At 40.2% G+C, this 128,428-nt stretch overlaps 3 protein-coding genes across 5 annotated transcripts; 2 read left to right on the top strand and 1 right to left on the bottom strand.

The window, feature by feature from the left end:
• Positions 1–6,804: 6,804 nt before the first annotated feature.
• LOC18445646 (OTU-like cysteine protease family protein) lies at positions 6,805–57,297 on the top strand. Of its 3 annotated transcripts, XR_016049385.1 has the most exons (10): positions 6,806–7,122; positions 7,911–7,997; positions 8,130–8,175; positions 24,524–24,632; positions 27,880–27,971; positions 28,055–28,117; positions 28,237–28,352; positions 56,494–56,663; positions 56,809–56,884; positions 56,968–57,297. XR_016049385.1 is itself a non-coding variant. In XM_006855781.4 (9 exons), the coding sequence occupies exons 2-9, from the start codon at positions 7,933–7,935 to the stop codon at positions 57,022–57,024; spliced, it is 624 nt and encodes a 207-aa protein (XP_006855843.2). In that variant the 5' UTR covers positions 6,805–7,122; positions 7,911–7,932; the 3' UTR covers positions 57,025–57,297. The 3 variants fall into 3 exon arrangements, 2 of the variants coding, with proteins under 2 accessions (XP_006855843.2, XP_011627596.1); XM_006855781.4 differs by lacking the exon at positions 56,494–56,663 and having other exon boundaries at positions 6,805–7,122; XM_011629294.3 differs by lacking the exon at positions 56,494–56,663 and having other exon boundaries at positions 7,077–7,235.
• Positions 57,298–65,443: 8,146 nt separating this feature from the next.
• LOC110007074 (uncharacterized) lies at positions 65,444–65,728 on the bottom strand. The gene has a single exon (XM_020666006.2). It carries the CDS (start codon positions 65,726–65,728, stop codon positions 65,444–65,446), a length of 285 nt encoding a protein of 94 aa, XP_020521665.2.
• Positions 65,729–65,927: 199 nt separating this feature from the next.
• LOC110007073 (Cytochrome C assembly protein) lies at positions 65,928–66,642 on the top strand. Its single transcript, XM_020666005.2, is given in 3 exon segments — positions 65,928–66,129; positions 66,236–66,269; positions 66,271–66,642. Coding segments are annotated over 3 exon segments (465 nt in total). The 5' UTR covers positions 65,928–66,070.
• The last annotated feature ends 61,786 nt before the right edge of the window (positions 66,643–128,428 follow it).

Below are 128,428 nucleotides of genomic sequence, written 5' to 3'. Positions count from 1 at the left end.
AATGCCTATGACAAGGGAAAAATCATCATCATAGTTATCACACATTATGTAGATATGATAACCGTTTTGGGAAGTGACTTGTAGAAGTGTAATGTGTACATATGCAGAAGAGAGGATCCCCTGCATTATCACACATCTAGAGAAAGAGGACTTCTCCTTCAGGGAGGCCTATAATCCACAAACTAGAACTACGTTCTCTTCATTTATTGTTCTACTTTGATAGATCAATCATGAGCCCTTGTGATAGACTTTGGGTAAGGGGTTTTGTCGAGTTGGTTTGAGAAGGTGACTATAGTTCACGATTGCTTGAATACGTAGGACGCCTCAATTAATTGGTATGTTTCTTGACCCGATGGATTCAATTCTAACTTAATAGATCCAATTTTGACTTGATTATAGTTAATTATGTTTTATTTGAATTCTCAAACATTAAAACTCAAATTCTCTGTATATTTTATTTTCTCAAAACGAATTTTTACTAAGTTAAAATTGATTTTTCAAGTTTTTAAAAAATATAGCAAATTTAAAACTATTTTTTATTTTAAGAAATACTATTGTGTGTTTTAAAAATTAGAGAGGCACGTGAGGGCCTATTGCTAGTGGGTCCCACATGTGGGATGCCCACTTTTGGTGGGCATGCGGCCCACATGGTCCCACTATCATCCACACCCCAATTCTCTCTCTCTCTCTCTCTCTCTCTCTCATTTTGCTTGATGTGCAAGTCTTCTAGAAGAAGACTAGATTTTGCGAGAATATTTGATTGGAGATTTTATTAGAGAGAGAAATGTATGATTTTGTGGTTTTATGATATAACTTGAGAATTTATAAAATATATACTATAGTTTCTTGAAATCAAATAATAGGGAATGAGTCAAGGAAACTAAGGGGTAATAGTTTTAGAAACTTTTTTTTAATCATGATGACTGATTTAAGGAATGGATGGCTGAGATGAAAAGCCTCTCTTCACTGCATAGAGCTCCTTAGATCAACAGTTAGAATTTGAATCTCTTTTTTACGGCAAACCTTAGCCCTAGATACCCTAGTTTTGTTCTATAAGTATCACTTTTGGGGTCTTACACACACTAGACATCTCTCTCTCCTCTCACTCTAATCTCCACATCACTATCGCATCATCTCTCTCTCTCTCTCTCTCTCTCTCTCTAGACCTAGGCCATGTAGGGTGCCATGCTTCCACGTAAGATAGATAGGGGTGGCAAGCCCAAGCCCTTAATCCTAAGAGAAGGCTTTGCCGTAGCCCATGTTAACTTGAGATTGGAAGTTAGACTTACTTATTATTTCATATTTTGAATTAAGCTTTGCCTTAGCTTCTCGTTTAAGAGATTAAGAGAAAAGACATAAATCATGTGCAACATCGGTGCTAGAGATCTAGAGTGGGGTGTACTAAGTCATTAGAGGTAATGCAAGGCAAGGTAATCGAACAATTTTTTGCTTATATGTTTCTTGATTCATTTTTGTGCATTGTATCTTAATTTTAGTTGAACGAAAGAGTTTTTTATGGCATGCAAATGAGAGTTCTAGATTTTTGTTTTTATGATTTTTTATTTTATTTTTAATTAGGGCTTCTAAGCGGTCTAGCCGGTATAAAGAAAATAAAGTGAGATAAAATTTAAACTATATATACCTGGCTAGAACCCCATTGCCTATCTTTCATTGGTATCAGAGCCTAGTTTTTTACTACCATATCTTTTTGTTCTTGTTGTTTTTGTTGGTTTGGAAGCACAAACTTGAGGGCCAATGGTTTCATGTTCTAGCTATGAGCCTTCAGAAGAGTTATTGGCTTGATTCGTACACCTAGAAAGCATTTTACAAATTGGAGTTTTTGTGTTGTTTTGGTGCACTAATATGGACCTACATATGAGGTATTTTCTTGGACAAATTGTACTCTTATTTTGAGGATAGTAGCATCATCTTAATTTCAATGGGAGATCATATAAGGATTTAGAGCTATGGACTCATGATTAAGAGGTGCCAGTTTTGATCCCACAAAATCCAGGAATTATGTACTCTATTTCATGGTATTTTCCTCTCACAAATTAGTATTAGTTTTCAAGGGAACATGACTTTTATTCACTCATTTTGAGTCTGGATTCAAATAAAAAAATGTGATTAAAATCCTTGTGGTTTGGAAGAATAGTTGTTTTATTGAAGGGCGATCAAACCTTTTTTTTCTACAATATGAGCTAAATTGTGGCATGAATGTCATTGCTATATACTTCCACTAAACATAATGATTCAACGCCCACACCAAGTTATTTTATTACGTATCAGAGTTTAGTTTGAGAGAGAGAGAGAAACTCCATGTGGATTAAGATGAAATGATATTTTATTGAGGGGGTGTTCGTCTTGTTTTTCTACAATTTGACCTAAATTATGACATTAATTTCATAGATCCATTAACTAATGTACTTTGGGGCTCACATCGAGTCTATTTTTCTTTTTTGAGTTTATTTCAAACCCAAAATGTTTGAGAGGGAAATTATTTCTGAATTGAGATAATAATCTTCTTTTCTGTAGCAAATCTAAGAGTCTGACACAATAAGTCACTAAATCATATTCCCCTTGAGCAAAATGCTTTAAGACTCATTCGACATTTTTGGTATTGTTTTTTTTAGCTGTTTTATGGGGATAAAAATTGAGAGCGAGAGAAAGAGAAAGAGAAAAAGAAAGAGAAAGAGAGAGAGCATACAAAATTTGGGACACATGAAACCTTATGTAAAGGGCGTTGAGTCCAAAAGCTATTAAAAATGAAGCTAATGCATTACATGTTGTACTAATAAAGAGCATCTTGCATCCTCCTCATTTTGTGTATTGAAAGGACTTGTAGAGAGATTTGGAGGCAACCTAAAATCCCCATTATTAGAAGTAAATTCAAAGAGTGACCACTGAGGTGATGGCTTGGAAAGAAGAATCCCTCATTGCAAAACAGGAGAATTTGAAGGGCGGAGAATTTGAAGGTTTTGTTTTTTTGTTCGATTAATGTAAACAATGTTCAAATGATTCTCCTTTACTCATGACCCTCTTCCAAGACTATAAAGTTCATTAGCAAACAAGATAAGGATCACGGGAGGCCCAATACCATATTATGTAGATGAAAAGTATAAAATCTAGAAAGAGGTTTAAATAACTAAATAAAGCTTAAATAACTGAATAACCGTATTAGTCTAATGTAAAACTGAAACACAGGATTTTTGATTTTTGAAAAACCAAAAATTGTTCCATTTTCCAGTAAATAACTGGAAAATGAGATTGTTTTCCCGTTTTTCAAAAAAACGAAAAGACAATCCATTTCCTAGTAAGTTAATGAAAAATGAGAATGTTTTTTGGTTTTTCAAAAATTGAAAATCCTTTTTTGGTTTTTGAAAAACCGAAAATCTTATAATTTTCAGGTTTTCAAATATCAAAAACACAAGTCCACTTTTCCAATAAGTTATTGGAAAATAATGCTATTTTTCGGTTTTCAAAAACCGAAAATCCTATATTTTCGGTTTTTGAAAAAAAAAAAATTGCATATTTTCGGTTCCAAAACCAAAAATTGTGGTTCATGATTCCAATAGTAATCAGACTGAATTTTCATTTCTTACAATAACATTCAGCCCCCAAAATTTGATGCAATTACATTCATCCCCCAAAAAATTGATACAGTGACATGCATTCCTCAATATATTTTATACGAATGACATTCATCCCAATATAATGACATTCATTCCTCAAAATTTTTGATGCACGTGACGTTCATCCCACTACAATGACATTCATTCCCTAAAAATTTTGTATCAAATAACATTCCCCAAAACGATAATTTGATACATCATTAAGAAGCTATGATTTCTTAATGGTCTATCGGTTCTCTGCAAATCCTCCTATTATGACCCACCATGCCACATCGCTTGCACTCTAATTGCTGGTGGAGTGTTTACCTCAAATTTTCTCTGTTGCTTCTTTGGCCTACTAGGAAGGTGTGTTGTCCTTAGTGCCAACACTGTTTTGTTAAATATACTAGTCAACTCAATATTATTCGAGACATACCCAAAGGGTGTTTGGAATACCCTTTTAAAGTATTCCACTGTGAAATATCGATTGCAGAACGTGGTGACATCCATGTGCATGTGGTTAATACCCGCAATGACATGACTCCATGATATGCCATTGAATTGCCATTTCCTACAACTGCACGTCCATTAAATTAAATTGACAACAAACTTCTCCCCTGCATAGTGAATCTTGAACTGTGTATTCATGGTTGATATAACTGTGTAAAAATCTTGTCTTATTCTTTTGTAAGTTAAGTAATTCTTGGGCTTTCGGTATTAGGATGCCGCTCCAAATATTAGTTAACTCTCTCCTCTTCAAACTTGTACATCAACTGTACTTTTATTTTTTCACACATTGCAATGATCGGTTTGTCCGGAGCAGGTAAACTCTAGCGGTTGAATGACTCAGCCATGTTCAAGGTAAGATGATTATATCTAGCCCCTTGAAAATAGGCATTTGTTTGGGAGGGATATTCTTAATCCACTCATATTCTTTTGGGTTGGTACACTGTGTAGCAAATATTTTTTTATCAAACTCTAGAATAGTCGTTTTGCGTGCAGCCTTCCAAAACAATATCAGCATTGTATTTGTTGACTTCTTCATAAAGCTCTTGAAGTTCTCTCATAAATGTCGAATGCATAATACTAGAAAAGATATGGGAAAACATTTTGCAATTGCTCCTGGTAAGCTTTTTGTCGATCTGATACGATTGTCAAAGCTAATAGATGTACATGCTCATTTAATGCATCACTCAAAATACTCAAGAAGAAATGTCAACTTTGATAGTTCTCCTTCTCGACCACGGCAAATGCCATTGGGAAGATAGCATCATTTTGTATCTACGATAATGAGATACAACAATATGCTTTGATAATTTTATTTTAAGAATGTCCCATCAATACCCATTATTAATTTATATCCATTAACAAAACCCATGATACATGAACAAAAGGAAATAAATAATCATTGGATCATGCTTTTATTTGTGCGGGTGCGAACTTTGATTCTAGGGTTGGTTCTTCGGAGCTTCTCCAAATATAAGGGAAGGTTTGTATTGTTGGTTATGCGACTCATCGACTATCTCCCTAGCAACCTCTTTACTCTGCCAAGCCTACATGTAGGAAAGCGTGACACTGTAATTGCGTTTGACATCCTTATAATGTCTTTCACTGTAATCTTAAGTTGGTCATGAAGCTTTAATCTTTTTGCCACCCAATCACTACGAGCTAATGGTTGATGGATCCTGCCCATTGGACCACTACATATGTGTTTCTTAATTATGGACTTCACTTCAAAGTATGACGTACTTTCAACTTTTAAGCATTGTACTTGCTACGTATATCCCTCTTCCTTACAACTTGCCGAAACCCGTCCTTACTCGCTTTTGACAAACTTGAAAATAAAATTATTGTGGACATCAAAATCAACTAGATAATGCCGACATTCATTAACATTATCGAAATATTAGCTAATTTTTGAAACAACATCATTAGGCTCTCAATTGGTTCAATATCTTTCATATCACGCTTTGGTGCAAGTACATGGTCGTTTTTTATTTGGACGGGTACCACTTGGATGTGCTCTAAATTATAATGTAAAGGGCATTACATCGACTGTTAACAAAATATAGAATACAAATACGTTGAGCTAAGCAAATCACAAATATTTGTGCACATGGACGATTCAATTAAAGCAAATTAGATATGCAAATGTAAATTATACATGCATCTATTCCTTGTAGATAGGCCATCAACAACATGTTATGTCGTCGAAAATTCCATTGATCTTCGCTCCGGTTCTATTACAAATGCAATGTATACAACAATACTCAAAGACTCCCCTCCCAATATATAACATACCTCTACATCATCGCATATACCAATCATTTCAAGGCCACTAGATAAATGAGTGTTGTGGTACGTAATAGTCAACTTGTTTGGTTCACATGATGTCAAATTCTCAAAATAACTTTTTAGTTGCTCTAATGAATTATTTCCATGGTATTTAGTAAGCTTTAATTTTTCCCTTCTATAAAAAAACGTCTCTCATCTGGGTTCATTTCAAAAGACCCCCCATATTGAAATACTAGTTGCACTCCCTCGGTAACTATTGTCAATGCTACTGTATTAAATGAATACCAAAATTCGTGTTACAAAAAATAAATAGATCTGGCAAGTTGGCATTGCCATGGGGCAGGACTGAGTAATACAATGTACTAGTAAATCAATTATTCAATCCAATATTTACTCAAAAAAAGTCCACTTCAAAGATAAATAACAAATATCAATACAAATACAAAATATTGCATTTCAAAGATAAATACAAATTTAATCAATATTACATTAATTTAATCAATATTGCATTAATTTAGACAAATTTAATCAATAGTATAGGACAAGAATAAGAAATGTACCAATCACGACGAGACATATTGCAAATACATTCAAGTTTTTGGGTTAGAGAGAGAGACATTGAGACGGTGAGTAGTAGACTAGGGGAGAGAGAATTTTTTTTGGAACCCTAAAAAATAAAGAAAAATGCTAGTAAGATAATGTTATTTTACGGATTTTAATATGAAAATTTTTGGTTTTTAAAAAATAAAAAACAAATATGAATTTGGATTTTTAGAATTAAAAACTTATTATATTTTGGTTTTTGAAAAATAAAAATTTTTAAAAATTTTGATATTAAAAAATAAAAAACAGATATTTTCATATTTTTTTTAAATATTAATTAGAAACGTGAAAAGAGTAATAACATGAACTTAGAGATACTTCCGTAATAGCATAGAAAAAAAAAAAAAAGAAAAAAGAAAAAAAGAAAGAAAGAAAAAGAAGCAAGGACCTCGTTGCGAGGGTCTGGATCACGCATCCACGAGATTCGACCCCCACCGGCTATTCACGCGGTGTACACTCCGGTTCCAGAAAAACGCTGGGATGTGAGTTTTTTAGTGCTCATTGGTATTTTGGTGAAAGGAATATTTGCAGGAGCAGAAGGGGCTCTGTGACAACCAGACAAAGCCCGAACATTTTATTCACTCTTTTTCTTATACTACCAGCTCCACTTCAGGTGCTCGCTCATCTTCTATCTGGACTCTCTTTTAGCTTTTCTTCTCATACTCTCCTCTCTCAATGGAAAGGTTTTAAGGAAATATTTCTGCGGGCCCTTGTGTTATTATAGAGGTTAATCCCTCTCTGGAGTTGTCTTTACTCCCTTTATGAAAAATTTAGAAATGAGCAGTTTTATATAGGTTGGGTTTTTTCTTGGCAATTGGATGCTTCTATATTTCATGTGCAGGCGGTTTCTCTGTACCGTGGCGTTCCTATTCCAGATTGCCTTTCTCTGATTGTTCTTTTGGTGATGGGATTTCTTATGGCCTGTGATGCTTTATCGTGTTTCTTTTGCTGCTGTGGCTTTTATTTTTCTTTTTTTCATTGGATAAGTCCTAATCACTCGTATGAAGGCATATTTGGATTGATAATCCCTGTGTAGAGTGTTGGCTATGCTTCCTGACCAATGTATGATAGCTTGAAGTTCTGATATCAGTTCCATAATTTGATGAACATTGTAACTTTGGAAGACCTCCCAATTTGAGATTTATCCACTGCAATGAATTACAAAAAAGGCTAAAATGGCTCATTGTTTTCAGAATGGTTTATGTTTTGCCCTACATAGTCAACCTTAAGCTTTATGAGATCTTCATTTGAGAGAGAGAGAGAGAGAGAGAGAGAGAGAGAGAGAGAGAGAGAGAGAGAGAGAGAGAGAGAGAGAGAGAGAGAGAGAGAGAGAGAGAGAGAGAGAGAGAGAGATTTATATAGTGAGTTTGTTCTAATTCCTTATTGGATGTATTTTTGCAGGAGGGGTTATTATAGCATAAAAATGGATGGTGTCATTGTCAGAAGGGTTATCCCCTCAGACAACAGTTGTCTATTTAATGCTGTTGGGTTCGTCATGTTTCCTGTGATCCTCCATTATATTTGTTTTTCATTGTTGTTTCTTTTTCATTAGGATGTTGGTTTCGATTGTCCTTTTAGTTAAGTAAGTTCTTTACTTTCTACTATTGAACTTTGTTTCAGATATGTCATGGATCATGATAAGCACAAGGCTTCAGAATTGAGACAGGTACTTTTATGACTATATTCATTCAATTTCAAGAATTGTATATGCTTTTTATTTTGAAAGTAGTCATTATGTAGGATTCTCGTGGTGTAAATTCAAAAATTTTCTTCGTTTCTTTTGTTCACAACTGGGTAATTCTACTTACAATGCTACATTACAAGAACGAAAGGAGAAAGTAAAACCTACTACAAGCTATAGATCGTAATTCTTACTGCCTTAAAGAAAATAAAACTTTATTTCATAAATATAATTCAATTACAAGTAGAATTCTAAGGTCTGGGCAGGCACCCAGTGAAGTCAGACGGAAATTGCTTTTTAAATTCGACCAAAAGTGCATAATGGGTCATTTTGACCCCTAAGTTTGTATAAAAAAGTTATGAGGTTTATTTTTGAACCCCCAAAGTAAAATGTATGTTGCGAAATGGAATAAATTACAAAATTTGACACAAATATATGCGTATATGTACATTAGGATAGCAAATATTTTTAAAAATGCTATGATTTTCCACTACAGGGCTAAAAATGGATGATTTTCCACTATAGGGCGCCCGAGGATCTCGGTGCCCGCCTAGGCACTGGGCGCCAGGTTGACCGCCTAGGGGCCGCCTAGCGTTTTTGAATACCTTGAGTATTGGGGCTGAGAGCATGAACTTTAACACCATTGGGGTTTTTTTTTCAAACCTTAATCTTCGGAGCATGCCACAATGTGGCACCAACCCCTAATCACAAGACCACACTGGGCTGGGTGTACCTCCTCTTCATGCTAGCCTAGGTTGTCAAGCCACCTTCTTTATGGCCTTGCCTTAGGTGGGGTGTGACCCCACTATGAGAGAGAGAGAGAGAGAGAGAGAGAGAGAGAGAGAGAGAGAGAGAGAGATCACACCTATTGATGGGAATGAGGAAACACCCCCCCCCCTTAGATAGGCCCTCAAGGCCTAGGGCATGCCAACTTCTAATAGGACTCAAATTTGACCAAGGAATTTTAGATAAACTGTGATTTGAAGAGTGAATTAAATCTGTGAGTTGAAGAGTGAATTAAATCTTAGATCAACCATCATGATCAAGGAGGAATCCTAGAACCATCATCCCTCAGATGATTGTACCATATCCACTTCTTTTCAAACTAGAATTGGATCTTGCAGTCCCACTTAATTAGGACTCTTTGTCATAGAAACCCTTTTAATTTCATTAGAAATCTTTAGTGAAAGTAGATGATCTAATTCAAAACTAATTTGATTAAATCATAAAAAACCAAATCAAGATAATCTTTTAAAAGATTTCCTCTTAACAACTTAATCCATAATAAATAAATTAAGGACATGGGCATCCCTCACTATGCTAGGATGTGTAGGTGATTTGGGGCCCACGTCCTACAAACATGTGGGCCACCAACGTGCACATGGGTACCACAATGCCCCTGGAGCTTTTAGAAATTACAATAATGCCTTTAGGGTTTTAAGCAATAAAATAATTTTAAAAGTTTTTAGAAAATATTTAAAAAATCACAAGAGCATGAATATAGTAGGATAATAATATTTTTAGTTTTCCAAAAATTCTAAATCTCATTTAAAACAAATCTAGAAGTGAGTTGGTTCCAATGGGTTAGGAATAAGTGACACTATCCTTATTAACAATCATGCTAGTTGTGTTTGAGCTAGTTCTTGCTTGGACTCTATCCTGTCTCTCTAAGGTATTGGTTTTTCCTATTGCACTGGGTTGATGTTTCCAAGTTTGTTTTATGTGCTTGAATTATGCTTGGATTATACTCTTTACTGTGATAGTTCCTGCTTGGACTCTTATGTCTCACCGAGTTGTTGGCTTTTTCTACTACATTAGATCAATTATTCCAAGTAAAATGAAGCAAAAGAACAACAAATACATGATGAGGGGTAGATACAACCCTCCTCACCGAAGCTACAGTCCTTCTCCTCCTCCTCAATGATGATACAGTCCTTGCAGGAAGCTTCGTTCTAGACGTAGTCCTTCTCCTAGAGGGGGTTACAGTCCACACAGGCACCTTCGTTCTAGACGTAGCCCCTCGCTGTACAGACGATGTCTTCACCAGTGAGGCTATAACTTTTATTCCTCTAGTTACCCCTGAGATACCAGTTATTCAAATCCCACCTACTGGAACTTCAATGAGCTACACACACAACATCCAACCATTAACTACCACCACAGAGAATCTACGAATTACAGCCATTCTTTGAACCCCACTAGCAGTCACCACCACCATCTTCAATGTCCAGCTTCCAACAAACAACAGAGTCACCCTCAGATAACCCCTCGTAAATACCCCAATACTAGGAATGTCAATCACCCCCATACCCAATACTTTCAACCCAACCACCGTTCTGTTCATCAAGTTAGACCACCTCCTCCCCCACCTCCTTACCTTAAGCCTAATCCCCCCATTCTAGCAGAAGTTACTGAGGGTCATCCCCCATGTCTTAAACAACCATACAGCCCCCCTTATGCCTCCCCATCAACTTTACCGACCCACCCTAATCAAAACCCGACTGCACCTCTCCCTGGTAATGAGCACCCTCCTACCATATATCCCAAAACCTTTGCCCAAACAGTAGCTTCCACTCTGGAAAACACTTTCCAGCAACCGTGGCAATCGCAAAATAGTGAGAAGAACTCCACCGATTATCATATCTCGGTCCATAACCTTGAACCTTACATTTGGTTCTCCCCTAACCGTGATAGTGCAGAGTGGCTATCATGTCTAGAAAATTCCCTTATAGGCACTTTCCAACCTCAGCGCAATGACATTAAAAGGATTAATCTGTGGTTACAGCTTGTCTTCAATAACCCCCATGTCGTTTGCAGGCTTCTCTCAAATGGTAAGTATCTCATATCCTTTCCAGACAAATTTAAACCGTTATTCCTCCCAATCCTACCTTAAGCTTTAAAGGTGGGATTTTATCCTTACAAAAATGGAATCCTTCATTTGAAGCCCAACAAATCAATAAAATTTGGATTACATTAGAAGGTATTCCCCTCCATCTTTGCTATACTAAGGCCTTGGAAATCCTAGGCAATAGCTGTGGACAATTCCTTTCTGTCCATTGGAAGGATTTCTTCCTCTGGGAAAAATTGTCATCTTAATATCTTCTGATGCAGCTGACCTAATCCCTAGTTCTATGACAATGCACTTTCATGGCCTCTCTTACAAAATTTTTGTATCAGTTTAGGGCTTGGATAGCAATGATCGTCCCCAGTAGGACCATGAAGGTTGAACTGTGGTCCAGCGAAGATCTAGTGGACCCTCCCGTGCTCTGGGGCCCCCATCTGCTGCTCCAAAGTCCGATAGGGACCACAATAGCAATTTGCACCAAAACAAAAATTTGGGATCAAGGTCTATCAAAACTGCCTGCCCACACCATGGATCTTAATCACCGTCTACCCAACAGTGTTGCTTCCACTAACACTTTTCCTCGAGATTGCCGCCCTCAATCTGACCGAGGAAAGGCACCTTTCACTGATCATTCTCAAAGATGTCAGACCACAGGTGTCCCGTCATCTTCCTCCTGTCTATCGCCTCGTCAAAAGTATTCCCATGAATACTTTGACATTGTTACCCCCCACCGTCCCCGACATTAAATACCTTGGGTACGGTGGCACTATCCGTTGTACCTTCTGCCTTGCTTGCCTCTTCACCATGCATGGTGGCTCTCACCCCTTTCAAGGCTTCCTCGAAGCCTGTGCCTTCGATTGCCACCCATCCTTCATTCGCTCCCGATTTCTCATTTTGTCTTAGCCGCCGTGGGATTAGCGCCCCCCAATGAAGCGAATCGATCCAAACCAATCGACGATTCGTCCGTCGTCAGGTCCTGATAAACGATAGGCGGCCGGCTTTGCTCATGGTAGAAGAAGAAAGGAAGCGAAGGGCACTCCTTCACAGACAACACATCCAATCTTCCAAAGGGCTCAGAGTGGAGCCCAGTGCCTGCAACAATTAATGGCCCTAGTCTGCCCCCCTCCTGTGCCATCGTCACCCCTCTTCATCCGCCGCCTTTGCCAGCCCCAATTCCCAACAATCTCTAGGTGTCAGCCCCGATGCCTCATTATCTCTCCTTCTCACCCTATTCATTATTCAATCTACCTCCAAATGCTTCTCCCCACTAACCCCCATCCATCATCTGAAGATCTGGAAAGCTCCTCCACTCGTCTCAACATCCAACCTGCTACAACGTGTCCTAATCACCCTTGGCTCCCTCGCCCCCCCCTCGCTTTCAACTTCTACAGTCTCCCCAGCTCCAAATCACTGTCTTAATATCCCTAATGATAATCAAGATCACATTGCACCTATACCTAACCAAGCTTGCTCTTGCTCCTTTCATATACACGCCTCTACCAATCTCCCAACTCTCCACAATTTAACCCATCACCTTTATCCATTGTTCCTCCCCTACAATCCTCCCTTACAGAGCTCCACTGCTACACTTCCCCTTCAAAAATGCCTCGCAGGTAGAAGCAGAAACCAACATGTCCAGGCTACTTTCATTGGCAGCCGACCACAGCCCTAAGATCTCTCCCCCCCATTAGATGAGCTTGTGCCCATGCCTCTAGAAATGCGACTTGCTCTAAATGCAGCCCAACATTAGATGGTCGATTGCCACCATGCATCCCTCCCCTTAATTTTTTCTTCCCTGAACCTTGTTGCCCTTCCTCACATCGGCAGCCTAAACATTCCCTGATTCACGACCCCTACCTCCCAACTTCCTTTTTTTCCAGAACCCTGTTGACACCTCATCTCTTACTAAGGGTCTGATTTCAAACTCAGACATCCAATCCCAACATCAACTGATTCGTTAGAGCTAGAAAGAATTCATAGAGGTGAACCTCTCTTGACTGACACCATCTTGGAAGCTGAACTAATTTTCCAAGGAGATATCACTAATCTAACCAACCAACTAGGGGCTAATGCAGGCGACCCATAGGTACCCTCCTCATCCCGTAGAAGTAGATGCTCTAGGGAACTTGGAAAGCTCCACTCTGGGATCAACTATGACACCCTTAAGAATTCAATCGATCTGTCTTCCTCTGTCGCAAGCCTCTCAGCTGGCTCCATTAAGAGGAAAACCTAAAGGAAGTCTTACCGCCACCCTAACTCCCCTCGATGAAGATACTATGTTGGAACATCAGAGGCCTCGACAGCCTCGCTAAAAGAACTCCTGCTCACTCTTTAGCCTGTTCTATTAATCCCACCATTTTAGCCCTCTTCGCAACAAAACTCCCTTCCCTGGATTTGTATCTCATTAGGTCCATCTAGGGTCGAAACCTTTGTACTTGGGAGGCCAAGGATTTACAAGTGGCCTCTGGGGGCATCTGGGAATCTCGATACCCTCCAAGGTATCTCGACACAAATTATGGATTTCTTGATCTCCCTTAACTTCAGCCGGTTAGCAGATAACTTCCATTTCTCTACTTCTTTCGTCTACGGCCCAAATAGTCCAACCCTTAGACCTAACCTCTAGCTTGAACTCTCTTCCTTGGCACCACCACCCAATATCCCTTGGCTCCGGACGACTTCAACACTGTTGGATGGCCTCATGAGAAATCCAACGGGGGTTATGTCAATGCTTCGATGAGTGCCTTTTCAGATTTTATAGAAGGCATACCCCTAATTGAAATCCCTTAGTTAGGAGCGTTCTTCACCTGGTGTAACCATGCTACTCTACCAATCATGTCCAAATTAGACAGGTTCTTAGTCAACCAGAAATGGGAATCTGATTTCCCTGGTACCAGCTCCCGAATTCTCCCAAAAACAACATCCGACCATAAACCAATTTTCTTAGACACCAACCATTCTCCTTGTGTTAACATACCTTTTAGGTTTGAACTGAATTGGTTCGAAGAACCAACTTTTCCATCCGTTTCGCCTCAGTTTGGTCCTCCAACACTGCCCCTGATTGAGCTGGCTTCAGGCTAACTTGTAAGCTCCAAAATGTAAAAGCTGCCCTCAAATAGTGGAGTAGAAATCTTCCCACAAACTTTAGGTCTAAGATTAGGGATATCTTAGCATGTAACTTTGACCAGGACCACTTGGAAGAATCTAGACCCCTCTTTGACTTAGAAAGTCAATCTAGATTCCAAGCAAAATTTGATCTCTCCCAAATCCAAAAACAAGAAGAGACCTATTGGTATCAGAGATCAGGGATGAAATGGCTCAAATTGGGTGACCGGAATACAACGTTTTTCCACAAGATGACAAGCTCTTGCCGAAGAGGTAATTCTATCACACAAATCTCTATTGGTCCCCAAACCTTCACTACCCCTAACCATATTAGCCACCTTTTTATTAGGTTATTCTCCAATCGTTTCTCTAAGCCCACCCACCCCGCCCCCAGCTAGGCATCTTACCATTAAGAGTAATCTCCCCTGAAGATGCTGCCTTTCTTGAGAAGCCTTTCTCTTTGGAAGAGACTAAAAAGGCTACCTTCGATCTTCCAAAAGACAAAGCCCCGAGACCTGATGGATTCCCCATTGCCTTGTTTCAAAATCTTAGGGATTCTAATGTCCGTAATCTCTTAGGGGTCGTTTGGATACCTGAAAATATAATGTATGTGAAATATATTACTGGCCTAATACATTACTGCGTAATACATTACCTGCAAATGGATTGTTAGGGTAGTATTTAGATGCAACCTGGGAAATACATTGCTACTGTTTGGCTTTGTCTGGAAGAAATATGGGAAATGCATTGCCAACAGTTTACCAGCACTTGCCTATAAACTATCATTTCTTTCCTCTTTGTCAGAAAATTCCACTGAAATGCAGAATTAAAGTCATCATCACACTATTCCAAAAAGATTTTCTAATAATAACATCATCACCATTCCAAAACGATTTTCTAATAATAACTTGTACCATTCTAAAGTCATCATGACACCATTTCCTACTTATTTTGCATGCCTTTGGCACTTACATGGAATCTCATGTCTTCTAACATGATTAGACTTTGGTTTCAACTTGAAAAGTCATTAGAATAATATGATTGGAATAACATGATTTTATTGTGATAAGCCTTATTTTTATTTATTTTTTATAGAAGTCCTTCAAATGTCTCTCTATATAATTTCAAATAAACAATAAATTTATGATACCAAATTCAAAATCTTTATGGTACAAGTTAAAAAATGGGAAGAAGTTTGATTAGTAAACTAGAAGGTTTGGTAATTGCAGTAGAAAATTTTGAGGCATTGGAGGAGACTAAAGAGGTTTCTTATTTCAATTGAGCTTTTACTAATCTCTTATGAGGATTATGTTGGGTGAAATTTTTTATTACGATTGTGTTGTGTAATTTTTTATTAATTGCTAATTATTATTTTTATTATTTTTGTTTTTATATGAGAGTTGATGGCTTCACATGAGGGCTACATCCCAAATTGGGGATAGAGGGATGTAGAAATAGATGTCTGCAAGAGAGTGTAGAAATGGATGTATGCAGTATGTGCACCTAGAAGTGGAGTTTAGAGAGAGAAAGTAAATATGGATGTGCGCAGGAGAGTGGGATAATGGCAAGAGAATGGATGGGCACAGGTGAGAGGGAGAATGGCGGGAGATAGAAGATTTTTTTTGGGTAAGAGACGTGTGTAGCTAGTTTACCCGTTAAGCGCGTAACGGATTTCACAACCATTATGCAAGTAATAGATTTCATGTATTTTGGGGAAATCTTGTGTAATTTATTTCCATTTTCTCATGGTTTATGTGTACCGAAACATGGTAAATCTCATATTTCTTTGTAATATGTTTCCCTATAATAGATTTTCAGGTACCCAAACAGTCCCTTAGCCTTTTTCTGATGAATTTTTCCTCAGAGGCAGAATCAACTTGGCACATAAGTGCACTTTTTTATCTCTGATCCCCAAAGTAGAAGGTGCTCATAAGATGCAGGAATTTCACCCAATTAGCCTCCTGAATTCTTCATATAAAATCTTAGCAAAAGTGCTAGCATCGAGGCTTCAGCAGGTCCTCTATCTTCCATTATCTCCCCTTCTCAGTCGGCCTTTGTCTCTAGCAGACAAATCCTCGATGGTGTTCTTACAGCTCACGAGGTCATTTATTCGAGATCCCTTTCTCGACAACAATGCCTTGTTATTAAGTTAGACTGGGAAAAGACCTATGATAGGGTTGATTGGGGTATCCTAGATACCATTCAAGCTAGGATGGGCTTTGGCTCGACTTGGAGGCAATGAATATCCGAATGGATATTTAACCCCTCTTTCTCCATTATAATTAATGGATCAGCTGAAGGTTTCTTTCGAGCTCAGAGAGGACTTAGGCAGGGTGACAACCTTTTGACATTGATAGGTGAACTTTTCAGTCATTCCATTTCAAATCTTTATGCCAATGGGTCTCTTTCGAGCTTCAAATCTTCTCCCTCTGGTCCAACAATTACTGACCTCCTCTATGCTGACGATACACTTGTTTTTTGTGATGTCAATCCAACTCAAGTGGATAACCTGTGGCGATTCTTTAGAACTTTTGAATTGCTTACTGGAATGAAAGTTAACCTTTCCAAGACCAAAAAGATGGGCATTCCTGTTAACAGGACTGCCCTTCTTAGTTTGGCTTCTTGACTTGTTTGTGCCTTAGAAAATTTACCATCTTCTTATCTTGGCCTTCCCCTTTCCATAGGAAAACCTAAGAAAAACATGTGGGATAGCCTCATTGAGAGATTTACATGGAAATTTGCCTCTTGGAAAAGTAGTTACCTTTCATTTGGGGTAGAATTACTCTTATCCGAGCAACCTTAGCTAGCATTCCAATTTACTACCTGTCTTTGTTTCAAATCCAGATCTCGGTCATCCAAAAATTGAAAAAACTCATGAGAGATTTTCTTTGGTTTGGGGCATATAACTCCAAGAAAATTCATTTGGTGGCATGGGATATTGTCTGTACTCCTAAGTTTTTTGGTGATCTAAGAATTTAAAATCTTAGAATCATGAACTGAGCCCTTTTAGCCAAGTGGTGGTGGAAATTCTCTTTACCCCAACCTTTGCTGTGGAAACAAGTCGTTCAAGCAAAATATGGGATGAACGGCACTGACTAGCTGCCTAGATCCCCTCCACATAGATCCTCAGGAGCCTCCACAATATCTGTGTTCATTACTAGAACCCGTTTTCAGCTCGACAATGGTCTGAGAATTAAGTTTTGGACTGATACCTGGATAGGTACTTCCCCACTTTCCCTAACCTTCCCCTCTCTCTTTCTCATTACTCGCAACCCATCGGCTCTTATAGCCAAAACTATGCATCTTTCACTGGCTCCACCCTGGTCTGGACACCAATATTTAGATGCAACCTTAGTGAGCAAGAATCCTCCACCCTTATCTCCCTCTTTCAAACCTTAGAGGCTTGCTTTAATACCCTGTCTAGACCAGATTCTCTGCTCTGGTCCCCAGCCCCCTCTAAGTGCTTTTTTAGTATCATCTTGCTACGCATCCCTGTCGCCCAACCCCACCCCCAGCCCCTTCATTAATCTAACTTGGTCGCTACCTATACCTTACAAAGTTCAGGCCTTTATTTGGGTTCTCTTACATGGCAAAACCCTCACCCTCGATCAACTTAAAAAGAGGGGCTTTGCATTTCCTAATCGTTGCATTATGTGCCTCCAAGAAGAGGAGACTATTCTTCCCCTTTTTCTTCACTGTGAAGTAGCTCAATGCCTTTGGTCTTCCCTTCTTAACCTATTCGTCCTTCAATGGGTCACCCCAGCTGACTTGACCCAATTCTTCGAAACCTATTTCTCACCTCCTTCCTCTAAAAATGGTAGGAGACTTTGGCATCTTGTTGTGGCCAGCCTCTTTTGGAGTCTCTGGCTAGGAAGGAACTCTAGGACCTTTAGAGGACTACAGAAAACTATAGAGGCAGTTTTTGACTCTATAACCGTACTTATTTCTTTCTGGGGCAAATCTCTACCCATCTTCTAACCTGCCCATATCTCATTTTCTTAACAACTGGGATTGTCTTCTGTTTCTTGCAGCCCAAACAAACAGACCAACACCATTGTGGTTCCCCCTTCCCTTAGGTTTCCTTAAGCTTAATGTAGATGGCTCTTCCTTAGGGAACCCTGGCCCCTCGGGCATTAATTCGACCATTTGGACCATCTCAGAATATATTGGTCACCATGATTCTAGTTTTCCAGAGGCCATGGCTCTTCTTGTTGGCCTTAAAAGGTTATATAAGCTCGCACCATCAGCACAAGGCATCATTGTGGAATCAGACTCCTTCAACACAGTCTGCTGGGCCACACAATCGCAGCAGCCTCCTTGGAGGCTTTCAGCTATTTTTGACCACATCAATTTCTTATGTTCTTCCCTTCCACAGGTGTTGGCCACCGATATCTACAGAGGGGCAAATTCGGCTTATCGACTTGCCAGGGAAGGTGCAATTCGTGGTCTAAGCATTCTTTCAGATATATGCTCAATATGTTTGCTGAGCCTTCCCTGAATTCTGAAAAATGTGAAGCCCCTATTTACTTTATATCTCTTTTCTTTGCTCGTTTCTTTATCTCACCTCTTTACTCTTCTTCTGTTGCCTCATCTCCCTCTTACCTAGCGTTATCTTCATAGTCGAATTCAAGAGGGGAAAAAAAAGAAAAAAAAAAGAAAAAAGGAAAAAAAAGGAAAAAAATAAAAAAAAAAAAAAAAAAAATTAAAAAAAAAAAAAAAAAAAAAAGAGAGGAAAAAAAAAAAAAAGCAGGTTGGTTCTATCTCTTGGTGGACTACTTTGTGGCTGTTTTTTCCCACAGGTTTCCTGTCCATGTATCTCTCACAATGCTCTCGCCTCAGTTATATCTTACCTTGGTTATATTTTCGCACTTGAGTCTCGTGTTTACTACCCGCAGTTTTGGCTCCCCCGTGTCATTCTCTTCTCCCCCCCCCCCCAAATATATAGGTTGATTCTTTCTTATTATTGGGGCAAAGAGCTTCGCTTCATGCCAATAGGCCCTCACAGGTATTAGCCCTCTCTCCTTTGTTGGTACCTCTTCTTCATCTGCCCTGGTTGTGGAAGACTACGCCCTGGTTGCCAATGGACCACCAAAGCAACATCCTCCTTACGTTTTTTGAGCACCTTGGTCTCAAAGATCCCCATCACGCAGAAGCCTTGGCCCTCTTACTTATTTCAATCATTCTTGGAGCCCACATCTCATAGTGGAAGGAGACTCTCAAAATGTTATCTCCTGGGCAAGTAGAATGAGTTCTCCACCGTGGCACTTAACCTCTATTTCTGACGAAATTGATCACATTTGCAAGGCTATGGACATCTCTTGGAAGCATATATGGAGGACATCCAACAACTTCACATATCTCTTGGCCAAACAAGGAGCTAGAAGCCAAGGACAAGTTCAAGCCGGGTCCGATTCCTTTTTGCTCTGGACCGTTGGTACATAGCCTAAAACACCTTGGATCTCGCCATATTTTTGCCCTACTGTAATTTTTTGAAAGCTCCATGTAAATCAATGTAATTGGGTGGTCTCTATAAGCCCGTTTTGTACATGAAAGACTAAACGTATTTTTTTACCGAGTCACCCCGTTTGGGTGACTTTGGACTCTCACATCCATGTAATCTTTCCCCCCAGCAATACAATGTTAACTTTCTCTCAAAAAAAGACTACGCCTCGAACAAAGTCTAATCTAAGTACGTACCTCTGTAACCTCTCCCCCACAACCTCACTCTCTTCTTCCATCTCTTTCCCCAATTTTTGTCCTTCTAAAACTCTATCTAAATTGGCGTGCTCCCGCTCACCTTTCTTCTTCTTCCTTCCTTTTTCTATCTCTAGCTCCAATCTTCTTTTCACTATATTCTTTGTGGGCCCTCTGCTTTATCCAAGCTGGGTACAATCTCTCCCTGTAATTAACCCACCACAACCACCCTTCATATAATCTGTCTCATCCAGTCTATTTTCTTCCTTTACCTATTCACTCTTTGCTCTTAGTAGTGGGAATTGAATATCTAGGGAAGGTCATACACTCTCTTCCTCATCCTCTTCATTCGCACTTGCCTTCTATCTGCTCTCATCTTAAAGAAATGGGTTTTATCTATACAGGGAAGAATATCACGCTATGGTCTGTGGTTGTCTGCTGGATTTTCATCTACATTGGCACCTGCTATTTCGACCTCCTTGGCCACGCTTCGCTCCATGTTGCTGTTTGATCTCTTCATCACCAGAAATAAAAAATAGTGACCACAAAAATAGTTAATTACTTATTTACCATCTTGTAGCGGTTTGAAGCTCTCACCAGACCTTTCTGTTGGCTTCCAAGGTCCAAACTTCATTATTGATCATCTCAAAATCAACTGTTTTTGAAGTTCTCATTAGATCTTTTGTCGGCTGCCGAGGTCCTAAACTCACTGCTGATTATCCTACAAAGGCCTAACAACTGCTACCACTACTGGTTGCCCTAGCCTCTAACCTTTTGGCATTCGGTTACTCGTTTAGAGTTTGCATCTTTTACTCTCATGTAGGGCACTGCACAATTTTCTTTACGTTTTCCTTTTCCTTTTTCCTCTTTTTCTTCTTCTTTTCGTCTCTCTCCCTAGTTCTATCATATTTTTATTTATTTTATTTTATTTTATTTTATTTTTTGAAATGTTGACAATTGAGTTAGTCCGAGAGTACCCTCTTAGACGGGACTCTCGGCAAAAAAGAATAGGCCAGTAGGCCCTATACAAAATTGGGTTCTAGGTTTTCCCCTTCATAGGGTATAAAAAAATGAGTTAACCCCTTTATAGAGTAAAGACAAAGTTTACAAGAGAGTACAAAAAATTGTCCGTTCTATGAAAAGTGTTTTCCTTGCAGAATGGTGTGTGGTCCGCCCAATGCAAATAGTAGATGAAGGGCTAGTCTTCCTCATGGGTATTGGCTCCGTCCTTGGCCAGCAGATTCGTGTGTGCGTTTGACGTCCTCGAGGTATGCATCCATGAGATGGGCATATCCCTACAAAGATGTTCAATCTCATCATACAGAGGCATGAGGTACCAGGGGGGATTAACTTTCCTGCAAAGATGTTCAATCTCCCTAATTCTATCATTCCTTTTATCTTTTCTTTCTCTGTCTATCTCTCTTGTAGTCTGAGCACCCAACTTGTGGGGCTGCCTTATTTAGGTTTAGATATATTGTAATTCATTCATTCCTCAATGAAGTTAACCTTTTCACAAAAAAAAAAGTGACACTTCTGAGGGACTCCACCTATGCTAAAATCCATGATCCATGACTATCTTCTCAAACCAACCCAACGGGAAACCATGGCCCACAATCAATTGCAGAGGCTCATGATTGGTTCGTCAATGCTGTCAGTAAATAGCAAAATCACGAATCTAGTGTGTGGATTTTAGGTTCGCCCCTAAGAGCAAGATAAATTCAAAAAGGATGCAGTGCACATGCACATAACATTATAGTGCAAGGTGGACATTCTCTTATGCGCATGTACATGGTTCCTTTGTATGGGACTGCTTTCTAGAATGCAGCTATCATGTGTATATGTCTTGTGGTGGTTTATTGAAGATTTGGCCCTTGCCCTCACAAGCTTGTAGCCACACGTGGGATCCTGGTGGCTTTCTGGTTCTCATATTCATCCTTGGGCATCTGTTTGACCTCAACAAGAGAAGACCCATTAAAATCGTTTAGGGTAGTGCCTTTGCCTAGAGGTAAGGGTTTTGTACATGACCTGGGCCATAAACCACCCAACCCAAGGTCAGTCAACCAACACTTCCACTGGAGTGTGAACATCCACTATAAATTATTTATCTTTACATGCTCTCAAGGCCTTTAAAGACCACAATCGCCAACATATTTGAGAAGTCCTTTGTATTATACGGGGCATAAATTAAGTACAAAATTGGACTTATGGCTTGGTTACTTTCACAAAATGTCATCATGGATCCAATGACTTACAAAATATAGAAGTTACTGAAATATGGTAATTTTACATTCTCTTTTATTTGTTTAAAAGTGGGGTTTCTCATTGTAAACTTAATGGTTTATCTTTTCTCTATTGTTGTCTATTTCTATGTGGTTATTGTACTAGAAATAGGTATACTTTTATCCTTTCTTACTTGTTTTCAGCCTTTTTTTTTAGTTTAACAACATATAGAGAAAATTTTTATTTGCTGTCTAAAGAAAAATATATAAAATTTGAATGGAGAATCAGTTACATACAAAGTTGGAATGGCATGCCCAATTTCTTTTTTTTTAATGTCCTAAGCGATAGGTTTTATGGCATCCAATTATAAATGTCAATTTGTTAATGGTTACGTCTGTACTAACTTATGCAAACTATATGAGACTTGACATTTCATATAAATTTTTTTTTTGAGGCTAAAGTTTTTACATAAACAGATTTCTGACTGAACTTTGGCAATTGATAAGAGGGATATCTTTTATTTTGACTAATTGTTTCGTGACTGCTATAGTTTGACTAATTTTGCGTGATTGACTAGTTTGGATGGCCAGCATTTGCAAAATTGACGCTTGCCTTGTTCATTTTAATTTGACTAGAAAGGTTTTCTACTTTTGGCAAGACGGCATGATTGGCATGATTTTCCTGTTTGTTGTCAATGGTTTTTCCAAGGCTAGTGTGGAGTATAGTTGAAGGACCCTGATCTTATAGTGATACTCTTCAAAAAGCACTATCTAACATTCTAACTCCCACTCTCAAATTCCATTCCTAACTAGCTTCTATCCTGCTCCTTCTGAATACTTATTTCTCTCGCTCTGGGTATCTACGTCCATGGATTACACCTTTTTCATTTGGGAAGTTCAGCCGTAGGAATCAATCTTGAGACGTACTATTGTAATCATTGACCAGTAAGTGCAAGCCCTATGTCAAATGGTCCTTGCAAGGCTCAAACTCGTGACCTCCTTATGGTGTGTTTTATGAGGTCTAGTGTGGTTTTGATGCAAAGGAACTGAAATTGGATTTATGTTTCTGCCATACCATTTAGTGACCTTAACTCCTATTTTCAGCCTATTTTGGATATAGTGATGTCCATAGGCCCGAGGTATGAAGGCCTTGTCTTCCGTGGTGCTAGAAGTTGGTTAGTAAAAAGGAACCTGGAAGAGGTCGAGGGCTATGTAAGGGGCTAGGATAATCCGGTCCTGAGCCACTGAATTTGACTTGAGGGCTGGACCGGCACTAAAATCTAGGCTCCATATGCAAGCTTGGGCCAGGGTTCGTGGCCTTTTGTGTCTTTCCTTCCATGAATTTTGAAAATGAAAAAAGTTAGTATATACTGGCCCGGCCCAACCTCATTCAGAGCATTATTTGGTTTGTTTTGTGTCTACTTTGTATAAATTGCTGTTTCTTTTTTATTGATGGGTTTTTTAATATGTATTATGGTATTTCCCTTAGGTTTTTGTATACTTAATTGATGATACACGCTTCATAACTTTATGCTTGGAGGGTGGTTTTCCATTGTCAACTTCTGTAACTTTGTGTTTTTGGCCTTCTCTTTGAGATAATGGGAGTTTTCTCTATGCTTGCTTTTAAAATTAGAAATTCTATGTGTCACCCCTGGGATAGAAATCCAATGGATGATTATCTTGCCTTCCCATATTGAAATGGACTAATAATGGGGTTTAGGGATCTATTCTCATTTCCATTTCTATTGATCTTGTTTAGTTAATTATGGTATAGGTATTCAAATTGCTGCTATGTTGGTCTACCTTTTTGTTTACATTCATTGAAGTTTAAATTCTGATGGTTCACTGATTATCTAGAGTTGTATTATGTACATTGGGAGGAGTGTTGTCAATTTTATTCATATCCGTTTGGTTATCTTGTTGATTGTAGTTGTACATAGAGTTTTCTCAAGTGTAATTAATACTTGATCGCACATTAAACATTCCTAATCCTCATTTGTCTTGTCTAGATTGTATAATGTAATGGGAGTTTGAAGAATACTACTTACTCGTATGCTTCTTAATGCTTTCTGCAACAGCTAGATTTAGACTTTCAGATGTTGATTGTCATCAGCTGCTCCTATTTTGTTATTTCTCACTTTAATGTGCTATGCTTTATGCTTATCAGTTACTTGAATTTCTTTTGGCTATAACCATGCTAAGAAAGACTGGATCTAAATGTCTGAATAGTACCTTTAAATTCAAAATTTTATATGAAAATAATGAATGTGGAACTGTTTTATATTATATAAACGATGGGTGTGTTTTAAGGTAGGAAATAAAAAGACATGAATGTTTTTGTTTTCTTTCTTTCTTTGTTTTTTTTACTTGTGGCATGGACTTATTGTTTTGTTTAACTAATTTGCATTATGGGCTTTCCCTTTTGTTTTGTTTCGTAGATTTCTCTTTGATTTTTATTTTCTTAATCTTACAGGTTATAGCGGCAACAGTAGCAAGTGATCCTACAAGATATACTGGGGCATTTCTTGGAAAACCTAATGAAGAGTATTGTGCATGGATCCTTGATCCTGAAAAGTGGGGAGGTGTGCTTCCCTGTTAACTTCATCGTTTCTATCAATTAAAAATTGTTTCTATTTTCATACTGTTGTTGATGAATACAAAACATTGCGTCACTACTATCTACTTGGAAGTGTGTTGAGTACTCTTGACAGAAGTTCCAAGTAGTTAGGGTGCATCTAAATATCTGACAACGGCTTTTTGTTATGGGGGCTTAATCAGAACTTCGTGTGGCCTTTTTGCTAGCGTGATTGTGAGATCTATTTCCTAACAACTGAATGATTCATTACCTGCAGAAGATCATTCAAGCATAACAATGTGGGGTTCCAAGTCCTATATTAAAGGGAATCTGCAGTGATTTTTGCATTTCACTTGTTGGTGTGTCCTAAATATTTTGTTACAATTCAATATGTGACTACCGCATTTCATCTGTGTATGAATTATTAATTCTGCTTGGTAGATTAGCTTTGGGAAAAAAACTAATAACCCCCTCTCCACATTTATGGTCCCATATAGACCTTCGGGCCCACAAAAAGTCCGTGAACCCCCTCCAAGTCTGAAAAATAAAACATCAACCCCCTCCCAACAATTTATTCCATCCAATTTATGATATTACCCTTTTTCTTTTAAAGAATGACTCCTTCCTCAAAAACCCTAAAACACCTCCCTTCTCTATGTTCCACGCTCTAAACCCTCTCTCTTTATCTCTCTCCACCCATGAAGCCTTCTCTGTCTTTCACTCCCTCCGTAACTCTTGCTCTCTCTCGGCTGTGGTCTCTCAATTGAAACCTTCCCAGGAAAGTCTCTTTTGCTCTCTAAATGGATCAATGTCATCGTCGCCATCTTCATCAACATTGAGAGAGAAAATCCCCCCAAGAGAATCATACTGTAAGGCATGGTGAAGGTCATGGAAGTGGTTATTATTATACTACACCACCACCCCAGATCACCAAATTCCCTAACCTGGTGAGGCCACTCTCAGACCTGAGCCTGTGATAGAGAGATACGATAGATGATACAGTGAGAAAGCACAGTGGATTGGAGAAAGAACAGGATTTTGGGAATTTTAGGTGGAAGCGATAATGAGATTGCTTACAGAGATGAGATAGACATTTTGGGAGCTTTCAGTATCAAAAAATAAATAAAAAAGACATTTTGGGAACTTTTAGTTTTCTATGATTGGGTAACCAGGAAGTTCAGTTTTTTCTCTCTCTTCTATTTCTTGATTTTATTTAACTGTATAGAGATGAGCTTTCTCTCTGTTCTTTTTCTTTCGAATCCATTCTTTTCATGTTAGAATGTAGAGGGAGATATATTGGGGACTGTATTTTTTATTTGTTTGTGGTGGGTTTTGATGGTAATTTTCTTTGGTATTGTTCTTGGGGAGTTCTTATAAACCATGCTTTTGACTGCAAAATTTGGAATCTTGGGTTTAAGAAGAACAATGAGATCGTTATACTTCATTTTTCTCTCAAACTCTCTCTCTCTCTCAGTTTTTCTCGACTTGACTCTCTTTCTCATACTTAAAGGATTGAGGACAGAGTAGAGACAGAGAACTTGATGGGTTGGAGCAAGAGAGGGAGGGGCGGTTTCAAGGGGAATTTACAGGGGTTCAAGTGGTGGTGAGAGAGAGAGAGAGACAAAGAGAGGGAGAGAGGGAGAGAGCTTCATGTATGGAGACAGAGGGGGGAGGGGGGATTTCACATGTTCACAGAGCATCTTTGGTGGAGAGAGAGGAAGAGAGGGTTCATTGGGGTGGAAGAGAGAGAAGGGGGGGTTTGTTTAGACTTAAGGAAAGACAAGAAGGCAGGTTCTAGGGCTTCGAAGGGAAGAGTTATTCTTTAAAAGAAGAACAGTATTGTAAATTGGATGGAGTGAAATGCTAGGATGGGGGTTTACGTTTCATTTTTTAAAACTAGAGAGGATCTCATTTTTAAAACTTGGTGGGGGACCATGGGCATTTTGTGGACCCGAGATTTTGTTTTTCTTTTTTCTTTTCTTTTTTCTTTTTTTTTTTGGGGGGTGGGGGGGATGGGGGGGGGAGGATACTACCCTTTGTCCCACTAACGTTCTGGACTAGTTTATGATTGTATGTAGATAGCGTCATACTTCCTATCCTAGTGAGGGACATGACCCCAGGAACACACATAGAGTTGTTCATGTCTGTTAGTTTGTTATACATGAGAAGGCACCAATAATAACCTGAAAGAGAAAGGGGTTTCCATTATCAATGGATACGTAAGATTCCTACTTTCAAAATCTGAAGTTCATCAATTGGTGAATTCATTTGGTCCAGGCATGAACTTAGAGGGTAGTCGTAGCCGAGCACATATCAGAGCAGAATTCTTAGTTCCTTATGTCACAGGCTACGTTGGATAGAGCAGTAATAAATGAGTGTGCCACCTTGTACATGTGGCAATGTTCCAGTTTAATCTGTAAATGTTCCAATTTAATCTCTATCTTGTAAAATATAGTTCCACCAAAGCCATGCTCCTTGTACAGTTCTTGAATTTAAATATTTCCATCTCTAGGGCTGAATCACATTCGATATTGTTGTGCATGCTCAATGCCCCTCATAGAAGAACCCTATCTAGCAGAGATCTGATTTCAACTGTCACACTAGTAAACCATCTATGGTAAGAGGAGAAACCTGTGAACCATTGTCCTTTTAGGATCTCTTACTATCCAGGCCCCACTGCTATTCTTAGGTTCCATTCTGATCGGTAGAATAATAGCAAATTGTAAGGTTACGATATGACCATCATTCTTTGGATCCTCGATCTTGTCTTTCTAAAGGTTTACCTGGAATTTTTTTGTACTTCTGCAATTATTTGATCAAGTCAAAATTTGAGTGTGGCACGTGGTTAGAGGGCATTTCAGTTCCTTTTAGATGAATATTAATGATCCTTGCTTTGATAATACATTTCGCTCCCAATAAAGGTACTCTTGGTACAGTTTTGATTGTTCATTGGTTGTGGTACATGTGAAACCAGCACACAATTGAATGTGCCTTGATTCAACTAGTGAGGCCATGTCTTGGTTGTCATAATGTGGAATTATCTTTGTCTTTGTGTATGTTTGACTGCTTACATGCTTTCGTATATTAGCTTACTTGTGGATCCTGTAGCATTTTTTGTTTTATTTAAATCCAGTCCTTTGATTTATTTTCTTCACAGTTGATAATGACATTAGTTCTCTCATATAAATATTTTTTCCTCTAAAAGAATGCTACTTTTGCATCTCATGGTTTTTTCTGCATCATTATCTATGAAGGAGCCATTGAGCTTTCAATACTAGCAGATTATTATGGACGTGAAATTGCAGCGTATGACATTCAAACAGCTCGTTGTGATCTATATGGTCAGGTTTGCAATTCAAACCATTCTTTGCAATTACTGCTCTTCATCATTAAAGAAAAAAATTACCGGTGCTTTTTTTTGTTTAGCAGGGAAAGAACTATATGGAAAGGGTTATGCTAATTTACGATGGCTTGCACTACGATGCCTTAGTTGTATGTTGCTAAAGAAAATTTGATACTTCATTTGCTCGTGGATTTTTATTTGATTTCTCTTTCCTAGCAAGGAAGTTTTCTGTTTTATTCTTGCTCTTTACATGAAATGTTTTTCCTAGATGTCTCCCTCTAATGATGCTCCAGAAGACTTTGATCAAACTATTTTCCTTACACAAAATGGGACCATTGCTGCTGTTGAATCACAGGTTCTGAATCTTGTCAGGGATGCACAGCGGTAAGCATTTCACAGTGCTCACCTTCCCAGTTTTTTGTTGTGAGCATTGTCTATTTTTTCTAGATGACTTGAAATTCATATTTTATTTTTATATTATCTTATATCTCCTTTATTGAAATGATCAAGGATGGTAAGATGTTCTATTGCTCAGGAGTTATCTTCTTGCTTGTAATGCTAATTGTGAACAAGAATTTTTTTTTTTTTTTGGGGTAAGTATTTTGTACAAGATTTAATCCGATGAAACAACTTGTTTACTTGACAACTACGAAAATGGGTATAGGAAGTAGTTTCCATGGTTGTCTTGTTGGCCATGTTACTTTATACTTCAAATAATGGTATCATTATGTTAAAATAATGCAAATTGCATAAAATAAAGTGCTGAATGTTATGGAAAGAAAATTAAAATTGGCCAAAATATAAAAAATCAAAAGCCAAAAATTCAAAAATATAATTATCATTTTTAATAATGTGAACAAATATGGGATTTTGGACCTCAGTGGATGTTTTGACACATGGGGCGAATGGAGGTGGGGGAGAGGCAGAGGAAGGGGGGGGGGGGGGGGGGGGTGTGTGAAGGGGTTGAATGTAGATATGGATTGAAAGATTGTGGAATGCGATCTAGGATTTGTGAGAAGCTTAACCTGATTCCGTCCTTAGCTAGCATGTTGGCCATCTGATTGGCTTGACTATAAACATGGTCAAAATTACTCCCAATGGAATAACTCAAAGTAAGGATCTGATCCCTAATGTTCACTAGATGTTAGGGAAAGGTGGACTCTCTAAATGCCCATTGAATGACAATGAGAGACACCCCCTCTCAACTGTGCAGGGCATGGAAAAGGAACCCTTGATGAGTCTTAGCCCCATTACAAGGGCACTAGCCTCGGTCCAGAGGAATCACGAATCCTAGTAGGCCTGCAAATATATTCAGAGCACATCTCGTGGTATCCCTCAATACCCCTCCTCTTCGTGCTATTTATGTTAACACAACCTGTGCCAAACACTCCCTAGCTTATATGTTTTATCCATGGAGTTAGCTTAGGTTAACTTCTCCTTTTGGAGATGAGTATTAACTTCCATATGTTTACACTTTTGAAAGGAAAATGCATTCTGTCTCCACATAAATTTGATTCTAGGTTTGTACCCATAACTTGAATGTATGTATGAAGATACCCTCGTAACTAACTGTAAATCCCAAATCCACATAGCACTCAATTAATTAATTTGATATTTAAAATGAAAGGAAAGCATGGGGGGGAAGTCAGAGCAGGAGAAAGGAAAGGAAAACCTAAACCCCAGATTCAGAACCCTTTAGCAGTTACATTAACACGTGCCAATATGCCCTCCATCTGTATATGTTTTATTCATGGTCGTAGCTTGGGTTAACTTCTCCTTTTTGAGGCCTGTAGGCTTACCTATGTCTAGTCTTTTGTAGGGAAAATGAGTTTTCTGCCCCCACACAAATCATTATTAGGTTCCCATCCCTAGTTAAAAAAATGCATGTAGGTACCCCTGGAACTGTAAATCCCAAATCGACGTGTCCCTTAACTAGATCAAATCTCAGATTTAGAATAAAAGGAAAAAAGAAATATCACAGAGGAAAAGAGTGAAAGTAGGAGAACATAAAGTGAAAAGTAAGAAGATTAGATGGTCCTGCGGGACCAAAATGTGATTTGGTTCCGCAAGTCACACACCTAGTTAGAGCGATTTGGTGGACCGCATGACTCTCAAATTGTTTATGTCTGACTCAAAGATGGATTTTTTCTAAGTGATTTAGTGCAGAGAAAGTGCCTAAAATCCGCTCAGGCTAAGTCTGGTTGTCCATTTTGATGCATGTTAGATCTTGGGATTTTTTAGATCAATTTTGTTTTTTCCTTATTTTCTTGAAATTGACTGAGGATGTGTCAAAGATGATTTGAGATTATTTTAGGTCACATGAATCACTCCAACTAGGTGTTTTGGCTGTGAGAACATATATACATATTGGTTCCATGGGGCCGCCATATACTTGTTGGATGTCCTTTTACTTCTCTTCCATTCTATATCTAATCCATTCTTCTAACCATGTCCCACAAGAGATGAACACCTACCTCCGCCAAGCAATTTATAACAGTTGCACAAACATGTTCTTATGACAGAGAGATTTTACTATTCTCAAACTTAAAAAAGTTGAAATTTCTATTAGTTTTTAATGTAGGTGCTTCCCCAAAACTAGAGAAAGATGACTATAATGAAAGAGAAGGTTCTCTCTTAGATTACAAGATGGGAAGATGGTTGTTCTTGGCAGTGGTGGGCCTTTTGCCAGGTGGGCAATTCATCAATGGCTGAGAGAAACAAGAGTTCATGGAGAGAGGGTAATGAAAATAGAAATATTTCTAGTTTACTTCCATATTTTTAAAAAGTGGACCGCTCAGCGCCTAGGCTGTCTAAAAGGTCTAGGCGCATCGCTCAGGCTTAAGCGGCCAAACTAGGCGGATATCCCTGGGTGCCTGTTTAGGCGCCGGGGAACCCGCCTAGGCGGCCGTCCAGAACCTGCGTCTCACCCAAAGGCCGAAATGCGGCTCCTTAGGGTATTTTTTGGTAATTTTTTTAATACTAAAGGGGCAAAATTGTGGGTTTTAGGGTTATTTGAAATGTAAAACCCATTAGAGGCTATTTTAGATAGAGAAAACCCCAAAAAAAAAATTTTTATTAGGCCGCCCAGGTTTTGGGTGCCTGCTTGGGCGCCCGTCTAGGCGCTGGGCGGCCTGAACCCCCCCGACCGCCTAGGTGCCGCCTAGCGCTTTTTGAAACACTGTTTCTGTCTTTTGCTCGTCCTTTCCCCCTATTCCATGTAATTTTTGAAATTTTCGTGGCATTTTTTTAACTGAGCTCTACGTGAATCTGGGACTAAGTATAATTAGTTATAGGGATATATCTTCATAAATGCATTTAAAATAGTCTAGGAACCTAATAATGGACTTGTATAGGGGTATAAACTCATGTTTCCTTTTTTTCTAAATTAGAAACTTTGTTCATTTTTCTTTTTAAATAACTTATGCATACAATGAGTTCGAGGACATATGGTGCATACTCAAATAAATAATGCTATTAAACCATATTTACACAATTATACATGCTCAGTCATTCAAGTATGTTGGTTTATTTTATTGATGGCCATCAGTTTGTACTTCGTAGTCCTGTGGCATTGTGGTAATTCTAATAACTTTGTCAAAATTTTTGGCTGTTGCCTCGTGAGCCAATCCCAAATGTGGTTGCATGAAGTACAGAGCTGTGTGGCTATCAACTTGCGAGAAAAACACATGAGGTCATGGCTTAACTGACATTTACATGAGTGGAAATTTTTGTGCATCATCCAGGTGATCTGACTCTAAGAAGCTTGCAATCTTTGGTTAGGAAACCATGTCAAAGTATCCAATGATTGGCTTGGAAGAGTTTCTCTCCATAATATTAACCATCAAAAGTTCAGATGAATGAAATAATCTTTGAATGACAGCGAATTTAAAAATTTAACAGTAAATGGGTAGACCAATACAAGGAAAGGCAGGCTCTGTGTGGTGACATTAGGGGGGATTACAGATGAAGTGTAGTGAGGATAAAACTGGCATGAGCAAGTTCCATATTGATGTGGCATTGGGTAACTCAAGTTTGTGTTTCTGTACAACTTGAAAGTTGAGTGCCAACATTCTTTTAGTGCAAATGTGCAGCTGTTTGTATGTGACGTGCCACCTTCGACCAGCCAGAACCTCTCCTAGATGCCTCCTTAGGGTACAATAAGAAACAATATACTTTTTACTGAAAAGAAATAGGATAAGTATGCTGGTAACCTTTGACATTAAGGTATCAGAAGTGGTTGATAATCATTTTTATTAGTTTTATTGGACTCAATAGATGCTCAGTTAATTTTAGTTAGACTTTCTACCATGGGGGCATGGTGATGGTTGGTTTATATTGAGTTCTAGTTAGTTGGCCATTGGATTCATTCTGTAGGATTGCTTATGGAAGAGCCTAGGCCTGAAATGTTCTTATTGGCAATTCCATAAGGTGCTGATGTGCCATAACTGTTGGGAATATGGCCTTTCAAAGCCTTAATGCCAAAAATCTCTTGCTTAGTGGGAGTGAGTGAGAGATAGAATCTGGGTGCTTAGCAAATTGGAGCCCAGATTTTCGTACCCCGAGTACATGAGGCATTGAGAGCTTACGTTTTGAGAAGGCAATTTTTCAAGGAGGTGTGAGGGTCACCTCCTAATTAGGATCTTATATTAGAATGCCTCATAATTATTGTGATTAGTCAGGACTTGGAGAATCCAAACGAGTACAATAGAACCCGAGTGTGTAGTGAGAATTGGCCTTGTATGGGATGGTAAAGATTTATAGGATATAAGTCTGTAACCTGACACGAGACCATTCAATGACATTTGCGCTTTCATTCGCAAGGGAAGCCACTCTTCTAATGTATTATGCGACATTGGAAGAGCCAATGCACATGTGCTATTCGAGGGCCTCTGTATTTGAGTAGCAATACGTTCTGCATGGGTGCACATGTAATCCATTGAGAACCTGATGATGAGAAACTCTTCTTCAATGACTTTGATGTGTCCTTGCCATAGACTGTGGAGCATAGGTTTATTGGGTCAGTTTGAGACACGACGAAAAATCATTCAGGACCGGGCCAATTGAGTACTCCGATACTTAGAATCAAAGCCTTGAGATCTCACGTATCTTTGGTCCAATTTTGTTTTGATGAGAAATGATGTATAAATATTCAAATATGTTTTAAATATTTATTAAGATTTTTGGAGAATTTTTCAGATTTTTTAAATTACCAAAAATGTGATTTTCAAAATTGTTTGGGCTTAATTATGTGAGGACGTCCATGTGGATGCCATGTGGCACCCGAGTGGCCATAGGGTGGCCATGTGGTACCATGGGTCCCTCACATTGGCCCCCCTTGTTTGGGTGCAGATTTCCATGCTTGGGGGACCCTTATGGCGCTTGGTCACTTATTTTTATTTCAAACCTTATGTTATATTGTTATTTATAGTTATGACTTAAACTTGGATTTTAGTCACATGCTTAATTGTCACACGTGACTTGCTTGACTTATGTAAAGTCAAAGCAATTTTGAAATAAAAATAATATTTTTAAAATTATGATCCACATGGGACATATGGCATGTGAACATATCATATGGATGTGCCCCATTGGTGTGACCCATGTGAAGGGTGTAAAGTGCATGTGAAGGGTACGGGTTGAGCTAATTCTATTGGTGGTGTCATAAGCCCCTTTTACCTTTTTTATGTGATTGATATCTTTTATCAAAATGCCTTTGCTTTTTACCATTCTCTACACTAATAGATTTATTAAAATTCAAAGATCTTTGTGTAAACCCCTTTTGGATATGCTTGGAATTAACTTATGGAGCTAAGAACTAAAGGGTAATATGGCTTTGACTTAAGGTTTATAGGGTGATAATGTGCTTAAATCTCATCCCTTCATCCTAATGGTTGGAGGGGGATGAGTAACTAGGATAATTATCCTCTCATTTTCACGCGAAATTTCTTGAGCATGTCCTATTATTGATAGTCAAGTTCGGAGCATTATTATCCCATTTAAAAAATCATTTATTAATTTAGAGTTCCTCTTTTAACATTTGGGAAAGTATTGGTAGACTGATGGACCACCATGTGTAGAATGCTCGTATTTGCCTCATCTTGAACCCGATCTCTCTCATTCTATTTGCAAAACGATTTCCATCATATTCCTTACATTAATTTTTTGAGAATGTTAACGGTTAAATTTATAATAAGAGTATTACAAAAGTATGGGTCGAGGTGACCCATAGATTGGGTCTCTCAACCAAAAAATGGTCACTAAGGAGTGACCTGTACTAAAAGTCTGGCTATGACATCACTGGGGAGGCAGAATAAAGGGCTGTTCAAAGAAAGGAGCTTATGGAATATGCCCATTACAAGAGAGAGAATTGCCAGATGGAAAGGAGGCCTCCCATTACAAGAGAGAGAACTGCTAGATGGGAAGGAGGCCTCCCACCGAGGCTTAGAGCAAAAGCGGGAGATAGCTGTACGAACAATATTTGGACTTCCTCTGAGACACAGCTAGGCTTGTGTTGAAGGCTGGTTCCTAGCGGCTTCCTTGGCAAGGCGATCTGCGAAGTCGTTGGACGTCCTCCAAATATGCGTCCATGAGACGTATACCATCACAAGTATGCTCAATTTCATAAAAACATATGTGCTAGGTATCAAGGAGGAGAGGCCTTTTTAGCAGCCCAGGATATAATGTTTTTGAAATCTCCCTCGATGTACAGCCATTGGCCCTTGGAGGGGCTAAATTTCTTGGTTCCCATCAACAGGGCCATGGCCTCTGTGAACTGTGAATCTTTGTGGCCACGGTGTTCTGAGAAGGATGAGATGACTTCGCCATTATGGTCACGGAAGACCCCTTCAGCGCCGTTGGGCCTGGATTTCCCATGGAGCATCCATCAAAATTGAGCTTAATATCTCCCATCAGGGGAGAGTCCAGTTCGATGCTCTTGGGTTGCGGTGAGGGGCGAGTTGAATAAGGTTCACCCAGTTGCAAAAGAAACTAGCCGCCGAAATCCCAGTGAACAGGCTGTGCCAAAAGATTACCATCGAAGTAACCTTGTGGAACAGAGCTGAGAGTTTGCTTTTGATACCACGGAAAATTCTCAAATTTCTTTCTAGCGAAATGGTCCACAATGTTGTAGCTAAAGAGGCTTTCTAGAGGATCCTGCCTGACTTCGGCTAGTTAGATTCAAAGGAGCAGATGTCAGCGTCGGAGTTGCAGGGGGGGTAACCCAAGAGTCCAAAAGTGTTTCTAACATCAATTGGACCTTATGAAGTGTTTCTAAAAGTGTATTAAGCTTCCCACTTGGATTGATCACCTTTTCATACAAAACCACGCTTGTAATTATCTTTGGTGCAAAATTAAGTCTTCAAAAGGTCCGTTGTGACCAGGCAAAAAGGTTCGCATCCATTAGCTTCCCCACTTAAAATTGGCATTCAACTCACTATTACAAGTCTAGAAAGGTTATGGAATTTTTGTTTCAAGTTTTTATGTTATGTTATTTGGTTATGTAAGAACATAAGCTCATTTGAGTAAAAATGTCATGCTTTATAACATAGTTTTGATTTGTGGGCAATTATATGTATTGTGCCCCATAAGGGGACTGTTATAGAGTCATTTGCAAGTGGTATTCGAGTCTTAGTGTGTTTTTACATTTTTTAACTAGCTGTAATTGTATATTTGCTTGTTTAAGAAAGATCGGTTGTTGTAACTTTTGAGGTGTATTGTCTTTTCGGTTTTGCTCAAAAAACACTCGAGACTCTATACCACATCAATTGGTATTAGAGCGAGGGCTCTTTAGCAGCCCCCTTTTGGAGTCTTTATAGAGTGCCAATTAGGGAACCATGGCTGCGAGGGTTATCTTGATTGAATTACTCAAGGATGAGCGATTTAATGGATCTAATTTTCCAGAATGGAGAAGGAAAATCGGATGTCTTTCACGAAGACGATCTTATACCCTTACTCACTTCTAGACCCCTTAATCAGCTTGCCCTTAATGCCCCCCAAGTCATTAAGGAGGCTTCTGATACATGGCATCGCAAAAATGGTAGTGCCATGAATATCATGTTTGGAACCATGAGTGATAATTTTGTTAAAGAGTATGTTTGTGTGAAAGAGATAATAGATGATATGAAAAAGAAGTTTGGCACTCCTAATGAGGCCAAGAGGATTGTGAATTTAAAGGGCCTTGTCACATGCAAGATGTATGATCGCACAAAGTGAGTGATCATCTAAGGGAGTTTAAAAATTTTGTTTAGGAAGGGGAAAGAGCCGGTCTCCACTCTGACCATGTTACCATCAATACCCTATTTGTACTCTTCGTATCACCGACATGGAAGAGTTTTGTGGCGAACTTAATGGCGAAAGATGCACCAAACACGATTGATGACATAGCTTCTTTTATGGACGTTGAGGAGAATAGAAGAATGACGATGGATGGACCATTGACCATGGTTCACATGGTAAAAACTCAAAACCCATCTTTCTCCACTACTCCCTTACTTTTCACCCTCATTTCTTCTTCTCTTCCCTCTCTTTCTATGGTGAATGCATGTAATGTTGGGGTGAGTGGGAGTGCTCACACTCAAAATAAGAGAATAAAATGTAAAGGCAAATAGAAGGGGAGGGGCAAACATAATCAAAGAGGAAAACCCTACTCTCATCATCCAATTAGCCCTTATCCTCGTGAACCTCATGCCCTCCGTCCTAACTAAGTAAATCAAGGGTCTTTTAGGCCTAAGCTGGTGCCCACACCAAGCATGGTTCATGGGAGGCCGTCTTGACCCTCTAGCCAAGACTTTTCGAGAGTGCAATGTTTTCGACGCAAGAAGCATGAGCATATCCAAAAGTTTTGTCGCTACCCTCCTCAACCACAAAATCCTCCATTTGCTCCTAGGCCCAATACTGGTAAGCTTAATGCTTATGCTGGTGGTGGACCAAGGAAAGAGATGATTTGTTTTGTCCATGATACTCTAATTGCTATTGAGAAGGTTGATGTATGGGTACTTGACTCCGTCGCCACCACTCATGTGGCCACCTCGATGAAAGGTTTTAGATCATTTAATGAAGTCAAACCCGACACCTATAATCTTTATATTGGTGGAAATCAAGTGGAAAAAGTTTTAAGAAAGGGGAATTATATGTTGGAGCTCACCAATGGTGAGACTCTAATCCTTAAAAATACCCTCTATGCCCCAGAATGAGGAAGAATCTCATTGCGATATCAAAGATGAGTATGGCCGGGTTTGTGCTCTTGTTGAAGGAAGAAAATGTTTATGTGCATAATAGATATATCCAAGGAGATCTAATTTTTGTAGTTCATCTAGTTCAAGGGCTTTATCCAGTTGAAATGGAAAAAAAATTGCTTACTTGGGTCCAAGGAAGAGTGGTTTAATGGATCCAATTTTCTGGAATGGAGAAAGAAAATCGGATATGCCTTTTACAAAGGGTAGTTTATACCCTTACTCACTTCTGGACCCCTAATCTCCCAACCCTTAATGCTCCTCAAGCGATTAAGGAGGCTTATGATACATGGCTTTGTAAAAATCGTAGTGCCATGAATATCATGTTTACAACCATGAGTGATAATGTTGTTAAAAAGTATGAAGAGTATGTTTTTCTGAAAAACATTATAGATGATATGAAAAGAAGTTTGACACTCCTGATGAGGTCAATTAAGCAAGCTCTTTTTCATTTCAACTTGATAAAGCTTTTGAACTAGATGGGCTACAAAAATAAGATCTCCTTGGATAGATCCATCATGCACATAAACCTTTTCTTCCTTAAACATAAGCACAAACTTGACCTTACTCATTTTTGCGACCGAAATGAGATTTTTCCTCATTTTGTGGGCATAGATGATATTTTTAAGGATTAGAGTCTCACCATTGGTGAGCTCCAACATATAATCCCCTTTCCTTAAAACCTTTTCCACTTGATTTCTACCCATATAAATATTATGGGTGCTGAGTTTGATTTCATTAAAGGATATAAAACCTTTCATCGAGTTGGCCACATGAATGGTGGTGCCGGAGTCATACACCCATACATCAACCTCTGGATTAGCAATTAGAGTCTCATGGACCACATAAATCATCTATTGCCTTAGTCCACCATCGGCATAAGCATCAGGCTTACCGATATTGGGCCTAAGAGCAAATTGAGGATTTTGTGGAGGAGGAGGAGGGTAGCGACAAAACTTTTGGGTATGCTCATACTTCTTGCATCGAAAACATTGCACTCTCGAAAATCCTTGGCTAAAGGGCCAAGCCGGCCTACCATGAATCATGCTTGGTGTGGACAGCGACTTAAGTCTAAAACACCCTTAATTTACTTGGTTAGGATGGAGGGCATGGGGTTTAGGAGGATAAGGGCTAAATGGATGAGGGGGGTAGGGTCTTTTTCTTTGATTTTGTTTGCCCTTCCCCTTCCATTTGCCTTTACCTTTCTTTTTCTTGTTTTGAGTGTGAGCACTCCCACTCACCCCAACATTACATGCATTCACCATAGAAGAAGAGGAAACAGACTAAGAAATGGGGGTGAGAAGTAAGGGAGTAGTGGAGGATGATAAGTTTTGCATTTTTACCTTATAGACCATAGCGAATGGTCCATCCATCGCCATTCTTCTATGCTTCACAACCTTTATGAAAGAAGCTATGTCATCGATCATGCTTGGTGCATCGTTTGCCATTAAGTTCACCACAAAACTCTCCCATGTTGGTGATACGGATAGTACAAATAGGGTATTAATTGTAACACGGTCAGAGTGGAGACCGGTTCTTTCCCCTTCTCTATCACAATTTTTAAACTCACTTTTGTATGATCATCCATCTTGCAATGTGACAAGGCCCCTTAAATTCACAATCCTCTTGGCCTCATTAGGAGTGTCAAACTTATTTTTTATATCATCTATTATGTCGTTCACATAGACAGGCTCTTTAACAAAATTATCACTCATGATTGCAAAGATGATATTCATGGCATAATGATTTTTCGATGCCATGTTTCATAAGCCTCCTTAACGACTTGATGGGCATTAAGGGCTGACTGATTAGGGGGTTTAGAAGTGAGTAAGGGTATAAAATCCCATTCGTGAAAGACATCCGATTTTCCTTCTCCATTATGGAAAATTAGATCTATTAAATCGCTCTTCCTTGAGTAACTCGATCAGAATACAATTGGCAGCCATGGTTCCCTAATTGGCACTCTATATATACTCACTAAAGACTCGAAAAGGGGCTGCTAAAGAGCCCTAGCTCTGATACCAATTGATGTGGTATAGAGTTTATGGTGTTCTTTGAGCAAATCGAAAAGACAATACAACTCAAAATTTTCAATATTCGGTCTTGCTTAAACACGCAAATATACAATTACTGCCAATTAAAACAAATGTAAGAACACGTTAAGATTTCAATACCACTTATAAATGACTCTGTAACAGTCACAGTCCCCTTATAGGGCACAATACATATCTTTGCCTACAAATCAAAATTGTTATAAAGCATGACTTTTTCACAACAAATGAGCTTATACACTTACATAACCATATAACATAACATAAACACTTGAAACCAAAATTCTAAAATCTTTCTAGACTTGTAACAATGAGTTTTTTTGAAGAAAGGTTATTGAATATTAAAAGATTACATAAATAGAGCAAAAGAAGACGACAGCCTACAAGTTAGGTGCTCAGAGTACAAACCTGGGGAAGAAGACGAAGAAAAGAAACAAGAATGGAGGGAGAAAGGAGGACAGTTTAAATACAGCATAATGCAAAAAACTGGTAACACTGTTGGTGCAAAAACAGGTAACACACAGTCGGTGGACTGTTCGACAAATTCAGATTGGTTTTGGTCGATGGGCAAGCAGATAACCACTGTGGATCTGTTGCCCTTTCTGCTTCGAACACTGGTACATCAAGAGGCAGGCTGACTTTGGTAGCGGCTAGAGCAGCAGTGGGCCGGCTATGCGCTGGTACCTCAATAGACAAAGTAAGTTCGTAGGTTTGTAGTTCCCCTGAGGGGTCAAGCCATGTATGCAGTTTGGCAGAGGCAAAAGTGACCCCTCGGCGAGGGCTTTCTATTGCAATCCCAACTTAAGGAGACAAAACTTGGGCAGGACTGTAGTGGCCATCCCTGTGGAGCCTATCCTGAGGAGAGAAATCTTCTGAGAAGAAATTGGCAGCCAAGGGATAGCTGCAACTAAGCAGAGGGTCTTCAGTGGATAGGCGAGAGGGTTTTCAAGAAATTTAGGCTTCTGCAGTAGTCTTCAATGGGTACTGCAACTTCAAAAGGCTAGCTCCGGAGGCTAGTTGCTCTTCGGTGGGTGGAGCAGAGGGAGGTTAGTAGAGATGATGGGATTGAAGATTTCTTTTGGAGAGTTTGAAGAGTATGAGAGGAGGAATTTAGGAGATAGAGAGGGTGAGGGAAGATTATAAAGGCTAGAAGAAGAGAAACTGGGACAATGTTAAGATGGGGGGAATAGGGGAGAAGAGATATGATTGTATTTTAGGAAAGGTCAGATGGGGGACAAGAGGGAAAGAGATTGTGAATGTTGAAAAGCAAGAGGGAGAGAAGATGGGTGGATAGGAGAGGAAATAACATCTGGATGCAAAAAAGGAAGAGAGAGAGAGGTGACGGTAGGTGAGGAAGGAGAGGAGGAAATAGAAACAAAGGAGAAAGAGATAGAGAAAGGCGGGAGAGAAGTAAGGGGGAATTAAGTCCCAGAAATGCGTACCGCTCTTGTTGCAGCCGATCTTAGATCTTCATGTCCTGGTGGAATGGAAATGGAATTTCTGTAGCAATCTTAAAGTTCCTTCTTTTTGATTCAGCAGCCAAAGCTACTGTATTGGGTGATGACTTCCGCCAAAAAAGTGGGTGTGGGAGGAGAACTTAGATAGAGAGGTGTATGGGGTGGGATAGAAAGAACAATGGCAGAGATGCATTGGGTAATGACTTCCGCCAGAATGGTGCGCAAGGGAGGAGGTCTTGGAGAGAGAGGTGTATGGGGTGAGATGTGAAAGGAACAATGAAAAGATGTGGCAGAGAGAGAAAATACCTGATAGTGAGATTACCCTGGTTAAAGAAGGTCCCTTATGAGATGGTAGAGATGGGTTTAGAGGGTGAGTGTAAAGAAGAAGAGAAAGGTAGCTAAAGAAAGTAGTAGAAGGTTCCAGGAATATAGGCTTACAGAAACAACCAATTCCTGATTTTTTTTTTCTTCCCCCCCCCCTTTTTTATCTCCTCTTTTTCGCCCTTATTTCTTTCTTCCCTTTTCTTCTTCTTCTTTTTCTTCTGTTTCCCTCTCCTTCCTTTCCCAGAGCAACCACGGTATGTTTACAAGCCAAGGATTGCTCCCTCCCTGGCCAGTCTGTCCGCCTCTGCGTTAGCCTCCCTGTATATGTGGGTAAAGGACACCTGAGGAAGGGAATTACATAAATAAAAAATATGATAAAAAATGGAAGAAAATCTCCATAGAGATAATCACTGTTGTGTGGTCCAACTAATGATGTTGAGAGAATCTGATTCCACCTGAATGCCTTGTACTGCAGGTGCTAACATAAGCACCTTGTTGAGGCCCACTAGTAGGGCCTTGGCCTCCGCATAGGTCGAGTCTTGGTGTCCTATAAACTCTGAGAAGGTCCAAATGGTAGATGGATGGTTCGACAAGATTGCTCCGATGCTCGAAGGGCTAGGGTTACCTAAAGAGGAACCATCTATATTGAGTTTGAGAACTCTAGGAGGGGGAGGAGATTAGTGAGGTCTCGGTCTGTTTATTTTGGGGTCCAAGGTGTAAAAGGCTATCCCAGTTGTTTAGGAAGTGATAAATAGGGAGGGTAGCAAATATGGGAATGGACTTGGCCCAGAAAGCTATAAGTGCAGTTAGGGAATCAAAAACAACTACTATAGTTTTTTGTATGCTTCTGAGGGTTCTGGAATTTCTTTCTAACTACAAACTCCAAAAGAGACCTGCTATAGCTAGATGCCATAACTTCCTACCCTTTGGGAAAAAGGTGGTGCAAAATATATTTGGAAAAACTGGGTTAGGTTACCCGGGGTGACCCATTGAAGGCCAAACAGCTTGAGGAGTGAGGCCCCTAAGGCATTGGGCCACTTCACAGTGGAGGAAAAGATGGAGGATAGTCTCTTCTTGGAGACAGAGGATGCAGCAATTGGGGAAGGCAATCCCCTTTTTTGGTGTTGGTCTAAGGTAAGGATTCTGCCCTAAAGTAGCACCCATATAAATGCTTGGACTTTGTGGGGTACAGATAGGGCCCAGGAGAGGTTGATTTAAGGGTTTGGGGTGGGTTGAGTAGAAGAGATTTGTAGAAAGAAGCTATCGAGGATTCACCTGAGGGGAAGGGGACCAAATCAGTGAGTCTGGTCTCGAGAGTGTGCTAAAGCAGTTTCCTAGAGATTGAAGCATAGAGAGGAGGGTGTTGGCTTCTTGATCGTTAAGATCTCGTTTGAACAGTGGAGTCCAGACTAATTTGGTGCTTGAGAAAGTCGCATAATCTGCGATAAGGGCAGTTGGGTCTGGAGCTAATGGGAATAGGGAGGGGTAGGTTTGAGCAAGAGGTGAAGATCCAAACCAGATATCAGTCCAAAACTTAATTCTTAAGCCATAACCAGATTAAATCTAGTTCTGTTGGTGAAATCTAATTTAGAGGATGAAATGCTTTTCCAGGCATCTGAGGATCTGTGCATGGGGGATTGAGGCAGCCAATCGACCCCATTCATTCCATATTTGGCTTGAATAACTTCTTTCTAGAGAAGGGGGTGGGGAGAAGTAAATTTCCACAACCATTTACCCAATAGGGCTCGGTTCATGATTATGAGGTTCTCAATTCCCAGACCCTCAAAAAATTTTGAGTTGCAGACTTTATCTCAAGCTACTAGATGAATTTTCCTGGTGTCATCTATCCTTGACCAGATAAAATCACGGAAGAATTTTTCCAATTTTGAATAACTGAGATGGCGATTTGGAAAAGGGACATGAAATAGATAGGAATGCTAGCGAAGGTTGCACGAATGAGGGTGATTCTACCCCCAAACGAGAGGTATTTACCTTTCCAGGAGGCAAATTTCCAAGTGAATCTCTGTATGAGATCATCCCACATGTTTTTCCTCGGTTTTCCTAGGCAAAGAGGGAGGCCCAGATAAGAGGGAGGCCTAGGTTGTTTCTGTGGAGCAACCTAGGCGATAGGCCAAGCTAGATAGAGAGGCTGTGTCAACACGAATACCCATCATCTTAGTCTTGGAAAGATTTACTTTCATTCCAGTGAGTAACTCAAAGGTTCTCAAGAAATGCCAAAGACAATCTACCTGGGTTGGATTGGCATCACAGAAGATGAGGGGTATCGTTTGCGTAGAGTAAGTGGGAAATTATGGGACCAGAGGGGGAGGATCTAAGGCCTAAGAGGGAGCCGCTATCATAGAGTTTGGAAATAGTCTGGCTGAAAAGTTCCCCTATCAGAGTGAATTGTCACCCTGCCTATGCCCCTTTGTGCTTGGAAGAAACCTCCAGGGGAGCCATTGATGAGGATGCAGAAAGAAGGGTTTGATATTCACTCAGAGATCCACTTTCTCTAGATTGAACCAAAGCCCATTCTCATTTGGATGGACTCTAGGATTGCCCAGTCTACCCTATCATAAGCTTTTTCCCAATTAGCATGATAATAAGGCCTAGTTGTCTAGAAAGGGATCTAGGATGGGTAGCTTCATTGGCTATCAAGGCCCCATCCAGGATTTGTCTGTTTGCAATGAATGCAAACTGGGTTGGAGATATTATGGAGGAAAGGACGAGCTAAAGCCTAGATGCCAATACTTTGGCCAGTATTTTGTAAGAAGAGTTAAGAAGGCTGATTGAGCGAAAGTCTTTCAGTCTATGGGTACCATCTATTTTTGGAATCAAGGCAAGGAAAGAGCACTTGTGAGCTGAGTTTATGTTGCCCCTATGGTGGAATTCTTCAAAGAAAGCTTGAAGGTCCGGGGCAATAATATCCCAGAGGTTTTGGAACAGAGCTATAGGGAACCCATCAGGTTCAGGTGCTTTATCTTTCGGAAGATCAAAGGTGGGCAACCTAATTTCTTCCAAGGAAAAAGGCCTTTCAAGATTGGCCGCAATTTCAGGGGAGATAACTTTGAAAGATGTATTGGCTAAATGGGGGTGAGGGTGGTTTGGTTTGGAGAATAGGCTAGAGAAGTATCTAATAAAAAGAGGACTAATGTGGCAAGGATTGGTGAAGATTTGGGGTCCAACTGTGATTTGAGTAATCACATTACCCCTTCTTCTAAAATTGGCCGTCTTGTGGAAGAAAGATGTATTTCGGTCACCTAATTTAAGCCATTTGACCCTAGAGCTCTGGTACCACTAGATCTCCTCATGTTTTAAGGTTTGTGATAAATCAAATCTGACTTGGATTCTATCTTGACTCTCTAAGTCTGATAAGGTCTTGTTTCTTCCAGATGGTCGAAATCTGAGATCAAGGATGAGAAGGTTCTGATCCGATCTAAAATTAGATGGAATGTCCCTACTCCAAAGCTTTAGGGCTGCTTTAATGTTTTGGAGCTTACGAGTAAGTCTAAACCCAGCCCAACCATATATATTAGTGGAGGACCACACTGAAGCAAACAAGGATTGGAACGATGATTCTTCAAACCAGTGCAACTGAAATCTAAAAGGTTTATTGATGCAGGGAGCATGGTTCATGTCTAAAAGAATAGGCTTGTGGTCAAAGGTTGCTTTACGAAGAACTCGAGAGTTGGTACTAGGGAAAACAGCTTCCCACTGTTGGTTGACCAGAAATCTATCTAGTTTAGACATAATTGGGGGTGTGGAATGGTTAGACCAAGTGAAGGAAGCTTCTAAGAGGGGGATGTTGATTAAAGGTATACCCTCTGTGAAATCTGTAAAGGCTCTCATGTGGGCGTTGATAACTCCCCCATTTGATTTTTCGTGTGGCCACCTAACAATGTTGAAATATCCGGCCACAAGCCAAGGGGTAGTTAATGGGGGAGACACAGAGGATAGTTCCATCCAGAGCTGAGATCTAAGAGTTGGGTTGTTGGGGCCATAAACAAAAGAAGAAACAAAGGGGAAATTGTCTGACAGGCGGGTGGAGGATAGACACACAGAGTAATCGAGGATTTGGGCTGCAACCCCTTGAAGGACAGTTGGATTCCAAATAATCCATGTACCCCTTGAGGCCCCATGTGCAGCTTTGGCTTCCCAAGTGCAAGGTTCTCGACCCCAGACAAACCTAATCATAGTCAAGTCAAGGGGTGGGAGCTTAATTTCAAAGAGAGCTAGAATAGTTCGGTTAACTGTTGGGATAAGAGATCGGATATCGTTCCTTTTGGCAAGGCTGTTGAGTCCTCTGATATTCCAGCAGAGCACCTTCATCGGGGGGAATTCGAGTGGCAGGTGGATTTCCTAGAGGTTTTCCTCTTAATGGGGCTGGCAGTGTGAATGGAGGCTAAGGAAGTCAGCTTGGCTGAGTTCCGAGGGGTATCATAGTTTACCCCTGAATGGAGCTTTCCCAGCTCCCTAGATCTTTACTTCTACGGGGAGACAAGGGTACCTGTGGGTCACCAGCATTGGCCCTGAGTTGGTTAGTGAGAGTTGACACTTCTCCATGGAAAGCGAGTCCAGCTTATGGGATGGTTTCGGGCAGAAGAGGTTCACCTCTATGAATTCTCTCGAGTTCCAGAGAATCTGTGGACACTGAGGATTGGATGTCTGAGTTAAAATCTGAGTTTAAAGAGAAGGAGAGGTAGGGGTTATGAATAAGGGGATGTTCGGGCATCGGTTGGGGGGAAGGAGATGAGAAATCAGGGAAGAAGGAGATGAGGGGGGGAATGCAAGGCGGGAATTGACCTCCAGATTGTTGAGCTGCATTGAGGGCTAACCTCATTTCTAAGGGCATAGGCACAAACTCATCTAGGTCAGTGTAGACCAAACCAGTTTCATGTGGGTTTGGTAGGGTGGAAGCAAATCTACTGGAAGAGGGGTTAGTTGGGGTAGGCTCAGAAGAGACAAAGATGGGGGGGCCATAATTGCAGTCTAGTTGAGGTGGTGAGAAACCTGGACAATTGGACATAAGATAGGGATATGGGTGGGGTGGCTGTTGGAGTAAGGGAGATTGGGTGGGGGAGTGGTGGTTTGGTCTTGGTACCACCCTAGAAAAGCCGGCTTCTGTTTCTGTCTTCGTGGCATGGTTGAGGGAGATGTGCTACAATGGGAATCCTGTACGGGAGGAAGGTAAGGGGGGTAGGGTTGATAGAGGTTGTAGAGCGGAGGGTGGAGTATTGGGGGTTTGAGGCAGGGGCGTGTAGTGAAAGGGACCAGTGCAGAGAGGTCTTGATTATGGTTGGGTACATCCTGATCGTCGAAATGTTCCGACTGAATTGGTAAGGGGTGGGCAGAATTTGAAAAGACGGAAGCTGAAGAGACTGGGGGAGGAGGGAGGAGCAACTGATTGTTTGGGGTTGTAGACAGTGGGGCATTGGGAAAGGTGGAAAGATTTTGAGTAGATCCTAGGAAGGGGCAGAATTAATGGCTGAGGGCGGCTGGGTTGAGTAGGTACTGAAGTGATTATGGTGAGAGAGGGGGGAAGGAGATAACTGAGCTGCCACCTGGGTTGTGGTGAGGCTCGAGGTGACCTGAGGCGGTGGCTGACAGGTGTTATTAATGTCACCGGGGCCGTGACAGGTAGGGCTAATTATGGGACGAGGATGGGGGGCAGTTGAGGTCACCTTAGACAATGGGACTTTGAATGGGGCGACCGACACAATACATGGAGGCGTGGCAAAAAGGGGTGACTGTGTGACACGTGGCGTAACGACGTTTTGGGTCGTCATCGAAGTTGGAGGAGGTAGCAAATGTCAAAGTACTCATGAGAGTACCTCTGACGTGGTGGGTGGCTAGTAGAGGTGGATGGTACATCTGTGAGGTGGCCCTTGCCTTTGGTTGCATGAAGGAGAGGATCTCAAGACATAGGATTGATGGAAGAGGCACCGTTGGATGTAGGGGGATTAAGGTCCACAGGTTGGGGAGCATTGATAAACCAAGGTCCAGGAGCAGATTTAGGGTGTTCTATGGAATTGTGGCCCCTAAGGTGTTCGGTGCATCGGAAGGGGGCCCCGGAGTATCAGAATGAACACGGGATTTGCGCTGGACAACAGTCCACACTTCATGGTCTGGCTGAGGGCGGTCATGGCGGTGCTTTCCCTAGACTGAAATAGAGATCTTGTAAGATAGACCATTGAAATGCAAGTTCAAGACACTAGGGATAAGATCTTCTGAAGAAGAGGAAATTAGGATTACAATTTTTCCCAGAGGAAGAAATCCCAAGGATTTTCAATGGACTGAAAGGAATTGACCACATCTATTACCTAAATCTCAAAAATTTTGTTGGTCCATAGGTGGAGGGGGTCCATAGGTTGAGTGATCTAGAATTTTTTGGATTGTTGGGCACCCAACGATGGTGTCCATTGCTGTAAAGAAGGCTTTCTGCCTCTAAAATTAAGAGCAGAGACATGAGGGATAATTGGGAGGAAATTGTCAGGGAATGAAATGAGATACTTACTATTGAAGAGTAGCCTGCAAACAACATGGGGATTTTTAAAAGTGTTCTGAAGCTATTTGTTAATCCCTTCAATGTCATTGCACTCGAGCAAAAAAGTGCCAATGAACGAGTTTTGTAGAGAAGAAATACGCTCAGTGATCTCGCAATTGGGGGAGAGCCAAACTTGGGGTTGGTGGTTAAGGACCGAAACATGATATTCCTGAATATTCACGACAGTTTTGAGCAGACTGAAATTGCTCAATGCTGGTTTAGGGTTAGAAGTTACTGCCTAGGCGAAGGTTTTGGGGTGAAAAGCAGTTTGGTATGTAGTAGAGGTTGATGGAATAGTGTGATTGGTGGGTTGTGGTGAAGAGTTTAGGATGGTGGTATTAGGGGTGGTCTTGAAGGGGACGGGGTGTGATGGGTGAGTTGGTGTTTGAGAATGAGGAGGTGGATTATGGGTTTTTTCCAAAAACAATAGAGGGTGTCGTGGGAATCTTATCTTCCTGATGGACGGTTTGTTACGGGATTTTGAAGGGATGGTGGGATTTCTATTTGGGTTAGTAGGTAGGAGATGTCGAAGGCCATTAGAGGAAGGTGACGTCTGAGTTTGATGGTTCTAACGAGCTCGGTATGGGGTTTGAGTACTCCTAATACGAGATTTTCATTATGGTGGTTAAATGTGGTAGCAGACAGGCCTTTGTGGCGATTGAAGCTTGTAGCCTGGTGGGAGGATCCTCTGAAGTTGGAGACTAGGTGAGCCTTAATGTTCGGTGGGTGGGCCTTGAAGGCCTAGTTTTTTTGTGGTCATTTGAGGTGTAAAGGCGTATGTCCCTTTGATGAAGGGTGCTTCTATCATAAGATGGACTTCAGCTACATTGAGAGAAGCTGTAAGCTGTATGTCGGTGGTCCATGTGGAGATAGCTTCTATCCCATGAGGGGCTTCGACTTCGTCGAGTGTGTCGATAACCTGTGGATCTGCATCTAGGAGGGGTGTACTCCCTGTAACTGCGTCTCGGAGGATTGTGACCTTGTGACCTCTTCTCATGGCTTATTTACCTTCTCAAGCATGTTCAAACCCTAAATTGGTTGAGGGCTTTCCATCGGCATTACTTGTAACAATGAGTTGAGTGCCAATTTTAAGTGGGGAAGCCAATGGATTCTAACCCTTTTGCCCGGGTCACAACTGGACCTTTTGAAGACTTAATTTTGCGTCAAAGATAAGTTCAAGAGTGGTTTTGTAAGCACAAGGTGATCTATCCAAGTGGGAAGCTTTATACACTTTTGGAAACACTTCATAAGGTCCAATTAATGTGATCAATATGATGGCAATCGGTTTGCAAAAAGAATGAGGGAGATGAGGCAAATATGAGTATTCTACACATGGTGGTCCATTGGTCTACCAATATTTTCCCAAATGTTAAAAGAGGAACCCTAAATCAATAAATGATCTTTTAAAATGGATAATAATGCTCTGAACTTGACAATCACTAATAGGACATGCTCAAGAAATTTGGGGTGAAAAGGATTTAAAAGAAGGTAGACTTGATTTATGGCAATCAAGGCATATAATATAACATATGATCAAAGTGAGGGATCATACTATATGAATCTAACATGAAGATCATATGAAACCAATGTTTTAAAAGTCGCCGATCCGATCCGGAATCGGGCGATCCGGATCAGGTATCGGTGATACCGCTCCAAATCCAGTATCGGTAAAACCGGACGACTTGAAGTTTTATTTTTTTTAAATCGGGCTTTTTGTTTACAGTGGCTTTTACATATCTGCCAGCTTCCTGCACGCCACGTGGCACTGCCTCCAAAAAAGCTTCCCTAACCCCATTCGCCGCCGTCTTTCACGACAGGTGGCGTTGCCACTTCAACTTCAGCATTCATGGCCCAGACAACATTTGCTTACCTTAGATTGTGGGTTTCTTTTATTACACTATGTCATTCCACGTCGCTTCGATGTGGGACATTTTTGTAGCCCGTCATGAATAAGCAAGCTGGCAAATATTGTTAGCTTGGAATAAATGGCAGTGAGATGGTATACTTGCGATGGTGCACCCGCGACGGTGTATGTCCATCATGAATAAAAAAGTTGTTTGTCCCATTGTGGCAAATAAATTGGACGATAAAAAAGAAAAAAATTATTAAAAATAATAATTGGGTGCCCATCACCCCTATCTTTTACCAAAAAGTTTTAAGTTTACTAACAAAAAAACATAAAACCTCTATTAAGCTATTATATCATTGGATTATTTCATTATATGAATAATAATTAATTAAATAGTTAATTAGGATTAAACAATTAGTACTAGCTCATAGAGTAAATAAAAATAATAATACCAATTCTAGTCTATTGGATATTAAAAAAAAATAGTTTAAATTTGTATTTCTAAATTCTATATTTCTATCCACACTAATTGTTATATATTAGATTTCTTTATTTGTGAGGGTCATACCCTTGTTTTTTGAATCACATTTATTATAATATTGTAATTAATAGTTATACTAATTATAATGATAACTAAGTCTTATTATTTATTTGTTAAGTTATTTATTTTAATTATACAGACATCCAGATAGAAAAACAATGTCTCAATAATCACCTATTTTTAGAAAGTAATGAAAATGCATAATGCTCCTCTCTTAAATCCTTTAACAAATTAAAATAACATTATTTTTAGAGATTTATAGTGATTTTTAAAGATTTTTTTATACAAAAATTGCCGATTCTGCCCGATTCCCAATCTGAAACGCCGATTTACCGATCCGGATGGGATTTTGGGGTGCCCGATCCAAGGCACTGATTCGTTTTTTAAACCACTGTATGAAACTAATGACAAAAGAAAGTTCAAGCTGTAAATGTGAATTTACAGAAAGCTTTTATCATGGGGAAGAGAAGCTATGAAGTAGAAAACTCAAATAAATGATACCTTAGTGATTGTACATGATGGACCTGACCTTACCAAAGAGGGGAGTACCACTAAATATCTTATGATGATCAAGGGAACCAAGAATAGGGATGAACATGGGTGGTGCATGGAGGCCAAGGGGGTAGATCTCTCTTCTTTCTTTTTGGCTAATGAAGGTGTTTATCAAAGTTAGGGTGTAATTGGACTTATGGTTGTATTTATATAAAGTGCGTAAGTGTAGAATGGATCAAGACCCTTGATGCACTTTATTAATGACTGATGAGAGGTTAATTATCCTAGCCACTCATCTTCCTCCAACCACTAGGATGAAGGGATAAGATTTAAGCACCTTATTACCCCCATAAACCCTAAGTAAAAGTCACATTACCCTTTAGTTCTTAGTCTCAGATTAATTTCAAGCATATCCAAAAAAGGGTTTACATAAAGACCCTTGAATTTTAATAAATCTATTAGTGCAGAGAATGGTCAAAGGCAATGGCATTTTAGTAAAAAATATCAGCTACATAAGAAAAGTTAAAAGGGCTTATGACACCACCAATAGAATTAGTGTAACGGACACCCTTCACATGCACCTTTCACTCTTCACATGGGCCACACCAATGGGATATATCTACATGATATGTTTGCATGCCATATGTCCCATGTAGATAATAATTTTAAAAACATTATTTTTATTTCAAAATTGCTTTAGCTTTACACAAGTCAAGCATGTCACATGTGTGACAATTAAGCATGTGATTAAAATCTAATTTTAAGTCACAAGTATAAACAACAATATAAAATTATGTTTGAAATAAAAATAAGTGACCAAGTGCCCTAAGGGTCCCCCACGCATGGGAATCTGCACCCAAACAAGGGGAGGCCCAACGTGAGGGACCCATGGTGCCACGTGGCCACCTATGGCCATTCGGGTGCCATGTGGCATCCATATGGACGTCCTCACATGGAATTAAGCCCAAACAATATTGAAAATTACATTTTTTATTATTTTAAAAATTCAAAAAATTCTCAAAAAATCCAAATAAATATTTAAAACATATTTGAACATGTATGCATCATTTTTCATCTAAAAGAAATTGGACCAAAGGTATGTGAGATCTCAAGGGTTTGATTCTAGGTATCGAAGTGCTCTATTGGCCTACTCTTGAATGATGTTTTGTCATGTCTCAAACTGACCCAATGGACCTATGCACCACAGTCTATGATAGGGACATATAATTGGACACATCAAAGTCATTGTGGCAGAGCTTCCTATCATCAGATACTCAATGGATTATAGGTGCAACCTTGCATATTGCTACTCAAATATAGGGGTTCTCTCATAACACATGTGCACTGGTTCTTCCAATATCTGATAATACATTAAAAGAGTGGCTTTCCTTGAAATGAAAGCGCACATGCTATGGAATGGTCTCGTGTCAGGTTACAGACTTCTGTCCTATAAATCTTGACCATCCCATATGGGGCCAATTCTCACTACGCACTCAGTTTCTATTGTACTCATTTGGATTCTCCAAGCCCTGGCTAATCACAACAATCATGAGGCATTCTAATATAAGTAGGAGGTGACCTTCACACCTCGTTGAGAAATTGCTTTCTCAAAGCATAAGCTCTCAATGCCTCATGTACTCAGGGTATGAGAATCTGTCCCAGTTTGCTAGGCACCCAGATTCTATCTCTCTCATTCACTCCCACTAAGCGAGACATTCTTGGCATTAAGGCCTTGAAAGGCCATATTGCCAACATTTCATAACTTGGTTCTATTTTGTGTTGTTCTTTCTAGTGCACATTGTATGAGATACAAGTTTGGATTATGTGACTACTACGTCTACTTTTGTGGCTTTGGAAGCAAGTTATGTTGTGATGTACGAAGAACTTGAAGAAACAGAGAAAATCAGCAAGAAGCACACAATTTTGGAGAAACCTTAAGGATTTCTCCCACCTAAGGGGCAAAACCTTTGGCTTCTTTCACAAGACAAAGTCTTTCTTTTCTTAAAGAGGAATACATGAACGACTCTCTAGCCCATCCATGCCTTTATTTATATTGGAAAATTATTGTTTTGGACAATATTTTTCCATACAATTAACTTTTGACCAAAAGGTCTTAACTTAATATAACTTAAAATTAAACTCCCTAACTTGAATTAAAATATCGAAAAAGTCTCTAATTGGCTCGGCAATGAAATAAATAAAAAGACTACAAAAACCCTAGAATCCCTGAAATACTTAAAACCCTAGAAATAAGCCCTAAAAGCAAACTATAATATACATCCTTTAAAGTTGAATAAAAATAAAGAATAAGAACAATTTTTCCTCCATCATGTTGCTTTACCTTGACTTTCCATATTATGATCCTGGTGACTTTATCCTCCCCCCATGGGGTTTTCTAGCAGCTTCTTTGATTTTGTGGGTTTCCTCACAACATCTTTGAGGTTTTGATGGTTCAATGATTACAATTTGGGGAAGCTTTGCATTAGCTAGAGTTCTGTGAGCTAATAATAGACAGTGTTGTCTTATATTGTGTAACTGGGTGTTTGGGTATAATTTTGACTTACCCTAACTTTGCCTTAATACATCTTTGGGAAAGCCTTAACATATTCTCATTTCTTTAATTAGGTCATGCATCCGAACTCGAGTATTAGACACATAAATTTGAGTTGATTCTTTGGTACATTTATAAAGTATCGGGGATGACGTCTTATATTTACGACCCCCTAGTCCGAATATAGATTTAAAATTTGTATTAACCTTGATTTGCCCAATACAAGACTCTTTGGTGAATTTGCACCCATTACGAAACTCTTTGGTGAATCTGTTGCTCATACCACGAATGCTCTGATGGAAATGAAAAACAAGTCTCGTCATTCTATCTCATACTTTTGTGGTAAAGATAATTTCTGAAAAAACAAATCATGATATATATATATATATATATATATTGAGGAATCGATGCAAATTTAGCGATTCTTGAGCTCCCATTGAAAATTGTGTTGGAAACTTCAAACCCATTTTTTTGTGCTTCAGAGGCTTTCTTGACATCTACCTCATTACTCTGAACCAATGGTTTAAAAAACGGATCGATACGCCAGATCGAGCACCCCAAAAACCCATTCGAATCGGTGATCCGGATCGAGAATCGGTCGGATTAAGCCTTAAAAAAATCCAAAAAAATTATTAAAATTTATTATAAATGTTGTTTTTTAGGAATCCAATATGAAATGGGGGTACTACATTATTAACTTTCATTTTTTTCATCAATATGCGAATATTGAGATGTTTTTTCTCTGTATGAACTTATGTTAACTATTAAATTTATATCACACAAAAGAAAAATCATAGAGTTATCATGAATGAAGTATATAATCATACATGGACTACAATAAAAAACGGATTAAATCGATGAAAAAATGACCACATTTACACTAAATCTGAAATGCTAAAATTTACAAACATAAAATCACAATGCAAGGGAATGGGCTCTACAGAATCTCCTTTAAAAAAGCTAAATTAGATACAAACAACGTAGTGCTTGAGAGTTACAACCAAAACTCATTAAATATCTGCTTAATAAAACAATAAGTGAACAAGAGATTACAACTTGCATCAATCCAAAACAAAGAGTTAATCAAAACACAAAGAAACAAAAAATAAGCATAAATGACTTCAAAACTAAGGTTTAATCACATTTACCCTTTTCCAACGACTTCTGGTTCATCTTCCACTACAAACTTTTGCATCAAATTCTCAAAAGGCATAGAATCACTCTTTTCGTTTACTGATAAATTAACAGGCCGAGCGTGCAATTTCTTAAGTGGCGTATTTGTACCATTTGTTTCCACAAATGGTAACTCCCTCTGATTTGAAACCTAGACACCTCTGCAACAGTTGAGGTTTTCTTCATAGTTCACTTGGTTCGTAAGGAACTGCATTTTCTGTCGTTGGATAAGCATCTCGGCATAAGAAGACTTGCTGGAATTCTCATTTCCCAGCGAGGGTTTGCTAAAAATTGAATCAATCGATTTTTGGCGCTGCATTTTAGAGAGAGATGAAAAATGGCGTTGCATTTGTTTCCACAAATGGTAACTCCCTCTAATTTGAAACCCTAGACACCTCTGCATCAACTAAGGTTTGCTTCACTCGGTTCGTAGGGAACTGCATTTTCCACCGCCGGATAAACATCTCGGCGTAAGAAGACCCGCCGGAATTCTCATTTCCCTGCGAGGGTTTGCTAACAAATGAATCAATCGATTTTTGACGCTGCATTTTAGAGAGAGAGAGAGATGAAAAATGGCACTGCATTGCAAGAAACAGATGGGAAACAGGTGAAAAATGACTAGTAAAAAGCAAAGGTATAAATGAAATTGTCCCACATCGAAGAGATGTGAGATGAACAAGCCCTATAAAAGGTAAACCAATTATAAAGGTTAGCCAATGACGCGAGCAGGGGCATGTGTAAGTGGATTGTGTAAGGGACTTTCACTAAGTTGACGTAAGCAAAAGTGGGGCTATGACGTCAAAGGCGATTCACTGTATAAACTTACCGTGTTACTGTAGAAATCACCGATTTTTCATTGAAAACACCGGTTCAATTCTAGAACCGCCCGATTCCGGTATTTCACCAAAATTGGCACGGGGTTGCCGATTCCCGTGTTGACCCGGGCAATTTCTGGTCGACTCGCCATTTTTTAAATCGCTGCTCTGAACAGTACCATGAATGGTACTGTGAATAGTACCATGAATAGTACTTGTGAATAATAAATAAAGAAGATATAAGAAAACCCTAGAATCACAAAAAAAGCTTAAAATCTTAAAAATATATCATAATATACATCATTTAAAATTGAATAGAAATTAAAAATAAGTATAATTTTGTCCATCAAATCTTTTGGTCCCACCCGATTGTACTCCCATTGGTGTTATCACATGACTATAGTCATAGTTTTACATGATCTCATAAGGCCTTTAAATGGCCACATTACCCTAATAGAAAAGATGGATATAACTCATCATAAAGGTGTTTGAGAGTCGCATACCCCTCAAGAGTATGTCCGTCTCTTTCCATAAGCCCATGCATTTTTCATTCCTCATTATTTCCTACGGTTCTCTGCTTCCATAGAAAAAAAAAGAATTCCGTTCATTCCTTGCGAGAACTCTCAACTCATCTCTATCAATGGCTGGGGAGTTACACTATGAACTTATTCTCTTGGTTCTAGTAATCACGAGACTGATTTGGGACTTTGTATGTGGCATAAGGAGAGGAAAGAAATCCTAAATATGTTAGGATAGATATTTCAAATGAAAGTTATTTGGAAGGAGGGATCAGTAAAATCCACACAAACGGGATCATATTCAAAAGAGGCATGTAACCTCTATTTGATCCCTATGCCTTTGTGTATGTGCTTTGATGGCCTTTTCTCTATTAAATTAAAAGAAATGGGTGAGATGTTAGATAATTAGCTCTTGGGTGCTTTTTGATAAATTTCCCATATAAAATGATATATTCATGTTTTATATATGTATCATTATATTGATTAGACTACTTATGTCCATATCTCTATTCTGGATTGGAAAATGCTCTGCTGTATCCCTACTGGCAATGTTCATGTCTGTGTCCATTCCTATATCTACACATCTTAGATTGTAGTATATTTGGTTGGATATTATTAAGTGCTGCACCTTTGACTTGAAAACTCATGCAATTCATCAAATCATTCTCTATTTTTTTGCATTTATCCTGAAAAGGAAACCATTGGCAGGAAAACTGTATGCTATCATATTTCCTTGAGCCCATAAATAAAGTTCTGATAATTACAGACGTTCATATGCAACTTAACAAAAAGATACACAACTTGATAGAAAATAAACAAAGGAAATTTTTATGTGAATAAGAAAAATGTTACACCCTAAAGTAAACTTTTTCATGACCTTTGTAAAAATATTGGTATATTGGGACTTAATCTCATACACGACATAAAATGAAATTAATAGACAATGAAAATTTTATTTCAATCATTTTTGTTTTTGACAGACTTAAGTGAAATTCTTTTATACAACGACCTTTGTAAGATGTTGGTAATACTGGAGCTTTGATCGTTTGAACAATGCTGGAGACGTTTGAGTTGTATAGTAGATCATGGATTGTCTTGGCATGCGTTTCCTGGTAGCGTTGAAAGAGAGAAATTTTCAACAGGTTTCCAGGTTTAGAACTAAGTTCCTTTGCTATGCTATTCTTGGACAGGAGTTTGAGCTTAGTTCAGAGCATAATTTACTTGTTTAACAGAATAAAGGAAAATAGATAGTGTTGTTTAGTGTCCAAATCGCCTTCGTGTTTATCATGACTCAGGAAGCGGAGTTACACCGACACGGCAAATTTCACCCTGCGTTGTGGAGTTTGTCAGATGGGTCTTATTGGTCAGAAGGTATTTTCCTTTATGTCAGATTTTGTTTCAATTCTTTGACAAACTGACGTTTAATTCCATCTGTTTTGCTTCTGATTACACAGGAGGCTGTGGAGCATGCAAAAGCAACAGGCCATATTAATTTTCAGGAGTACCGCTAGGATGGTTATCCCCTGAATGAATGGTATTTTGGTCTGTTTGGGAGAAAAAGAATGCTGTATTAACTGATTCATTTGTATAATATGTGATCACTTTTTTTACCATATTCCTAGAGCTCTTTCATAATGGGTATAGGTTTATCTGAAATTTATACCGCCTGTGTTGTTGTATCCATAATTCCCATATAAGTAATGGGGCATTAATTGTGAATTTCGGGAAAATTGTAACATGGTGAAGCATATTGTGTGTATAAAGGTACGTAATAGTGCTCAACAGTTTCTGTGTGTACATGGCAGGCCCCATTTATTTGGCAGTTGCAATTGCTAATGTTTGAAAGAGTTCTTGTTAATGAACTTATTGTTGACTGGTTCTTGCGACAATGGATGAAGTATCAAGTTGGATTGGTTTGCTATGGTCTGTGAAGCTCTTCATCCGTCCCGCTGGGTTTTGGGTTTGAAGTCGATCTTTAACTTAGCTGAAAAGTAAGCAACCAGATGTTACTAGCGTGCAGCCCTTGCGATGCATGGGCAACATGAGAATTTTAAAGAAGAAACCTGTCAAGACCTATAATAAATACTTCAGGATTGCATCTGTAAAGAAAAATAATAATCAGAAAGTAAAATAAATGACAAGATTAAAGGTTCAATATTCAAGACACATGCATGCATCAAGGGAAAACCTTACCATAAAATACCTCCCTACTTGCATCTGGAGAAAACCTCTTCAACTTGTGAGTACAGAAATCAAAGAGTGAAAAGCAATAATCATGAGTGAAAACAATGTAAAAATAGTAGCAGCGTCAATCACAGATTCAGTACGATGAGAGAATAGATATTGAGAAAGGATAAATATGAACTACAAATGCTTGAATGGGCGGAGAAGTGCGGGGGCTCCACATTTCTCACATTTTCCTCCTTTTTGGGGAAAAGCTGCATGCTTCCAAGAAAAAGGGAACATTGCCTCTCCCTATACTCTCTCCAAAGGTGCGTTTGTTTGCGGGAAGATAATCGATCCCTGGTAAAAAGTTTTCTTTTTTGGGAAGTGAAATGTTATTTTCAAAAAAGTTAAAAGAAGTTCGGAGTATTTGTGTTTGACAATTTGCTGGAATGTTAAACAAGTTTTGGGTACTGGTGTCTAATAAAAAATACATATTAATAATATAAATATAAATATAATATATATAATAAATATAATATTATATTATATTAATAATACTAATATTATGTATTATATTATAATAATATATACTATCTAATATTATATAATATAGTATAATATAAAATAAAATATTATTAATATATTATATATTAAATATTATTGAAATACAATTTATATATTCAATATATTATTTAATATAAATAAAATATTATAGAATATATATTAAATTGTAAATAGTGAATAGTGATCACCAGGAGCTGTAATCAACAAAGAAGTTTGAAGAGTTTGGCTTCCTAGAAACCCCATAGAACTTCAATTTTCTCATTTTAAAAGAGAAAAGGATCTTTGTGCTTAAGTTTAAGTTCCTAGTAATGTAGCGGTTGTTGACATGTATGGTTATGAAGTCTTATGTGTCTTAGCTTACTTTTGTGGAAATTCAATATATATCCAACGATCATATGGTTCAACATCCATACGAGAGTAACCCTTATTTTTCTCAAGAGATTCGTTGGAGATCAAGAAACTCCTTCGTTTTCTCAGATACCCGTTGGAGAAATACAACGGTTAACCTTTTTTCTCCCTATAAAATGGGAAGCCAGAGAGAGAAAAGAAGAAGAAGAAGCAATAGACGTACAATTCTCTCTCTAAAAGTGAAGGGATCAAAATCCGGGTTCTGTGATCACCAGCCTCACGATACCTTTTTTCTGATCTCGGGTTTTGTCTTATACACAGTCCATTAAATTTTCACTAACACTGGCATCAGAGCAATCCGGATTCCATTATTTTTTATTTTGTGTTTATTATGAATTATTACCCCTGTGAATTTTTCGGGTGCGTTTTATTTTTTGTGTGTTTTTGCCATTTTGGCAGTTTGGTATCGATCGGTTTTAGAGGTGTTGTGAACGATTTCATGCCATTGAAAACCACTGGTCATTGCGATCTCAGAGTTTTTTCGTCTTGATTTTTTCTCTCTGAAAAGGGGAAACTCTTCAAATAAATAGACTTTAATTGCATTATTGCAGTGACTTTAAGTGAATATCACTGATTGTCACTTAATATCATGCATTTTGATATTTTGATAAGCACGTATTGTTTAAGGGCTACAAGGTCGTAGTATTCTGTTTCTTAGGAAGCATATTTATAATTACTTATTCCAAAACTATAACAACATTATAGCTATATTTTGGCATGTGCAAATTCTCAGCATATTTATAATTACTTATTCCAAAACTATAACAACATTACAACTATATTTTGGCATGTGCAAATTCTCAACATGATAAATTTTGTTTAAAGGATTGATATCACAGATATTATACCAGCATTATATTTTGGCATGTGCAAATTCTCAACATGATAAATTCATTTATATTGTTTAAAGGATTGATATCACATATATTATACCAGCATATTTACTGCATTTAATATTACTTCTGCATTATACTAACAAGATAATTACAAAGTGATATGGATGGATAGATATTTTAGATTTCATATGGTAGAATTTTGTGTCACAGAGATATAATCGCCTCTGTGAATAAAATTATTTGTGCGGCTGAAATTTTTTTTTCCTTCTTTGATAAATATCAGTGGCTACAATTTTTTGGTATTTTGTTGCCTTATATATTTCTATTAAAAAAAAAAAAGGAAAGGGTGATGAATACATATTTTGCTGCCTTATATATTGCTGATATTTCTATTAAAAATATAATAATAAAAAAAGGGGGGGAGACGAAAATTATAGAAAACTTATTTATTACTCTATTATTTTTTTTATTGCTAATATTTGAATGCAATTATGCACTTACTGCTTTAAATTGATGCTTGATATTTGTTCTTTTATTATAAAGGCTCACACACTTTGATATTGCTCTTGCACCCTTGATAAATTATATAAAGGAGCATTTTTTTTATATTACATATGATAATTGTAGTGCTTGCTTATAGTTTTGGACCACATATTAATTTTTTATGCCTTGTTTAACTTCTTTAGAACTTAGAAAGAATTAGTTTGCTCACACAATTCTTAGTAAATGGCCAGCAGAATTGTAATGGTTGAACTTTCTAAAGTTGAGAAATTCAATGGAAATAATTTTGGGATGTGAAAGAGGAAGATGAAATATCTTCTCATCCAAGATGGAATAATATATATACTAAGAGAAGATCCACCAGAAGTTGGTGACAAACCAAGTGAAGAAGAAAGAAAAAGGCTAAATTTTTTTTTAGAAGATGACCTCATAGCAAAAATATCTATGTTAACTTTTATGCAAGATGTCCTCATTAAGGTTTTCGAGCATCATGAAACATCTAAGAAAATACTAGAGGCAATAAAAACTAAATATGACTCAACCTCTGAAACACACCTCCAATTGATATTAGAGCAATATAATTCATTTAAGATGAAGGGCGGTAATAATATAGTGGAACATGTTAACAAGATGCTCGTTATGGCTAAGGACATAGTCATTATTGGGAATGTTTGTCCCTGAGTGCATGCAAGTTTTCACTATTTTCAATAGTCTTCCACCTTTGTGCAGGATGATCACAATTGCACTTAGGTTAAATGAAAAATCTCTTACATTAGGGGACCTACCTATGCAACTTGCCTTAGAGCAAGAGCATATGAACAAAGATAAAGGAGTGAACTTATGCTTACTCAAGGACCTCCCAAATTTAGCCAACCCAAGCCATATAACTAGTAATTTCAAGGGAAGTTTAATAAGATGAATAATAGGTTAAAAAACAGAGGAATTAAACCCTACAACCAAGAATCTAAACAATGACCGCCAAAATGCTTTTTATGTGGTTAGCCAAGACACTTCAAGAACTGCTATCTACAAAATAGAAACCCCCAAAATCCAAAAAATAGCAGAAATGGAAGCAAGAATTGCTACCCACAAAATAGAAACCCCCAAAATCCAAAGAATAGTAGAAATGGAAGCAAGAGGCGTTGTTTGTGTGGTCTCTCAGTGCCTGATGGCAAACCATAACATCAAAAGATGGTGGGTGGACTCAGGCGTTAATTGACATATCGCAAACTCAAACGGCCTCTTTGAGAACTTTCAAGAAATAAAAGCCAAGGAAAAATACATCTACATGGGGAACAATATCTATTTTGATGTATTAGGTGTAGGAACTTGTAAGTGTATATAGGGACAATCGACCTTGTATTAACTAATGTATATTTTATCCAAACTGATGTATATTTTGTCCCTTCTATAAGACGAAATATTGTATCTGTCCCCTTGCTCATTAGAAATGGTTTTGAAGTCCTAATCATTGAAAATATCAATCGGAAAGCGTGGACACTTAGTTAATAACCACAACTTGTTCCTACTTCATATAAATGAGAAAGCTAACAATAACTGGTTTTATTAATTGTGTAATGGTTGTTGATGCATATACTCAGTTAAGTAAGCTAACGATAACTGGTTATATTAACTGAATAAGCTAAGCTATTCCAGTTATCCGAAAGGAAAGAAAGGTTGCAAGTGGGATGTGATATATTCACCAATCCCACACTTCTTTCAACATCGAGGATTTTGTAGATATTTCAGTGATTGGCGAGGCGTCGAATTTTATCATCCTAACATAAATAGAAATCTATGTTTCTTTTCCAATTGAATCATCAATCAGAATTGGGGCTATGCTGTTATTTTTATCATCAACAGGTTACCTATGCCGGTGCTACAACACTCCTTATCATCAGCTGTTGAACAAGAATCCAGATTCTTCGACATTGCGCGTGTTTGGTTGTATTTGCTTCCCTCATATAGCTGCCTCCCTGTGGACTAAGTTCTCACCAAAGTCTATGGAGTGTATATTTGTTGGATACAGTCTAAGTCATGTCACAAGGGCTATCGCAGTTTTGACCCTTGCACCATGAAGAAACTCATCTCCCGGCATGCCACTTTTGATGAGAGCCGATGTTATTCAACAGTATTGCAGCCACTTCACTCAGGCTTTTACCTGCTCCCCCGGGGGAGAATCCGCACTCTATATTGCCACCGCCACTGGGATTGATGTATCCAGTTGTAGGCAGAGCAGCTCTCACCCAAGCCCATGTACTTTCATACATGAGCTGACGACAGCCCTTCTACAACTCTAGTGTCAGCATCATCTGAGCATCCCCCTCGTTGAGATGAGTTCATCAGATTCCTCCTGTCATGATGATTCTACTTTACAGGCGATTAGTTCTCCTGCTCCTAAAATGTGGCTGCGCTATCCAGCAGAAAAGTTTCTTTCTTATGAGGTTTAACGGCTTTCAAATTGGACAAAACAAAGGCAATGGGTGAAGAAATAAGAGCATTACATAAGAATTATACATGGGACCAAGCAACCAAGCAACAGGAGAGCGCGCTAGCGCGAAAGCTGTTGCTCGGTAGCTCGCGCATCCGTTTTCTTGCTGCGCGCTAGCGCGAAAGCCATTGCACAGTAGCACATACGTTTTCTTGCTCCACCACCTGCTCACTAAAATCTAGTTGGATGAAGGTGAGTCTACAAGATGAAATACAAGGCAGATGGGACTATTGAAAGGTACTAGGCACGCTTAGTGGCAAAAGGGTACAACTAAGAATAAGGGCTGGACTATGAAGAAACGTTTAGTCCAGTTGTAAGAGCTGGCACTATTCAAACCATTTTGGCTCAACGCATGTTGCAAGAAATGACCCTTGGAACAACACAACTAGATGTGAAGAACACTTTTCTACATGGAGACTTCTTTTTAGTCTATGCAGCAGCCAGTAGGGAGGATCCTCAATTTCCAAATCATGAATGTAAATGAAAAAAAGCTTGATATGGGGGTTCCGCAGGCATGGTTCGAGAAATTCAGCAAAGCTCTTGAAGATGAAGGTTTTTCTAGAAGTACAGCTGATTATTCTCTCTCTCTTCATCAAGAAGACTCCCACAGGTATGATTGCTCTTATGCTTTAAGAATTAGAATATAAGAGCTTGAAAGTCTTTGAAACGCTTAAGAGCGATGTTTGAGAAGATAGAGCCAGGAGCGGAGGGTGTAGTCATCAATGAAGGTGACGAAGTAATGGTAGCCGGAGGTAGATGCAACAGGAGCAGGACTCCACATATCAGAGTGCACAAGAAAGAAAGGGAGGAGGTTAAAAGAGGAAAAGAGAAGAGTCCTTAGCTAGCTGACAACTAGTGCAGAGGAGAGAAGGGGGAGATGAGGGGGTTTGGGTAAGAGCCCAGAGTTCTTGTTTGAGGCGCGCGAGAAAAGAACTTTTTGAACTCTGCCGACTAGGGGGAGCGAGCCGGCCAAACGTTGCGAATGAGTAATGAGACAACATCCATATCTGCTGCGTGAGACTCTATCCTTCTACTCCGAGCGAGCTTGCGCTTTAATACTGAGGGGCTATCTTCAGAAAGAGAAGGAAGGCGAGTGGGGAGATAACACACTGGGCGAATGTAGAGAGAAATTGAGAGGTATAATTCGTTGATCCGAGGGCCCTATTACAGCTGCACGGCAAACTCAAGAGAAATGAGAAAGGCGAACTTCGCTATGGCTGTTATGGACGAGCTAACCCATGGTTGCTCACGCCGGGTCCAAACTGGAATGCATTGAAAGGCAGGATGCAAAAATGGACTGGCCCTTCGTTGGAAGGGAATGGAATCTCTGGAAGGAAGGAAAGAGTTATTTCTCCGAAGAACCGATGCTATGAGGTAAGATGCAATGAGGAAATCAGAATGGAGAGTTGACGGACCAAGGGAACTATTCATTGCATAAGGAAGGGGAAACGCTACGAGGGGATGGAAGCTCTCTGGCGTAAATGCATCCAAGCGAGCGCTGAAGTGAGACTGAATCCTTATCTCGAAGACGCCATGAAGAGATGGAAGCGTGCAACGAGATTGAAGCAAGAGGCAAATCGAAGGTAGGAATCTCCCATTCCCATGCTGACCGCTTGAGTAGCCAAAGCGACAAAGAAGTTTCAAAAAGGGAAAAGAAGAATCTGTTGAGCCCTGAAGGGCAAAGGCCCCGCCCTCCGAGTTCAATAGAACAAAGGTAAGCAATAGGAACTTTCCTGGGGTGCATGGTTCCCTGGCATTGTTAGTGGAGGCAAGGAAGAGGACATAACCCGCCCTATTAGTTTTGTTAATTCAGGGACGTGGTCGTTCTCCTTTCTTCTCTTTGCTTCACTTTCGGAGTAGGGGCTGGGGCCAACCAAGTGACTTAGCCCCCCTACTACCATACCATAGCCATAGTAGGTCTTGTTGGTCATCGGGTCTACATGTCCAGCCTGATGATGATTGACCAGCAGGAAGAACTGGTTGGTCTAGACAAGGAATTCTCTCTATATTCTTTCTTTCCTTTCCAACCAGTAGCTAATAGCTCCGTCGTTGATCTCTCCTCTTCCCGGCCAGCTCTTACTCGTATGTCCAGACAGCGACTATCGATTCCTAACAAATCCATTTATTCTTCTACGATTCGACCTTCTAGATTGTATTTTTATTATCCTGCCCGGAGCAATCCTTCTAGTGGGATCGTGGTCCGCCTTGGCCATCTGGATAATCGTTCTTCTTAGGTCAGGGGTGGCTGGGTTGCGATTGGCAATGGCACAACCAGAAGAGGGATGGGGGAGACAAGGTTATGCGCTGGGTAGCGCAGCGCTCGGGTACAGAGGCGATGAGTGCCAGGCACCCAACCTAGCAGGGCAGGGGTGGGCCGGCCATAGGTTCAAATCCTACCACCTTTATTGTGGATCATCCTGTGGTTACCAGATGATGTTAAGTCAGTTAATACTAAAATATGAGCACGAAATGTCAATAAATGAATTGTCTTATTCTTTGTTATTTTCGGGTCTTTTCGTTGCATTCACTTACAACAAGAAACAAGCACCTGATTTTGGTGCAACACCTGCATTTTGGTGCATTCTTCTTCCTTTCCTTGGTCTTTCATTACGTCATATTCCAAAAACTTATCCAATTACAATGTATTAACCGCTAATGCACCTTTCTTTTATCAAATCTCAGGAACATGGTCTAATCATGAGGGTAGTCTCTTATCATGGTGTTGGATCCCAAGTTTTGATGGATTCCTTCTTTGTTACCGAGGTCGACCCCAAAGCCATAATGTATCAAAATGAGAAGGCCGTAGGGAAACTCTTTTTTTGTCCTTTGTCTCGAACTTCGCGAAGAACTCCATTCTATCTCTCCCTCATTACGAACAACAAAAATGGGGTTGCGCCTCAGTTGTACACTCCCTTCGTTCTACGATTGTTGATTCTGAACTTTGTTCGCGAAGGAAAAAGAGCTTTACCCGAAAATGAGCTTTTCTCCTCTGGGCGCTAGGCACACCCGTGGTTCGTGAGAAGGAAAAAGGGCTCTTTTGTTGCATCTGGCTTGAGATGCAAAAGAGAGAGCTTCGTCTATCGATGAACAACGGATTGGCTCCGCTGTTGGCATTGCTTTGTTTTTCTCTCCTTTCCTATCATCGAGCTCCGATCCTTTTGTTTGAAATTTCTTCGTTCGTACTGAACCGCTTGCAAAATCAAATCCTATTCCACAAGATCCTATATCAGCTATACATCCTCCTTGCATTTATGCCGGAGATGTCGCCTGTGTTATGGGCTTTAGCTTATGTAGATAAAAAATTATGAACGGGATTGTGGCACTCCACTCGCTGCTTATGCAGAAGGATGGGCACCGAAAAGAATGAAACGCTGCTTCGCTCTGCTGAATGCGTCGGATCCTGTATAACAAGCGAGATCTTTACCCTCGAATTCAAAGATGTGGTGGGTGAAAAATGCTATCCAGCTCTATTGTTGCGTAGCAATAGAAGCCTGGTCATGCTGCTTCGGTGGCGCTTTTTAGCCTTCTCTTCGCTCTGGACAAGAATGCTAATGGACAAGTGGAGGGAGCAGGCAACGCGTGTCGTTCGTAATGGAAAGAAAGATACCACTACTTCGCCTCTTTATTGGACCGTCGGCGTGAACACAGTGGTCTCTGACCAGGACCAGGAACCAATTAGAGTTTGGATCTTGACATGTCGGTGGTTTTTAACTGTAGGCATCTTGCCAGGAAGTTGGTGGGCTCATCATGAATTAGGTCGGAGTGCCTGGTGGTTTCGGGATCCCATAGAAAATGCTTCTTTTATGCCTCGGGTATCAGCCAAAGTTCGTATTCATTTAGTAATTTTACCCCTTCTTTATTCTTGGACCTTGCTTCTTAATATTCTTACTCTTTCATGCTGTGTCTCAGGAACCTCTTCAATACGGTTCGGATTGCTTGCTCCCATTCATAATTCTGCTATAGATGATACACGAGGAATCTTTTTATGGCGGTTCTTCCTTCTAATTATAGGCATATCTCTGATTCTTTTCTCCCCAATGAAGCAGCAGGCATCGGTCTGTAGAACCTATAAAAGAGAGATGGTTGTGGCACGAAGTACTCTTGTGCACCTACATAACTCGGCTCGCGTGCAACCCCGCCTTGTTATGTTATGAAAGAATTGAGCTTCTTGCCGGGCTGGTTATTCAGAGCCTGCAATTGGCTGCCAGTCGTTCGTAGCGCTGAGGGCTATGGCGTGGCTGAATGTAGAGTAGGCCGCTTCTACAACGTTTGATCAGTAGATTATTTAGAACTTTGGAAGATGGTCAAGGGTGCCTTACGGCTTCCAAGCCACTGAACTAGATGCGCATGTAGTCGTAGTAGTCAGCCCAGAATGCCTCTATTCTATATTAGAGTATGGTATCCTGAATGCCTCTTATAGTCCTCTAGTCCAGTAGTTTATAGTAAAGACTCGACTATACTAAGAGTTTCTTTCCCGAAAGCCTTTTGAATCAAAGTGGCCTAACTTCCATGCACTCATTTGACCCCCTCCTAGAGAGTTGTCACCCGAAAGCTCTAGCTAGGCTTGTTCCCCCTATTTCTCCTTCCTTCTTTCGACAGAAAGGGAAGGAGCTAGAGGAAACGTTGGCCAAGAACTTGCCAGGCTTAGACCGAAGCGGAAAGAGGAGGGGCGGGTCCCGTGGCTTGGGTAAGCTTAAAAAAAAGAGGTTGATCCGGATGTGTAGGACTTATCCAGATTGTAGTTCGCGCCTTTCCCTTGCTCGTGGGTAGGCTTGTAGGTGCCCGCCGCCCCCTTAGAGAAAGAAAGAGGTTGAGCAGCTCTGCCCTAGTGAAGGAACGTTGCAATACTCGTTGCCGCTTTAGAAATGCATCTCTATCTTTTATTTACTATTGAATCAAGGGGATAGGGACCAGGCAGAGTCTTTGATGGAGGAGCGAGAGATGTGGCTGGGGTTAGTGTGGGTGGGTGTTGTATGCTTCGCCTTTATAGGCACTCCCACTCTAGACACACTGGCACTCGGGTGAAGCGGTAAAACTTCCATGAGGGAGCAGTCGTGACTGCAGGTTTGAAGAGGGCTCACGGGTCTCCCGCGCTTGCCTTGCTCCTCGTGGAGCTGCTCCTCTTTCTTTCTGGACGAGACATAAGAAGGTGATACCAGGCGCATTCGCTAGGCTCAGTTCAATCTCTAAGGACTGAGCAAAAGTGAAGGTTATACCTTATCGCTACGCTCAGTTAAGTAAGCAAACCCTAATCACTTAGAATAAAGAAAAGCTTCACCATATTTTCCATGAAAGATCTTGGAGAGTTACATTATTTCCTTGGCATGCAAGTATATTGTTCTAAGGATGGCCTATTCCTTAGTCAACAGAAGTATGCATTAGATTTGCTGGACTAATCCCATATGCTTGGCGCAAAGCCCTGTTCTAGTCCCATTGCTTTTGGCTCGAAATTCTCTAAAACAGATGGTCATTCTTTACCTGATGCCATTTTCTATCGGAGTATTGTTGGAGCTCCTTCTGCTCCTTACTCTAGCCCTTTATATGAAAAGCTAAGTCAGAAGTGTATCTCACTCCATTCCCATAATCAGCCCTTCAAATGCTTATGTGCGTGGTATTGCTAAAGCTTTGTGTCTGGCACAGTAGAAGCTTCAATGTATGGCATGCCACACCAACCCTCTCATCCTTTACGCGAATTGGGCGTTCTTTTGAAGCATCAGTATATTGCGTGCAGTATTGCTAATTGTGTTTGACGCGGTAGAAGGGAGTTATCCCGGAGATAGTTCATGCTCTGCTCCTTCTAGGCTAGCGGTTGTCACAATAGAAGGCAGTTCCGGATACTGGTAAGTAATGACGGTATACTTCTGATGGGACCCACGGTGCTAGAGGTTTGTATCTATGGACAGGAAATGCATTCCTTGCCTCAGATACCGGCTTCTAACACCGGGGGCAGACGGCACCCGAGGGAACCAGGCCCACGCTTTCGCCCTTCTTCGATGGCCCGGCATACGACCCTCTGCCTAGCTAAGCTCATGATACCACCAACACAGACGAGACCCTCTTTCGAAAGAAAGGAAAGCAATGCAGCGAAGCGAACTAGGTTACCCTAAGGTGGGGGTTCCTCCTTGACATTCTTCGGTCGAAATTCTGGTTGATGATCGACAACTTAACTGATGGACCGCCGAATAAGTCCCAAAGAACATGCCGAGTTCAAAAGACAAGTTAATGAGCTTGTGAAGAAGGAGCTGCTCCGAGAGAGCCTTAGCCCATGTGTCGTTCCCGCCTTACTTACACCTAAGAAAGATGGCACTTGGAGGATGTGCATTGATAGTCGGGCCGTAAACAAGATTACAGTGAAGTATCGGTTTCCTATCCCGCGGTTGGATGATCTATTAGACTCTCTTGTCGGTGAAAGAGTTTTCTCTAAAGTATACCTAAGGAGTGGATACCACCAAATACGCATTAGACCCGAAGACGAATGGAAGACCGCATTCAAAATAAAAGATGGCCTCTATGAGTGAATGGTGATGTTATTTGGTTTATCTAATGCCCCTAGCACTTTCATTAGATTGATGATTCAAGTGCTTAGAGAGTTCATGGGCCGCTTTGTGGTGGTTTACTTTGATGATATCCTTATATATAGCCCCAACATTGAGCTTCATCTTCAACACCTTCAACAAGTGTTCCAAGCACTCCATGATAATCGATTATATGTAAATTTACAAAAATGTATCTTTCTAACCGATAATGTGTGTTTTCTTGGTTATATTGTATCCGCAGCCTGTATTCAAATGGACCCTTCAAAGGTTCAAGCTATACTCGAGTGGCCTATACCCAAGTCTCTTACCGATGTCCGAAGCTTCCATGGCCATGCTTCATTTTATTTGCGTTTCATACACAATTTCAACTCTATAGTTGCTCCTATAACCGACGTGTTAAAAGAGAAGACCTTCAGGTGGTGTGACAAGGCCAATGAGAGTTTCAAATTGTTGAAGAAGAAGCTCACCGAAGTCCCCATTCTAGCCCTAGCCCTTCCAGATTTCACTAGCCTTTTCCAAGTTGAATGTGACGCATCTAACGTGGGAATCGGAGGAGTGTTATCTCAATACAATAAACCCCTTGCTTTTTTCAGTGAAAAGTTAAATAAAGCAAAGAAGAAGTACTCCACTTATGATCTAGAGCTTTATGCTGTTGTTCAAGCCCTCCGATTTTGGCCTCATACATGTCGAATTCATCCTCTTTTCCGATCATGAAGCTCTCCGATACCTCAACCAACAAAGGAAGTTGAATGGTCGACATGCCAAATGGGTTTCTTACTTGCAAGAATTCACTTTTTTCTTTCAACACAAGTCCGGGGCAGCCAACAAGGTAGCTGATGCTCTCAGCCGCAAACATACCTTGTTGACTACACTATCTTATGAAGTTACCGGCTTTGAAGTACTACCTAAGCACTATGGTTCGGATTTCTACTTCTCAAAAGTTATAGAGGAACTCTCGGAGACTCCAAACAGCCCTTATACACTCTTCAATGGTTATCTTTTTTGAGGTAACTCACTATGTGTGCCCGAGAGATTTCTACGCCTACAAGTTATAACCGAACTTCCCAAATCCACCACTATGAAGCATTTTAGGCAAGACAAGACCGAGGCTCTAGTTCGTCAAAGATACTATTGGCCTTCATTACAAAGGGACAAAAAAAGTATGTGCAAAGTTATGTGGTGTGCCAAAGGGCTAAGGGTCAAAGACAAAACACCGGCCTCTACCAACCTCTTCCAATACCCAATGCACCATAGGAGGACATCTCAATGGACTTTGTTCTTGGTTTGCTAGGACACGAGGTGGCTATAATTCTATATTTGTGGTGGTTGACCGGTTCTCCAAGATGGCCCACTTCATCCCATGTAAGTGCACTACCGATTCCTCTAGTGTTGCAACTTTGTTCTTTCGAGAAGTAGTTAGATTGCATGGGGTGCTTAAAACTATCACTTCCGATAGAGACACCCGTTTTGTGGGTAACTTTTTGAAGACTTCCTTTATGGAAGATCATGAGAACAACACTACACTTCTCTAGTGCCCAACACCCCAAAACCGATGGACAAACCAAGGTGGTAAACCGTTTACTTGGAAACCTTTTGAGAAGCTTAGTAGGTGAACATTGAAGACTTTAGGACACAGTCCTATCACAAGCTGAGTTTGCATACAATAACTAAAAAAACTGCCCCACCGAAAGTCCCTTTTTAGGTAATATATGGTACAACACTTCCTCTTATCTTAGACCGACTCTCCATGCCTCACCCGGGTAATTCTAGTGCCGATGCCTTCGGTCCTGACTAAACCTAGACCTGACTAAGTGAAAGAAGAATACGGTCGACAAGAATTTTCTTATTGTTAATAATAAAAGATCAAGAGAATTAGATTATAATAATAATAATAGAATACGATCAATAGAATTTTCTTTTTATAATAATAATAATAAGACGAGAAATTTACAAACCAATGTTTTTGAATCTAAAATAGTGGGTTTTTCTTCTGGCCTTCCCTTTCTCTTTATTATACTAAAAAAACGAGAATACAATTGATGACCCATAGCAAAAAGATAACGCCATTGCATATGGGCAAGCTCTCTAAGTATCATAAGAGTCATAACGGCTGAGTTGTCAATTTGATGGCTAAGGTCTTTCTGCAAATAGATGCATGATGGCAGGTCAAAGCCCTTCATTACCAACTCTGAAAACCCCAAGTCAAAGACATAAAGCACTCCCTTCTAACATCAACCTTCTCGTTAATGTATCCTCCAAACCCCCTTATTCATTCCTAAACCAATCAAACAATCAAGTGGAGTCTTTTTTACATTGACGTTACAGGAAAACTACGATTAATCCAATCACTAAACCACATCCTGGATGCCTTTTAATTGAATGAGGTAAAAAAAACTTTAGGAAGACCTTGGGAACGAATACTTTCTTTGCCCAAGTAAATGGGTGGAGACACGTTGATCAATTGATTGAAGCACGTTAGTTGTTTTGATAATATCAAACATCAGAGGCTTCTTGATACACTAAAACAAGATATTCTAGATGAACAACAGTTAATTCGTGCTTTCCTCACTACAGATATCATAGATAAAGATGGAAAGAACCACTCCCCCATAGGTAAAGGGGGGGAAGGGATTCCCACAAGGAAGTAGTATCCCTGGGTCAATCATATTCCCTTGGTTACCTAGCTATGTGTGGAACATCCAGGGGGCAATGTTCGGAGCAAATAGATGCCACTGGTCCGAGCTAAGGGTTATCCCTAGCTCGCCCCTATATAAAAATTAGCTATGATAAGCCGCCGTCCCCCCGGACCCTATTCACATGATGAACACGAGTAGGGCAATGGGACACGAGCAAAAGGTCACCCTCTAGGGGAATCCATAATGTAGGATTCTCCTATTTCTCTTATAGGTACCGCATGGATTTACCAGTCATTACAAAAGACCTTAGATTGAGTCCAGTCTGAGAATACTTAAACTATAGAATCCATGGATCAAACCAACTAGGCACGAGAGCTTCCTAGTTGGGGCTACGCCTGCCTTACTGAGTTTGTAGCGTAGGAAGGAATGAGGATCCTCACGTCCGTGCTAATGAGGGGCCCCTTGTTGGTAGCCGCACATGTTATGAGAAAAGGGCACTCCAGCCCCTAGTGCATCATGTAAGGAATGGGGGCACCTAGTTGGTTACCCCACATTAATTGCTAGCTCAGGGGTACATAGTCTATTACCAATCGGTTAACTTGCTATTACGCCACTCTATTAGTAAAAAAGATATGTATAGGGTCTAATGTTGTGCTGTGCGGACCCCTAGGTATTCGTGTGGAATGGGATCTCACATACCCAGGTCAGGATTACCCCCATCTAACGATGCACCTAAACTTGTTCATCTTTCCTATATAGGGGAAGAACCTCATCCCCCTCATCCCTTTATAGTCGTATGGGGTAAAGAACATATCCCACGAGAGAAAATCTTCCTAAAAGAATGGCTTGTAAGAACGATGGATATGTTCGAAATATTGAGCTGGAGGCTTTCTTCTCTTGGACCTGGACCTTGGCTTATAAGGCTTTCTTTTCTTGGCCCTGGACCTTGGCTTATATCTTTGGCTTATAAGGCTTTCTTCTCTTGGACCTAGACCTTGGCTTATATCTTTGGCTTATAAGGGCTAAAAGAGCTGCTCTGCCGAGTTTCACTAGCACTTGAGCTAGTAGCCGCAGTCAGTCTTTTGGGCTTTCGGATAGGAGAAAAATCCTTCTTTTCGGCTAGTCGTTTAAGCGATACTCTTTGGAACTGGACTTAAAAGCTTTCCCGATTTTGAGTTTGAGAGGTCAGAGATCACTTTTTGGGAAGCGGTTCAAGTATCGGTTTCAATTCAGTGGTAAACTAAACCTTTTTTCTGTTCCCTTGGTTTCTAGTAGTCGATCAACAGTTCTTGCTTTTGTTTGAGATCCGGCTCCGAGGGTTGTAGAAGAAATTCTTGTGATGCGTTCTATACGTTATAGGCTTAGACATTCTATCTTTGTCTTGCGGGAAGGGACGACTTAGAAAAGAGAATGTCTGGTTTTTAAAAGAAAGTCCACTCGCTTTTCCTGCTTTTTCTTTGGGCAAGTCCGTCCACTCATAGAATCCTCGCGCTTTAAGGGCAGGGGGTCATAGATCAAACTCCTTCTTCTTTTGTTCAAGCGTCTATGGATTTAGAGAAATTCTTACTGTTGTTGTTGTTAGTGGCGTAGCGATTCCAGCAGTAAAGTAACTTTTAGGCTCAGTTGACTTCTAGTTCCATGCTCTAGATCAAGCAGATAGTAAGAGAGGCTTGATCAGTAGGCAAGTCGCCGAAGAAAAAAGAGAAGGGAATTTTGTAAGTGAAGGAAGCTGAGTTGAACAGAAGATAGAGCTGACACTTGAACCAGTACGAGAGCTAGAGGAGAGAGAGTTTGAGCATGCGACTTCAATTTCTGTTTTTTTTATGGTGTCTAACAGCCGAGCCGTGAAGGCAGCAGTTACAGGCGAGGGATATCATATCAAAGAGAATTCCTTTAACGGAGGCGGGGCTTGTGATAAAGTCTCTTTTCCGTTCCAGTTCCAGTCCTGACAGTCTTGGCAATTGATCTTTCCATCGCGACTCACGACTACTTGAAAGTCAAGGGGATAAATCAATCTTCCGATAGGCAAGCGGTGATTAGTTGTTTCCTTGTCTATGTCTTGAAAGTTCCTCTTTCAAGTAAAGCTAACAAAAGACACTCTTTCTTCTTCTGGTCAGGTAGCCAGGTACGAGTAGGCGAGTTTAGGGTAGGTGGTTCAGGTCATGGACTCGTGGTAGGCTAATTTAGTGGATAAAAGAATCTTCCCTTACTTTTGGTTGCTTTGATAAGAGTCAAATCCTTCTATTAGCTCGCACTCTTTCATTACTAAGCAAGTCAAGCGGCTTTAGAGATACAGACATTCTATCTTTGTCTTTCGTTCAATCGGTTACTCCGTGGATGTAGATCAGTTAGCTTTTCTTTCTGTTCTTGGGCAGTTTAGGCTTAAGGGCTAGTGTTGCAGATAATATTTCCTTTGCGTCTTTTGGCTTTAAGTTCAGTCTTTCCATTCTGTTCTTGGTCGTTGAAGAGAATATCCAACCTTCCAGTTCTAGTAAAGGCGCTTGGGTCTCGCAGAGAGAAAGTGAAAGTTAAGTCAAGTAAGGATAGTTCTGTAAGTGAAGGTTTAAGTCGGGAAAGGATCAAGAAACTAAATCCTTCTAGTTCTGTCTTTCCGAAAAGCACGGTTGACTTCTAGGCGCAAGAAGGAACTAAAAGAGTACAGTTCGGCTAGCACTCGTGAGGGAAACACTCGGTCCAGGCTTTCAGTCTTCAAGCAGATAGTAAGCTAGTCGTAGAAGGAAAAGTACTTTCGCTGGTGTCGTTCCAGCTTTAGGGCGGCGTTCCTTTGGCCGTCAAGTCGAAGTGGAAGTTCCGAAAGCCCTGTGGAGTCAAGGGATAAAAGAAGTGAGTCTTTTAAGTGGATAAGTGATCATCCCTTTCTTTTAAGTCAGCTAATGAAACCAACCTTGGAGTTCCAGCTATAAGTGAAGTTCAAGCAGGCGGATCACATAATCGTTCTTGTTTCGTTAGTGAGTACCGGGACTCTATTCAAGTTCAAATAAAGGGGCTAGCGACTTTGATCTCGTCGTAGAAAAAGTGTGATTGTTCCATGGGAGGGCGGTCGCAAAGAACTACTTGTCAGGGAGTCGTCAATCAATACAACTCCTTTGACGCCTAAAGGAAACCGTTTAAGCCTTTAGTGCGGTGAACAGAGAGAGAGAAATTCACTGTTTCAGTTGCTTTTAAGTCAAGCTACACTCTATGGTCCACTCGTTGTTCTGGGCTTTCACTCCTTTGGAGTTATGAAAGCAGTACAGATAAACTAAACCGTTAGTGAAGTTACGGTAAGTAGTTGAAAACCAAGCTTTTTGAAGTTGGCAATAGGAAGGCAACTATGGACATGAAATATTTTCTTCCGGGCACGTGAATAGTAGATGAAACCGTCTTTCTAGAGTAAGCGGTTCCCTTCTCTCTTTCGGTATCGGCTCTAGCGGGATAGGCTCTATCAGGTAAGTAGTTGAGGCAAACAGTTCCCTTCCCTCTTCGTTGGAGATATAGACTTTGTTTTGCAGTTCGTATGCTCTAAAAGAGAAATCCAGGTTCTTTCGTACGCTCTAAAGGAAATTTTATAATCCAATACAATGCCGGCTTTGTGAAATCAAAGAGAACAACAGCTTCTTGGGCTAAAGCCCTAACAACCTATTGATTGGGAAAGGAAGTTCCAATGAAAGCGTTTCAAAAGTTATACATTAGTGATTGATCGACCGAAGTTGTTTCAATAAGAATAAGCCCTCGATCGAGTCACTGGGGAGCAGGGGAAGGCGAAAGAGGTTATCAGAGGAGTGGTTCGAGGTTGTTGTCGACATTCAAATGAAAGGTAGGGGCTGGCAGGTAATGGGGTGGAGTGGTCGATCATGAAGGCAGTTGGAGATTGATTCGGAGGATAGAGAATTGAGTTGGAAGTTTGGTTTGACTAATTGCGTATTGTGAAACCTGCGCTAGTCTAGGTTTCACATTAGCATTCCTGAGCCGTACGAACCTTCAGAATATGAGATAAATGAATTGCTTACAACATCTTTTTTAACAGATTTCGTTCGGGACAATCAGTCATGAAGGGTTCGATTCTTTCTAGAACAACGAACGATTGAATTGGATTCCCAATACCGGAACAGAATGAGTCATTTACCTGTTTATGTAACAAATCGTATGGTAGGTCACAAATTGGGAGAATTCGCACCTACTCTTACTTTCCGGGGACATGTGAGAAACAATAATAAATTTTGTCATTAATTAGGCACTCATCATTCATTGACGGGAGGTAAAAAATTATGTGAAAGAAAATCTCAGGTACCGAAATACGAGCATTAGCTCAACATATATGTATGTCTCCTCACAAAGGGCGAAGAGTTATTGATCAGATTCGCGGTTGTTCCTATGAACAAACACTTATGATACTCGAACTCGTGCCTTATGGAGTATGTTATCCCATTTTCAAATTGGTTTAACCTGCAGCGGCAAATGCTATTCACAATATGGGTTTGAACGAAGCTGATTCATTCATTAGTAAAGCGGAAGTCAATGGAGGTGCCATGATGAAAAAGTTCAAACCTAAAGCTAGGGGACGCAGTTATCCTATAAAACAACACACTTTTCATATAACTATTGTTTTAAAGGAAAAACAAATCCCCTTGTAGTTTGAATTTGATAGATCAAGCCTTACAAAAAGAAGTCTTACCTTAACTGAATGCTAAAATAAAGAAAATGAAAGAAAGAAAGAATATAAGAAATAATATCTAATTATATAGATAGATATGGGATAGAAAAGAAATCTACTTGGTTTCAGACTTGACGCAACCCAAAGTCATCGTTCCCTTTGGTTCGCACAACCAAAGGATTGTTCGAGGAATCTACAATAAGATGAAAAAATACAGGATTGTATCAAGAATTATGTACAAAAACACATGATAATATCCTAAGGGTTCCAAGGAATACACTTACAGGGATTCAAAAAAGAATTGATCTCACACAGGTCACAATCTATATTGGGTCCTCCAATTTGTTAATTGAGGGTCCAACCCGAGGAATCGAAGAATTACGAACAGATGTAAAAAAGAAGTTCAATTCTATGAATCGAAGACTCAACATTGCTATCACAATGCAAGACCCTATGGACAACCTAAAATTCTTGCAGAATTTATTGCTCTGCAATTAAAAAATAGAGTTTCATTTCAAAAAGCAATGAAAAAAGCTATTGAATTAGCTGAACAAGAAAATACAAAGGGGATTCGGGTACAAATTGCGGGGCGTTTGAATGGAAAAGAGATTGCTCATGTTGAATGGATCAGAGAAGGCAGGGTTCCCCTACACACTATTTTAGATACTATACCATTGTCTTGAGATACTATACCATTGTCGAGCGATATGCCACGATGTAACAAAGTGCGGGGTTTTCCTATAGTATGGAGTCTCCCGAATCAGTATAATAATCGTGCTCTCTCTCTCGATCCAATGGCCAAAGCCACTTTTGATTCGAATGCCGTGCTTTCTTTGTTTCTCAACAGTTGTTAACCCTAGTTCGTTCTCCTGCCTTTCGAGGTTCAATCTGCTAGAAACTCCCCCAACTAGCACATAACATATATATCCACCTATCCTATTGTGTCTGGTCGTCCGGCCAATCCATTTTCTCTTTCAAAGCCTTGCCTACCGGGTCTAGAGAGGGGTATTCCTATCTTATAGGGAACAAGAAATTCGAAGCCTATAGAACCTTTTTTCCCCATCCTTCCTAACCCGCCTCATTTTCAAGATCGATTGGTTGGAGAGAGAGAGCAAATAGAGAGACATTGTGGGGAGATGGAGAAGAATTGAGCCGCCCTAGCTGTTGATCCGAAACGGAACCGGAAGAGGGGGAAGTCGAGTCGATGAGTGGAGATCTATGAATGCACCTCTCTTGAATCAGCATCAGATGATCGATAAGAGTTCAATCTAGTGTTGCACTATTGTATTTCGATCTATAGATGGGTGAGACTAGACTTATTCTAATCTTGGATCTGGGTTCCCTTCCTCGAACTCCTCGATTCAATCATTTCCCGACATCCTCCCGGGACTCCTTTTGGGGTGGGAATTATGTCCACAAACCTCGACTCTATAAGCGTCTCATTCTTGGGTATTTCATTGGTGGATTTCAAGGGGTCGCCAGGTTCTTTATTCACCAGGGGACAGAATAGAAGACTTGGGTGGGGTCAATTGATTCAACTGATTGGCATTGAAGGGGGTGAGCTTGATCTAGTGGGTTCCTCGACAAAAGTGGGAAAAGTGTTTAGGTTGGCTATAAGTTCCAATCCTATGAATGAAACGGTAGGGATTGAGTGTCATCCCTCGATGAGATAAGAACCTCGATTCATTCTCCCCAGGCGAAAAAAAAAAGAAAGGCAGGTCGAGCGGTAGTAGCAGCTGAAATAGTGACTCGATTGCTTCACGCACAAAATAAAGATCTACGGTTCATAACCAGCATAGGGATATGTTGCCTCCTTTCCCTCGTGTGCCGACTCAACAACCATTGAAGGAGGAGATGAAAATGATTCTCTACCGGTCAGAGATAGATCAATCAGCCGAGACACACGAATTAGAAGCAAAGCAGCAAGGGATTGAAAGGTCGGCAAGCCTTCCCAAAGATTGGGGTGGATTCAGGATTGTGTTATGAAGAAAGAGGAATTGATTCAATGCCCTTGATTCTCTATCCCGTGCATTGTTCAAGGAGGATTGGGTAAGGAAAATAGTGAGTTTGTCAGTGAAAGGTAATTTGATATCCGATATCAGACTCTGATAAGTTACTCTTTCCTTCGTGTGGAGTTGATGTTCCGAAGGCTCCACGTGACAGGCCTACAAGCAAAGGTAAGGTTCCTTCCTCTTAAGGTAGTGTTTTGCTTTGTGGCTTGATCATCGCTCGGATCTTGAAATGCTTGTAGATGTGAAAAGGGTTGTATAGAAAAGGTATGCATCCCTTTCCCTTAGGAATGGGGTTGATCTCTCTGAATGTCGAGTCTTTTTTGTGAACCGGAAGGTCTTATTCAGTGTTGGTTGTTCCCTTAAGTGTTGTCTGTCAGGGTTGGGTTGTTTCTAGTAGTTCGTTCGTTGCGTGTGTTTGTAGTTCTTTTAAAATTGAGATTGTTTTGGAACCCTCAGACGTTGTTCTTAAACTGCTACAGATGGGTCTTTTCGGAAGAGGCTTTCTATCTTTGTGCTCTTGTTCAATGTCTCATGAGAAGTCACGATTGGTTTGCTCATGAGCTCCAACGGTGCAACTATACTGAATGAACATCCAACTCGTCCCAACTGTGCTTGTAGGTCATTTCAGAGAAAGAGTGCTTTCCTTTCAAAAAGGAGACAAGGGATTTGACTCCCTCTGCTAGATTGCTTTCAACAGAAGCCGGTGAGATCGCGTTCTTCAATTAACTAATGATCTCATGAAAAGCATGAGCCCTATTCTTTGGGAGGTATTTTGGCACGGGTAGTAGAAAGCTTTGCCTATGATTCATTTTGGTCCCATACTGAAGGGATTTGCTGGTGTCGGCGATTTTGAAACAATTCTCGTTGCTTGACAAAAGAAAGGAACTAGCTCACCAGGGTCAAGTCGTTGTACCTTAACCGCGGTGAGTTCCCTCTGAGTAATTGCTGTAGGCCGCGATGCCGTTAGATGGGCTCTATCGACGGAGTGACCCCTCAAACTTACTCGCTTTGTTTAGGATGCGAAATGGAAGGCAACCTCTTAGGATAGGAACGTGCCTCCATCGCTGGGGGTGCACCTAGTGCATGAGAACCAAGCGCGGGCGTAGAGGAAGTTGTGGAGATTGTCAAAGTTGCCTTTCTTTCAGGAAGGGTAGCTCGCCAGTGGCACGTGATGGAATCCAAGTAAAATCGATGAAAGTTTGGTTTTTCCAAAGAACGGGTCGTGTGTCTCCCGTGTTAGTGCTTACGTTAATAAGAAGCCTATATACAAGTATAGGACACTAGGATGTAAAATCCCTAGTTCAAATTCACGAGAACCGGCGATCTATAGCACATAGGAAGTGGTGACCCTTCAAGGAATGTCTTCACCAGTATTGGGGTGGGGATCAGATTCCAATGATCCTACGCACTACAGCCCTGTCGTGCCGTACAACATAGAGGTCAGGCTTAGTGACTAGTGTCTAGCGACACTTTAAAGTGTAGGTTGAGTTGGATAATCGAAATCAAAATATCTTGAGAACCTCACTAGAAAGAGGAAATGCATAGTTCAGAGGCGCATGCAGGAGACACAGAAGGTACCCATTAAATCAGACCTGAAGTAGCTATGCATGGCTCTTTTTAGGTAAAGAAAGACTATTTTGCTTCTCTTTTTGGAGCTAGAAAGCATAGGTAAATGAGCGTGTAGTTTAGTTCATTTCGTTCCCCTCGGTGGAGTTGTAGCTCTATCAAATTTGTGCATGCACCTTGGTAAAGGGCATGGAGATGCAAGAAGAGAGTGGCGAGCTCCCTTCGTTGTAGTTGTGTGGTCAGTTCTATCAGTATAGTCTGTAACTGTATACTCTTGTTCGGCTCTATGGAAGGGTTTTGTGGTCTGCTTCGTGTGCTGTGCAACCAGGGGTTAATGATGGGTAGTCGAGGATGTCAGAGCCTGGATGAAGTTGTGACTGGTGAGGCACTAAGAGTCCATTTGACTTTTATGGGGAAGAAAGTCTAGGGTCAGTAGGTGTGAATATCTCCATCTCTGTGGTATTCGTAAGCGTAAAGTCTTTCCTTTTGAGTCTTCCCGGAGAAAGACAGACTTTTGTTAAGTTTTCAAGGTCGTGGGTCAGTAGCATCCCTTTTGGTTGTATTTGTCCTTCTCCCTACTTCTAGAAAGGTTGCAATGATTCCTGTTGAGGGCTATCTCTTTTTCTCTGGCTTAATCTAGAGTAAAGGGAGATGTTCCGTCTTGTGTCACAAGGGAGCTTTTCTTTTGAGCGACCGATCATCCAGTTATGGAAGCATTGGGTTGATGTTCCTCTCCTATAGTAACGGTAACAATGTTTGGGTAATAGCCTTGTCCCAAAGGTCAACCTATTTGCTCACTCACCCCCTGTGGGGTATAGGAAATTCCCTGTAATCCCCCAAAAGGTAGGAAGGGAGCGTAAGGGTCGTTATTAGTCAAGTCTCTTTGTTGGTTTGTTGTTCAGGTATTGTTAGTCAAAGGTGCTGCTAGCTTATGGTTCCCATGGCTTCTAGTAGGAGAGAAGGTAGAGTGTGTATTGTAGTGTAAATCTTTCAGTGAATCGGTAGGGGTGAGTGCATTCTTGATACCGAGCGCAGGAACGAAATGAGCGCAGCCCGAGCGGAGTTCTACCTCTTAGCATAAGAAGTAGCCCAGCCGACGCTTGAGGCATCACCAACCAAACAAGCAAGCAAGAAAGAGAAACTCTTGACTTGTGAGCTGTGCTGTGACTTCGATTGAAGCTGAAGGCCGCTCTCGACTTCTTAGCATGAGGTGTTGCGTCGATTGAGAATACCCCAAGCTTTTCAGCTTGGTCTTTCTTTCAAGTGGATTATTCCTCTAGTTTCGAAACTCCCTTTACCATATCGGTTTAGGAGGTATAGGTTTACGGGTTTCTGTCAACACTTGAGTTTATCACCGTGTTGAGTTCTGTGATTACATCGGTTGGTCGTTGTCGTTTCACAGATCTGGTAATGAGCCCCGACCCATTCAATCTTGTTCATTCTTATTGTTGAAAGTCTCATACTTTTTTGTTAGAAGTGGATCGGTCATCTCCCTTAACGCATTTACCATGTACTCGATCTAGTTTGGACTTAGTTCACCTGAGTTAGAGTGTTCATTCTTTTTCCTTTAAATCTGAAGTCGGACCTAGGCCGTACCTACCCCTCTGGAAGGTCTTTTATTCCAGTTTCTTCATCCGGCCTATTGGTTAGCTGTTCTTTTTAGGTGAACCACTCCTGCATGCGCTGTCATGCTGTCTAGCATTTGCATATGTAAAACTGAGCTTATCCATCCTTCTTAAAGGTGGCGAACAGTCAATGGATGCAGTGTAATTGATCCGACATTGTTGAGATCATGTATCATCTTATACGATATAACATGAGGTAGTCACTCTCTGAACTGTGTGTTCGAGTGTTTACGAAGGTTAGCGAAGGGATTCTCCCTAAGAGAAGCCCGAGCGGAGTTCGAGTTAATAGCTCTGTAGTTAAAACAACTACTTCAATCATCTAACTTGAAATGAATACTCTTAACAGTTGAGTTATGTGTTCGATTGAGGCTGAAAGAGGTAGTTCGACTTCTTAGCATGAGGTCTTGTGAGGCTTCGCCGATTGAGAATGAGTGAGTTCACTGGGGACTATATACAATAGGTATTGTATGGCCCCCTGTGAATCAGACAATCCTATCTTTATCTAGTCCTCAGACTATTATAGGTCGGATCGGCAAAGCCACATTATCCATTGCAATTGCTAGCGGGCGAAGATGCTTCCTCTCTCTTATAGCTATAGCTCAAAATCTTACTACGACAAGGAGGCAGAACTCCCCTCATCCCAGTAGGAGGGAGCATGCAAATCTTTCTTAAGGTGAGGGTCCGGCCAGTCGAGGGAACAACCACAACGTTACGCTCCAAAATAGAACAACTATACGGAGCCTTTCCAAATGACCTATAGTATAGTATACTACACGAGCCAAGAAAGAGTGTAGTAGACTCCACTCGCTCGTGGAGGTGAGTGGAGGAAGAATCAAAATATATGTTACAGGTCATGCTTATAATATAAGCTCATTCATAATGCAAGGAAGCGATAGCTAGATCAACCAGTTCTAAAGGTTAAGGATCTCGACCAAAGCGAAAAAAGAAGAAGGGGTTCATATGAGGGTCCTACGTACTATGCCATCACCCAACCAGTACGGCCATCTCTGTTGTGGTCAACAAGCTCTTGTGTAGGGACTTACGGTAAGCCTCCATTTTGTGTACGCTCCATCCCTTCGCAATTTCGGTGAGTAATCGCCGGTGTCTGTTGTTTGAAGCCTTCCACCGGACCTTGAGTTGCCCTACCCAAACTTGTTTGCCTAGTTGGGCTTAATGCGTCCCCAGTTTATATAGATGGGGTAGGTTGTCTTTGCTTGTCTTTTCACATTTTTTATTTCTTTTCAATTCTCCTTGTACTCTTTCCTATGATTGTATGGGACATTAACCTATCCGATCACAAGGTGGTGCTTAGGTAGGTCTTCTCTGATTACGTTCGGACGTGACAGGGAAGCAGGCAGGTCAAGGGACATAGCTGACCGATTCATTCCCCATCCAGCACTTAACTGACGAAAGAGGGGGGGACGCAGCAAGCGGTATGTATTGGGGTGTACCTGATCTCAAAAGAGATTGTTAGACTTAAGAGGAGGTCGTCATGGATGGCTCTAGGTCTCTACTTGAAGAAGTGTGGACTAACCTTACAGCGTTTCCATGTAGGTTCCTTTAACCGTCATGATTATCTTCCTCATTCAGTCTCCCTTACTAGAGGAGGTTTTTGCACGAGCGACCACTAAATGAAAGGCGTGGAAGTTCCCCCACATTTGATGATCGTGTACATTCACGCGTGAATTGCGTATTATATAAGTGCTATGCGATCCCGTTGTTCGCCTGCGCATTGAGACCTACCTTTGTTTTGTCTAGCCCAGGTTTCTAAGATGATTTCCTCTGGGATGACGGAAAGAGATCGAAGCTCTCTCTTCTGGCGATGGTTGGAGTTGATGTCAGTTAAAGGAACTTTTAAGGCTAAATAATCAATTGGAAGACCTTTGTTTGATGAAGCCTATCGGATAAAACAAAAGAAGGATGATCGTCTGATTGTACTTGATCCTTCCTTATATGGCTATTTGAAATCTGACTCTCTTGAAACAGACCAGCTAACCACTTGCTCTCCTAGTCGAGCCAACCTTTTGCTTTCCTTGCTTAATTGTCCAATGGATCTGTCGAGTTCATTTAATCAATCGATCCTTGGTTTTTGTGTGTAGGATGACTCCTCTCTGGTGAAGTGAAGGGATCATTTTCAAAAGCCAAGGGCCATATGCCAGTCAAAGAAAACTGACTAGCCAAACAGAATAAGCGAAAAAAAAAAGAAAAGGGAAGTCATTGGCTTTGAGAGGATGACCAATTTCTCCGTATGAGGTACTCGACTTGCTATACTTCACTGACCATTTTTTTTGTTGTCTTTCACTCTCTTATCAGCCTTTTTCTTTGGCTAAGGGAGCTTGAAGGGAGAAAGGCTGGTATAGGTTCAACCACTCTCACTTACTAGGAAGAAGGACGTAGACAATCTAAGACGGAAGACATTGTAGTTTGATTTGCTTTCTTAAGCCGATCCATTGACCCGAGTACTTGCCTAAGCCCTTTGCATCTGTTTCCAGTTTGATATGGACACAGGTCTGAGGTTGTCATACCACTCGTAGGCAGGACTGTCGAGGGAAAGGGAAACTTGTCTCAATAGCAAAGACCCATTTGTGGCAGTGTCTCGACAAGCGGTAATGAAATGAGATAAGTGTCTTTTGGGGAAACCTCTCCCATCAAACATAGAAAATGGTGGGATTTGGTACCCTGGTGGATAAGGAATCGTGTCATGATATGAAGGATATGGATTGCGATAAGGCTGGACTGCTCCTGCATTCTTTGGGTTATTAAACTGAGTTTTTCATCCAATTTTTCCTTAGTGACAAACTGTGTGGAAGTAGATGGACTTGACTGAGCAGGTAGAGGTGTTGTTGCTTGTGCAACTGGAACATAAGGCTGAAAAGCGGGAGGTGCAGAAGTTGAAGGAGTTGAGGCAGCTATCAGTGCTTCCAAAGCAGCCAACTCATCTCTTTTTTATGCCAAAATTTCTTCAGATGTAGGAGGCCGATAGGCCGCATTTAATTGGGTTTGGGGGGCTGCAGTCTCGCCATCCCTTTGTGCTATAATCTCATTTTGTCGGGCCAAGGCTGCCCTAATTTTCGCCCACTGTCTGTATGACGGAAGGCACTGGAGATAAATCGGTCGTAGTCATTGCGAGTAATAAAACTAGCCCATGTTGTGAAGGGAATGAGCTAGTTGAAGCTTCTGACGATTCTGACTGAGACCTCGGTGATGAGACTGAGTCCTCTTCTGACGAAGCCGTACTCCAACTCTTTTGGGGAGAATTTGTGAGATGGATCAATCGAGGCTCCTAGCCTGTAATTCTTGAGGATGATTCTTTGAAGCAAGAGTTCCATAAGCAAGTGCATGAGACTCTTTGACTTTCAAGCTCCGAAGAAGAGTGAAACTTACCCCACTTTTATTTACCAGTAAGTGATAGCTGTCAGGTTCGCAGAATGACCGATGGAACCAACTGAATCTGCTCTCTTGACATGATCGAAGTTCGATCCACCACTATGGGGAAAGAGATGAGACGGTCTACCCGCCTTTACTCATACGAGGAATCACTCGCTGATGGACAAGTGGTCAACAACGTGAGCTTTACTGCCTGGCTTTCAGCCTTCTTGATTCAACTGCAGCACTCTTTGAGACTACTGCTTGTGCTTAGCTCAGGATATCCTCCTTTCTGAAAAGCTTCCAACTCAAGTGAGGAAAGCCTGATTTGGAATCCTTTTTCACAGCCCAGCCTTCTTGTTTAAATGAGAGATCCATTCTTAGGGGAATCGTAAACTCAAAATGGATTCGTCAACAGAGGATGCCATTCAAGGAAAAAGTCATGACACCGCATTCTCCCACTTTCTCATCTGTCTCATAGATAAGTAAGGCTGGCTAAAGTACCACTGCTTCGGCCAAACCCTGTCCTTGCTGAATAACAAAGCCTTTAGTAAGGTGAAAAGAAGAGTGATCTCGAGTTGCCACTTTGTGCATCATAGGCTTTTCTTCTTTTTTCTACGTCCTGCTTCTTTCTCGTTGAAGATTGGGATCCTTCCTTTGACTTAAATAAAGACATTGTGTATAAAGAGAGAGATAGTCAGTTTCTTGAGCGGCTGAGATTGTTATATAAAAAGAGCCAACGAATCCTATTTGTTTGTCTTTTCGGATTAGTAAAATGAATTAATCCTATCATTTATATTTCTCCTTTGAATTACCCTTATCTAAAAAAAACCTCGTAGCATGATTTTATTTGATTTCGCATCACAAATCTCTTTTCCTTTCCAGATCTTTGACATCAATGTTGTAGTTCTTTCTATATTTCTTATTTTGATTATGAGTGGAAGAGGGGAAAAGCAAACCCACCAGCCGAATCCCTGCCCAGCCGCAAGCTCTAGTGGGAGTGACAATGACCGCAAATTAACGACTGAAATAAGGAGAGCTCTCATTCATTTAATTAAGGAGCTGGCTAAGAACAAAGAAAGAGCTTACTTTATGAGATTATCATATTCAGTCGAACAACAAAGATTGGGATGAGCAAAAAGATTTTGTGGTAATAGTTCCCATCACGCACTAAATCCGATCAATAAGCACATGAGCAATAGAAGGTCCCTAAAAGTAGCCAAGACTATCGCTTTGGCTAAGTGGAAATCTCTAGTTCTGCCTGACTTTCTGTGGGTGGCATCCCCTAATCCGATAACGTGATCCAGGGATGTAAGGAGTTTTGCAGTAAATCCTGTTTGGGGATTTATGGCTTGTTCTAGATTTCCTGTGATTTGTTGACTAGCGGGTAGTAGAGGTTCCCATAGGATGGGTTTGATATTTTGTCCAATCTTGTCCAATGCTCATTGCTCAAAGAGTCGATTATGGACAATGTATTCCAGTGGATGCATCCACTTTTTCTCGGTGCTCTTTGTTGTCAAAGCTCTAGCGTGTGTGAATTTTGGGAATCGTATTTTTATGTTGTTACTCATAAGAGTATTAGAGGTCTCAGCTTTTTTTTCTTTTGGGCTTCTGTCATTCTTAAGGGTAAGCGAAGCTCTGGTCTGCCAGAAGTAAATAGAGAGAAAAGGGCTATGTTGTGTTTCTTGTTTTTGTGCCTTAATTCTCTTCTCATGTTTTGCGTGCTTTGAGAAGGGAACTTGTTTAGGAAGCATAAAAGCCTCCTTGAAAAAGAGATTTTTAGCGCAGACCTTTACTGGCAAAATCCTTGGGATATTTCTCTTTCTGCCTCTATCTTTCTGCGTAGTAGTGTAGGCAAGGCGTCTCGAAGGATTAGGAAGTAAGCTTCTTCCTTAGGAGCTACGTCTTCTTGAATGAGAGGTTGCCCCGCGGTAAGTGAGGGAAGTGTAAAGCATAGCCTTGTCGAAGTTGTAGCTGTAGCTTATTCAATTCCTTGTCCCCCCTTAGTCTGGCAGATGGAGCTCATTGGCTTCCTTATCTTTCTTAGCGTGTAGTAGCTTGGTAACCTTAGCAGGCCAAAGCACACGCTCTGATTGGCTCTTTTCGCTATTGCATTGCTAAGCTTGCTGCGTGTCGAAGCTATAAGCAAGAACGCAAGGCGCGAAGTAGTTGCCCCTTTTTTCTCCTGTAGCAAACCGAGTGTCGCTGATCGTCATCCACTGGCGAAGCTATCTAGTAGTGAGGGATTCCTCAGCATTGCCTAGGTTCGGGCATTCTATTTGCGTTTTCAGCTTTGGGTAACGCCTCCTCTATGAGAGGAGGTTTTTCCCTTCCTGCAGGTGGAACGCTTTCGTTACTGAATTTCCAGTCAACAAGGTCCCGTCCCATCTGCTTCTGTCTTCCGAGGTCGATGGACAACAGGTAGGATTCTTCCCATTCTATCTTTTCCTGCTGATCCGGCAGGTCGAACATGCCATCTCTCCCCATGAGGTCGCCCCTAGGTAGGTGTTCCTTTATTTGGTAGGCAAGCTAACATTGAAACTTCCTTCCACACTAACCCACAAGGAGTGAAGCCAAGCATAGGGTATCCGGAGGTAAGCATGTAAGAAGACAAGCATAGGGCATCCATAAGTAAGCATGTAAGGAAGGCAAGCGAAGCGCAGCGATAGGAAGGAAGGCAAGCGAAGTGCAATCGTAGGGAAGGCAAGCGAAGCGCACCCATAGGAAGGCGGCAAGAGAAGTGCAGCCGTTAGAAAGGCAAGTGAAGAGCAGCCACTAGGAAGGCAAGCGAAGCACAGCCGTAAGCCCAGAAGGAAGGCAAGCAAAGCACAACTGTAGGCCCATGCTGCCCATAAAGAAGGCAAGCAAAGCGAAGCCATAGGAAGGCAGCAAGCGAAGCGCATCCGTAGGCCCATAAGTAAGGCAAGGGAAGCTAACACCTTTGGGTTTGCTTGTATAGCTCCTAAGATCTGTCTGGTGGAAGAGTGCTCTGCTTGTTGCGAAGCGCAGCCGTAGGAAGGAAGGCAAGCGAAGCACAACTGTAGGGAAGGCAAGCGAAGCGTAACCATAGGAAGGCAAGCGAAGCGTAACCATAGGAAGGCAGCAAGCGAAGCGCAGCCGTTAGGAAGGCAAGTGAAGCGCAGCCATAAGAAGGCGGCAAGCGAATCGCAGTAGTTAGGAAGGCAAGCGAAGCACAACCGTAGGCCCATGCCGCCCATAAGGAAGGCAAGCGAAGCGCATCCTTTGGAAGGCCGCAAGGGAAGTGCAGAGAAGTGCAGCCAGTAGGAGGGCAAGTGAAGCACAGCCGTAGGCCCATAAGTAAGGCAAGGGAAGCTAACACCTTTGGGTTTGCTTGTATAGCTCCTAAGATCTGTGTGGTGGAAGAGTGCTTTGCTTGTTGCTTGGCACTGGCTCCTTCCTATGTGAAAGGGTGCCTTGCTTGTTGTTCGGCACTGGCTCGTATGTGAGAGGGTGCCTTGCTTGTTGTTCGTCACTGGCTCCTATGTGAGAGGGTGCTTTGCTCACCACTATCTTTGCTGGTTGCCTCGCCATAACCAAAGCTAGAATCCAATCAATCACTTTGCTAAACTAGAGCCCTGCTTCAGACAAAACCAAAGCCAAAGCCGTAATTCGGGGTTGACAAAGAATGACTAAAGTAATTCAATCAATTGATCGTAAAACTTATACAATGAAGAAACTCTTTTCAGTTATCAAGCGCTTAGGTGTGCGGTCATGGCAGAGGACATTTGAATGTCCTCGACTACTGATCAGGCTCCTTAATAGAGTCCAGTTAGTGGTCTTCGGTGGTCTTACTAAGGAAAACTGCATAGCAGTATACCTTTTTGTAAAGGCGTTGGTCATACTCAAGCGAAGGTGTACTTGACTTCATCTAGCCACGTTTTTTAAAAGTTGTACATTGGCTCTTCAAGTCTTCCGAGATCTAGAGCTTTCGATACGCATCGTACCCTTCCTTGTTCTATATCCCTGACTCGGTACGGTCTGCCTCGTATTATCCCCACCTTTCATCGTCATATGATTAAGGTGGCGAATGATCCATCTGACTTGCTCATCCAGTTTAACCTGTCGGTGTTCAATTTAACAAAGTTGATCATGGCAGGGAAACCGCTGACCAGATCTAGCCTTAAATCTATAACTGATATGCCGGCTGTAGGTTCAGTGTCCCTTAATCCTTAGGTGACCACGCAAGCACGGATGCTTTTCAGCAGATACATGAAGGACATCTGCTCCATGTTTGTTAATACAGTCGTGAAGTGGCATCCATCCTGGTCGTCTTGTACCTCCTCATTGGGAGACAAGTGTGGACCTAACCCCATCACGGGGGTGATCGGTGAGCTTAAGGCTGTTACTAGCCTGTTGTTCTCTCCTTTCACTCGTCCGGCAGAACTGGATCTATTGCGGCTAATAAAGCGGTACACCTTGTACCCTTTCGATGCCTATATGGATTCTTTAGATGTTGATGTTGGGCCCACCTGGAGTTTAGTGCTCTTAGTCCCCTGTTATCAAAGCTTATTAAGGCTTGTATTAGGTGGAATCCTATAGAGCATTCATTAACCATGGGTCGGCTGGGGAGTTCAGTGGAGGGTGGACGAAAGAGGCGAATGTTTGCAATTTGCAATCACTTCAAGCAAAGTGCTATAGTGGCTTTTCACAATTGGTGTATGGAGGTCCTTCGTCGGATTCCCATGGATGGCTTTTTCACCACATTTCTTAATGCATTCCCCTCATGCATGGCTTTTTCAGCTTTCAAGGTCTAGAGGCACATATGCATGTTTTTTATTGAGAAATATTAATTGAATGGCATGGTGATTCATGGTCATCTTAATTAAATTTTTTTTTCCTATTGGATGTTATTGTAACTTGTTCATTCTCATGAGAAAGTTGGGCTCAAATATCCATGCTTACAAGGTCCCCTTGGTAGAGTGATGTTTCCAAATAAATTTTTTTTAATGAATTTTATGTTCAGTAAAATTTACAAGAAAATAATAAGATGAGAAGGGGAGATGTGACATGGCAGTATGGTACAAAAGTGAATGACAAAGGAAGAGTTCGATGTAATTTTTGTAACAAGGAAATGGGTGGTGGTATTTATTGTCTAAAAGAACATCTTGCTTAGGTAAAAGGTAATGTCACCGGTTGTAAAGAGGTGCCACCAGAAGTAAAACAACAAATGATAAAAATAATTACAGAAGGAAAAGGAAAAAAAGTACAAAGTCAAAGGGATGAGGAGGAAGTAGGGAGGGGGTACGAAAGTCCAATAGATGAGGAAGATGACCGAAAAGCAGAATTTGAGGCTCAAATGGAACGAGCTATGATTGTCATATTCAAGAGCTTAAATATAGACAAATGGAGATTCAAGAGATGTATGGGAGATGGGATGGTGCATCCGGTAGCTGTCAACCTCAAGAACATGTAGTACCGGGAAGGGAAGGATGTGGGCCTTCATTGCTTAGATCCACATCTAGTAGATTGAGACGTAGTTTCTCTAATCGCCCATCCTCTTATAGTCGATCATCTACTATTCAATGACATAAACCATAGATGTGCCATCAATGACCCACGAACCCTCTGGACTTGATCCCCACAAGTCATAATATCATCAAAAAAATTAAAATTCCATCAGCAGGTGTATTAATAGAAAAAGCGAGAAATATGATAAGCATATTCTGGTATGCTAATGCACTGCCATTTAATTCTACAAGCTCAGACTTCTACCCAAAAATGGTAGCTTTTATAGCGTAGGCAGGGCCAGGTGTTAGAGGTCCAACTACGAAGAAACTTGCAGGGCCATGTTTAAAAGATATTGTTCATGATGTTGATAAGCATATTGCACAGTTCAAGGTTTGCTGGTCAGGTACAGAAGTGACCATCATGACTGATGGTTGGATGGACAAGTCCCATAGATATCTTGTCAATTTTTTAATAGGTTGCCCTAGGGGCATTGTTTACCACTCTAGCATTGATTTATCAAGAAATAGACATACTGGGAGACTGATATGCACACACTTAGACAAAATTGTAGATGAGGTTGGGCCTGAAAATGTGGTCCAAGTAGTGACTGATAATGCTGCGAATTAAGGAAAAGTAGGCTTATTACTAATGGAGAGAAGACCCAATCTTTATTGGACTCCTTGTGCTGCCCATTGTATTAATTTGATGCTCAAAGAATAAGAGGGTTAAATATTGTGTTTTGAAGAGCAAGTTGATTACAAGGTTTATACACAATCACACGTATCTTGATGAGGGAGCATTACATGCGAGAGATTGTCAGGGAGTCCACTACTAGATTCGCTACAGCGTTCCTTACGATACAATCAATACTGGTAAAAAATGCAATATTGAGGTCATTAATACGCTCTAATGAATGACAGACTGATAGGGCAGCAATGAGTCAACTTGAAAGGCAGGTTAAAACCATCATTCTTAATCGGAGGTTCTGGGCTTAATGTAACCATGTTGTTTCTGTAACTGAACCTTTAGTGTGAGTGTTGAGGTTAAGTGACTATGATGATAAACACGGATTGAGCTTTATGTTCGATGCAATGAGACGTGCAAGGGAAGCAATATTTGAGGATAACATATGGAATGAAGAGATATTGGAGACTGTTGATCATAGGTAGAGAGACCAACTACAGCAGGTAATTTATGATTCACTGTCACAATTCATGACTCTTTCTCAACTCTGGGAAAAGTTACGGTAACTAATAATATAACAAACCATGCGTAGGGTTCTTTCTTAGTCCACAAAATTTTTACTCCAACGCCACTTTAGATGATGCAGATATCATGGAGGGGGTAAGAAACTTCATCTACAGGCTTGAACCTGATCTTGAAACTCAAATGGAGTGTATGCAACAGGTAAACCTTAATCAAAACGTGTATGTAATAAAATTTCAATTTACAATAATTAATTGCATTTCTATGTAGTACTAATTTCTTGTATATGTATCTTGTTATTTCTAGCATATCATGTACATGGAAAAAAATGGGGAATTTGCGTACAACAATGCCAAAAAAGCAAATGCAAAGTTGCACCCAGGTTAGTTTTAAGTTAAAACTTGCAATAGTTAAGTACACTACTATTTGTGGTTTTTTTTAAATCAATTTATTTCTATTGTCAAGTATTTCTATGTTTGTCTATGTCTGTACAATGGTGGACGATACACGGAATTCGAACAAAGCAATTACAAAAGATTACCGTTAGAATTTTGAGTCAAACCTGTGCTGCCTCGGGCTGTGAGAGAAACTGGTGTACATTTTAGTGGATATACACCCCAAGGCAGAATAGGTTAAAGACACAGATGTTTCACAACTTGGTGTACATTCATTATAATTTGAAATTGAAAGAGAAACATATAAGGAGGACCCCCACAGACTACACATCGATCAACCATGATTACATCTTCCGGAGGGACGTCGCCAATGAGTGGGTGTCACTAAGGACCCCATTACTAAACCAATACTTTTTTAGTAGGGCAGTTGCTGATATAGATGATAATGTGAATATTGCAGCATCCAATGAAGGAGACATGACAATGGACATGGATGACGATTATACACAAAATGATGATGAGGCACAGGATGATGAAATAGATGGGACAATGGAAAACAATTGGTAAGAATCAGTCATCCAGGAATGTGAAGGGTCGCAACATGATGCGGTGCCTGATCAATAGGAAGATTTAATGAGATTGGCTGGGGAGGAATTCCAGGCATTGAGGCATAGGAGTTACTCAACAAGGGAGAGACGAAGCCATAGCCATCATCGTAACCTGCTTATTCATGATGATGACAATATTGAAAATGCTGAGGGCCATAACACATGAGGGCAACATTGAAAATGCTGGGGAAAACACAAAATAGGGTGTGGGTAACACAGAACAGGGTGGAGGTAATACAGAACACGGTGGGGGAGAGCATGAAGGCTGGATGAGTCTAAGAGACTTTGGCCAAGGGCGTACCACAAGAAATATTCTTGACTGGCGAGGGGGCACAACTGCAGCATTACAGACTCCACCAAACCTTACTCAAATTTTTAGCCCTGTAAATCCTGATAGTGAAACACAACAATATCATGATCCCCCTCGCCACTCTCATTACTACTAGCATTGTTAGTTGGACTTTGTAACTTCATTAATTGAATTAATGTCAAATTTTTAATTGTCTTGCATATCTTCATAGTATTCAAATATTAATTTATATAAAAAGTTGTTTCAATTTTTTTTGTGAGATAAATGTATGTAATATAATAGTATACACTTAATCTAAGTTTTTCAATTTTTTTTCAATGTTTTTAAAATTTGTTTGGACATTTTTACCTTTCTTTTAAAAAAAAAGAACTACTTGACCAGTTAAAACGGCTAACCGCCCCGGTTAGTCCGATTCCGGTTCAAACCGCTCCCAACCCCAAAATCGGTTAACCGTTTCGGTTCGATTTTGTGAACATTGGTACTACTATACTAGTATAGTAGTATAGTAGTATAATATTATAGTATACTATAGTACTATACTATAATAGTACTACTATATAGAATAGTATTACTATACTACATAATATAATAGTACTTTAGTAGTAGTATTATAGTATAGTAGTATAGTACTACTACTATAGTAGTAGTATAGTACTACTACTATAGTAGTAGTAGTACTATAGTACTATAGTAGTATAGTAGTATTATATTATAGTACTATAGTATAGTAGTACTACTATAGTATTATTAATATACTATAGTGCAATACTACTATATTATAGTACTATAATATAGTAGTAGTACTATAGTAGTACTATAATATAATAGTAGTACTATAGTAGTACTATAGTAGAACTACTATAGTCCTATAGTAGTAGTAGTAGTACAATATAGTACTATAGTAGTAGTACTATAGTATAGTACTATAGTAGTAGTACTATAGTATAGTACTATAGTATAGTACTATAGTAGTAGTACTATAAGTACTACTATAATACTATAGTAGTAGTACTATAGTACTATAGTAGTACTACTATAATATTATATTAGTATAGTTGTAGTATTATAGTAATAGTACTATAGTAGTACTATTATTGTAGTACTACTAATATAGTACTACTATTATAGTAGTATTAGTACTACTATATTAATATAATACTATAGTAGTATTACTATAGTACTACAATTCTACTATACTATAATACTACTACTATACTACTAATATGGTACTATAGTAGTACTATAGTACTACTATACTATAATAGTATTACGACAGTACTACTACTCGTATAATAGTACTACTATAATACTAGTGTAGTAGTACTACTATAGAGTATAATAATATTATTATACTGCTACTATTAGTATAATAGTACACTAATATAGTAGTACTAAACTACTATTATAGTACTATAATTGTACTATAGTAGTACTACTATAGTATTAGTAGTACGATACTATACTAGTACTATAGTAGTACTGGTAGTACGATACTATACTAGTACTATAGTAGTACTGGTAGTATAATACTACTACTACTATAATAATACTACTATAGTAGTGCTACTATAGTACTAGTATAGTAGTACTATAGTAGTAGTACTATAACTATAGTACTACTATACTATAGTACTAGTATAGTAGTACTACTATAGTATAGTAGTATTATAGTACTATTATACTATAGTATTATACTAGTATAGTAATTCTATCACTCACTCGGTAGCGCATTCGTTTTCTTGCTCCATACTAGCGCGAAAGCCTTGCACGGTGTTTTCTTGCTGGGTAAAAAAGCAAACCAAGGAATGCAAGCAAGAAAACGGATGTGCGGCGCGTTAGCGCCCTTGCTTCTTGCAAGAAAATGGATGCACTAACGAGGCTAGCCCTTGCTTCTTGCTTTTGAGCCAGCGAAGAAAACAGATGCTCTAGCTGCGCATTAGCGCCCTTGCTTCTTGGCTTTCGAGCTTACGCTTGCCGGCTTTTTGCTCTTGCTTTGCCAGTGGTACCAAAGCAAGTCAAAGCACTCGTTGTTGAGGGCTTTGCTACATTAAAGCACTCGTTTTTGTAAAAACCAGTATAGTAAAAACTAGTATAGTAAAAACCAGTATAGTAAAAACCAATATATGAATGAGCCTCCCTAAACTAAGAAAATGGATTAGCCTTGAAACATTCAACCTTTATGGGAGGAGGAATTGCAAGAGCCTCCCTGGAAGAGCAGGATCAAGATCTGGTGTCGAACAAGCAAGTATGTGTCACTGTTTAGTACTATGGTTGGTGACTCACTGAGCTTAGTTCTGGTGATCCCAGTGAATAAAGATGCTAGACGTGCTCGTTCAATTGATCAGATCGCGTTTTCAATGTTTTTCGTAGTGGTCTGAGGGGTTTGTTCCCCTTCGGACATGCTACATCGGATCGTCTCTTCCTTTCTTTCTTTTCCGAGAGCATTAGGCAAGCACATGTTGAGACCTTGTTCAGAGATGTTTTTGCTGGTATCAACCAAATGCCCATCTGGAATGAGGAGCGAAGAGCCAAAACTGGGTTGGTGAGAGATCCAACTACTAAGGAAAAAGTAATCCAAGGTGAAGCTATTGACATTGCTCCAATCTATCACATTCCACTGAAGCTGAATATTCATTATAATAAAGATCTGGTTCCTATTCTTTCTTCTCTTGAATCCGTGGAGCTATCTCCATAATTGGAAACTATGATCAGATGGAAGCATTTGTTTCTACATTCAAGGATTGGTATCGACCTTGAGGTTGGGGAGATTTCGCTATCTCCGGGAGGAGGAGCGCACCTTCAGTTTCGGAAAAAAGGTCCTTTTTTTCATCGAAAGATGCCACGGGAAGTGCATTATTCCAAACTAAGCTCACAAGTGAACGACATATGGAGATGGCGACAGAGGCTACAGTTCCCATTCTTAGGGAATTCCAAGATCATGGTGGAGGTTTCCAATGGAATAACAAAGTTCACAGATCTAATGCAATAAGGTTTACGGCTACACAAACCATTGATGATACTTCCAAATTTGAACCAGGATGAACTTTTATAGGAGATAGATTAATTCAGAGGTGAACAAGATGAGCGGGTGCTACAAATGCTCCATTGACAGTCTCCCTGATTTTGGGACTGAGATCGATGCGCATCGCATCCCCTCGCACCAGTTCTCACCAGATAGTGGGTGAGCTGGCGTACTGTCGAAGGGAAATTAATCTTAGTAGTGGCGAAGGATCGTTTCTTATTTGATTGAAAGATAGGAGGCCTTGGCCCCCTTCCCTTCGCTGCGTTCTGGTTTGCAATTCAGGGGGAGAGCGTAAAGCTGCCCTTATACTCTATGCATTCATATAAGGCAACCATTAGGTTGGTCCGACAAAGAAAAGTTTTTTCTCTCTGACATATGGTCCAACATGTAGCTGGGCAGAAGTGATAAAACTAGCTCTCCATGACTCATTACCAGGGGGGCTCAAAGTCTAGCCGCTGATAGCTATTCACTATGTATGGTATGGAGCCGTGCCTCTCGATATGGTTCTATATATAGCGGGTCTCTCTCAACATCGAGTTCAGAAAATGTTGACCTTTAATAGCAAGACTTTTGGAATAAACGAGACTTTTAGAATAAGACATTCTCTCAGATGAAAGAAGACCGGAGGCCTCTAGCAAGTGGTGCAAGTCTTTTTTTGTTAGGGGGGAAAGAAAGGGGTGGGCTCTTCCCATCCAAGAGTGACCCGTGCACAGAGCACCCTGGGGGCGTTGCATAACATTCTTGATTAATCTGGGGGCCAGGCCATTGTGATAGAGATCTTGATTCATCATACTAAATCGAGGAAAGGTCGATCCTAGCTCGGGGGGCATGCATCATATGGAATGAGGTCGGCCCACAGGACCTAAACTGGCTCTACTCCTGCCCATTCTCGCCCACCTTACTTCTCTACTTAACAGGGACCATCCTTCTCCGCCCGCTCCGCGCAGTTGCTCCCCTCCCTGTAGCCCTCAACCCCTGACTACCCATGCGACATCGGACCTTCTTTGTTCTCGTTCGATCCGAAGACCGTGGAGTAAAATTGACCCGTATGATCTATAACAGATGCAGCTTGGCAGTAGCGGGGAGCCAGAAAGACAAAAATGAACAACATCAAGCAAGGGCTAGTGCGGCGCTAATGCGCATCCATGTTCTTGCTACTTGCAACTCTAAGATAAGTAAAAGAGAGAGCAGATTGTGCTAAGGCTCCTAACTCTGCGAATCGAGCTGAGCTGGCTACAATCCGGATTTGACAACTACTCGTTGAAGAGCTCGGATTGGAGCCCAATGAAGATTTGGCCTACATGAATTGCAGGTGGAGCTCCGGCATTAGGTAGATTGGCCGATAATAATCTTTGTCCGAAATGGGCGGTGGGAATAGGAGCCGAAACCCAGATTGAATGTCGACAGAACCATCAATAGAGCAGCCGTTATCCCTTCACCCAAATTAGAACTTGATTTGGTGGGGCGCAAATAGAAAACATCTACGAGCTTTCAGGTGGTCTTCTAAATCTGGATAGAAGAGAGATATGTTGATAGGCTTGTGCCTATTCGAAACTAACAAGTTCTCGAAGTATGCCCTAATAACCATGCCACGTTGAACTCCTTATCAGTTGGTCGTCAACTAAAGTGCCTCAGTTAACATAGGGTAGATAGGAGTGGGCATGAAGCACTTTTACACTAGCTGGAAGCGGGAATGGAAAGACTTTCTATAGCACCAGCTGACCGAGGAGACTCGTTCCCGGAATCGGCCCAACGGAAGTGCCCCTACCGTCGATCTTGGGATGCAGGATTTTGGTCAAGCTATCGAACTCTCCCAGATCGATCTATATTGTCAGGTCTCAAAAACTATCCGCATTTTTCAGTAGGCGAAGCTTCTTCGAGCCGGTTGGCTAGGGAGAATGGAAAGTACACTTATTGAAGAGCAGGAACATCAAAATCTTAGACCAGTTATTCCGACTTGTAATGAATGAAAGCCACAGCTAAACAAAAACCCCATGCCGATGTATGATGCAAACACGACAGATAGAAAGGGTCACTCATTCTGGTGAATACCTTCTTTCATATCGTATCTTTTTTCGCATCTTTCTTAATATAATATAAAATACAGTTAATCATCTAAACTTACGAATCATTAGTTTGAGCCTTAGTATCAGTTTGATATTCTTATCTTCCACTTGCAAATCATTAGTACAAGAACCAGAATGAGAAAGCCATGATGTAAGTCAATTTTTCCTTGCATAACATAATAAGTGTTGTTGCGTCTTGAGATCCTAATTGCCATGGAACTTTGGTAGCCATACTTTTTAATAGAGTCAAGGGCGCTTTACATAATGGAATTCCGCTTCACTAAGAAACCGTCAACAAAATCCTACCTCTTCTTGAATAAAACCTTCATTTCTCCTTAACTTACTTAAGAAAATCTTATAATATAAGAAAATAAAGAGCAGCGAATACCCTCGCGAACCTCAAGATTTTTTGGGAGTTTTGTCACCCAAATTGCTCTAGGCTCTCGTTTAGAAGCATATTCACAGCTGAACCATCACACTCAAAGCCTTTTTCGCATTGTCTTAGCCTTGGTGTTAGCATCAAGCGTTCAAAGGATACACCTGCTCTACTGACCTGTGGTACTTGGATCGAGGTCCATTTTACTTACAGGTCTATGGGTCGCGCTCCTGTGTACCCGAACAATCAAGAGGCGTTAAAATTGCAATCGTAATATAGCCAGTAGCTGATCGAATTGTTGTCTTTCGAATCTTTCTTCTCATGGAGTGGGTCTGTAACTGGTTTGAGTTTGCACAGCACATGTCTCGTTATCCCACATGGTCTTGAATGGAGTTCCTTAGTGAGGTTCTATGAAGTGGATCACCCGGGTTCCAGTGAGGCTATTTGCGAGTGGAACGGTAGTCATTTGCTGTTAGCTGTTAGCTTTTCTAGCAGCTTTCCTCTAGCAGCCAATATTGCTTCGCCCTACAGCTAGTGGAGACAACAACTAATAAGATTGACGACAAGAGAACACCTTGCTATTGCTCACCTTCGGAATAGACTAATTGCTAACCGTCGGACTAAAAGCTAGGAAGAACTACCTTTCGAAAAGATACGACTACTGACACCTTAGTCACTCCAGTAGGTCCGTTAAGGTAAGTGTAAGGAACCAGGGGCACGACTGATACGGCTTTCGTGTTGTTGTTGCTATGTTAGTAGTCCCCCCCGCCCCCCCCATTGGGGCCTAGGGGGGACGGACGCTTGCTACTTTAGTGGAAAGAGAAAGATCCCTTACCTCTCTTTCGAAACAAATACGACTTACCATAGTGTACGCGTTTAGGTTCGTTTAAGGAAGTGGAGCAAAGTGATTATCTTTGGAGAATGACGAGTGCAACGACTTTAGTAGCTGGTTTAGTTGGAATTTGCTCTCCTCGCTTTCGGACTTCTAACTTTCAAATTCAAAGCCAAAGGTAGGACTAAACACCATTTGCAAATTGACTAATAAAGGAAGACTTGGGACTTGCCTTCGGACTAAAAGCCAGGGACTAAGAGTTCTTTCGTCCTTCGTCCTTCAAGCAATCTGACTTGTTTTACTAGCTGAGACTTCCTTGCTTCGCCATACGCCTAGAGGAGATTAAGACCAACAATAGTGACAACAAGGGAACGCCCTGCCTTCCGCTCCTTTAGGAAAGACATACATTCCTCTTCCTCCTTTTGTCAACTGACATAAGGAGATTACCTTAAGTTGAAGTCCACCCTTAGGTTCATTAAGGTGAAGGCGTGTTTTTGCAAACCTCTACTTCAAAGAGGGGCACGAGTGAAAGCACCGACTATATAGCATATCCATTCAGTGAGTTACTTACTTATGTCATCCTTAAGTCATTCACCAGTCAGCCTTAGGGACTAAAGAAACTTTAAGTCAATTTAAGACCCTGCTTCCAGTGAGGCTATTTGCGAGTGAAACATCTTTGTGCTCCTATAAAGACAAACGTAGTCGCCTTAGCCCCTTCAGACTAATAGGCTTGCCTTCGGCCTAAAAGCAGGGACTAAACTAGCTGCCTTTTATTCCTAGCGTTGTTTACCTTCCTGTCTTTCAGACTAGCAGCTTGAAGTCCGCTCTTAAGTGAGTTAATTCAACTGGATATGAGCCTTGAGGATCCTTGTTTCGAGTGAGACATTCTGTAAGGCCATTTTTCACGAGTTTTAAGGCTTTGTTAGCGTTGAGCCTTACTTAAGTGCTTGTTGTTCTAGTGCGCGTAAACATCAATTCTGAAGGTTTCGTTAACCTTGCTTTTCTTTTAAGCAAGTCCTGTAATTGCTTTTAAGCCAGCCCTGTAATTGGCGTATTAACTAAGTGAATACGCCTTACCTTTATTTAATGCACGTGTACTACTTCTTTGTTTTGTTTGATTTATGACTTGCACGTGTAAGAGGGCTCTCTCCTTCTCTCTCTAAGAGAGAAGTGGTTTTTTGCTCCTTTGTGCAACATTTTCAATCGTTCTTGAAGTGCGAATCATAACCTAGCCTATCGTCATGAACCCTGTCAAGAGTACAGGACTTATGTCATAGGCTCCTATGATTCAGCACCTTGAACGACAACCCTCGACACTAAATAAACATGCCCGAACCAGTAACCAAGGACATCTTAGTCGCCTCGGCACCAATCCGTTCCAGTTCCTCCGAGTGCCAAGGGAGAACATTACACGTAAGTTGCTCTCTCCTTAATTCCTTGTCTCCCGTCACTTCGGTCAGTCAGTCGCTCAGGCCATCCAAACCCTGACACTCTTGTTTGAAGGACCACATAGACAGTATGCCCCGATTTCGTTTAAGACAGAATGTCTTGCACGCGCCTATGGGAAATGTGGCAATTCCACGCTTTGTATAGCGTCTTGCTTTCTGGTCTTTCAGGTTTTTCCCCTTACGTGAGACGTTGCCGAGTCCTTCCATAGGACAGAGATTCATGGCAAGGGTATATCGATGTGCAAGACCCATCTGCACTAAAGCGCATAATGTTCACAGCTAGGTTTGCATTTGGCTTAAGTAGCCGAGTGGCCGCTGCCACTATAACACTTGCCTACCAAAGGGATAGCGGTCTTCGGTTTTCTATAGTGATCGCTGTAACCATACTCGCCTAGCTAATCCGATATTGGCATCTAGGAGTAGTGTTGCCATAAGTAGTACTATAGTAGTAGTATAGTAGTAGTACTATAGTATAGTAGTACTATAATACTATTATACTACTATAGTACTACTACTATAGTATAGTAGTAGTACTACTATACTATAATACTAGTACTACTAGTATTATAGTACTAGTACTACTATAATACTATAGTAGTACTACTATAATACTATACTATTATAGTACTACTATAGTAGTAATACTACTATACTATAGTAGTAGTACTACTAATACTACTATAATACTATAGTAATACTACTATAATACTATACTATAGTACTACTATACTAATAATACTATACTATAGTAGTACTAGTATAGTATTATAGTAATACTACTATAGTGTAGTTGTACTATAGTAGTACTACTACTATAGTAGTAGTACTACTACTATAGTAGTAGTATAGTACTATAGTAGTACTACTACTATAGTAGTAGTATAGTACTATAGTAGTACTACTACTATAGTAGTAGTATAGTACTATAGTAGTACTACTACTATAGTAGTAGTATAGTACTATAGTAGTACTACTACTATAGTAGTAGTATAGTACTATAGTAGTACTACTACTATAGTAGTAGTATAGTACTATAGTAGTAGTAATAGTAGTACTACTACTATAGTAGTAGTAATAGTATTACTACTACTACAGTATAGTATAGTAGTAGTACTATAGTACTACTACTATACTGCTATTATTACTATGTACTATTATTATACTACTCCTATTACTATGTACTACTACTATTACTATGTACTACTACTATACTACTACTATAGTAGTACTATTATTATAGTAGTATTACTATACTACTACAGTACTAGTACTATTGCTATTATCATAGTACTATAGTATAATAGTACTACTACTATACTACTACTATTACTGAGTACTACTATAGTAGTTGTATTATATAGTACAACTACTATAGTATGAGTATTATTAAAGAAGTACTGAGTACTACTACTATAGTACTAGTACTACTACTACTACTATAATAGTACTATAATATAGTATAGTACTTGTGTACTATTATATAATAGTACTACAACTACTTCTATAGTAGCACTATTATATTATAATAGTACTATTATAATACTATACTAGTACTACTATACTAGTACTACTATATTAGTATATTAGTATTATTATAGAAGTACTACTATAGTACAGTATATTAGTAGTAGTACACTACTACTATAGTAGTAGTAGTATTATAGTACTACAGTATTACTACTATAGTACTACTACTATACTACTACAGTACTACTGCTATTATTACTATAGTAGTTGTATTATATAGTACAACTACTTTAGTAGTTGTATTATAGTAGTAATAGTATTATATAATAGTTACTATTATATAGTAGTACTACAGTACTACTAGTATAGTAGTACTCTTATAGTTCTACTATAATAGTACTATAGTAGTAGTATTACTACTAGTACTATAATACTACTATATTATAGTACTAGTAGTGGTACTACTATAATACTATAGTACTATTACTACTATAGTACTATAGTAGTATTACTACTACTATAGTAGTACTATTACTACTATAGTAGACTACTACTCCTATAGTAATACTACTACTACTAAAGTAGTAGTACTACTACTATAGTAGACTACTACTACTATAGTAGTACTACTACTACTATTGTAGTACTACTACTACTATAGTAGTAGTAGTACTACTATAGTAGTAGTACTACTACTATAGTAGTACTACTACTATTATAGTATAGTATTACTGCTACTATAGTATTACAGTAGTAATAGTACTACTACTAAGACTACTACTATACTATAGTACTACTAGTACTATAGTACTAGTACTACTACTATAGTATTACTATAATACTATAGTTGTAGTACTAGTACTATAGTAGTAGTAGTAGGAGGAGGAGAAGGAGGAGCGGTAGTAGTAGCAGCAGCAGTAGTAGTAGCAGCAGCAGTAGTAGTAGCAGCAGCAGTAGGAGGAGGAGCAGCAGCAGTAGCAACAATAGTAGTAGCAGCAGCAGCTGCAGTAGTAGTAATAGTAGTAGGAGTAAGTAGCAGTAAGAGTAGGAAGCCAGCAGTAGCAGCAGTAGTAGTAGTAGCAATAGGAGGAGGAGGAGTAGTAGTAGTAGTAGTGGTAGTAGTAGTAGTAGTAGTAGCAGCAGCGACAACAACTACAATAGTAGCAGCAGTAGCAGTAGCAGTAGCAGTAGTAGTAGTAGCAGTAACATCAGTAACAACAACAGTAGCAGTAGTAGTAGCAGCAGCAGTAGTAGCAGCAGTAGTAGTAGCAGCAGTAGTAATAGTAGTAGTAACAGTTGTAGCAGTAGTAGTAGTAGCAATAGAGGTAGTAGAGTAGTAGTAGCAGTAGTAGTAACAGTTGTAGCAGTAGTAGTAGTAGCAGTAGAAGTAGTAGTAGCAGCAGCAGTAGTAGCAGTAGTAATAACAATTGTAGCAGTAGTAGCAGTAGCAATCAGTAGTAGTAGCAGTAGTAATAGTAGCAGAAGTAGGAGTAGAAGTAGGAGAAATAGTAGTAGTAGCAGTAGCAGTAGTAGCAGCAGTAGTAGCAGCAGCAGCAACAGCAGTAGTAGTAGTAGTAGTAGCAGTAGTAGCAGTAGTGGGAGAGGTAGTCACGGTAGTGGCAGCAGTAGTAGCAGTAGTAGTAGTAGAACCCCTGGCCATAAGTCCCTATTGCCCCTTCTTTCTCTCGCACGGGTCACACTTTCCCCATGCTCAGCATCTCTCTCTCCCCAAGCGATGGCTTCTATCTCAATCTCCTCTCTCTCCCCCACTGATAGAATCTCTCTTACTCTATCTTGTTGGAGTTATGGCCTAGAACCTTTCCTGTTTGCTGGAGTTGGGATGGAACTCTTACTTATTTTGTTGGAGCATATATGATAGAATAAAGGGGGTTGAGAGGGTTCATCAAAGTGATCCAAATGTATATAAAGAAATAGGTAAGTGTCATCAGTTTGACAAAGACAACCAGGGCTTTCGAAATAGTATATTACCACCCAGTCAGTATGTGGAGTTGTATATTAATGCTCAGCGTATCATCTTCATCTTACATGGATCTAGCTGACTTAACTCTATGTGATATATGTAAAGGGGTGTTTAGTCTTTCTTGAGATAGGCTATGATGAAATTCAATGGGTGTCTAATTTCAATAAAACACCTTATTGAACCCTTGTATCACTAGGTGAGCTTATTGGAGGTTACTCATATCCAGGTCTAATGTACAAGCTTCTTCAAAGGCAATAGATTGACAACCAATCGTTGTACTATGAGTCTGAAGATTTCCTTTGAGACAACATACCCAGGTGTAGGTTTGCATTATAAAATATAATTGGCATGGCCTCTGAAAGAAAGGCTAGGTTGAACTCCACCTGACTGACCTCCACTTGGAAATCTTTGGGAAAAGTCAAAGCTTGAATGTGGGTTGTCCTGAGTTCTTTTGATGGCATGAGAGCATCATAAATGCTCAAAGTGGATGGAATCTCTTGGAGATGGGCAACCACACCTTGTTTGTTGCTATCTCTATTGCTACCCACCACTTGTCTGGGACAGGTGGAGGAATTCAAAACATTAACTTGTATCTCCTCTAGTGGTGGTTGTTGCTTTGGTGCCACTGTATTTCGCGGAGGCTTTATCTTGGTTATTTCCCTTGCTAACCTTAGTTCAAGTTGAATGACCTGAGGCTCGATAGCTTTATCTTGGCTATTTCCCTTGCTGACCTTAGTTCAAGTTGAACGACCAGGGGCTCGATATCAATTTTTGTCGACCACACCATGTGACAAGCGGTGATTTCTACCTGCTCATCCTTCAAGGATTCTTTTGATTCATCACCCAAGAGTGATTTGGGATGAAGTCCTTAAGAATCAAAAATTGTCAAGGAGTTGATCTACTTCATTGGTTCTAAAAATTATGCTTTTCTTTTATTTTGGTGTTTCTTATTTACCCTTAACAGAGGTGAAGCTTTGCAATTTTAATTCTTATATAATACATAGTGCTTCCTCCATGATGAGGAGTCTTGGTCTTTGCAATGTCTCCTATTGCATGAACTTCCTTTCCTTTTTCCTTATATATGTGGCCCATCCACCTTCAAATTTGTCGTCGGTGGTTGCCAAAGGTGTGGGGTTCCCTAAATATTTAGAGAATATTCGAATATCTCAAGGTGAGGGCATTCCTCAACCTTCTATAACATAAGGGACCTTAGCCTGACCTTGGTGTATCAGGGGCGAAGGCCTTTCAATGACAGTGGGGATTGATCTCCATTATATTACGTTAGGATGGTGGAAAATGAAGGACAAGCTCCCCTACTTCTATAAGCTCATAAATCCTAGTTTTGACTGTCCAGCAATCTGAAAAGTCATGAGCGACAATATCTCTCCATTTGACTATTGTTTACCACTAAGGGCCAACGATGTCGTGAAGGCATGATTAATCCAACTCTAATGGTTTCCTTATGGATGCTGAATATATCATCATGGGAGAATGCTAAACAAGTTTTATAGATGGATCCTCTGACCAACGGAGTGGCAGTATCATAATCCATCATGAATATGAGGTTAACAAATGTAGTATAGGTGTTAGAAGTGGATTGGTTTCCAAGCTTAAGCTTCCCCTTCTTGATGAGTTCTTCGGAGTCCTATACAATGTGGCCTAACATCTTATGAAGATGCAAAAATTGGTTGATCCTCTCGCTCCCCTTTAATCAAGATGAGCATTATCATTCTTGAGGCAAGTAAGATTTCTAATATTTCAAGGACATCTTCCTTGTCAAAGGAATATTCCTAATTGAGATGTTCCTTAAGTGTCATACGCTGCCTATTCCCAGATGTTTTATTCCCTCGAGAAGTAGACTAGGCATTTTTTTTTTTATTGCCATAGTCTTTTGAGGTGGGTAATTCTTCCCTTTAATGTTATTTGTAATGATTGTGATAGTCGTGGCTATCTTAGATTGAGCTCCCTTGGGTTTCCATTTATGACTATCTCTTTTGAAAGTGATTGGCTTAAGAGAGAACCCAAATCCCTCCATCAGACTCTTGAGGTTTACTGCATTCAAGATCAATTCAGTGAATGTCAAAGGATTGGATGTTTGTAAGTGGAGCGCAATCATTGTGCACACATACTTTATGCACATGTGGACCTCTAATTGTTCAGGTGACAGGGTTGCCTACACTTCACCGAGATTCCTCCATTCAAGAAATATATTATTGAACTGGCTCGTGCTCTTACGATTTAGTGTTCAAGAGTTCAGACAAATAACCATCTTATTTTGTTCTATGAAAGCATGAGAGAAAATCTTCTGTAGATGAAAATTATTGATCCTTATGGCTATTGGAAGGTATTTTTCATCAACATGGGGCCCCCACTCAATAAAGGCCTAGCAAACAGACAGTCTTAGAATAGCCCTAGAACTGGCCCAAATCTTCATGAGGTCTCTCAAAAGTCTCCTGCTAAATTTCATCACATTTCGACATGTTTAAGGCAGTGCAGACTGAGAAACAGTTCCGCAGAATCCTAAAATGGCCCCTATAACTAGAGATATATTTTCTGCATCTCAAACTACTGTGGGACCACCACCATTGGATCCGACACGGTTGAAAACTCTCAGGGGTCAAATTTCAGCCCGAACGGATACTCCAGGAAGAAGTTATAGGCAAAAGAGTGAAACAGGAAGGGCCGCACGCTATTCCCATGCAACCCCCCTGCAACTCCACGCCATGGAAGGGACAGTCACGATCAGTGACTTTCGACGCTCATATCTCACCCGTCTCAAGTCGGATCGTGCTCAAATTCGGTGAGCATATTCGTCTAGTCAAGACGAGAGATTTGATGTGTGGCACACCCCGTGACGACAACCGAGTGCGAAGAAAATCTAGAGAGAAGTTGCTGATCTGTGAAGAAAGTACAGGAAATTTAGCAGCATCATGTATCGCTCAAGCGATTGGATCACGCTGCTCACGTACGCGATCGACCCGAGACCAATTCCATTGTGGGTGTAAGGTCTCGGGTTATCACTGACCCAACCCCGTACATGATGAACGGTCAAATTCCGCACACGAAGCCGACGAAGCAACTGCAAATTCCGTCGTTAGAATTCCAGATTTCGACAAAAATTCCAAAGTTACAAAATCTTCGTTCGGGCACAGAATCGAGCTGCATTTGTTGCCCTGCGATCGTAACGGCATTCTCAGTGTAGTTCAGCGAAGAAATCATCTAAAAACATCAAGGAACGAGTACACTATCGATCCAAAGTTTCAAGATCCACTCAAATTTCAAATCACATGATCGTGCACTAAAAACACGATCCATGGCTCGAAGTTAGTATCAAAACGATTGTCATGTCAAGCCCTACAAGAAAACAATCATCTTACGATCAACCGGGCATCAAAACAACCACAGATCATCCATGCAAGATCACGCAAGTTCTAGGGGAACACAGGGACTGTTCTTAAATTCCATGAATTGTTAGAAAAGGGCAAATCTATCATTTTGCAGCCTATTTTCTAATTTCTTTTAATTCAATTTGATCTTAATTTTCAGCAATTAGAGTTACTTTTGATCATCCACCTATGTTTAGGGAAAATTCTATATATATATATACCAGCATTGTACGCAGAAAAAGACACACACACAGGCTCAATCTCCTAAGGAGAGAGTTTTTATTGAATATAGTTTCTCTTTCTTCCCACTGTTGTGTTACGATTGAGAGAGAGAGAGTGAGATGAGAGAAACTTTTGACAAGTACCCTTAGGTTCGAGGTAAACCTTCTCCCTCTTCTTTTTCTTTTCTTCTCTCGCTCCTCTTTTCTCTCTTCTTCTCTTTCTTCTTCTTTTTCCCCGTCTGAGCTCTTCTCCAAGGCCATGCATGGCAGTGGCAGTGTCGTGCATGCCTCTGTGGTAGCCTCACAGGTAGCGCATGGCGATGGTAGTTCCATGCACACGTCTCTTTCTCCCTCTGTTCTATCTCTTTTACAAGGCCTACAAATGGCGCTGCTCATCGCCATTTGCAAACGTATCCTAAGCGCCTCAGAGAAGGACACAGGTAATGAAGCCTATCGCCACCCGCAGGGGCTTCACCCTATCGTGTGACCATTGCAGATGGTAATACCCATCATCGTCCACAGAGGGTCGACATAATACTCATCACCGCGCGCTGGCTTCTTCCGTGCTTCCCTGCGTGTATCTCCACGCGCCCTACGAGAAGTAATTTCCATGAGACCTATGAGAAGTTATCGTCGTGCGCCTCGTTAGGAGCCATCACTGTTCGCTAGGGACGTGTTGCCTCCTCGTGCTGCCAGCGGCGATGCCCATTGTCGTCAAGATTCTTCCTCCTTTTGCCGTCTCTCTCTCTCTTCTCTTCATCCTTTTCTCTTCTAACTTGACTGAGGGTAGATTTAGCTTAGCACCGCCATCTCGGTCTCGATTTTGAGTAGTATTACCACCGTGTTGATCCTGAGGACCATGCCCGTCTTGCTACCACTCTAAGTCGATAATTGTCCGGATGTCATGCTAGCTTAGCCTCTCAATTGAGTTTTTCTTCTCTTTTCTATCTTTATCTAAAACTTTATGTTTCATCATGATCTCACATGAACGTATGTTGCCCTAAGACAAGGGTGGGTCTCCTTGACCCACTTGTCTAACAAATTAACCATAGAAGTGTTGTGCAGAAAACAAGAGCATTACAGGTCAAGAGAGGCAATTCCGAACTAGCTAAAGCAGCTAGGGCCTTTCTTCGTTATCTAAGAGGGCGCCCACGTGAGCCAGCTCGAATAAGTCCTGAACCCACCTAAAAATTCCTCTCTGATCAGTTAGTATATCAGCCCTTTCTCTCGAGCAAGGTTTTAAGAGAGCAATCTCAAAGCCAGGGTTTACCAGAAGCCTAAGGTATGTGCCGCCAGGTCATCTAGATCAGGAAGGCGAGATCGAGGTACCTAACCAGCTTAGCTACTCCACTGGGGACTTATTATCCCTTAGTCGGTTTGCTCTTGTTTGACCAGTATCCTCTTTTACTTTCTGCACTTATTTCTATGGCATCTGGGTTGTTCAACCCGTTTATCCGGGTCGGGTATTTCCTTATCCCTACACTAGTGGTTGTTCCAGGGAAGCGAGCTGCTCAAGCCTCCTTCCCCACTCTCCTCCTGAGTCAGGACTCACAGTCTGGCTCCCAAGTTCTCACCTGGATCGGTGCGAGAGGGACTTAAAGGTCCCTGTCTCCCCGTTGCCTCGCCTGGTGGATTCTCCACTAATGCCCCTTAGATGGGTAGCACATCTGCTATCACGCACCCTGCTACTAGCAAGTCTACTGCCAGTCATATTGCTAAGGCACGCCAGAAGGCTGCCCCCTCACTCTTGCGAAAGGCAAGCAAGTTGTCGTCGCTCCTGAAGTTCATCGAAAGGCAAGGCAAGCAAGTTGTCGTCGCTCCTGAAGTTCATCGAAAGGCAACCCCTTATGCTCTTTCATCACCCCAACCTCCACACCTGAAAAGTCGGAACATAGAGGCGAAGGTCTTGAGATCTCCACCCCTCGCACACACCCAAGGGCTCATGGTTCATCCACTCGAGCCGCACCTCAAGGCAACCCTCAAGTTGCCTTGAGCTCGCATCCAAGGCTAGGCATTCTCATGCCAAACCCTGCATGCGCCATGCATTTACTTTCCACAACCTGGGGCAACGTTAGCTCTATGCCACCTTGAGCACATGAGGGTCGACCACTCCGTCCTCCCTCTCAGCATACATAGCTTCACCTGTGAGAGGTGGACTTCTGCCTCACCCCTCACAGACACAAGCTCGTGGGTCTCGACCTCCTCAGGTTAGACTCATTGACTGAGCCCTGATCGACCCCCAGGTCACCCGGACGTCTAACTCTAAAGGTGCATATGTACCGTCTTGGCAGGTTCTTTTCTGACCTCAACTCAGACGGAGTCGTGAACCAGCTCCTTCCTCTGTCGCTGTCCTGACACCAGGCAAACACCTCAAGCCCTGGTACGCGGAGGTCTTCCCTAAGAGTACCATCTTGAGCCAGCCTCAGGTCAGCCGTGCACGTGCGCCCCACAAAGGAGCTCGGGGCAATGGCTTGATGTCAGACAGAGGCCTCCAACCTCAAAGGAAAAACCCAGGCCGCCTTCTGTCCTTGGACCCCACTCCCTATTCCAGCTCATAGACATGGCCCTTGCGTGTTCAAAGAAGGCAGGGCAATCTAAGTCTCAGACTCGGTTCTGGAGTGAAGTCCACAGTCATCTCAGGGTTAAGCAGGAAAGGGGTCTTCAGATCCTGACCAAATAAGCCTCCAAGGTAATCGAGGCCACCACCTTTGATGACCTCTTGCCTCGTAACCCCTTCTTCTCTCTCCAAACTCCAAAGCCTGACCTAGTCCAAGAGTATTGCTGGGTTGTCACAACTTAGAAGCCACGGTCCCAAGACTGTCAAGAACCGGTCCTCATAAGATCGGCATAAAATGCTCAGGCCTCCAGACTGACTTGCCATGCACCACTCGCCGACCTCAGCAGTTCACTATCCAGCCAGGTTCTGACCTTCCAGAAGAGACGGTCAGTGTTATGGTGATCAATGACCCAGACGACACTTAGGAGGAGCATATGAACAAGTTCAAGGAAATGATGAGAGCCATCCTTGGAAAGATGAAACTCCTAGAGGCCTCCAAGTCCCCTTCTTCGATCGATTGCCCTCCTGGTGAGGACACAGTTCCCAGGCAAACTCCTCCATCAGCCTCCCAAGACAGTTCTATCTCCTATGAGGTCTCCCAAATTGACATAGATGCTATGGTGGCCCATAGCCTCAAGAATAAGGTCTCAGCATGCAAGAGACGTCGCTCTATCAAAAGTCGTACCCTTCATACATAGACCAAGTACCCTTCCCCTTGAACTATCAAAAGGGGAAGCTCCCCCTGTTCAATGGTACTACGTCACTGCACCAGCATACTGCTCACTTCCAGGCAGCCTATCGGGAGACGGCAACTAACGGACGACTCCTCCTCCGCCAGTTCGTCGAAACTCTCGAAGGGCCAACTTTCCAGTGATATGCTCGGCTGCCTCCCAACTCGGTGCACACATGGCAAAATATGGAACAATTGTTCTACCAACGCTTCTACGAAGTTCAAAGGAACATGGAGACCATCGAACTCCTCACCCTGATGCAAGACCCTAGTGAGCCGGTTGATAAGTTCATCAAGCGCTTGAGAGAGTTGGCAACCTTCCATGCCACTCTCATGACCGCGAAGTAAGCGGTTCAGACCTGCATAGGAAACATGCTTCCCGAGACCACTCTACATGTCGAGGCATCCAATCCACCTTCATGTCAGAGCTCATCTCCATGGCAGTTCGTATTGAGGGATTACTCAAGCATCATGGCAACCCTCATCAGTAACCTGTAAGCTCTAACTCTTGCTCCAACAGTCGGGGCAGCCAAAAGGCAGTAATCAACGCGGTCGTCACTGTGGCCGACACCAAAGGCGTGGTTCCTCAAACCCTGGACTTTTCTAAGGCACAAGCATCTCCGGTCAGAGGCAAGCAGCAGTTCTACAACAGCCTCCCGCCTCTTAAAAATTCTAGGAGAAACGACTGCTGGGTCTAGCACCAGCATAAGGTTTACCCCTTCGACACAAAGTGGACACCTGCACTACTTCGACTGCTGCTAGAACAGAACATGATACAGTTGCCATAGGCCAATACTGTGCAGTCGGCTGGGCAGGAGGCAACCGAGAAGTACTGCGCCTATCACAAGAGCGTATGCCACCCCACTTACGACTGATATAAGCTCAATGACACGATCGAAGTCCTTATCAATAAGGGTCAGATAAAACAAGAGCATCCAGGAACACTGAGGTTTCTCACATAGTCATGATCCAAGAGGATGATGGGCACCCGCTATCCTTCGTGCATTTTTCTTCATAATGCTCGAAGAAGGGCTCGTCACTCCTTAGCCGGCAAGGCAGCCTAAGGTCCTGTCTCCAAGAACCGAGAACCTCTAGTGTGCGTATCACAAAATACGAGGTCATGATGTCAGCGAATGCACTCGCTTCCACAAGCTCTTGGCAAAACAGATGCAGCAGTGTCAAGAAGTTCAAGGTAACTTAGAAGGACACCCTCGAGTCCCTCTTCCGCATGAGCAAGAAGTCCCCCTAATGCCAGCCCAAGGAAGCACTGAGCTAGACCCTCTGCAAGCCCTCTTCAAGGCAATGCTCCAACAAGGCCTTGGCACTCCCAAGCCTACCAAATAGCCGAGGTGTCTTGCCTAGGGCACGGAAAAGCTCTGGTGTCCATACCACCAAATATGGGGCCATGAACTCAACGAATGCTTTGGGTTCAAAGCTATAGTCGCAAAGAAAGTCCAGCAAGGCCACATCGCTTGTGCGGTTCTCCCGGAACGCGTCCAGGCCGTCGCTCCTGTTCCAAAGGAAGCCACACTATCGACCCCTCCTGAGTATACACCAGACCTCAGGGCCTTCAACTCTCAGCCCTGTATACCATGGACGAAGTAGGCTCAAATCCTTGAAACATGAGGCGGTCTACCAAGGAAGGGCTACTCGCCGCCTGATAGGGCAGTCCAGACACCCCCCCAAGGATCCCAAAGGAGACGGCAGGAACCTAGGTCGACCCGCTGAAGGAATCATCCTCCTCAGCCACCAGTCGAGGAAGAATTCCTTATGCCCCTTCCTCCACTGCGGACCTTGCAAGAATTTATCTCAGGCCCAGCTAACCTCATCCTTTCGTCCAATCAAGCGAACATCCTCAAGTCACCAACAGCTCGAGATTTCCTCAACATAGGTGACAACGTTAAAAACACCCCATGACGGTCAAACCCAAGGCAAGACCTAAAATATCCCTTGGGCACATCTAATGCCGGCGACAATGTACAAAGCTGCCCGGAACGTTCTAACTCTTCTTCTCCTCCCTCCTCTTCTATTTTCTCCACAGGTGCAGCTCAACGGTGTCCAGACTTCGACACTCTAAACAAAACGTTCGGAGACTCCAGCCTCACCACGTTGTAGTAATAGCGCCTCAGAGAGAAGCTAGCCTAGGTGGCTGGATTCTCGACGGCCTCCAATGCCCTGTCAACCCAAGCACTGACTAAGTCATCTTCAGGCTCCTGTTCTAAAGAGGCCACCCACATGGTGCAAATCTTGGAGGTACCAGCTAGCACAGGGCAAATAGGTCTAAGATCGAGAAAGAAGCTGCAGGTCATACCTCAAAAGCTCAAGGCCCTCAAGTTTCTAGATCCTCCGCTTTCCCCCAAACCTCAACCTCAAACCTCTGCAACCCTAATACAAGCTCTTATTGCTTCCTCATCAACCCAGACCGCACCAGCTGAACAACAAAGTCAGTCAGTGCCACAAACCAAAAATTTCAACCAAAACCTGTTCCTAGGCCTACCTTACTGCCCACACCAATGACAGGATCAGGAACACATAAGACTAATGAGGATAAAGTGAAATACGACGTAATTGGGCACCTGAGAAAGCTTCCATCCCTTCTGAGTATCTATGATGCCCTCCTGCTATCTAGAGACTACCGTATGGCTCTGGTTCAAGCTCTTTCTAACCCAAAGGTGTATGAGACTGAACTGAAACCTATTGAACTTGACCTGACCTTCCTGAATGGGAGCTTGGCAATCTCTTTTTTTGAAGACGACCTTTAGTTGGGAGGTAAATTCCACAATCACCCCCACTTCATGAATCGTGAACCTCACGCTTACCCTCTTAATCGGATCATGCTAGACGGAGGGTCAGCACTCAACCTGATCCCAAGAAGGATCCTCACTTGATTGGGATTAGGGTCTAACGACCTCACACCTACCCACGTCACTGTGTAAGGGTTTGACCTGTTAGGAGAAAAGCCACCCGACACAGTGCACCTTCGTCTCAAGATCGATGATCTCAATGATTACGCTCAATTCCATGTAATCGATACGGATACCTCCTACAACGTCCTGCTTGATCGTCCTTGGTTTCACGATCAGGGGGTGGCTTCTACCACACTCCATCAATACTTCAAGTACAATCGAGATGGAAGGCAACACACGGTATATGCTGATAAAAGATCAGTCCTTGTAGTAGAGACTCACTATGCCGACGCCAAGTATTATTTCACATAACTTCCAATGTCAGAAAAGTCAAAACATGACGATTGGAAGCCTGTGAGAGAGACAGGACCTTCGTCTCATGATGACGTTGAGGATTTGGCACGAATGATCATGGAAATGTTCAAAGAAGAGGAAAGACAGGGCAAGATCCTCCCCTTGACCCCTATCCACACAACCATACCTTGCCACCTCTCTGAGGTCATGGTATCCTTTCCTGAAGACAAAGCTTCCCCCTCTTCTTCTACTCTACCAGAACGAGATGGTGAGCTAGAAGCGGCCCCTTGAGAAAGCCCCGGAGGTAGACCTTCCAATGCCAAGGGTAACCGATACATCAGACTAACAAAAGGTCCTGCATGTCCTCATCGCTCTTCTACAAGCAAAACTAGTATATCAACCACCAAGAAAGGTACTCCAGGTTCCAGCCTCCTTGAACAAGGGGAGCATCAGCAGCCAAAAGAGGATCCTACACTTCTCGGGGGTTGTTGAAGAAGTACAGGCATACAAGATTCATCCCTCTGGCTCTCAGGAACAAGACCCCATGGCAGAGCTGAAAAGTTTGGAACAGTGAGGCCAAGTTTGTTATATTATCACTATATGTAGATGATATTTTGATAGCCGGTATTGATATTGGCATGATTAACCATACCAAATCATGGCTAAGTTCCCATTTTGAGATGAAAGCATCACAACTCTCAACCAAGGGTCTGGTCTCATGGTTATAGAATCTATAACCCTTAGAATTTTCTGAATAACTTATAAATGAGCATTTTATAATTTTAGTTTGTAATTTGTCTCTATTTTTTGTGGTATAAGTACATATGCCTAAGAACCCCAAACTTTCAACATAGTAAGGTCGGGTTTCCTACCTGTCCATAATTCATATAGAGTCAAGTCTTATATATATTGGGCATTAAAATAACAAGAGGTAGAAGTTCGAGACTTCTATGTTTATCTCAAGAAAATTATTAAGAAAGTATTTTAAAGAGATTTAAGGTGGAAAATTTCAAGCCCATAGATACACCCGTTTGTAAAGGCTTGAAATTATCCAAAAAAAATTTATCCATTAAATGATAGTGACAAAGCTTAAATGGAAAGAATTCTATTTTCTCAAGCTGTAGGATGTATAAATTATGTTATGTTGTCTACAATACCTGATTTGAGTCATGCATATGGTCTTATAAGTATATTTCAGAGTAATCCTAGGATGGCTCACTGGCAAGTCGTAAAAAGGATACTCAAAGAGAGAACTCATCTTGGATTGGGAGAAATCTTGATTTTAGTGATTGGAGGTCATCCCGGTTATTGTATGTGTGCCTAACAGCTGATGTATGTGGGCCTTGACTGTCGGTGGGCATAAAAGAGGGGTTATATTATCTTCAAATCGACTAGAACTTAGGAAACTGGTTATCATACCTCAAACATGATTATGTTAAAGATACCTAGTGAATTCCCAGACATCATGATTGGTTCCATTGGTTAAGCCTATCTTGACCGACAATAAGTTAGGAAAATCTATGGAATGCTATCTAACTTTGACGATTTTTTGTCTAGAGGCACATAAGAGCCAAATAATGGTATCTACAAAGTTTTACCTCATTTTGATATGATTTGATGAGGTTTCTGAGAGTCCAATTGTCAAACCTCTCTTTAACAATGACGGATCTAAAGAGATATCAAGCCGTATTCAAACTCCACTAATATTATTTGGAGAGCCATATAGAGAACAGGGGAATATAAATCCCAAATTTCGGTCCTGTAATGAGATATTTTGATAGTCTTAAAGTGTGTCCAGCCATTAAGCCATATAGTGGTCTGCCGTCTGGGCTTTCAAGGTATATTAGGGCCTTAGATGGCAAGTCCATATTATATTACACCCGATGTATGATATTTGAGGTATGTCTCACATACATATTTTGATATCATGATTATTAACCACTCATAATGCCCTCCCATCAATTGAGCCTATATGCATTCAATCATTGTTCAATCCAGACTCAATCTCAATCCTCAGATTAATCACAACCATTGGTTGGTTATTTTTTAATTAAGTATCCCAAAATTACACCAACATGCTCCTAGCTGCCCCTACACCTTGATCTGTTATTGTAACAATCCTAAAATTAAAAAAAAAAAAAAAAAAAAAGGGAGAAAAGATGCTTTTAAATAGGTGATGGTCTGTTTGAATATGATGGTCCTTGGGGACCATCACTATTTTCAAAAACTTTTACTTCGTTTAACTTTTGCTTGCCTGTTTTGCTTGCCTGCTTTTGCCTCCTGCTGCTTGCAGCTGGCAACGTCCTTTAGCGGACGTGGTTTTCGTACGATAAAAGTCTGCTTTTAACGCGACACCTCAGGTATGAGGTAGAGCGTAAGAAAATAATATAATAATACGTTATAAGAATTTAAATAGGGGATGTGAGCACTCCCACCCTAAAACAAAATTTTGAGATCTCTCTCTCTGGTCGAAACACGGTGAACTTCTCTCTCGAACCGAAATTTTTTATCGGAAGCTCCGTCTCAAATAATTGTGAGTAAGTGACATCGTCTTACTAAAAAATAGTCTGTTTTTAATAAATAGTGATATTTCCGTCTAGGATCTTTATTTTATAAGTTTTGTGTGTAAGTGACCTCATTGTCTCGAAAAATAATCCATTCTTTTTAAAAATAAAATGAAATAATTATTTCTGCTTATTATCATGAATTTTAGGCGCGATAAATTTTATGCGCACGTGACCTCATTATCTTGAAAAATAATCTTTTTAATAAAAATTGTGATATTTTATCTATGTTAGAAATTTTGAATGCTGTAAATTAGAAAAATAAATTTATTTATTTTTCTCGTCTATTGTTAGAAATAAATGTGATATTTCTGCTTTTAGTAAAATTGTGATATTTCTTTCTACTGTTTTGAATATTTAGACATTGTAAAATTCGTGTGCAAATAACTGTCGTATTATTTAAAAATTGACATTTTTGCAATTGATTATAGTATTGTTGTGAAATGTTTATTTGCAAATTAACATCCCATAAATTGTGATAATTCTGTATTCTTGAATTTTTATAAGAGTTTTTCTATACATATTAAATTGACAATTATGCTAGAATGCCTTTACAAACTGCTACCTTTCTAACTTTGAGCCCAAGATATTTGATTGGTTATTTTTGAAATGTTATATAGAGTGATTGTTATTAATGGTTTAAGTGAAATTCATATTAATGATTTTAGTGATATGTTGAGTACATGATATTACTGCTTTCGAATGTTTAAAGAGATTTAGAAATAATTTAAGTATGCAAGTGGACTCATCCGGTTCGCCAGTGAGGTATAAGTGGACCTATCTGGGACGTCGGTAGGGATTAAGTGGACTCATCCGGTACGCCGGTGAGGTATAAGTGGACCTGCAGGGATTAAGTGGACCTATCTGGGACGCCGATAGGGATTAAGTGGACCCATCAGGACGCTGATGGGGTATATAGGTGACCTACTTGGGACGCCAGTAGGGTATTTTGTGAAATCCTTTTAATTATGTACTGTCGTTAAAAGTGTTATAAGCATTTCAATTACTCGGATTATACTTAATTATGTAATTATTGAAAGTGAAATTGTTGATGCATTTCTATTAATAGATCTCATTTTGGAAAATATTGATATCTTTCAATCATGATTATTTTTAGGATTATGATGATCACTTACTGAGTAGCCAAACTCATCAAACTATGGTAAACATTTTTTCAGGATAACTACGGATTCATTTTGAGTGCTAGTCAAGATCAACATTGGAAGATACTGTTGTTGTGCTAGCTTTCTTTACTTACTATGTAAGACCTCGCCACTGTAAATTTGTCCTATCAATAGATGTATATATGTTTTGTCCGTCACATCTTAGGAATAATAGTATTGTAAATTCTTGGGGTGTGACAGTTATGGTCTTCATGGAAAAGTAATTAAGTTTTATAAGATCTTTGAGTCATCTTATGGTACCTTTGATTATATTTGGTATTGCAATAGAGAGGATGATTTTGATTAGACTAAAAGGAAAGGCTATTTCCATTAATTATTCACAATTAGAGAATGGTCTCGCACTGTCAGTAAGCCTTGTGTGAATATGAGCTCCATGGGTCTTGCTTTCATAAGCAAAAGTCAAAAGAGACACCTATAGTTGGGCGGAGCCCTGCCAAGCTCGCAGATGGTGTAACTATGGAATGACATATACCCATGGGGTTATAGCTTGCTTGTGGCCATTAGATTGGGTTAACCCCATGGGATCATAAGGATGTTCCTTAATGGATTGGAGGTATAGAGTGGGAGTGTGCTGTGACAAAGGGGCCTTATCCATCCTTGTCAATGCCCTAGAGTTGACTGTCAGGCAATGACCGGTGGCTATGGAATAACCACAATAATTACCGTATTTCACCAATGTCATTTAACCTTGTCCTTGGTTTTCTTAAGATGAGGTACCGAGGTCAATAGACCAAGCCTCTTTGAGGGGATTGGAAACATAAAAACGTGTAGGACGATGAGGTGTTGAGGCCAATGGGCCAAGCCTATTTGAGGGGATAAGGAGTTTACAAAAGGTGTAGTATTGGATATATAGCATTTCAAGGCCTTTTGTGCAATGCCAACATTGTTCAAATTCACAGTGGGAGTGACCAAGAACATAGTGACCACTGGAGTTTTTACATATTGGGATCCAAATAAGCTAAAAGGTTCCTTGACCATTTTGTGAACCAAGAAGTTTTAGGGTTTTTCCACTATTCAGTGTCGGTATGACTGTATTTTCCTCATGTCATGTGAGCTGGTGCTTTGGGATCAGTGGATCCTGATTTGTTTGAGATATGTTGTGTATAAGCCATGTGTAAGCATAACTAGGCTCTAAGAGAACATAAACCCAAATCCTTGACATATGTAACTTGCTCACAGCGTGTGCACAGATTTTCACACTTTGAGAAGCCTGTCTGATAAGGTAAGATCCACTATAAGCACTATGCACACGTGCTGAGAGAGGATCCCCCGCATTTGCAAGAGTGAATGTCCTTAAGGGAACCCATAATCTAGTGAACATGCTGGGATACATCCAACTATAGGTCAGCTTTGATAGGTCCACTTATGTTTGGACTAAAGTTTATGACTCATAGGTGCTTGTTGTGTTGGTTTGAGAAATTGGCTTGGGTTTTCGGGTCTAGCCCAGTAGAGTACCATATAGCTCGACCTCCTTTGGGATCGTGATTTCTTCCACCAAATTTATGAGAAGTGTCAGACCATGATATTTTGATGAGAATTTATCAAAAATGATTTATCATAATTTTAGATGATTTTTGAGAAATTTATTGGAAAGGAAAAATGATTTGTTAAAATTGTTGTATACTAATTTCAATTAAGGACGTCCATACATGTGGCATGTGCCACACAAATGGCCAATGTGTGCCACACGTGCATCTCATAGGGCAGCCACATCATTGCCTAGTGGGCATGACACAGAAACCCTAATCCTAGATGTGGGACCCTGGTATGGATATGACATATAACATTGATAAAGATAAATTAGTTTATGGCACATGTGTGTGTTCACATGTGGCAGTGTAGAATTTTGTATTTTTCTTAAAATCTAAATCCCTAATATGATTATATATCCTTTAGATATATGAAATGAAGGGATTTGATTAGTGTGAAGAGGATAAGATGGATACACCATGACCTCGGGTGATGTGATGTCCGGCCTTTAATAATGATTTTTCATTAAGCGTGGGTGTGATGCAAACCTTCACAACTCATGAGGCAACGGGTGGCACACCACCCTCATTAGGGTTTCATAAATATCATTTCATATCAAAGGTGGTGATTGAATGTTTTAAAAATGAATGGTTGAAATGAGTTGATTTTGAAGAATTAGGGTTTAATGGCACTTGAGATATTGTTAAAATTTTGGAGGTGTTATGTCGGTATGGTGATGAGAGTGTACTCAATCATCACCATCCATTTGATAGTCATCAATGGTGATTGATAAGGCTAATTCTTTAGCCTCTCAACCTTTAGATCACTCAATGTGTGATTGAGATCTAATCTAGCTTTTATACCCCACATGAAAAATCTAAATAACAACCACATCCCACTTCATTTTATACTTTTGCCTCACATTTAAACTCTTCATTGCTTCTCCTCAAGAGGGCCACACTCCACTCCCATAGCCTTCATTACAACCATCTCAAAGATCACAAATTGATTTTAGTAGCTCATTTATGGTTGCATGCCTTTCACCCCATGATGACGGTACGACCCTCGAAGCCTCCTCATACACTCTTTATTGACTCAAAGCTATTGTTATGTCATCGATATGCTGCGGGAAATTCATGATAACAATAAGCAATTATGAGCATAGCTTCTTCTTAAAGTCCTTTAGTATTTGAAATGAAGAGCATATATTTTTGCACACTTTTGATACTGTAGTTTTGAGCCTATTGCATGCTTTCCATTTCATATTGGAAGCATGACTTCTTGAGCACCATCACATATTTTTTCCATAGGATCAACCTATTGTTATGAAAGTATGAGTTGTTGGAATTAGTCATAATAGCAAGCTTACTTGCTTCATCTTTCATCTTTAATATGTTTTAATCTTACATTGAAGAGCCTTGGTTATATGCCCCTTTTTCATTATGCAATTTTGAACCTCTTATGTACAAACTGTTATGGCATCAATATTTCTGGAAAAAAGCAACTATATGATGCATAACAGTGAGTTCACAGTGTGCTCTATGCACCAAGTCTAGCTCATTTGATCCTATAGGTGATTGAAAGTTTCAACCAAAATCTAGTCCATAAACTACTTCGTTTCTAGTGCATTTTGGCTCCGATTTGTTCTGCTTTGGCTTTCGTGCTCTAGTGTCCCATTTGAAGTCACTTTGGACTTCTTACATGAATGAGAATTTCATGATGCGGTGGTAATATGTTTGCTTTTTGAAATTAGATCAAAACCAGCCTCTTCTTGCACTATCGAGTGTGAGTAATAGCAAGGTTATATTTATACCGTTGTGGTTTTCATGTGGTGGTTATTTGAAATTGACTTTCCATAAGAGATATTAAACTCATGCATATTCCTTCTTAGTCTTTGCCTTTTGTTGTATTTTATTTCAAAAGAATTGTGAAAGAGCTATGCTCGACTTGTAGGGTTGTTGCTGTTGATCAAATTATTGCATTTTAATTTTGCAGTTTATAGTAAATAAGGATTTTGTTTACCTTGTGTGATTCCCCTGATACTACTTAATGCAGGAGGTCCTAGAAACAAGGATGTTTTCCAACATTACAGCATAAGACACATATTGGTACTCAAACTATGGCGGGACAACTGTCACATTGGTCGAGCATAATTTGACCTGTGAGATTTGTAGTTACACCCTACCATGAGAACAAGTGAGGGTTGTATAAGCTTATAGTCATCACCAAACGGGATGATACTAGTCACCTGACCTCATGGTTGGAGGACATGAGTAATTATAGGCATGGTCATTATAAGTTTATCGCCATCAACAGTGGACCTTTGAGAGAGACGAGTGGACCCAGCATGATGCTCATGATGTAGAAACATTGGGCAGATGCACCCTTCGTGAATACAAGAGATTATTTATGTTCACCGATATAGGGACATTAATGGTCCCAAACATAAAAGAGGATATACTAACACTTACTGCAATTGTCTTCTTTATAAATGTTGAGATTGGACATTTTTATGCTGAGAGAGGTGCATGCAAGGACTTCACTAGTCTTTTCGAATCGAGAAGAAGAGAGGATAATTGATCCTTAGTGGAGCCACTAGATGATTGGTTTGTCGAGACGTGTGATCAAAATACACAACATAATATATATATATATATATATATATATATATATATATATATATATATATATATATATATATAAAAGGTGTACATACAAAAAGATAGATTGTAATATATTTTATACAAAAAGATAGATTGTAATATATTTTACACAAAACAAATAACACCTTGGCAAATATTTGTACATCGCCTCTTCATTTTTGGGGGAATATAGTCCCTCAGCACTAGTAGACGCCTAGTCAATTACATCCACCCCAAGATGGGGGCGGACATAACATCCTTTTTAATAAATTGAGTTAAAAAATGGACAAGATACAACCATTAAGAGAAGGAGGAGCAACAATGATATATGTAAAGATAATTCCTTGCTTGTATAGATCCAGGTATAGAGTTGATCTTCTCTCCGCTCTTAAGGGGTCCAAATCTTTCAACATTTCTTTATGAGGTAGTTATTGTTCATTCCAGGAGTGTGAGATTGCGGATTAGTTATCCAAGCTAGTGGTCAATTATTGATAGTGGGTTGTTACTTGATGTTTATGTCCAATAACTACCTTTTATATATAATGAGGTGACCGATATTCTCAGTTGTATCCCTCATTTCCTCTAGAATGCTTAAAGGGACAGGAGAAGTGTCCCCAAAAAGAATATTTATATATGGCCCTTTCAATGACCAACATAAAGGTGTCTTCAAATATATTCATTGTGTCCTCTTGGTTTTTACAGTGAGCTACTATGAAAGATGGTGATGTAGATCATGCATGGTATATGTAACAAAAAAGAGAACATATCATCTATGTCGGTGATTATACTTACGAGTGTAATTTACAATCCAAAATTAATAAAAGTTAAGCTAGTACAAATCAATGATCTCCACTTACTATCATCCAAAACACTATTTTCATTCATAAAAATCAGAAAATTAAAATAGGTACATGAATAAGAAATAATAGGAAATTTTTACAAAAACAAGATGCCTCAGCTAATACACCCAATATACTGGCTACAATATGATGAGAAGTTATTCCTCATAGAATAAAAAGATCAAAACCTTCAACATCCTATGTGATATTTATATAATAATGGGAAGAAATGATAAAAGAGAATACATAGGCTTTTAGAGATCCTCTATGTATGTCATGAGGAAGCGCTCACGCATGAGATTAATGTCCCCCATATCTAGGCTCCACAATATATTAGCGTGCTGGTGTGCCGCCCTAGGCTCTCTAGTGTGGGGTGTGGCATCCCCTTGTAGACTAGATAGAGAGAGAGAGAGAGGTCTTTCAGGTGAGTTAGGGTTTTACTCATGGGTAAGACCCCCAACAAATAGTGGCATCTCTAAATTAGGGTTTTCCATTTTATTGAGATTCAATCTAGACCATTGATCCAGGTGATATGTAGGATGAAGAGAGAATTTTAATCTCAACCCTTCATTTCCTAAATCAATCATCATGATAGAACAAAGGATCTAGAGCCCTTATCCATGTGTTTCCTTTTAATTTCAGCCCTTCATTCCCTAAATCAATCATCACGATAGAACAAAGGATCTAAAACCTTTATCCATGTGTTTCATTAACTTATTATCTTTTAGTTTAAAAAGATAAATCCCTGATCCAATAAATCTTCACAAGATGCTATGCAAATCTTGTAGGATAACTTTCAATTTTCAATCATTATCCAAAGAACCACTTAGGTTTTACTTGGTCAACAAGGTGGGAAAAGAGGAAGAAGTGGGGTGTGTGGGTTTTGGAACCGTAGTAGACCACATGCCCCACATCAAATATATGCTCCCACATGTGGGCATTTTGGCCTTTGGGCCACACATAATTTGTGTGTGCCCAAAGTAGATTTAGTGCATACTAGGTCTACTATGACTAATAGAATTTTAATGTTGAAAACCTCTTTATAAATTGTTATGCAAAAGTAAAAGATTAATGTCTTTAAAATTTTATTTTTTTAATTAACAAATTTTTTAAAACATGAGTAAGAGAGGAATTGGATCTATTAGGTTATGGATGTACGAAAATAATAACGCACTCCATCTATCTAGTTTCCATAGTTTTACTTAATCTTTTAAATCAATCCAATGGAATCCATGACATACAATCTATCATAGGGGTTCATGTTAGGTCCATAAAAGTCAACCAATAAATAGATGGAAATACGGGTCTAGTGTATAGATTATATGTTATCCCTATAGATAGGTCATATCCCATATGGACATGTGCACATTATCACAATGGTGTAAGGGCTTCTCTTTAGCGCAAGTATACATCTTACCCTAGCAGTGCATATCCCAAAGATGTGGCTCTTATATGTACATGTTTGCAATGATAATGATGTAATTTAACCGTTGCCCTTACAAGTTACCCACTAGGAATTAGCAACCTCATGTCTAACCATCTTAAATATCTCTCTAACCTCAACAAGGGCTAACCTGAAAGCCCTCCATAGTTTTATCTTATGCTAATGGCTAACATTTTGATCTCACAAGGACAACAATCTCATTGGAGTACAATATCATTATAATAATATATTTTACATGCTCTCAAGGGCTTTAAAGGTCAATAAGCAACACATTATGCATGTTTTCACCATACCCTCCCCACTATTGTGTGAGAATTTTGTTTTATGGCATATCTTCCAAAGGGCACAATGTAATTACAATCATGTCCTTAATAGATTATTACTAGATAATCATGGATGCGAAGTTATGAGGGTGGTCTATGTACATGCTTGTATTTTTATATGCTCTTTTGGGATACATGACTTATAGGAATGTATATGAATTGAGTTATAAAAGGGTCGGTTTTAGGGACATATGTTATGTTGGGCATGAGCTAATTATCATGAGCCCAGTATTATGCCCTAGTCCTACATATGTATGATTGGTGAAGTTATGGGATATGTACCCCCCTCTAGCACTTAATATTGTGGTCTAAATACTTCTGAGTGGAGTGGATTGTGTATAGGATATGAAGTATAAAAACCACCAAACACTATACTAGAGAACAATTTAAAAAACATGAATTCAAATTTTGACTTGTAGAAAAAGAAATTTTAGTTGCAGTTAATTGTCGAAAAAGATTTCGTACTAAAGCGATAGGAGATAATTTATCTTTAAGAATTTGTTTAAATGAATGAGCTAATCTAGCAAAAAAGAAGTTAGTAAATAGCCCAAAAATTACAGAGATGTACATGGTGGGAATTTTTGTTATCCTAACATCAATTCAGTATTAAAGGAACCCCAAGCAAGGACCATCATTTGCAAGATGCACTAACCAGGAAAATGAAGATGACGAGAACTACTACAACAAATTCGGTTCTCATAAGCAATTCTATAAATGGAGACTATCCAATTGTGGACTAAATCCTAAAAGCCTTAATGAATAATTAATGTAATGATCAATAAACTCAAGTGGACATCTCTAGAAAGAGATATGATTACATGGCTCACTGAAAAAGGAGTATTCAATGATTTTAATAACGTAAAAAGGTTGGAAAAAGTTTATAAGTGTAAGGCTCTAAACAATCGAATTAGAGCGCATCTCAAAAATTTCACTAGAAGAGCTAGTTTTGATGCCCAAATATCCTCAAATTGATCATCTCAACCTCAAGATGCATGGATATGAGAAAAAAAATGGATTTCAAATTGTGGAAATAATGCATCTTGTAATGCAGTTTTTTACCGTCAATTTTCAAGATTTTCAAGTTTTCATTGATCCTCTTGATCTACATTATTTTCGAAGATTTAAATTTGATAATTAGAGATGAAAATATATTTTAAGTCTCTCACAAAGATTTTCAGTATTGAAACTATGTTTCACGACACTATATGATGGTGCGCTTTACTTTGATTGTTTAGAACCTTAGTTATATACAAACCGCACCCTTAAAAGTTACACCCAAACAAAGTTTCAAGAGAACTTTTAAATGAATTGTTGGAATATGACTTGTGGGAAGAAGATCTTTCTCATTAGTTTGAAAGTATAAACTTCACTGAGAAAAATACTATGAGAAGATACTGAGATGAAATCCTTGTGGAAAATGAACAAGTAGAAACCAATGAATTAACATCGAGATGATAACCGGTAACAACAAAGAAATCAAAATTGTCGGATGTGGGCGAAAGGATTTGATTACCAGCACAAGGAGGACTATCTAGTAATTCGAAAGGACATTAAAGGATAATTACTTTTTATATAGCATTGTAAATGTGAATTCTAAAGTTTATCATATCATATAACGAGATATCCATTAAGAGGTGTCAAAGTATAATTGTCATTTAAAAGTAGGATGAAATGTCTATGACTCTTTATATAAAGTGTAAATAAGTTTGAGACTTGTCTTGTGAAATACATTCACTCTTTTACTTTCACCATCCAATCTTTGATTGGGATGATCCCGTGATCACTATAATCCTCATGACTATGGAATATCTATTGTCAAGAGGATCATCATAGTCTAATCAATGATGGGTTGGTAGACAGAAAATGGGGCCTTCCATAACAAGGGATGATTCTAATAATATTTTCTTTCACCATCCAAATATTTGATTGCGATAGCCCCCTTACTTCGAATTTCACAAAATTCCATGGTCATTAGGGTTCCCTCTTTCATTATATGTCCATATAGACGCATGGCCATTCAATTAATGAGTTGGGCAATAAGGTAATGAGAGTGGAACTCTTAAACATAAGATGAGTTTAGTTGTGGTTCCCACTTCCTTCATGACAATCCAAACTATTGATTAAATGTCCCTGCTTATGCCCATATAATTCAAGCGATCGTGTAAATTGTGATGTACTTTTCCTTTATTTTGCCCTTGCAAAGTTTAGTTAAAGATTGTTCATGGTGAGAATGTTTAGCATAATTACGATTCACCTCCATCGACATCTGAGAAGTTTTTTTTGCTATAAGTCAGTCTAGCATTTGAAGTGTCAACTATCTTCTCTCTTCTTCTTTTTTTTCTTGAACATTAACACATGACTTTTATTAACTATAAATGGGTATAGTTACAAGGGGATCGAAATATATTAGAGTACATCACTAGAAATTGGTAATCACCAATGAGGATTGAAAAGCACCTCCCCTGGCTAAAGAATCTACTTTAGTGTTTGCTTCATGGTTACAATAGAGTATTTCAAACTCAAATGACTGAAGAATGTCACCCATTTCATGAAAAAAGGAAGAGAATTTCCAAGGAACTCTTGCTTCTCCTCCACACCATGCTATAATATTCTATGAATCCCTTTCAATAACCTTTCCACCATCAAATTTTGAAAACAATTTAATTCCCTCCATTAAACCTCTAGGTTCTGCTTTATTGACTGTTGTATTAGCACAAGGACCAGAGAAAGACAATAAAATTCGCCCAAGATGATCTCTGATAAGCCCCCCAAAACCTGTCGTTCCTGGATTTCCAAACGAACAACCGTCAAAGTTGAGTTTATAGGTGTTTGAAGGAGGAGGGATCGATACTGCACTCCGGATTGCTCTATAGCTATGAGATTAGTTACTTCATAAGGATTCGCTATTATAAAGCTTTCAGGAATACCTATGTAATCCTTATTAGTATAAATCAATCTACAACCAATGCTAAGATGTTTGATTTGATGATAGATTCTTTAGCACAACTCCCTGGAAGACTCTTCTATTTCTCTCTTTCCAAATTCCCCAAAGCACGCTCATCCAAACTAACCTCCATAGAGTAGTACCCATCTTAGAGACGACTGGTGTTATCCACAGTTCAATAAGAGATATGGTATTTCTTAGAATGGGCACTTGAAGGTTGAACAACTGACGGGCCCAGCTCCCCAAATTTAATGCAAACAGGTACTCCAAGAAAAGATGAGAAACACTTTCGTTTGCAGCTTTGCATAAAATGCAAACGTTCACAATATTGTAGCCCCTTTCTACTAAGATTGTCAATTGTTGCTAGACACTACTGATAAAGGATTCATAAGAACATCTGAATTTTTTTGGGGACATTAATCTTTCTAGTCATTCGCAACCAAAGATCAGATGCACTATGATGATTTTTAAACAACAAACAGTAGGTTGATTTAACTATGAAACCTCGTGCATTCCCAAACATTAAAGTACTTTATTGGGTGAAATGTATACATCCTTTAACCTATTCAGCAATACTTGATACTGCTGAATGAAAGAATTTGATACCTTCCTGTAGCTACAAGGTAAATACCAAACAATGTTAGTAAGAACACCCCCAGTTGCCACTTTTATAATAGCTAGGGAGTTCAAATTTTGGATAGACCTCCAATTATTGGAGTATTAAAGCCTAATACCCAACTATTTATCAAACCAGAAGAGAGTTTGATCTTCATCACCAACTGCCTTTCTGATATGGTTCAAATAAGTCCCCCTACAGTCATTGATGCCTTTCCATAAGAAGAAAAAGTTATTTCTTTGACTCTTAATGAA

The sequence above is a fragment of the Amborella trichopoda genome, chromosome 2, assembly GCF_054954075.1.
Source record: "Amborella trichopoda isolate Santa Cruz 75 chromosome 2, AtrichopodaSantaCruz75HAP2 v2.0, whole genome shotgun sequence".
NCBI lineage: Eukaryota > Viridiplantae > Streptophyta > Magnoliopsida > Amborellales > Amborellaceae > Amborella > Amborella trichopoda.
The sequence above is the reverse complement of the archived record's forward strand: the minus strand, read 5'-3'. Positions and strand labels throughout refer to the sequence as shown.

Bases quoted from the DNA above. Each gene is read 5' to 3' on its own strand.
- LOC18445646 (XM_006855781.4), top strand. From the start codon at position 7,933: ATGGATGGTGTCATTGTCAGAAGGGTTATCCCCTCAGACAACAGTTGT. The intron at 28,118-28,236 runs GTATGTTGCTAA...TGTTTTTCCTAG, and splicing joins TGCACTACGATGCCTTAGTT to ATGTCTCCCTCTAATGATGC. The intron at 56,885-56,967 runs GTATTTTCCTTT...CTGATTACACAG, and splicing joins TGGGTCTTATTGGTCAGAAG to GAGGCTGTGGAGCATGCAAA.
- LOC110007074 (XM_020666006.2), bottom strand. From the start codon at position 65,728: ATGCAAGGAGGATGTATAGCTGATATAGGATCTTGTGGAATAGGATTT.